This window comes from Glycine max, chromosome 3 (genome assembly GCF_000004515.6).
Source record: "Glycine max cultivar Williams 82 chromosome 3, Glycine_max_v4.0, whole genome shotgun sequence".
Classification (NCBI taxonomy): Eukaryota; Viridiplantae; Streptophyta; class Magnoliopsida; order Fabales; family Fabaceae; genus Glycine; species Glycine max.
Genome location: NC_016090.4, coordinates 8274847 through 8419025, shown reverse-complemented (window position 1 = coordinate 8419025; position 144179 = coordinate 8274847). Strand labels below are relative to the sequence as shown.

General features: G+C 32.7%; 5 protein-coding genes, 1 long non-coding RNA gene and 1 pseudogene across 14 annotated transcripts; 2 read left to right on the top strand and 5 right to left on the bottom strand.

Moving 5' to 3' along the window:
- Positions 1-31841: 31841 nt before the first annotated feature.
- On the bottom strand, positions 31842-34282 carry LOC106797956 (malate dehydrogenase 1, glyoxysomal-like). Its single transcript, XM_041014404.1, has 4 exons — positions 33998-34282; positions 32799-32888; positions 32564-32717; positions 31842-32052 (listed from the first exon to the last, which is right to left on the bottom strand). Exons 1-3 carry the CDS (start codon positions 34262-34264, stop codon positions 32646-32648), a joined length of 429 nt encoding a protein of 142 aa, XP_040870338.1. The 5' UTR covers positions 34265-34282; the 3' UTR covers positions 31842-32052; positions 32564-32645.
- An 8197-nt stretch (positions 34283-42479) lies between these two features.
- Positions 42480-93698, bottom strand: LOC100782052 (vacuolar cation/proton exchanger 3). Of its 9 annotated transcripts, none has more exons than XM_014773534.3 (12): positions 93270-93694; positions 92491-92558; positions 92295-92323; positions 91783-91979; positions 91434-91646; positions 90861-90986; positions 90197-90313; positions 90030-90083; positions 89849-89965; positions 43176-43266; positions 43015-43070; positions 42481-42919 (listed from the first exon to the last, which is right to left on the bottom strand). In XM_014773534.3, exons 1-11 carry the CDS (start codon positions 93552-93554, stop codon positions 43015-43017), a joined length of 1353 nt encoding a protein of 450 aa, XP_014629020.1. In that variant the 5' UTR covers positions 93555-93694; the 3' UTR covers positions 42481-42919. The 9 variants fall into 9 exon arrangements, 8 of the variants coding, with proteins under 8 accessions (XP_025983549.1, XP_025983548.1, XP_014629020.1 ...); XM_006576465.4 differs by lacking the exons at positions 89849-89965; positions 90030-90083; positions 90197-90313; ... (4 more) ...; positions 92491-92558; positions 93270-93694 and adding exons at positions 43391-43507; positions 43593-43646; positions 43800-43916; ... (4 more) ...; positions 46197-46264; positions 47108-47475 and having other exon boundaries at positions 42483-42922; XM_003522026.5 differs by lacking the exons at positions 89849-89965; positions 90030-90083; positions 90197-90313; ... (4 more) ...; positions 92491-92558; positions 93270-93694 and adding exons at positions 43391-43507; positions 43593-43646; positions 43800-43916; ... (4 more) ...; positions 46197-46264; positions 47108-47475 and having other exon boundaries at positions 42484-42919.
- LOC102670313 (uncharacterized) lies at positions 58553-59614 on the bottom strand. Its single transcript, XR_413466.4, has 2 exons — positions 59087-59614; positions 58553-58967 (listed from the first exon to the last, which is right to left on the bottom strand). It is a non-coding gene; the product is annotated as an uncharacterized lncRNA (long non-coding RNA).
- LOC100781505 (26S proteasome regulatory subunit 4 homolog B-like) lies at positions 60040-63096 on the top strand (annotated as a pseudogene).
- Positions 93699-101521: 7823 nt separating the features above from the next.
- On the bottom strand, positions 101522-107401 carry LOC100803961 (methyltransferase-like protein 21B-like). The gene is made up of 7 exons (NM_001253936.2): positions 107326-107401; positions 107182-107243; positions 105189-105322; positions 104757-104899; positions 103111-103182; positions 102069-102176; positions 101522-101990 (listed from the first exon to the last, which is right to left on the bottom strand). The coding sequence occupies exons 1-7, from the start codon at positions 107381-107383 to the stop codon at positions 101812-101814; spliced, it is 756 nt and encodes a 251-aa protein (NP_001240865.1). The 5' UTR covers positions 107384-107401; the 3' UTR covers positions 101522-101811.
- A 6855-nt stretch (positions 107402-114256) lies between these two features.
- Positions 114257-121316, top strand: LOC100800757 (LIMR family protein At3g08930). Its single transcript, XM_003520448.5, has 14 exons — positions 114257-114944; positions 115088-115173; positions 117363-117475; positions 117623-117733; positions 118023-118121; positions 118214-118336; positions 118556-118618; positions 118696-118760; positions 119298-119407; positions 119533-119647; positions 119759-119824; positions 120175-120285; positions 120755-120821; positions 120910-121316. The coding sequence occupies exons 1-14, from the start codon at positions 114595-114597 to the stop codon at positions 120955-120957; spliced, it is 1527 nt and encodes a 508-aa protein (XP_003520496.1). The 5' UTR covers positions 114257-114594; the 3' UTR covers positions 120958-121316.
- A 139-nt stretch (positions 121317-121455) lies between these two features.
- LOC100796512 (GDSL esterase/lipase CPRD49) lies at positions 121456-125217 on the bottom strand. Its single transcript, XM_003520441.5, has 6 exons — positions 124887-125217; positions 123641-123718; positions 123115-123255; positions 122863-122939; positions 122229-122378; positions 121456-122125 (listed from the first exon to the last, which is right to left on the bottom strand). Exons 1-6 carry the CDS (start codon positions 124995-124997, stop codon positions 121867-121869), a joined length of 816 nt encoding a protein of 271 aa, XP_003520489.2. The 5' UTR covers positions 124998-125217; the 3' UTR covers positions 121456-121866.
- Between the last annotated feature and the right edge of the window lie 18962 nt (positions 125218-144179).

Sequence of the window (144179 nt, the reverse complement as noted above, 5' to 3'; positions counted from 1 at the left end):
TAGCAGACTCAACATTTTGATAAATATCAAAGAGAGAGTCAGGCATACCGTTCAGAATGTGTCCACGACAAATGTAATCGTCGTTCTCCCATTTCGAACGCTTCCTTGTTTGATCCAGAGTTTCGTCTTCCATAAATACCGGCATCGGTGTACTCAGCACATACACCACATTCAATGTTGTCAAGAGAAAGTGCATCTTCTTCTGCCATTTTCTGAAATCCTGCCCTTCAAACTTGTCCAACTTCGCAAACTTGCTTGTCATCTTCGAACTATCGTTCGTCATCTCGAAAAATTTAATTCAATCTTTTGTTGGTTAATTTGAAAAATCGAGATGATACTGGATAAATCTGAAGTCGTGTATAACACTTTCAGATTGGATTGTCCAACTTCGCAAACTTGCTTGTCACCCGTTATGTTTTCTGAACCAGAATGATTATTTATGATCAAAGAAAAGGTGGTTTTTGGCGGTTGATGAAAGTTATTTCTTTTTAAAAATTGCCGTTGATGGAAGTTTTAGTAACTTCCATGTAACTTCCAACCGTTGATGGAAGTTTTAGTAACTTCCATATAACTTCCAACCGTTGATGGAAGTTTTAGTAACTTCCATGTAACTTTCAAAATTTGCCTAAACCGAACATCTCGTCATTACATTAAAACAAGCGTGCACTCTTATTTTAACATAATAAAGAGATCAATTACACTAAAATGTCCAACATCGTATACGTGTGCAAAATGTGTTGTAGAGTGAATAATATCGACACATAATTCATGGGATCAACATTGAAAGATTTACATGCAGTCATGACGTGAGAACAAAATTATAAAATTTAATTTAATAAATAAGTAATTTTAAAAACAAATTAAAAAAATTATATAATATAATATTTATATTTTATAATATTTTAAATTAAAAAAAAAACAAAAAGGAGAAAGAGAGTGTAATTATGGAAATTAAATGACAAAGTAGTAGTGTAGATAAAAAAAAAACAGGAGAAAAAGGGGTGTATTTAGGGGAAAAACCGTATCTGGTACAATTCAAAACACAACTGACTTTTGATTTATGTCAAAGATTTACATATATATATATATATATATAAGAATTATATATATATATATATATATATATATATATAAGAATTACAGCATGTTTCAGATTACAAATTAAACTTATAGCACAAATTTCTGAACGAAACAAAACATTGTTGCCTATTCAACTATTCCTTTCATCCAAATTAAACTCCGGTCTCCCGTGCTTCCTTCTTTGATACAACTCGTAATTAACTTCCAAGCAAGAATTATGTACTATACGTTTTAGACACCATTGTTGCACCAACAGATAATTATTCTAATTTATTAAATATTTTTAAAATCGACTTTTATTATTAATATTGCTTGTTCTTTTAGTAAGTATAGTTATGAAATACAAGTTGTCGAGTTAGATAAAATTGTACATATATTTACTAAAAATTCTTAAGCTTTAATTGGTTGAGGGGTAAATCAAATTGATACTCCAAAATGAGTTGGGCTACGGATACTCTATAAGTCCCTGGGAAACACAAGAAAAGAATTGACTTGTGTTTCAAATATCTTTTTTACAAATTAAACTTTAAGAAAGACTATATATGAGTTGGATTTGGAAAAGATTGAGAATTGGAATGTCTTTTTAAGTATTCATCCCGCTGGTCGTATTAGAGGTTGAAGGATGAACTTGGCAGAACAAGAGGGGATCGATCATTCAGCTCAATTAGCAAGAGTACCCAACCCAACCATGCACAAGCTAAGTACAAAAACTAGAGTTGTGTCATGCATTTTTTTCACTCCGACTAGAGAAATGTTCGAGTTTGGAATCTACATCCAATATGTTATTCAAAACTGAGGAGGAGGAGAGAAAAAAGATAAAAAAATATTGGCATAATATTATTTATGATGTGATAGTTGAAAAGAAATAAAAAAATATGAAAGATATTGATGATTATTTAAAATAAAGGAAGATTTTTATTATGTAAAATTTTTTGGACCAATATAATAATTGAGCATGCACTGCCGCCAGTGAGTATGTTTCTGACTCATTGGATTGAGAATATTCATCATCTCTAACCAAAACCAAGAAAAAAATAAAGGAAGAATCATGAGTACTATTCAACAATATTTAGAAGTTGCTGCAGTAACATATCCCTTTCCCTTGTATAGACCCTCACCACATGAATATATGCAATAAAATCACCACATATAAGAAGATACCGAATCGGTGATATATGCCATGTAGTTTTTGAATCCAGAGGCGGTTTATTATTTATCATTTCTCTTCGAGTTTTGCCATGTAGAAAGATGGTTATTGAATGTTTGCGATGTCCTTCTATGCGCTTTTTCACTCCGATTGAATGTTTTCGATTTTGTGCTATGCGCTTTTTCACTCCGAATTGCGTTATTCACTAGCTCTTCAAATGAGTAACGCGGTCCCATGTTACGTTCACTTCGTAGAGCAAGATCCACTAGATAAGAGAATCCCGAAGCCATGCTATATGTTCTTTCAGTACTCCGAATTGCATGATCCACTAGCCATTTATACGAGTGCTCCGATTCATGGTTATTTGCATTTTCACCCTGAATTGCACGATCCACTACTCGTTCATAAGACTGTAGGCGTTGTATCCATTCGATAGTGTATTTTGCACTCTGAATTGCTTGATACACTTGTTGTTCATAACTTATGATGTTGGAGTTCCGCGATTGCCCAAAATGATGACTAGAGCTGATGAACCTTTGCAATGATGTGTGATCACCATCACTAGGGATCACAGATTTGCCATGCTTGTGATTTTGAAGGGAACTGGAATAATGTTTTGAGGTGTTTGATTGATGGGAGTTTTGGCCACTCATCTCCTTGAATATCACTCACTGACTTCACGTAATTGGTAGGTTTTTTCTTGTTTGTGAAATTAGGTGCTGGTTTGTTTAATAGGCTAGGAACTTGCTCATTTATATAGAGACGTTAAGGGGGTATGAATCCTTAACTTAATCCTGATATTTTTCTAATTTAATGCATATTAGAGAGTGATTAATTTAATGGTGATACCGTAAACTGCACCTCTTATTGTTGAATCCAAGGGAAAGTACAAGCTTTGAACCATTCAAATTCAGCTGGATCTTGTTACTTGTTTGTGCTCTTAAGGAAGTAGTTTGGTTGCCTCTAGAAATTATCTTTTTAATAGAGGTGTTAGTAACAAATTTTCTAACGTATCTTTTAAATACATTTGTATTACTTATCAAAATTTGTTAAAATTATAATACTAAGAGTGAGATTTAATAAATAAAAAGTGAGACAAAAATCGTGCGTAAGCAAAAATATTTGTTAAAAGAAATTAATTTTCATAAATAAATTTTAATATTTTGACAAACTAGCCGAGTAGTTCTTGATTTTCGGCTAAGAAATACCTTAATTTAACAAACAAAAATATTTGTTAAAAGAAATTAATTTTCATAAATAAATTTTAATATTTTGACAAACTAGCCGAGTAGTTCTTGATTTTCGGCTAAGAAATACCTTAATTTAACAAAAAAAATGAGACAAAAATAAATTTATAATATAATTTTCAATAAATCTAAACTAATAAGAAAGAGAATATCTACAAAATTGTGTTTAAAAATTTAATAATTTAGTATTATTTATTTATTTTAAGAAACCATTTTTTATTAAGTAAAGAAAACAGATTTAAAATCAAATTATATTTTAAATTAAAGTTATCATGCAATTAGTTTTTATCTTTTAAATATTTTTTTAAAAAAATGTTATCTAATATTACATTTGATCTAAATTTAGTTATTGTTTAATAAGTTTTTTATATTTTTTTATTTGTTAATATCTAATTGTTTAAATCTTATATTTTAAAGAAATCTTATCTCAATCTTATTCTCAGTCTCTACAGGTCCTTCATCTTAGTATTTTAAACCTCTGTAGATTTTACTTAATCTTCTAACTTCTAGAGATTACACTCAACACAGTGTTTTTTTGAATTCTGACACTCGATGAACCCAGTATTGATTCACAGGTGTAAAATTCTAAGATTTAATCTCAGGATAAAGAAAACCTCTTCAAATACCTGTATGTACACGTTCTTGTTGAGGGATAAGTACCTACCTCGTTGAGTGAGCTTATATAGGAATGTACATATGCATACATAGTCATTTATATTCCCAAGGTATGAAATGGGTCTTTTTAAGAAGTCAGACTTATCTTCTAAACTACGTGCCTAAATCCATAGTACAATTAAGTATAAAATCTATATTTTTTTAAGATACTTATAATTGCAGGCAAAAGAAAAAAAAATACTTATACTCAATCACAAGAAAGATTAAGCTTTCAATAATTTGCTTTCCACAAGGATACCACGATAATCCAATAATAATAATATAGCTTACATAGACGAAAAACAAAATTAAACATAAGGAAGACTCAACTCAAAAGAGAGAGAAATATAGAGAACTCCAATAAGAGAAAACAGAAAATTAAAAGAGATCTTTTGTCACCAAAAATACCCATTTAATTTCTAAACGCCGTTTCATATCCTATTTTTCTTAATTAAAAAAGAAGCCAATTGTTGATGATGATGTTGATCGATATTTGGAGTTGTAGGCTTCATATGAGGTCTAACTAGACCCGAGCGGGCCTAGTCTTAGCATAGATTAGCTTGTAATCCTTTTAACTTGAGTTAGAGGAGTTAGCTTAGGTGACTAATTCTTAATCTGATCATGTAACTTGATTTAGAGTTAGTCAAAGTTAGTTAGTTGCAAGTTAGTTATTTTAGCAATTAACTATATAACTAGGTGTAGTGAATAATCATTGTAAGCTAATCTCATTCAGTAATAATTCAACCTTCCTTTATCCTTTTCTCATAGCTTCTTTAGAAAGTTTTCTCCATCAATGGCAGATGTCAGTTCTTTGATATCATAGCTCTGCTGTGCGACTCTTCATCCTTGTTCCTTTTTTCTTTTCAGTTGATTCTTCACCATGAGTAGCTACCAATCACAACAAGATCAGTCCCTAAACATACATACTCCCTTTTACCTTCATCCAGGAGAGAGTCCTACAACTACATTGGTTTCACCTGTTCTTGATTCATCAAATTATAATTCCCGGAGTCGATCAATGCTCACTGCATTGAGTGCGAAAAATAAAGTCAAGTTTTTCGATGGCTCAATCAAAAGGTATGCATTAGATCATGTCCTTCACACTTCTTGGAAGAGGTGCAACAATATGGTTGTTTCTTGGCTTGTTCATTGAGTTACACCTTCAATTAGACAGAGCATATTATGGATGGATGATGTTAGAGATATAAGGAAGAATTTGAAGTCAAGATACTCACAAGGTGCCCAAAATAGGTATTATGAGGCGCCAAATCTCTATGATAGGTGGTATGATGAATGTGTTGAGTAGTGCAACCCTCTTTCGTAAAATCACCCATGCATTCAACATCTTCATGATTCACATACATAGGGACTCATTAGGTAGGTTTATTATTATTTTTTGTTTCAATACAAACCTAGGTGCTCATATGGGACACCTTAGGTTTGTCATACTTTTTGGTAGGAGTAATCAACATGAAAATATAAAAAAAGGTACGCTTTATTGCATTACTTTCCTCAATTTTTTAAATGGTGATAAAGTGATTCCAACGAACCCTAAGAGAATAAAGATCATTCCTGAGTGGCCCACTCCACCAAGTATAAGGAAATTTTCATGCTTCCATGACTTAACAAACTTTTACAAAAGATTTGTCCCATATTTTTCTATACTTGTAGCACCACTCATTGAGTTGGTGAGGAACCATGTTCCCTCATGGGAAGATGCCCAGGAAATAGGTTTTTAGACCTTACCTTACTCTGACATACCAAACACCACTAATATATATATTTTTATTCTTTTTACAGGTGTTGAGGGAAGAAGCCTAGAGTTTCAAGAACCTCTGGATTTGAGTTTAAATCCTTTTCTAGGGGGAGGAAATGATGCAATCCTAACCCCTAAGGGCATTGGATAGAAAACTCGAAAAAGATTGGACCAGAGATGCAAGAGAAGGTCCTAGGGTTCTCATGAGCCTTAGGGTAGATTTTGGGCCCATGGGCTAAGCATGAGTCCACTTATCTTTGTACATATTAGATTAAGGTTTCATTATTTTTGGGTCTTGTATTTAGGGCTCCATAATGTGGGTAGGGTACCCTAGAAATATAGGATTTTTCAGCCCTTGTATTTTAGGACACCTAGACTAGTTTTTGTATTAGGGATAGTTTTGTAATTTCACATGCATTAAGTGAATATTTGATGTGTGTGTTGGGAAATAAATTTAATTGAATTGGGAGAAGCCCAATCCAATTAAATTTTAGAGGGAAAGGTGAGCATTTGCTTGCTACACCCCATTGCCACATCATATAGTCACACTTTGTTAATGTCCTTCATGCTTTACATGTCTCATGACACCTAAGCACACTTAGTGGAGAATCTTGGACTTGATCTTGGATTAGTGGACTGAACCATTGCTAAAATTCACTAATCATAATTAGTGAAATTTTGGCTCCACAATTTGGTTCCACAAATTCAAGTGAAATTTGAATATAAATTCAAATTTTCCTCCAATTTTGTGTGACACTTAGGTCATGTATGTACATTTTTTTAACTTTGATCATTTGAGAATTACACTTCAAAATTCAGATCTCATTTGAGGCACAAAATTTCGTGCTCTTTCTCTCCCTCTCCCTCCACTCATCTTCTCATACCTTCAAGCTCTTATCCATGGCTTCCTATGGTGGTAAGCTTCTTCTTGACTCATCTTCTCCTTGAAGTGGTGTCTCCAATCATCTTTCTTCCTTCTCCATTCCGCTTCCATTGATCTTCAAAAAGCAAAGGACTCCATTGATGATGAAGATCCAAGACCTACAAGCTCCACATGAAGCTACATCAAAATAGAACTATCTTAATGAAAGGAAAAAGAATACCCATGAAAAAGGATTAGGCTACTTATAAGTGGCACACCTAGGAACTGCAACTTAAACCTCCAAGTACTGATAACTGATAGGCATAACAATCAAATAATGAAGCTCAGTAAAGCTAGCTAGAACTGCTAAATTTTATACCATAAAGGATGTTATGATACAAGCTTCACTCTTGCACAATCAAATTAACACCCTAAATTCATTTTCTGTATCATTCTATTTTCCGTGTAACTATTTTTCCTTACTTGAGTTATGTTTTTATATTTCTGTATGGAATACCCTCACTTACCCACAACTTAGTTTAGAAATTTTGTTGTGCACACCCATATTGCTACTGATACTTGTAGCCGTATCCATGAAACAAAAGATACAATATATCCAATCATGATCAATATTTCGATTGGATATGCATATTACACTAAGTATGTTTTATTTTTGTAAGATAGTCGAAGTAGTAAGTACCACTACCAAGACTGATCAATAAAAATTATCATCGGAACATGTCACAAGACTTTGCTATTTTTAACATTAATTTTCTAATTAGCAGGTTAATACATTATTCCAAGAAACTTGTTACAGCTTACCCTTCCCCTATTCAAGTTCAATTGCAAACATTTGGCAATGCTATAAAATAGTGAAACCGTTGAAAATGTTGTGATCTTCCAATAATTTTTATGTGACACAAACTCGTTATTACCAAAATAAATATATAATTTCAATGTGTAGGCATATAATTTCAAATCCTTATTACCGTGTATCCTGAAATAGCTTATCGGGGAAAATGTTTGCATCAGCCTTTAATGTCAATTGAAGAAGGGTGGTAGTTTGCTCCCTTCCATTCTTTTGCTTGCCTTGCCACCCTTGCCACACAAGCTGTCGACACAAACTCCAAATCTCTTTCATGTATAAATTTGAAATATTTTTCATATGTTATCTAGAAATTTCCAACTTTTGTCCTTCATTCATGTTAAAATACCTTGTGACTAACATGATAAAATTAATCAAACACAGTCTACTCTGCAACTGTAACTTTCCAATATGTAATCTAAATTGTATGACTCTTTCAAATATATAGACTGTCAAATCTAACATTTTTAATAGTTACATAACACACAAACTCAGCATATTCTTTAGGGTAGCGTGATTCAGCAAATAGAACAATAGAACATATATGTGCAACTCGCAAGATGCTTCTGCAATTGCTGAAACCACCCTATTTTTTAGCATTTTGTACACCTGGATTTTGCCTTGCAACTTGGCACTTCTGATTTCCAGGTCCTATTTCACCTTTGTTCTTTCTTGGTCATTCCAATTAACCCTCAGAAATATTCTACTATATTAACATTAACCAAATAAAGTTAAAAATCAATAAATAAATAAAATTCTTTAAAAATCACCCTGCTAAGATTGCATTTGCACACGCCTCACCCGAAACAAAATAATAGCACATTACAGTCTGTACCGTAGATAACATTAAGGAAACATACAATTTGAGGATTTATGAAGGAAAAAAGTCGGAAATTTATGGATAACATATGAGAAATATTTCAAATTTATACATGAATAAGATGAGATTAGTGATAATAAAAACAGTAGTTAACACGTGGGAATAATATAATTTCATCATCCGCTACTACCTATACAAAAGCTTACAGTCCTGATTCTTGCAAATCACTTCTTGATCGACGAAGAAAAAACCCCCCAAAAAAGATTCTACTCTTTCTGTTAATTAACTTCTTCACCCATACCATACCTTACCTTGAGAATAAGCTACTTACAGAAAACACAAGTTGAGTGGATGATCCTTCTTTCAAAATAAATCTTACTTTTCTTCTCCCCGCATTCTATATACACCAAGGGAAGTGCAACAAAATGAAATCAGTGACTAACAAGCTCAATTTTGTTGGCTACGTAGCAGCCTACAAAATCCAACTTTGAGATGTCAACATTTGCCACTCAAAATAAGTTGCATTTTGACATTATTTGCCATGAGGAGGCAACAATTTCATCAAAGAAAGCATTGAAAATAAATTATTAAAGCCAAAACTTGCCTCTTGTTTGAGGGAATGTATATATTAGTTAGTCACTAAGTTACCAAAATTCTTGGTTTAGAAAGTCATGTTTGGTTGTTGAGTGTTGGACAAATCTCTAGTCCAAGTTGGGAACTTGGGATTTTCAAACACCCTCTACTAGTCAATTGTTGAATGTGAGTTGATTCCTCATTAGGGGAAACATCTCAATTAGACATCATAGTAGTTTACAAAGCACACTTCCAAACATCATAAAATTATTTCAATTGGCATGTCTGTCAAAATATTATATTTCAATCAATAAACAAATTCTATGCATTTAAATTATGCTTGATGGACTGCAACCAGAAAAGCTTGTTGCACTGAAAGAAAAAGCTTTCAATTATTTCAATTAATTCAAAGACATGACAAATATGGTTTACAGAGATTGAACAAACCTATTTTTACCATAACATCATATTCAAACGGTAGATATATTATTTGGACACCAAGTGCATTAGATTTGGACACGGCCTATCCAAATTTGAAAGGGTTAAAACCCTCTGAGGTTGCCCAAGCTTTGGATGCACAAACACAATCCTTGAAATGGAAACCATGTTTCTTGGATCATTATCATGTGGTGCAGCCATGATTAAATGGAAAAAATTATATTGGATAATATTATTGCTAAAAATTGCTGTCCAAAACACTATTTGGTTTATTTGTGATAAGTGGTGAGATACATAGAAAGCAAAGGATTATATTTATAGAGGGAGATGTAGAAGACCAAGTTATCTAGCTAGGTTCTTATAGACAACTAATTAATATACTTTTCTAGTTAAGAATGTGAAGGTGGTTTTATATTTTATACATTATGGACTAATGAGAAAAATATTGATGCTAATTTAGTGATACTGAGACATATCTTCTTTCTCTTTACTTGAATATTTTGCATGGTACTGTAGTGTTGTGTACAAAAGGAGGAATTGTGGTGTGTGTAGCCGACTATGTCATCTGGTTCCCACGGTAGATTGAAAGTCACCTACTACCTGTCTTTAGTCACTATCTTTCAAGGTATGTATTTGTATGTCCCACACTCCAAGATTATTACATGCTTGTTGGTATATCTCTATTGTTTTATATAAACACTTATGTGCATTGCGAGTGAACCTGACTTTCCCATTTGAGATTCAATACAATCATTAATACAAACAGATTGCATTAATCGATGTATTGAATCTTTAATTGTTCAATTGGACAGTTTGGGAAGACTCTTTGTTTATAGTAGATTCATATGTATGGGTTAATTGTCTTTTGTTAAATTTGACGAAATTTCAGTATACTACATTTCAATTTGTTCTCTGAGTGCATACTTGAATGTGGTGGATCATAAGCTGTCACCACTTTCATGTCGTATACTTGGAGACTAATACAAATTGTTGCCGAAATTTAGTCAAAATTAACAAAATATAATTAACCCATATGTATGAATCTACTGTAAACAATGTCTTCCTAAATGGGATAGTGTCACACCTTTAATGAAAAAAGTGAGGTTTTCATGAATGTCGGATAACTCAATCAAGTGTCACAGCAAAGGGGAAACATGGATCAAAGTTGGATGAAAGCATCATGTATAACTGAAGATTATGAGAAGGTGTTGAAGAATTCCTGCAATTTACTCAACGTAATGCACCATCTTTGCGGGGGAAAATTTTCTATCGATGTTTCAAATGTGCAAATGGGAGACGCCAATCAATAAATGACATAAGATCTCATCTTATATGTGAGGGGATCATTCTGAATTACACAAAATGGATATGGCATGGGGAATCATCGGGCATGCCAACAATCTCTCAGGTTGAGCCGGTTAATGCAGACATGGGACATCGTATAGAAGATATGATTCGCGATCTTGGGCAAGACGGTTTTCAACAAGCACATGCACCCTTGTATGACAAAATACAAAAAGATTCAAAGAAGCCTTTGTATTCGGGGTGCAAATCTTTCACAAGGTTGTCAGCGGTGTTACTCTGGTCAACTTGAAGGCACGATTTGGGTGGAGTGACAAGAGCTTCATTGAATTGCTTCTGTTATTGAAAAAGATGCTTCTTGAAGATAACATGTCGCCAAAGAATCACTACGAGGAAAAGAAGATTTTATGTCCAGTGGGAATGGAGCACCAGAAAATCCATGCATGCCCTAATGATTGCATTTTATACAAAAATGAGTTTGCAAAAATATGTAATTGCCCCACATGTGGGGTATCATGGTACATAGTCAATGATGGGGAATGCAGTGTTGATGCAATTGCAAATAACAGTTGTCCAACAAAGGTGTGTTGGTATCTTCCAATAATACCAAGGTTTAAGTGATTGTTTGCTAATGGACATGATGCAAAAAACCTTACATGGCATGCAAACAGCAGAAAAACTAATGGATTCCTTCGACATCCAGCTGATAGTCCACAATGGAAGGCAATCAACCATCTCTATCCTAATTTTGGGGACGAGCCAAGAAATCTAAGGCTTGGTCTAGCTTCGGACAGAATGAATCCTTTTGGCAACTTAAGCACTAACCACTATTCTTGGCCTATTTTGCTAATGATTTACAACCTCCTTCCTTGGTTGTGCATCAAGCGAAAGTATATAATGCTTTGTATGATGATAGTGGGTCTAAGGCAGCCAGGGAATGATATTGATGTCTATTTGACTTCGTTGATTGAAGATTGGAGAAAATTGTGGGAACACGGGGTTGATGTCTGGATGTGAATGTGGAGCAGACCTTTAGGTTGCGTGCAATGGTTTTTTGTACCATTAATGACTATCCAGCATATGACAATTTAAGTGGTGATAGTGTCAAAGGACATCATGCATGTCCTATCTGTGAGAAAAACATAAGCTTCTTCCAACTAAAACATGGAAAGAAGACAGTATATACCAGGCACCAAAGATTTCTCAAACATTATCATCCATATCGATGATTGAAGAGACCTTTTGATGGAACTTAGGAAAATGAAAGTGTGCTGAATCCATTAGCTAGCAAAGAAGTATATAATTGGGTAAAGGACATCGTAACTATCTTTGGGAAGACACAAAAAAAAAAAACCATCATCTGATTCAAATATATGGAAGAAAAGGTCAATATTCTTTAATCTTCCATACTGGTCCTATCTTTATGTTAGACATTGTATAGATGTCATGCATGTGGAGAAAAATGTTTGTTATACTTTAATTGGCACCCTTATTAACATTAAAGGCAAGACAAAGGATGGTTTGAAGTATCGTCAAGACTTGGTTGGCATGAGTATATAAGACCAGTTGCATCCTATCTCATGCCTGCATAGTCAAAAAGTCCCACAAGGATACTCTTAAAATATCAAGAGCCTTGTGTCCCTTAATGATCTCAAATTGGTTGGCTTGAAATCTCATGATTGTCATGTATTGATGCAACAACTATTGCCTGTGGCAATTCACAATAGCTTGGCTGACAAGGTTAGTGTAACATCCCAATTTTTCGTAAATAAATTTAAAAAGCTTTTTAGTAAAAATAAATAAATAAATAAATATAGAGAAAATAATAGGCTGAGTATCCTAGGTATAAATAGCTATGTTAAGTCAGTTGCCTCCTTTTGGTCTCATTTTCGTTTTTCCTCTTCTCCTCTCAAAACCCTTTCTTCTTCCCGCAGCCCACCAAACCTGTTTCAGTAAAACAACTATCTAGAACTCGTTCACCGTTGGATCGTAGTGAAATTTGAGTATCATGTTCGCAACTCAATTACAAACATTCTCACCGTTGGGAATTTCAAAATCATATCTGAGCTTAGAGAAAAGCCCTTCGCATTGTAGCATTTAAATTTCCCGCAGAAACCCAAAACTGTCTCGGTAAAACTACGATCCCGGTTTCGTTAGCCGTTGGATTTTCATGAAATTTGGATATGTTGTTCGAAATTCAATTCCGCATGTTTCCACCGTTGGGATTTGCGAAAAAATATTCGTGGAGGAAGATAAAGGAATCGCATGAAGACAGTACAAGTGGAGGTTTCAATCTCTTCTCCGTCTCTATGACGTTTGGGAATTCTATCGGAGCAGTCAGAGAAATAATTGAAAGAATTTAAGGGAACCGCTAGAGATGTTGCTATCGCTGGCTGAAGACACGTGAGTCCGCTTAGAGGTAAGGGATGAGTTATTCACAATTGGGGATTAGTGAGAACATGTGTAGGGATCCTTAGAGGATTAAATTGATGTTTTATTTTGGGATGTTTGTTAAATTACAATTTTTTTCCTTTATGATTATAAATAAAATATTGATGTCCTAATGAAGATTGCTTGATAAATTGTGCTCTTGATATTTGTATGTTTTGACCTATGATTTTGATATAATTGTGTAATATTATTTGAGGGGTTTTAGTCCTCATGTTGTGATGGTCTTTTATATAAATTGTTATATTGAGGATATGAAATGATGATTCAAATTGTGAGTATGTGATGAATTGTAGAATAACATGTTACTTTGGGATCATAACATTGTTATTGAGATTGAGTATAAATGTAAAGTTGAACATGTGTTAATTTGTGAGATACGTGTAAACATGTGATGGTGGATTGTCACACTATGAGATGTGAAATTGTGAATGAGTTCTAGTTGTGGATAAGTGCGTAGTTAACACTTGATGTGAAATTACTTGTGTTGTAAGCTATGAATTGTACAATAACCCGACCAGTGTTATCTTGAGAAAAGCGTTGATGTGGACTATTAAAGAGAAAATGTAGGTTTCCTATTTAGGAACCAGTGTTAAATCGTAGCGCAATTGTGTTGAACGTGTTTAAAACATGAGTGTAAGGTCGTGGGTGTTGTATAATTCATGAGCAGTGTCTACATGCAAAAAATTATTTTAGGGGTTGGACCTGAATCAGGAGGGAGAGGCCCTGACGGACTCTTCGGAGTGTAGGCCTTGGGGGTCACCGGGTTTGAGTGCTCCTTTAAGCCTATGCTGATCTCATATGGTTGGAGCATTCTCGCAAAACATCGTGACCCTGACTGGTCTCCTTATGATCTTACTTAATGAGAGTGACCTGACAAACCCATGGTGTGGTGTGTCTTGTTATGTACTCCTAAGCGCCCCAGGGTGGTTTTTCACTGACATGGTACCACATTGCATATAGGATTGAGTCTTAGCATAACTATTGCATATGCTTGCTAATTGATGTGTTATTATATCTTGATCGAAGTGTGGGATTCTTGTGTAATGTGATTGATAATTGAAAAGTGAATTTTGAATGACGAAGTGGTGAAGTTACGTGAGCTATGTTTAAGCAAGTGGTATCTCATTTATATAATATGTATATTTAATTGTCTTGTTTCTCTATTAGCTAGGAATGTGATAACTCACTCCCTGTGTGTTGTTGTGTTTGGATCCTGTGATGATCTTGAACTTGTGTTCGGGGGAGCAGATGAATAGGTGGATGACTATGAAGAACCTCATGCTAGAGGACACGGGAACACAACGCTCTGATAGGATGTGACATTAGGATATAGGTTTTATATTAATTGTATGAAGCTTAGACGACCTTGTTGAGTCGAGAATACTTTATTATTTATTTGGACAAGTTTGAATATGATGTAGAAGAAAATGAATGTGAGCTTTTTTCCCCTTTGAAAGACTTGTTTAAAAAAAATGTTTTAAAAATACTTTTAATTAATATTTGAATTTTTTTTATTCCTTATTAGTATATATGTGAGGGGTAGAGGGTGTCACATTTAGTGGTATCAGAGTAGGTCGAACCTTTCGGCTAGTGTGTTATGTGCTTACCATTGACCCTCAAAAATTGGATGAATTGGAGAATGAGGCTGCCATTGTCCTTTACAAATGGAGATGTATTTTCCTCCATCATTTTTAACATAATGGTTCACTTAATTGTTCATTTCGTGAGAGAAATCTAGTTGTGTGGTCCTATGTTTTTATAGTGGATGTATCCTGTGTTTTTACATGAATGTGTTAAAGGGTTATACCAATAACCAATACTGGCCAGAAGCCTCAATTGTTGAAACGTACGTTGCTGAAGAATGTATTTAGTTTTGCTCCCAATACATTGAAACAGTTAAATTTATCGGTCTTCCTGAAACTCGACATGAGCAAACACGATGAGGTAAGGGTACAAGAGGAGACAATGTTGTCACAATAAATCGACATGAGGTGTTACAAGCATATCTCTATATATTAAACAAAATAGTAGAGGAATTACCGCACATAGAGGCTCACACCAAAAATGTCATAGTTACTCACCCAAAAATGAACATGATGAGGGTGTTGCAAGAGCACAATAGAACTTTCATCAAGTGGTTTAGACAAACAATCTTTGCTTATGACAGTGCTTCCAAAACATTAAGATTGTTAGCTATTTGGCCAAATCTCAATGTCCCTACTTGGAAGGGATATGACATTAACAATTATTCTTTATACACGAACTCATAGGATGATAAAAGTTCCATGCAAAATAGTGGGGTGAGTGTTGGTGCTAATTCTGATTACTTTTGTAGTGCATCAGACAACAACCCGATTCGAGCATCCATGGCTTACTTTGGCATGATTCAAGAAATCTGGGAGGTTGACTATAGTGAATTTAGAGTGCCTATTTTTAAGTGTAAGTGGGTTAATGGGAATACCGGTGTGCATCAAGATCCATTGGGATTTACTATAGTAGACCTTAACAAGGTGGCTTACATGGATGAACCTTTCATTATGGCAAAACAAGCCAGACAAGTGTTTTATATCCAAGATCCATGTGATTCAAAATTGTTGGTGGTTCTACAAGGAAAACCAAGTGGTATCAAACACCATAATGATGATTCAACACTTGACATTTGTGAGACGCTTGCTTTTTCCCAACGAATGCCTTCTTTCAATGAAGATCATGACGTGGATGATGTACATGCAAATTGTAATGATCATGATAAAGGTTTATGGGAGAACATTCCTACATAAATGTATTATCTTTTTTCATTATTTCTAGCAAATAGTTTTTTTTTCCTGCAATTTAGAATTTGTTTCGTATTCACTTTATGTTTAATCGATGTACATTACTGATTATTAATTTTATTTGCACAGGGTCATGGGCATACTACCTAGGTCTTCTCCGCATTCAGATGGTCAGTTAGAGGCTACATCCAAGAGGAGTATACAGTTGACATGGCTAAGAAGCTTGACTTTAAGAACCTTCGATCATCCAAGACCAACGGTTAATGTCGACCCTGGTACTAGGAGAGGATCAGACCCACTTAAAGAAAAGTTCCACAGCTACCTGGGGTCGTAGCTCGAGAAAAGATTCCTATTGTACATAGCAACTGGAAAGATGTACCAGAATCTCTAAAGGACCTAGTATGGGATGACATTTTGGTGTATTTAATTTTTTGTTATATTTAAATTAAAAATTTTCACATTGACTAAATGTAACACAACATTATGTTATGCAAGCCAAATTTGATACCCCAGAAGCACCAAATGCCAAGAAGAAGGTCATGTCAATGGTGGCGACAAGATGGAGGCAATTTAAGTCTAGCTTGACCAACAAATTTGTGTTTGCTAACACTGGCGGGCAACAAACACAGGATCCTTCATCAAAATATGGTATGGATCCCAAAACTTGGAAAGAATTTGCTACAACCCTCCAGACACCTGATTGGGAGGTTAGATGTGCACGTGTTTAACTTTAAATATCACTTGTTGAATATACCATTTCATTTGACTCCAATTGATGGAAATTATATATGCGCCATGACAAGGAATCAAGAAAAAGGCACAGGAAATTCAAAAACACGACTGCCCTCATGTACTATCTCGTGGGGGTTATGATTTGCTTAAGAAGAAACTATTAGACAAGAAAAGGAAGAGACTACAAGAGAAGGCAATGCTGACTGAGAATACAACAGTTATTGACAACCCATCATCTTTAATTGAAGGACATGTTAAGTGGAAGGTGGCCCGCACAAAGTGTTATGGCCATAAGACATCTTAGTCGGCACAAGAAATATCTGATAAAATAATGAGTTAATGCTTAATATTGAATTTGAATGTTTTGTTAATTTAATAATAACAATGACCTCATTTGATGTTTGTCTATGTTGTCCTTGATGTAGGAGTCCTTAGAAGAGCAGACTACACAGGGTAGCTTTGTTCCTCATGGTCGTGACGACATACTAAACACTGTCATTGGGCGACCGGACCATGGAGGTCGTGTTCGTGCAGCAGGGTCTGGTGTGACGATTAGTCAATACTATGGAAGGGCATCACGTGACTCCAACAACTCCTCCACATCCGTCATCCAACAACAGTTGGTTGAGATAATTGGAAGCCTTAAGGAACAGTGAAGGAATGAGATTATCAGAAACCTTAAGGAAGAAATGAGTAATCAGGTTGAAGAACAAAACAAAAGAAGCCTTGAGAAAATGGAATGGGAGTTGAAAGAGGCCATAAAAATCGAGCTTTCACAAAGGTGATTGCAGTACTCACCCCCAATTAAGGTAGACATACAACAATAGGGTGCACGTGTGAGCACAAAGGGGAGTAATGTTGAAACTAGTGTCAACCCATCAGAGGAAGAAGATGTTGTTGATGTTATACCGACTATGGGATTGTATGTGCAACATGATCATTCTACACACTTGGTGGCATTGGGAAAAATATATAGGGGGGTCTACCATACACAGTGTGGCATATGCAGATGACGTGGTAAAGGTAAATGTTGAAAAAGTTTTTGACGGTGATGCTCAAGTCCCGTTCCCGTCATCAGAAATGCAGTATGTCAAGCAATCCCTTGACACATTCATTACATGGCCGACACAGCTTGTGAAACTTGTATCACATGAGGTAATGTTTACCTTGTTGTACATGAAGTAACACAATCGTAGATTGATATAAATTAGTTACCAACATCATTTTAATTGTTGTTTTCATTAACCATATAGGATTCAGTTATTACTCCAAACAAACTGGTTACACTTGTTCGAAGGTCAAATAATGTTGCTACAAATGATCCCTTGTGTAGGCTGATTAGGAGCCTTTATGATATTTATGACAAGCCTATTGAATTGTTGTTCGATGGGACTAAATTTGGGATTCCAGATGTAGATGGTTTCATCTTCCTAACATATGTTGATGTAAATGAAATAATATCAAGTGACAAATGTTTGAACATATCTATACTACAATTGTGAATGATGTAAGTAAATTCCTTATTTGTTGACTACTAATTAATATTCGTTATGATATACATGATTATCGTATTCAATTTCAAATGTTAATAATAGGTTTATGGATGAGTGGAGTTCAAGCTTGGGTCATGGTTCCGTGCATGGATTCCTTGAGCCTCAGTCCATACACAATGCAAAAGATAGACATGGTGAATGTCAACAATACATTGAAACATGGGTTAAGGAATCCTAACCAGAGGTCTACCTAGGAGCTTACTTGAATCAGTAAGTCAAATTTATGAAATGTCTGTAACAAAATGTTTGTGTTATACATATGTAATTCATTTGAAATTCAGGGCCCATTCACAACTGATTGCTTTGTGTCCTATGAAGGATGTTGTCGTTTGGTCCTGTTCATTACATAAGAAGCCTAATATCCATATCAAAGCTACAATTAACAAGTTAAGTTTTAATATATAACTTATTTAATGTGATCTTATCAAACGTTGATACATAAATAGTTTTCCCTTGTATATACGTTGATGTTTTTTTGTAAGCAGTGCAATGAACACATTAAAGACTACTTTGCATGGTCGTATTGATCAAGCTGCACCTAAGTGGATTGAAGTAAAGGTTAGTCATATAATGAATATTTATTTTGTACTGCTGATGTTTTGTAACTTTGTAATGTACATTGATATGCAATAATTTTTCATATTAAATGTAGTGTCATGTTAAAATCGAAGGCTATGAGTGTAGTTATTATGTCATGCATTAGATGCGGAAATAGTAAGCAGGGAGTTGAACACTAATTGGACCATGGTATATTTACTTGTCGAAATTCCTTATTTGTTGACTATCATTTGTAATTCATTTTACTAACTTGTATATATTATAACTTGTAAAGGTTTAGGGATGGCACACCGTTAGACAAGGAGACCATGACAAAAATTCGCAAGAAATGGGCATCATATTTTTTAAAAGTTAAAAACATTCGATGTAGAAAGTTAAACATGACATAGGAAGAATGAATGTGTTGTATTCGATACAATTGTTTAAATATTGTAAACAAGTTTGTACTATTATTGACAATCATGTGAGAATAAATATATTAGATTGTTGTGAGGTGCTTTCCTTGACTGCCACTCTATCCATGTATTATGAAATTGTGATTACTTTGTCATAGTGATTTCCCAAACGAACAGAGCTAAATAATTTGGGCCAATTCTGAAGCTTGTTATTGGCCTATTTGTACTAGCAGTGTTGTAGGTTGTGTATGTGATTGTTGGAATTCTTGGAAGTATTGTTGATGGAGCAGCCTATGGATTTCTTCCACCAATATTTGCTACTTTTAAAGCTATACATGAAGGAAAAGTGACAAATTTTACCACGGGCATGTTATTGTATGCGTACCTGATCAATCTTTATCCAAATTAATCAAGCTTAAATTTGTTGTAGCTATGTTCCAAATCCTGTTTTGGTTATAATTAATGTTGAACCTAAGGAATTGGGAATCCCAACTAAAGCATATTATGTCGTTGAAGAGGTTAAAGAGGTACAAATTAAGTCATTCATATCTTTGATAGAATTCTTATATTTTTGTTCTTGTTGTTATTTTGCAAAAGTAATCCTGTTGTATCTGATGGTGGGAGGGGAGCTAGTGTTTGCTCAACACTAAATTAGTATTCAAAGAAACTAACATATATTTTATTTTGTGTATAGAATGCCACTCAAAAAAGTCAAAAGGTGTTTGTGCATGTGCCATTTAAGATTGCTGCTCATGAAGTTGAGGAAATAGGTATTTCATGCCATTCAATGTAAAACTGATGTATTTCTTCTTATGATTTGTTTATATTTTGTTTGATTCAAAATTTCTATATGAAAATTGTGAATCTTATCCATACAATTGTGTAACCAGTTTCTCCTATTTTTTAATTCTTCTTACCTTACAAAATGAGTGCAACACTTGCTTAGAGATGTGAAGGACACAACCATTAGCACCCTTGCGACAGAGGTTTCATTTGTCCCTTTTAACTTATAACTTATCCTTATTGATTCCTTTCCCTTGTACTCTTTAGCATTGTTACTTTTCTCTTGTATGTTTTTCCTTTGTAATACTTTTGTGATTCTTTTAAGCAAATGAATTGATGCTGAGAGTTGACAATGCTATTTTTACTTAGGTTAGTACAAACTCACAGCCTTGAAAGGTTTGGATGCAAGACTTAAAGAGATCAGGGGTTACCTTGACCTTGTTATTGATGGAAAGCTTCCATTAAACCATGAGATCCTGTAGCATCTGCAGGTTTGTTTCTCGTATTCTTGCTTAGTAAATGTTGATTATTTGGCTTTGTTATCAATTGGTTCTTGAATTTTGATTAAGTATTTTTTGTTGGTCCATAATTCTTTAGTATAATTTAGAACCTTTTTGTAACAAAACCAATAAACCCTGTGATGTGACATTAATGGCTTCTGGGAACAATTGAAGTTTTTTTTTTTTTGCTTATGCTACATTATTATTTTTCACCATTTCTTTTCTTGCAAGTTTCTAGGACGTGTTTAACTTTCTAACAAATCTTAATGTTGCTGATCTTATCAAGGATTTTGCAGGTTAAAATTCGTGACTTGTATTATTGAATATCATATTTTTCTAGAATGTCTCTTTTAAATTGTTGATCTGTTGTACATGTGTAGTGAAAACCAATGATATGATGCTAATAATATACCTCTCATCTCTCATTAGAAGTGTAATTACACTCCACAACTTGATTAACAACAAGGTGAGATACACTCCCCTAAGTGTGTGTCCTTTGCTTTATCTTAATAGATATGACCAAAGAAATCCAATTGAACAAGTTAGCTTATATTAGCAATGGTGAAACAAGTTGTATCCAGCCAATTCTATTATTCTTACGCAGAATTAAGTTGTCATGATTAAAGAACCAAATGTTTTGTTTTTCAATCCCCATTATACTTTTTGCCATCAAGTATTCTTGGCTATATTGGCCATTTTATCTTACTGTTACTATTTGTATTAAATAAAAAAGGCCTCGGGAACTTGTGTCAAGTGTACATCTTGATTACATCATCTTTTATTTGGCTACTATCCTACATCTTTTAGGCATTTGATTGTTATTTCAGTTAATGAATTGGTATTTTCATCATCTCTGTTGAATTTGTCTTGATATTATATATTCAATGCCCTGCAAGAAAAAATATTGATTTTTTTCCTAATATGTTTTTATTGTTTTTTCCAAACATTGCTCTACAGACCATTGTCAGTTTTGTCACAACAGCTTTGCACGGTCTTTTTTCACATTTTCCTTGGGTACAAGAACACATTATTTTGGTCGGACCATCCTTCATGGTGGTGCAAGTGTTTGTTTGCCTACTCTATGTTGTCTCTTTCTGTACTTATCTTCTGAAATGTTAATCTGTTATTTGTCAACAGTATCAAGCAACTAGTTACGGGTTTGTTGTTCGCCATATCCAATTTTCATAGAACTACAGACTCTATTCTCGTAGTCATTTTGTTAAAGGGTGAGACTTGTTGTTTTTCTAAGTAGACAATTCATGATAATATCTAGTGTGCTTATTGTGCTACATTAAGTTTCCAAAATTTCAAATTATGTGCATGTAGAAATTTAGGGAAACTTAGAGAAAAAGAAGAAAAGAGAGATGAGATTTTTATTGGCCAACCTTAACAGTAGTTTACAACTGATTATTTATAGGCTCAAATGTCATCATGACAGCTTGCATAACTACCTAACCGCCTAAGCTACCCAAGGGTTCAGTTGAAAAACGCTAATTCATTCCCTTTCTAGCATTCTCTGCTTATCTCATTAGTTTCCCAACACTAATAAGAAATCTGAAGCAGCATAAAATTTCAAAGTATAAAATCAACATTTTTTTACTCTAAAGTGTTCGTCTTTACTATAGTATAACTTCACATGTCTTATTATGATGCATTTCTTGAATATGAGTATTTAGAACAGTTGTATTAATAGGAAATGATATATTTGAGAATTCTAATGGATTGATAGGTTGAAGATTCAGTGTGGGAATGATGTTTCATTGAGAAAGAAATGTGCATGGATTGTTTGAGAGGGCATAACATGTTGCCTTTGATCTTTTGATAATATGGTAAAGGTTTAGGGAGTGATGAGGTTGTCCTGTTTCAAGGTCACGACATGCCTTAAGCCTCAACACGTGCTTATAGTGATATTTTGAGGCAATCTACCAATGAAGCACCACTAGTAGGAATCATATCCAAGACCTGGGTCAATGTAGTTTGATTACCACTTGGTCCTACATGATTACCCCTACGTATTAATTGAACTTATTTATAAAGAAAATGATGGTTGTAGCCTTGATAGCAAACAGAGGTCATGCCTAAGTGCTAGATTTAGCATTCACTAGAGCCTCAATAACTCAATGACTATTTTCCTTCACACGGTGTTTTTTTAGGGTGGTAGAAGATTTTAGAGATTGGAAAAATTGGCTACTCTACCGAGGTGGAATTGGTGTTAAGGGAGAACAAAGCTGGGAAGCTTAGTGGGAAGAAGAACTGATAATTAGTGTTTTGCCTTAATCAATAAATGATTTTTCTTGCTTTTATATATTTTGTACCCTTATCTATTAATATGGTGTTTGATAATTTAACTCAAATAAGATAAGTACAATGATGTCTTACAGATGTATGCATCCTATAGGTTCTATTTGGGTATTTGTGTTGTTGCAGCTATTTTTCTAAACAACAATATTCATTCAGAACATCGAGCACTATTCTAAAATAGTAGTGCAACAATGATAAAATAAATTTGACACTTCTTTAGGACTCAATGTTGTAGAGATGATAATGTTCTGTTGGATCTTGGATGTATGGACATAGTGGACAAGATATGATTATGAATGAAGGCATTAATTAAAGACAAAATTGGGGTAACACCTATTAGAGAAAAAATGGTAGAATATCTCCTTGGGTATTTGAGCTATCTATAATTTTTCATTTTTTAATATTTGGTTCTAATTCAATAAGAGGTTGCATTTGGTGTTCTGAATTGTGTTGACACAAAGGGAGTATGAAGAGTTCAAAGTGAGGATTAATGCAGGATGGTAAAGCATGGCCTGGAACAATGTCAGAGATCATCCCGAAATGATACAAGTGAGTACCATGTTATGATGCAATGTTGGTCTTTTGTTTAGATTCAAAATGCTTTGTTGACATGGCATGTTTGTATGAGTTGAAGTGTTAAACTATGATGGTATTGTATAGGTTTTCCTTGGTGAAAATGGTGTTTGTGACATCAAAGGAAATAAATTACCTCGTCTTGTGTGTGTGTCTCATGAGAAAAGAGCTGGATATCATCACCATAAAAAGGTGGAGCTATGACTGCTTTGGTAGAGTGTCCTTCTCACTATAAAACTGAAAACTTTTTTAGTTTTCTTCTTTCTCCATTTTCCGTACCATTTTTGTAATGCTTTGTTGATTGATTGTGAAGGTGAGAGTCTCAGCCTAAATGTTGTGGATCCAAGACATGTAACCATTGGCCTAAATGGTGTTTTTGTCTGTGTTGTGCATCTAAGAAGAAAAAGATTAAAGCAAAGTCAAGTGTGAAAAAGAAGATAAAGAATAAGGATGATTTAAAGCAAATGCATGCATTACAAAATATTGAAGAAGGAATTGAAGATATGAAATGCCTCAAATTAGCCATGTGTTTCATTTGGAAACATTCATATGTATTCTAAGACTCTAAATAATACTTTGAGATGCATTTGGTTGAGTTTTGATCCACTATTATAATGTACTTATGTGCATACTTTTAAAGTCTTTGTATGGTTATCCAACTTATTATTTTTTTAATGGCATTTTGTATTTGTCTTGAAACCTTGATCACAGGAAAAGTACTAAATGAGAAGTCATCACTAATGTCTCAATCGAAGTTTGAGAAGAAGTTGGGGCAATCATCTGTTTTCATAGCTTCAATTCCCTTAAATTCCCTTAATTGCCTATTGCCTATTGCCTTAAAGTCCCTTAAACTTTTTTTCTCCTCTGACTTCGACTCCCCTAATTGCCTATTATGCATTGCCAGCTATTGAGATCTTTTTTGTATACTTGTGCAGTGGGCTTGTTCCTTATTTGGTTGTTTCCAATTAAGAGAAACAAAAAATTTCATTTTGTGCTGGCCTGAGTTGTTTGTTTATTTAACCCTGTTTATATTTGATTGCAGGCTTAAGGTAGCAAAAATTAGGTGTCCCACACCATATCATCTGAAACTACATGTTTTGGTTATGGAATTCATAGGTATTACTTTTGTTCTGAATTTCATAATATAATACGATGACTCATCATTTTTAGAATACAATTAGGTGTCCTACACCATATCAACTGTTTGTATGTGGCCAACTACTTTTGATTATCTATTTCTCTGTTCCAAATCTAAATCATAGAAATCATTATAATGTGAATGAGAATAAAAAAACAAGGGCTCAAAATATGGACAAATGAAAGTTTAACTCCTAAGGAAGGGCTTTATGAAGCCTCTCGGAATTTGATTCATTCATTTCTTTATATGTCCCAGGTGCTATCATAATCAGCTGAATTGTTTGTATTTTTTTCTGTAATTTGTTTTGCTATGGATGTTTCATATTGATAGCATTAGCTACTTAATTTATTTATATGTTAATCTCAATGATGAATGGTATTAAATTTGTACAAATTATTTTGTTGTTATCCTTAAGTTTGTTATATATTCACTGCTACAATCAAGATTGGTGAAATAGGTGCAGTGGAACAAAAACACGACTTATAAATAGAAGGAATGCATTCAAAGACGATTATTAGCAAATAACTGTCATTGTATGATACCATTCTAGAACGGTGTTTACTTAAAAACTGTCTTTGAATGGTCTTATTCAGGTACGGTTTTTAACTAAACACCGTCCTAAAATGGAAGCATTCAATGATGAGTATTACTTAAAAACTGTCTTTGAATGATGACATTCTAAGACGGTGTTTACATAAACACCGTCTTTGAATGTGACAATTCTAAGACAGTTTTTAAGTAAACACCGTCGTTGAATGCCACCATTCAAAGTCGGTTTTTAAGTTAAAACTGTCATTGAATGGTATCATTCTATGATGGTGTTTAGTTAAAAACTATCTTAGAATGATCTCATTCAAAGACGGGCTTCTAGTAAAAAATGTCTTAGAATAGTTAACTATTCTAAGATGGTTGTTAACTGACCATCGTTGAAAGTCTTTGCTTTCAATGCTAGCAGCTTCAAAGACGGTGCAGAACCAACATAGAAAGTTAGTAATAACCGACATAGAATGTGCTTTCTGCATTACTCTTAACGCAAGGACACGAAAATAATAAATATCAGAGCTGCATTTTAAAAGAGGGAGGAAGGGCAATTAGGATCAGTCAGCCATTCACAAAATTATTGAGGATCCTAGAGAGAAAGGCTAGGGTTCATGCAAGAGCAAAGGAGAGCAACCATTAGGAGTCACTCCTTCATTCCATCTCCATCCTTCTTGTCCCCCATCATCCTCTTGCAACTGTAAAGCCTCTCATGACAATGAGAGGCTAAAAATTCCATTGTTGGGAGCTTAGCAGTCAAACGCTTTTGATGTAAAAACCTTTACTATCTATTTAATGTTATTTCAACTTCATTGTCTCTTTTCTGTGCCTAATTTCATGCTTGTGGTTTGATCACCCATATTCATGTATGTGTTTTAGGGTTTAGACATTGGTAAGTGTTTATCTCTTAAGAACTGGAAAAGGGTATCTGAATAATTCATCTCTAGGGATAGAATGATTTTATTTAGCCTATTATACATCTCCGCTAATAATGAAATTTAATTGGTTTATTCTCTTAAGGGACTAGGAGAGGAATTAGTTAAATTAGGCCTTTTCATATGAGGGATCATGGTTAGAGTATATGAGTATATGTAGGTGATCATTGGAATAATATTAAATAGAGAAAAATTCTTAACATTACATCGAGAGTAGTTTTAGTAGGCTAAGCCCCAACACCTCTATATTCTAAATCAACATCCACTTCACCTCTCCAAGTGTTTAATTTTCTTCCCTTGCATGTTTTAGATAATTTGTTTAATTCAATTTATTTTTACTTTTGTTCATCACAATTATTTAAATTAATCAATTGTTTGAGAGTTGGATATACATCAATCTAAGTACAAACAAAGTCCATGTGGACTCGACACTCGGACTTCCGTTTTACTTTACTACTTGGGATAGTTTGGTGCACTTGTCAATGAGTTAACACAAACCCAAGAAGTGTTTCCTTTATTGATGGAAAACATAATGATTTGCTCGTTATTGTCAATCAAGGTACAAGATTATTAATGCTACTGAGGATACACATCCCTCCAGCATTGCCTCTAGTCTCTTAAAGAAAAATGGTCTTATAACCCATTGAATTCCAAAAACTTTGGACAAAATAGAACTAGTAGTCTTATAAAGAAAGAAGAAGAGCGTATGATATATTTATTAATCATATTTCTAAGGTGTCTCAAGGTGCACTTCCTAGTTGCACCACACACATTCCAAGATTTCAATGAGAAATCTTTGAATCTATCCATAAGGAAAGAATAAAATTGAAACAAATTTGAGAAAAACCTTATGAGTCCCTATGGACGACAAGTGTGTCCCTTATTAGAGCATGCCCTGAGTTTCCAGAATCTTGAACCACCTCCATCGCTAAGTCTTTATAAATATTGTCACCATCAACCACTATAATATAACGACAACTTGACAAGTGTTGGAGGTTCCACTACTAGAAAAAAAGGTTTCTGCGTTGGTTTTATGGCACATTGAAAGAAGGTTTTGATCTGTCTTTAAAGCCAACATTGTGGAAAGTCAAAACTTTTCATGACAGTTCTTAAAAAAATTGTCTTAGCAAAGCCATCATTCTAAGACTGAAAACCGTCTTAGAATGTATTTTTTAAAAAAAAAATTAAAAATTGAGAATTTTAAGACGGTTTCCCACTATTTGTCTTAACATTTCTATAATCTAAGATGGTTTTTCAAAGAATCATCTTAGAATTTTTTTATTAAAAAAAATTAGGATTCTAAAAAAACCATCTTAGAATATTTTTCTTAAAATAAAAAAAATAAAAAATATATACAATAAAATAAAATACTACCTAAATAAAACAACCAAGAAAAATTATATATATGAAACAATAAACATATTATAATAAAAGAAAAGCAAAAGAAAAAAATAGTAAAGTAAGCATTATATGAATCCCATCACACAACAAGCTAGAACAATTAATATTCAAAATTAAAATACTAAAAGATATTATTAGTACCAGATCATGCCACTATTAAAGCTTTTATCAAAAGTAATAGCAATTTTAATTTTTAATTCATGAATACCCCAAAAGTAGGGAGCCAACATTGACTAAAGATAAAATAACATGAAGGCATAATAATTTCTACACCATGGATTGGGATTTTAGGCCAATGTCCATGTATTTATTGAGAAAAAATTGTTATCCACACAATAATGAAGAAAAAGACGGACATGGAACTATATAATAATTAACCAAATCCAAATAGACTTCAATACCAAAAAAATATGGTTTAATCAGGAATATGTAGTTTGGTGATTGAGAGCAAGTAAACCTTCACATTGATCTTCAGAGACACATTAGTCAAGTACTGTTTAGTGATTTTGAAGACATGCTTGTCAGACAACATTGTGAAATTAAGCCAAGGTTAGTTTCACAAATTCACTTGCGATCACCTGATAAAAAAAGATATTTAAATGAGAACTCGACATTTTAACTTGAAACGTGTTCCTCTGTGTTCTCTTTTGTCAACTCAAGCAAGTGGCAATCACTGATTAATATCGGTGTTGTTCTAATTTGAATTAATTTTCGTACACCACACATACTAAATGATGACATACCAATCAGGAACATCAATTCAATTTAATTTGTTAATTGGAAAGAAGAACTAGTAGGTAGAATAAAATGACAGAAAAGAGTAATAATTCCAATGAAATATGAATGGACAGGCATGAGAGAAACTGGTTTTTCCATAGCAGCCAAGCAAAGAACCTGAATTGGTAGAAAAATAATGAACAAATTTGACATATATTAGGCTGATAATGTCTAACGAACTATTTAATGGATAATATGTTGAATAATTCTGCAAAATAAAGAAAAATAGTAAATTAATGATTTGGGTTTTTCAATAACAAAAGATGCTTGGGAACGAAGTTAAAAGCTTGTTTTCAAATATTCTTTGGCTGAAAGAAAATAAAGAACCATTAAATATGCCTCTATTGTAAACATAACTGATATTGTAAACACTATCCAGTTACAGCGAACCAAGATCAACAATTTTTCAGTAGCAGGCTATAAGTGATATATGTACAATTTATATACTTATTTCAGAAATCTTGAGGAAAAAGATATAGATTTTAGTTTATGACAAAAAGTCTCACCCACGCAACCAATTTCTTAATTAATTAGTTTTAATTTAAAATTTTGACTTGCATATTAAACTACAATCTAGATACTATATGTCAAATTGATGAGATTTATTTTTTCTAAGACTATTGTCACCTTATTAAATTTTAATTTAAATTTAATTTTTATATATCATATTAAATATACACAAAGATAATATGTCTTGTTTCAAATAATTTATTTCCACAATTTCTTCCTTAATTTTAGTAATAATCTGGAAAATAGCATGACATTTTCATTAAGAAAAGTCATCTTCCAATTTTGTTTTAAGAAGCTATATATAATTGGTTATATATGCAGAAAGTAATAGTTGAAGAAAGTAGGCCAGAAAAAGATCGTACTCCACTTGACGCTGATAGAATGCAAAAGTAATAGTTGAAGAAATATATGACTAGATTTGACAGAAACTCAATTAGCCTTATATGACCAGATTCAAGCATTATCACCTTTGGACTACTGCTTAACTAATCTGGCTTTTCGACCTCTTTTTATTTAAGTAGTAGTGATAAAATATTCATTCTAAAGCAAATAAATAATTTTTTATTTAATTTTGCCATAACACACCAGTGATATACTAGTTAGGAAAAACTATAAACCTGGACATTTAAGAAGTGTGCGTCTCTCTCTCGTCCATTTTTTAAACTATTTCAGTGCCTGGAAAAGTATTGCATAACATTAACCTTATGAAGTTATATTTTGTTTGAAAATCCTATCTAATCCTATTGCCCAAGATCTAAGGCATACAAAATATCTACAACAAGCAACAGAAACATTTATATGTTTTTTGCTTTTTCCTAATCCCTTCTTATGAATTAGTATGTCCTGCAGTATAATAACTGAGGTAAGTATAGAGATTTACCTTGTGTTAGACAACAAAAAATTGAATATCTGGTTGAAGTAAGATGCTTGGAGTATTGCCTCATTGATATTTCTTTGAATAATTTCAGCTTCATTGCTGATACGGTTGCTGAATCACTTCTATAATCCAACATAAAATTATAGAAATCCTTAAATATCCAAACATAAGATTCCATGAGCCATGGTATGAAACTTTAGCACTTTAGAGATTATAAAAAGATATGACATAAAACATATTGATTACATATTCAAATACTCTCCATGAATTGGTTGCATTAACAAATTGACCAGCCTCAAGTTGTTGCTTGATCCTCTCAGCTATACTATATTTTGTCAAATAAATGAAAAAACGAACAATGATTGAAGGACATACTATATAATAATCCTTTTGTCGTACTTTTCATCAATGTGTTTATGTAAGGTGGAAAATTGAAATACTCGTTTGATATTTGCATCTCCTTGTCGTCAAGTCTTGAGAGGTATTCAAGCAAGGGCCCCCATGAAAACTGCAATGTCAAATTGAATATACAAATGTGAAAAGTTATAAACTAGTGGCTACAACAATTCTTGTACTTACCACAAAATCTTCAGGAGAGATCCAGCTGTCTCCTAACACCACACCTAAATGATAATAAAAGGTTACTAAACATCACAAAAGTCTTCACATATTTAATATATGGATTATGGATCCATTATATGGAAGAAATTAACAAATAAGTGCATGTTTGAATAATTGTTGCACCCCTTACAAAAATACATTCATTGCAAAAGATTAAAAGAGTAGCTTTCTCCAAAAGAACTTTCAAAACAATTATCCAAATATGCGCTAAACCATGTTCCTGGACAAGAATTGTTTCCAATCATCCTAATTTGGAATATGACAAATGATAGATACACTTTAAGAAAGAAATATATAGTATATATACCTCCAAGTTTAAGCTTTAATTTTCCTTTATGAATAGAAAATTTTCCACCATAAGACTCTGCCACAATGAAGAAAGAACTCTTTTGGAGGATGTGATCACTATTGAATAACTCAGTTAACAATGTAGTCAAGTCAGTGGCTGCCTCCTTATTTGTTTAAACTATAAGCATATTATCAAACAAACCTACATTTGAGGATTGCCACCATAGAGATGTTATTAAGCATATTATAAGTAAAGAATATGCAAACCTACCCATTTGATCCGTATGCATTGTATAGTGTTTCCCTTTCTCCTCGTTTCCACCACATTTGAGAATGGAAGCAACTAAAAATGTAGTCTTGGTCGCACTTTATGCTACAAAAATTAAGTCAATAAAGTAAGGGGAATTAGAACATATCTCTATAACTTCTACCCACCATAATCACAAATAATTTTTAAATAAATATTGCCTTTTGAACGGTATTTTTCTTCCCTCAAATCACCAACACTAGGCCTTACGTGCACACCATGATACTCAACAACTGACAAACAAACATGACAAGCATGAACTTAATGTCTTAAGAAGAAACTGTGGCAAGGTATTAACTTTACAGTTGAGTGACTCCTAAATTAATAAGTTACCATCTCTCCTTCTTGTATATCTCTACGAGCAAAAAGACCTCATCCATAAATGCCTGATTTGAGAGGGTTGGGTCTGGGGATTGCAACTTGAACATTCCCATCATCTGGTTTCAGGTGATTGTTCCTAGCATAATTATTTTTAACAGACAAAGGGATCCTTCCCATATTTGATTTCATATTAAAATTTTGGAGGCTGACATCCTTATGTCTACTGGATTCGGTGGTACTCACTACTACAAAACAATCATTCAACGACGGTTAAAATTGACTTTCTAAGTCAGTTTTCAACCGTCTTTAAAACGCTCATCGTAGAATGCCCAACAATGTACGACAATGATTTCGCAACCGTCTTCGAATGTTATGCACTCTAAGACAGTTTTGTGTCCAAACCCGTCTTAGAATGTGCAGTATTCTACAACGGTTTATGGGTCCTAGCCGTCTTAGAATGTTGTGCATTTTAAGACAGTTATGTCACCAAACCCTTCTTAGAATGTGCAACATTCTACGACAGTTTTTGAGTCCTAACCGTCTTAGAATGTTTCACCTTCTAAGATGGTTTTGTCTCCAAGCCCATCTTAAAATTAACTGAGATCATTGAATCATGAAAATTGAAATACATTGAAGGCTAAATCATTTACAATTAATGCATATTTCCAAATGTAACATCAAATATCAAAAAACAGCTAACAAAACAATTAATGAAACAATTCATTAATGAAACATATAACTTGTCAAAAAGCAATTGTGGCCATTATAAACTCCTATATATTAGGCATGTATTGCATATCAATACTTGTCTACACCACTGCCTAACCTTTTCTATTTGCCTAGCTTTGGTGTTGAGAAGCACTTTCTAGGTGCATCAATCAAACAACAAAGGTGATGGCCATGTAAGTTATGATCCCCTAGGCCTCATCATCATCATCAATTTTATCATCATTGGCTGAAGTCAAAGCCTTTTTCCCTGTAAATGCAGGTGAAGAAAGTTTAATGTTGTGACAGTATTAAATTTAAGGACAAGATTTCTAAAGCATCTTAAAATTATGAAAACATTAGGGCATGAGATATAAAGAAGCAAGTGAAGCAGAGAGTGTGTTGATGTCATCATGACGACATAAACAAATGATCATAAACTGAAAATACATACATTGTCATTGATTATGTAAAACTAGCCATTATGTTATAAAGCTATATAGTTATAAAAAGGCTCTGCAGTCTAGATATCAATATCATTATTTTGCCTTTGTTATCAAAAAACTAATTAGGGGGTGGGTCTTGCAGGTGTTTGAGGCCCAAAATGCAGGCAGTGTATAGCTTGAAATACCTTCAAATACAGGCATCGTACGCACCCATGCAACAAAAACACATGTTGGACAATAGTATTTATGTACACATGCCGATGCAAATAGAAGGGAATAGTTATTTTGACACACATCATAGAATGATATTATGATAAAATTGCTAATTAAGCATACCTCTTGTTGTTAACCACCCCATTTTTGTCAACAATTAAGTTTGTCTTCCAGGCAATGATCCAAAGAAATCAGTTGGCACTCCCTATTGTTCCCTCACCTTGTTACCCTCATCACTCAACAAAGTAAATGGAAGTGTGTACTTGCTGGCCAATGCCTACATTCCATGGAATGCATTCATCATAAGAATAATATGGTTAATTTACAAAGAAAGAACAGTGAAATCATTGATTTTTACATTGTGAGAGGCAACATCATGACCACTTATCCCAACAACCACTGCTCCTGCTTTCTTGAACTTCTCGTACGAATCCGTAAAAGCACAAGGCTGTAATAAAAAAATTAATTAATTAATACATAGTCAAATAGGCAACATGACTATGTCACTGGTACAATAGCAATCATTTCTTGTTTATTGTTGCATATACTGTACCGTCAACAATACAGTGTAATTCAATTGTATGCCTTTACCCAGTTGGAGTTATACCATAATCCTTCATATTTGATAAACAACTTGTTCTGGACCACCCCATAGAGGATTTGGGCCCAATCTGACTAACTAAGGTAATGCACTGTAACTATAACCCAATAACTAAGCCTCAAAAGGCCTATATGAAGAACCTTCTAGCAATAGATGAACCTCAATAATAGGGATGGTAAGTACTAAATCATGGCCAGAAATCCATTAGAGGTAGTGATTCTAGTGAGAATTGTCCAAGGGTGCATTTTCTGCATCGTGTCACATTAGAAACACTACAATAAGTAAATCAAGAATAGTATAAATAAACCTATTAAGATTTGAGGTACCCTCTAACTTTTACCCTCAATTTGTGTCATGCATACACTACTTAAGCGTTGGAGTTCGTGCAAGTACAACACTGGAGTTCAACTTGTGAGAATCTAAGGACATTTTGCTCCAATATTTCATGGAATGTACACTGTTAGGGAATAAAACTAAAACCCTTCTCTTCCCTTCTGAAGTGAAGCTATTGTGAGGCTTAACCTACAAAAGCCAAGTTTGAAGAAGTTTCAATGACCTATTTTATAATATTTTTTTAAGTGAGGGAGTATTCTCTACAAGACCTAAGACAAAAGAGGAAAAATTGTGACACCAACATGACCTCCAACCACTGGAACATCAGCCTCTCTTAGTTCAACTCCAAGTACCTCTGCTTGAAAGAAGAAAACATGGCAGGACATACACCAGCCTCTATTCATACAATTCCAGCATATACTATAAAAATATCACAATGTAGAAATATCTGTTATGTTCAACCCACTGTAATACTACTATACGAACAAACTAATTTGATCAAAAAGTTATCATTTGATTATAGTTTTAGCTTGTAGTCCCTAATATATTTTATTTTTGCAACATAACTGGAAGGAAAATTTAACGAGTTATAACTTGAATAAGAACAGCAAAGCAATGCTTACCACAAAAGTATTTGCCCTCACAACATCAACAGTCATAACACCCAGTAGTCCCTTTGGATCATATGTACCAGCTTTCTTGAAAACCTCTGCAGCAATAGCAACTGTGGAATTCACTGGATTACTAATGAAGTTGACAATTGCATTGGGGCAGCTCTTGGAAATTCCTTCACAAAGGGTCCTCACAATTCCAACATTTATTTTAAATAAATCATCTCTTGTCATCCTAGGTTTTCTTGGTACTGCCGCAAGTATGATTACCAAGTCCATGCCAGTGAGTGCACTCTCAAGTTGTTGCTACCCCAGAAAGCCACAAACCTATAAACCCAACAAAAATTTCATTATTTGAACAAATAGCAGCTAAACATTATTAATTAAGTTCCATCATGTTCATCCTTTTGTTAATAAAACAATTCCTTGATCCTTAAAAATTAAAATACCCCCCTCACACAAAAGGAAGATACCTTAGCCAGGTTGATGTTGGTGATATCCCATCCCCCAAACACAATTCGTCAGGGTTAACCTGCCACCATTCTTATTTCAACACTATAAGCTAAGTTTATTAGGTTAACTACAAGTGGGCATGCATGAAAAAATTCAATCAACACTAAAAAATCTGATAAAAACAAACACATTGCTACAATAATGATGATACCATTGGAAGCGAGGTGTTGAATGGGGCATACATTTCCTCTCCCTGGAAGGATCCAAGTCGGATGGCTGAGGCTTAGGTGAGGTCCCCAAAGTAATTGGCTTGTTGAATCTTGTCCTTTGTAGACCATGGAATGCCCCGGAAGATAATAAAACACAAAATGACCAAATACTGTTAGCATAAATAACACAAAATAACCAAGTCAGTTAGCAATAACACCACCGGTGAGGGTTGAGTCGTTGTTTCCACCAATTAAACAATCAGTCAACCAATTAAATAAATCAGCAACTTGGAAACTAAAAATTAATTAAAAAAATAGGTTTCTTTTGGTTTGGTTGAATCATTGTTGTGCCTACAACAAAAACAAATTTGAGCATAAATATAATTCCTAGGAATGTTTTGCCTTTTAGGTATCCTACACTTAGGAAACAATCAAGTAGGTTGTCCAAACAAACACTATCTCCTACCCAAGTTGTCTTCAATAACATTGTTGCCTATAACATTTCAACCAAAAAAACATTTCAAATATAAAATCAGCTGCCAATTTAAAGTCCACAAATGCAGCAATTACAATACATGAATCAAATTACCACTGAAATAAATGAAAATTATTAACCAAAGTTGTTTATAATGTCAACAATAAACCTTTTGATCAAGGAAACAATTTTGTCCTATTTCAAATGAATGTTATTTAACATCCCATGTTTTTAAAAGCTAAAAAATATGTTGCCCATCTCTTGCAAAGTGTTGTGATGGCCTCCACGTCTAACGTTGTTCCATCAGAAACTACAACAAAATTGACAAGCCATGACATTATTAATTAGTAACGACTGTTAACATTAATTAACAAATATTAACCAAACTAACAATTACAATTTGTGTCAGTAAATATACCTTGTGCCATTCATCCTTCAAATCACCAGTAACTATGCACCACATCCAATGCATCACATAATATCCACACTCATAGCCTCCGGTTTGAACATGACTCTAAATTGAACATACAAAATATATTTAACATTCAAACCATAGAAAGTTACAAATGTCTTCCTAAAACTCTTCTTGATAATCTAACGTAATGTTAAATATATTTTGTATGTTTGATCAATCATTATGGATCCAGGTATTCCTCAAACTCTTCTTAATAATCTAACGTAATGTGTTATTAGTGGTTGTATTGGTATTTTATAAGGATCCCCTAAAATACCAACAAGTGGTCTCAGAGCCACCATTACTGTTAGATTGTTAAGATTTAAAGTTATTTGATTCTAATTATACCTAAATTGCTTTGGTTATATGAACCCAATTTTTTTTTAACAATACTTTGCCAAAAACAAGCAGGCAGAGGCGAGTAACCTTTTGGCTAAACTCATCTCCATGAAATATAAGGGTAAAAGTTATATAAAGGAGTACATGATGAAAATGTCTAACTTGATAGCAAAACTGAAAGCACTTAAGCTAGAGTTTGGTGAAGACCTGCTCGTGCATTTAGTTTTGATCTCACTTCCTGCACACTTTGGGTAATTCAAAGTGAGCTATAACACTCAAAAGGACAAATGGTCCATTAATGAGCTAATATCTCATTGTGTGGAAGAGGAAGAGAGGCTACAGAAAGATAGATATGGAAGTACTCATTTAAGCTTAATCTCTCAGAATAAGAAAAAAAAAACTAAGGGTGTTGTCAACAAAAGAAAGATGAAGAATTTACTTGCTACTTCTACAAGAAGTCTGGACACATGAAGAAAGAGTGTCCAAAGTACACTCCATGGCATGTAAAGAAAGGTAAATCTCTTGCTCTTATTTTTTTTTTGAAGTTAATTTAGCAATAACAGACCCTTCCTATTTATTTGCATATCTAGTGATTTTTTAATTAAATTGATTGACACAATATATTGTCAAAGTAATCCCTATTGTGAAAATTGATTTGATTAAAATTACATAGATTTTTGTATTAAATTATTTATGCAAATTGTGTTTGGCCCAAAGGAAGACACAATTTGGCCAAATAATATTTTGTACCTGATAATAAATGTGTGATAATTATAAGGTGTTTTCATGTGAATAATAGTCGATCCAAAGAAAGATTATTATTTGACAAAATTTATTGTCAATATTTAATCATTGCATTGAGAGTACCAATTACAAATTAATTTCTCTAGGAATTAATGTTGTGCTAGGTATCTTATAATGGGTATGTTCTGCAAAATATTTGCATGTTCTATTATATATATTTTTATATAACTAAATTATATGTGAAAGTTGTGTAATTTTAAGACCTCTCATTTATTATATTAAATTGTCTTGTATTTTTTGGTTAAATTGATTGAAACAACATGTTGCCAAAGTAACCTTTGTTGCGTAAGTTGATTTGATTGAATTTGCATAGATGTTGCATGGAATTATTCATGTGAATTGTGTTCGGCCCAAAGGAAGACACAATTTGATAGAATAATTACATGCTTGTGATGGTAAACATGTGATGATTATAAATAGTGTGATTTTTCATGTGAATAATGAAATGTTCAAAGACAATCATTATTTGATCGAAATAATCATCATATAAGTTTTTCATGTGAGCAATGGAGTGTCCAAAGACAACTTTTGTTTGACAGGACTTATCACCAATGTTTGATCAATGCGTTCAAAGTGCCACTTGCAGTTAGCTTTTTCAATCCAAAGATTAAGGATTAATGGTGCACTTGGTATTTTGTTTGGGTCTTGAAATTTACCATAAAGATCATTTATGCATTGTATCATCAGTACACTCAATGACATAGGTCAATATGGATAATGTAGAAGCAAGCTTCATGATGAATCAAGATTGATTCAAGGAGTTTTGATGATAACAAAGATGATGACAAAAAGCTCAAAAGTCAAGATCACTTCATGATAACAAAGATGATGACATTCAAGAATGAGTTCAAGATTGAGTCAAGAACACTTCAAAGATCAAGAGGAAATTTGATTTCAAGAATCAAGAATCAATATTCAAGATTCAAGAATAATCAAGATCAAGATTCAAGACTCAAAGATTCAAGAATCAAGAGAAGACTTAATCAAGATAAGTATTAAAAAAAATTTCAAAACATTGAGTAGCACAAGAAGTTTTCACAAAATCATTACCAAAGAGTTTTACTCTCTGGTAATCGATTACCAGTGGTTTTAAAACGTTAAGATTTTCAAAATTCAAAATGAAGAGTCACATCTGTTGATGTGTAATCGATTACACCTTTATGGTAATCGATTACCAATGATTGTTTTCGAAAAATTCATTTCCAAAAGTTACATTTCTTCAAGTGACTTGTTTCTGAAGATTCTTTCAAAAGTCATATCTTTTTAAGTGATTAGTTTTAAAGGAATTGCCAAGAGTTACAAGTTTTGACTTGAGTCATCAAGAAACTATAAATATGTGACCTTGGCATGAAACATTACATCAATCTCATTCATATCCATCATCTCTTTCAATCATTCTATCTTTCAATCTATCTTTCAACTTCTTCTTTCATTTCTTTCAGAACTTTTTGGTTTCATCTTTCTAAAAGTTTTTGTTCAAAACTTTCTCTTCCAAGAAAAGTTCTTTGTTCAAAAACTTGTGTTATTCATCTTTTTCATTCCCTTCTCCCTTTGCCAAAAAGAATTCGCCAAGGACTAACCTCCTGAATTCTTTTTGTGTCTCTCTTCTCCCTTTTCCAAAAGAACGAAGGACTAACCGCCTAAATTCTTTTGTGTCTCCCTTCTCCCTTGTCAAAGAATTCAATAAGACACAGTTTGAGAATTATTTTGATTCTTCCCTTTCCCATAAACAAAAGATTTCAAAGGACTAACCGCCAGAGAATTCTTTTGTTTCCCCCTTCACAAAGTTTCGAAGGACTAACCGCCTGAGAACTTTATCTTAACACATTGGAGGGTACATCCTTTGTGGTACAAGTAGAGGGTACATCTACTTGGGTTGTTGACTGAGAACAAGAGAGGGTGCATCACTTGTGGATTAGTTCTAGTGGAGTGTACATCCACTAGGTTGTTCAAAGAGAACAAGGGAGGGTACATCCCTTGTGGATCTTTTCTTGTAAAAGGATTTTTACAAGGTTGAAAAGAAATCTCAAGGACCGCAGGTCGTTTGGAGACTAGATGTAGGCACGGGTTGTTGCCGAACCAGTATAAAAACTCTTGTGTGTTTGTCTCCTTCTTCCCTACTCTTTTAATTTCCACTGTGCACTTTAATTCTCGCTTTTACTTTTGGTTAAGTTTTTTTTCTATTCTTCATTTACTTAACAACATAGTAAAAGCCTTATAAGAGTAAATTTTTAATTAGTAAAGGTTTAGGAATAATTAATTCAACCCCCCCTTCTTAATTATTCTGAGGCCACTTGATCCAATAGATAAGTAGCATGGAAATTACATGTAATGTGATCTTAGTCATGCCTATTTCCAACTAGTCCAAACTTTATTCTTTACAGAGATCTATCCAAACACAACATAAATATTGCAAACAAGACAAGCTAATAATGAAATGATAAACTTCAACTTTATTTCTGCAGAAAATCCAAATAACAAAATGCTTGTAAACCATAAGATATAGAACATAAGTAAACCTCCCACTAAACTAAGGTACTATCAGGAATTACACCCATATGAGCAGTGTGCTCATGAAAAACATTAAGTGTCAGACCTTTAAGTAGATCAGCTAGCAGGGAATGAGTCCCTATATGTTCTATACAAATTTGTATTTTCTGAATTCTTTATTTAACAACCAAATACTTTATGTCAACAAACTTTTACTTGGTTGAATCCTTAATAAGACTCATAAGATATTGCCCCAATAAACACCCAATGGCTCCTTAGTATTGGCAAAAATAGGCAAGCTAGTTACAATAATTTATCGATCATAAATTCTAGTATCATAGCAAAAATATCAACTCCACCAACATGGTTAAATGTGGATCCTCATGTAGAGTGATTGCTATTAAGATATTTCGTAAAATCGAAGTCAGAATTCTCAATGATCTCTAAACATCTAGACTTTTGATATGAAAATAGGTAGAAAGACTTGTTGGTATGTTAAGGGATTCTTATAAAATACTAATATAACCACCAAGAACATATTACGTTAGAGTATCAAGAATTGTTTTAAGAATACCTGGATCCATAATGATTGATCAAACAAATGCAGCGGAATCTGAATCTATAGGTAATCGATGACTTCATGGTTCTTCCTCAATCGAAACTTGTTTATTCCTTAATAGGACCTTCGAAACTCTTCAGATGGGGAGAAGAGAAACTATATGTGACGGATCGGTATATTGGAGACCATAACCTTCTTATAGCATATTAATCTAATAGAGTTCTCATTATCCCCTAATAGGTCAACACTAACATCTGCTCATTTAAGTTTACGTCTTCTGATTTAGTTGTCTAACACGCTCATTCAATTTGATCACATAAAATAAAACTCACTCATGGGGGTGGGAATAGGCCAGGCCAGGCGAGGCTTTGAAAGGCTTGAGCCTAGCCTACGATGAATCTTTGAGGCCTGAGCCTGGCCTATAGCCTATCAAAGGCTTTTATTTTGGCTCGGCCTGACCATTTTTAAAGCCTAGTCTGGCCTGATAGCCTTTTTAAAAGCATGTTTCACAATAAATATTTAATATTTTATGGAGTAGGAACGTAATAGGAAAGTTAAAGAAAAAGGAAAGTCAATCAAAATAATGAGGAATATAAAAGGGCACATGACTCACACCTAAATTATAATTAAAGTCCTTGATTATAGGAATAGAAGTTATGGAGCAGTAATGTGTAATCAAAATCTTATAGTTTAAAAAAAAAATTAATTATATCCAAAAAATAATATTATATATTGGTACCCAAAAAATAATATAGGTCAGCCTATCAGGCTTATAAGGCTTTTTAATAAGCCTAAGCCTGGTCTATTTAATTTAATAGACTTTTAAAAAAGCTTGAGCCTAACCTTTTAATTAAATAGGTCAGTTCAGGCCAGATTTTATGTAGGCCAGGTCATAGGCTCCTGTAGGTCGGCCTGACCTATTCCCACCCCTACTCACTCATGATAAATAACTAATATAATTGTCTTATAATATTAACCCACATTAATTATTGAAATAGAAAATTCCAACAGCTCATACTCAATTTTTGCCAAATCCTCCTTAATAGGATCAACCTATTGCTTGATGAAAGGCTTCTCCCTATTTCTAGGGTCGGCCCACCAAAAAATATTTTTTTTGTTATTAATATATGTATATTAAGTATATGCACTATCAAAGCCTTCAACAAACAAAAAATCTGGAAATCAAAAAATCTCTCATTAACTCATTTAATTTTTTAAATTTTAAATAAAAAATAATAACACTCTTCTTTCATCCTATTAATCAATAAACACTCGTCTAAATTTTAACTATTTATCAATGAAAAAATCTTATTTTAAAACTGGCTCTAGATCTACCAATGTGTTGGACCGGCCCTGCTTGTTCACCGTCATGTTATTCCTAAACCATATTTTCTGTTGAGGTGGCTCGCTGTAGCCGCTAGCATCAGATGGTTCGAACGTTGTCTGAACTTGTTCCACTTGTTGTGCATGCAGAGAAAAACTAGAAGAGTGGCTCGTACAAAGCACAGGAAACAAAGCAAATAGTTCACTCAACAGTTCCCTTCAATAAAAAGAGGTGGAGAGAGAGAGAGAAAATATAAAGGAAAAGGCTGAAATGCATAAAATGTTGACGGTTCAATAGGGTTGGCCTTCACAATTGGTTTAAACTTTCAAATAAATGAAAAGACATTTAATTTGGAAGTATATAGGTATGCTAAAACACATTGAGAACCGTTTCAAAAAATAGTTGACTTTTAATTGATGGTTAAGATAAAAACTTCGTCATCTTTTCCTATTTTTTCACCTATATATAATTATGTAACGCGTCGCCATTTATAGACATGTTCTGTTCATATGATACATTTCGTATTGTAATGCATTCCACGTTGTAGAATATGTTTTAAATTGTCTCATCATTTAATTCTAATTCATTGTCTAATATTCTAATTTGGTCCGTCAGACTATTAATATTTGAAATATATTTTTTAAGTTGAATTTATTAAAATGATATTTAAACCGTTGATGCGTGCTTTTTCCAACGGTAGGAAATCGGGGTCCAAATATTCATCCTTTGCTTGAAAAAAAAATAAAAAAAGGCTAACACAAGGAAGAATTCTTGCTCCTGGGCCGTGTTTAGGAACTTTAGGACCTTAGGCAAATTTTTAAAGAAATTTAATATTATAATATTATATAAATTATTTCTCAAACTATTTTTTTTAGTTTTTTATGAATTTTTTTTACCAATTAAAATTATTTTTATATATTTTTTTATGAATAGTAAGATATTTATCAAGAGTACTATATATTGAGATTGAATTAATTTTTTAACTTATTTTTTGTTTTAAGTTTTGAAAACTAAGTTCCTACTTTCTATTTGATTTTTTTCTTATTACTACAAAGTATAAGAATAAAATAAAGAAGTACTACATAATATAAACAAAATATGTTTTAAAATCTTATATCAATTAGGTATTTAAAAAAATATGAAAAAGTGATAAAGAAATAATAAAAGTGTTGAATAAAAATTATTTTTAATTAAAGGAACCGATAAGGCATGCATCAATATTTCTAACCTTTAATATTGTCAAAAAAAAATTATCTCAGCATTAATAATCATGTTCCTAATTAATGATATAATTTCTTATAATAAACTACAAATTCAATTTTCAATTATATATAAGATTTTGGTATTTAATCTTTTCACCTCTAATTGTTAATTAATTAAGACAAGTAGCTAACTTTTGAGTAATTTTTTCATCATAGAACATCCTTGTCCATTGCAATTTGAACAATAGAAACTGATTCATGTAAAGTTTACATAATAACAAGTAAAATAAAATTAAGAAGCTTAAGGCAATGGCCTTAATTGTCTTGCACTATCAACAGCCTTGCCTGTGACTCCAAATTCCAAAGGACCTCATTTTATTTGAGAATCATGCCACAACTCTCATCTATATTATACATTATGAGATGAAAATCTTGACACAAAATCCTTTGAAGGGAACTATATACAGAGACAACCAAATTGATCGCAAGCTACTGCATGCAAACTTCTTCAGCTTTCTGGGGATAACAATGATTAAAATGAACAAATAAGAAATCCATTGAATCTTGTTCTAAGCTTGGATGTTGCACCCCTTTATCTCAGAGAGACCAAAATTGGCCAATACGCCTGCTATCGAGTGCCAGTAGTTAGTTCCATACAGTTCTTGAATGCACACAAAAGATTATGTCTGCACATTTATAACTAGAGAACATGAATCATACCTATTGAGCTCTAAACACTGCTTCGGTAGCTGATTTAAGCGTTATGTTAGCAACATCTGCTTGGTCAAGGAAAAAGAGTGGCCAAATTTTAGATATGAATTATAAATTCAGGATGCATAAATATAAATTGTAAATATTTTTGTTACATATTTTATGCTTACTGGAGGGTGTTCTTTGTACAAAAAAGCATGCCCCAATAACAATGTAGCAGAGTAGGAGAACAAGGCCTTTCATGTAGTGAGAAGTTCCATCCTACAACAGATACACCGAAGAAGACTTAAACATCACTGAAAGATTGAATCAAGATATATACCAAATCATAACTATGGTGTTAACTAAAACCAACTAAAATGGAAATTATGGTATATAAGTATACCTGTAACGTGAAGGCTGTGATTGTTATTGCCACAGCAAAAGAACCTGTCTCTAGGATGTTGAAGTTGAGGTCCATTTTGATTCCCATTATCCAAGCAACAATCACACATAGGGGAACCTATATTGTAATCAAATTTGTTTAATGAAACTATATTAATCCAATAAAGCTCGGAAGCTCCATTTTCCCTAAGGTGGATGCTTACCACAAACATGCTAATTTGAGTTGCCGAACCCAAGGAAACACCCAACGAGATGTCCTGAAGTAAAAAAAAAAACATAACACCTCAGAAAAAAAAAAAAAAACACGAGAACGCAGGCAAGTGATTTTGATCATAGTTTCAAACAACTTATGTTTACATAAAAGAGAACTAGAAAAGTATCAGAATTTCATAAAACTATTAAATTGGTACCAGTTTGTTCTTGAAGGCAAATATTATCGCTCCTGCATGTTCAGCTGCATTGCCAACTATTGGTAGCAAGATTATGCTGAGGAAGCTAACAGACAAACCCCATGAATCGGATGCATCCTGTTCAGATTCACATTTTTCTTATCACTATCAGCATTATTATTATAATATAATTTGAATCAAATTGAAATGCACTAACAGGGTAAATATTTTTTATACTATTAATTAATCTAAGATTATCATATATAACAAGTTTGTTGATTTTATAATAACTACTTTGAATGATCATACCTAAGATGATTTCTAATTAATTATCGGTATAAAAATGTTTACACTATCCGTATATAAAAATTAAACTCATGCTTTATAATCAAAATAGAACTTTACACTTATTTGTTTGACAAAAACATTTTTTCATAACTTGTCAAATAGAGGAAAACAATATTTTCATCTTTCAACATAAAGAAAGTCCATTACCTCAATTGTTTGCACGACATATTCAGACAGTAGAGCAATGATCACAGTCATCCCAACCAGCCAAGCAAATGCACTCCAGAATCCTATCACTGCTTCTTCTGATTCATTGCCACCTTCTTCATCAACTTCCTGCAAAATGCAAGATGGTAAGTACTAATTACTAATCACATATTGGCACAAATCAGAATCACAATTATTAAGCTTCAAAATTAGAGAAAGCATACATCCTGGGCTTCAAATAGCTGCCGGTGAGTCCATAATTGGAAGACTAGGTAAACGCAATAAGCAATCACCATAACAATGCTAGCAGCTCTTGACAACTGCAGAGATGACTCTGCAGTGTCAGCAGCTGAGGCACCAACATAATGGAACAACACTGGCAGCAAGTGGCAAAGCAGTGCCACAAACAACATGAGCAAGTTTATATCTGCCTGTCTCTGCAAGAAAATTGCAAAACACTCCACCCCTTAACACTAGTCATTATTTCATTATAAAAGAACCAAAAGTATGCAACTCATAGGCTTAAAATTTTTGAATGAATTGCAGCTTACTCTATCATATTTTTGCTCCTTTCTAATGTTTGCAATGCCACCACAGAATAGAGAGGTTCCGAGAACCAGAAGAAGATTAGAAATGATGGAACCCAGTAGAGAATACTTGACCACGTGAATTTTGTTATTGCTAAGGGCAAAAATTGCTATGATGAGCTCTGTAGCATTCCCACATGTTGCATTCAAAAGTCCTCCCACTGTAATTCAAGAAAAATAACAAGGATTTAATAACATGACAATCAATTGTATTCCTACATTCTATAAAAGATTTATTTCTAATTGGAAAAAAATTGTTGGGCATCCCACCTCTTAGTTTTATAGAGATATAAGAAACGAAGAGTCATAAATAATTAATATGATTAGTGAAGTAATAGGATAATTAATATGATTAGTGAAGTAATATGATAAGAAAAAATAGATAAAAGAGAAATATCATATACATATTTATACCATTTTGTGGAAGACAAAAACCAGAGATTATGATGAACAATTGATGTGCTCTTTTTTATGGTAATAAAGTGATATTCATTTTCAGTCCAAATTAAAGAAAACTGACTAGTGAGTAAAGTACACTGACATTAATTGTATAAAACTTTCAAACAAATTTGGTTCAATAGTACAGTTGTGGGTTCATACACACCTGTGGGACCAGTGTAATAAGCGAGTTGTCTGCCAAATTTGAAGTACCAAATACCAAGGGAACAAATGAAACAAGAATCAGCAAACCAACATAAAAGGGTCAAGAAAAAAAAAAAAAGAGAAAAAGTTGTACCATGATTAATGATGACTAATGTACAATCTAGCGGGTGGATTTTCTTTGCACCGTACTCAGGATGTTTCTTTACATACCGAGAGAGAAATAAAAAATATTCTTATATATAACCTTTAATTTTTGTGTTATTATTGTATTCTCACCAATTAAATTAATAAATTAATTATATTATAATAAAATTAATATTATTATATATAACACTAAAATTTTTAATGTATCCTTAATACACATATAAATTTATATAATAAATTTTGAAATAATTAATTTTGATTTAATAATTTATTTTTTTACATATATGAATTTTTATTAAATCTATAATTTTTATTTAAAATTTATATATATAAAAAAATATTATTAGATCAAAATTAATTGTTATAAAATTTATTATGTAAATTTATATGTTTATTAAATATATATTAAAAAATTTAATTTTATATATAATAATATTAATTATTTTTTAACATAATTAATTTATTAATTTAGTTGATTAAAGTGATGTTACCCATAATTTTGAAATTTAAAAAAAAAAATGAATGATGTACATGAGATTTACTAGATGTACAGGAAGAAAATCTCTCTAGCATGTCATGTTTTCCTTACTCTGTCAAGAAACTGACTCGTTCAGCAAGTGGGGTAAGCCCAAGTAAGCTCAATGCAAAAATCCAAGGCTGTAAGCAATAATTAAGAGTGGTCATAATCCCTCATCATCCCATTATATAAACATTAGCAACCTCAATTGAGAAGACAGAGAAAACATTTATGCATTTTCCAATATTATCACGATATAGATACGGATACCTTAATTTTAATTATTTTTCTGCCTTTATCAATAAAGTATCCCGGCCCATGGACCCATTAAAGATCTCAGTATACACAATTGCATTTATGCATTTTTGTTTCGATTCTTACGAGGTTACCCCTGGATAAAAAGGAATCATTGACCAACAATATTATACAGAAATTTTATTAAAAAAAACATGTCATATAGCAGAGATAAAAGAGAGAGAGAGAGAGAAAGAGAATAAAAATAAAAAAAATAAAAAAATATAAAATATAAAAAATATGGATGCACTTGAGTAAAAAAAAAAAAAGTAAAAAGAAGAGGCAAAATTTGACTTTTATAAAAAATAAAATCCGTAATTCCATATCTTATTCAAATTGTAAACTTTTCACGGTACTTTTCTTTCTTCTGTGTCAATTACAAAAAAAAAACTGTTTATTGCTTTGACCCAAAATTATGGTAGAAAATTAAAAAATGTTGAAACAACAATTTATTGCTTTGACTTTAACTTGACTCTAGACCACCACATATATGCTCTGATCAATCTTTTGTAAAATTGTATTCAAATATCATTAACTCTTCCAATTTACCAAAAAAAAAATGTTAATAAAACTAATGAAAATTGGTTTGATAATGGATATACATTATAAAGTTACCCATCCACATAAAAATTTCTTCAAAAATCAATGTAAAAGTATGAAGTATAGAGTTAAGAGGGAGAACTACTCACTCTTCCAAAGCCATAGCATTGAGCAACAACGGCAAGGGGAATGGCAGGGAAAAGAATAGAGAGCTTGGTTCCAAGAACAACCTCTTGCAAATTCACCAACACATTCCTGAGGGGGATAGAGTGAACCTTAGACACAAGAGTTAGGTCAGATTTCTTGTGCAAAGAAGATGATGACATGTTATGTGCCGTTCTGCCATGTCTCATTTCCTTGCTCAACCCCTTCACGATGTTCCCACCACCACCATTCTCCATCAACATTGATACCTCATGGTTTCGAGAACCCATTTTCCAAAACTGACCAAAAATCTGTTCTACTAAGTGACAAAAGCTTAGGTAATAATAAAATATGACAATGTGGCACACAGAATATGTATGAATCGGTGTTCTATTGTATTATATACAAATAATAAGATAAGCAAAAGGGGTGTCAGCAATATTACAGCACAGCACGCAGTGCAACTTCCAGGAAGGTTCGTATGTTTCCTACGGAAAAGAAAGGAAATGTAATGACTAATTAAATTACTAATCTTTTGTAACGGCTATTTTATGAATTGTTTAAGAAAATATCCATTTATGCACAGGGGCTTTTTTCTCTTTGGTATATTGGAATACTTATTGTGTTTGATTTGATGGTATGCTAATCAACACTCTCTCAAATAAAATTACTCACACTCATAAAAGATCGTGAAAACACAATAAATATTATATTGTAGGAAAAATAATAGCAAACATAAGAATTTAACGTGATTCAACATCTCTTGCCTACATCCACGAAATCGTTTTAAAAAGTATTTCACTATCACAAGAATGATTACAAGATTGTCACCCACCCAAAATAGTATATCACTCTACAAATCCGAGTACTCCACTCAATTGATACAAAAAATGATAACACTTTCACACAAAAACACTTCTCTCAACAAAGTGACTTTGATTCACAGTCCCTCTTCTCACACACTCTCTCTTCGTGTGTATTGTTTCTCAACTAAATCTCTTTTATATTTATAGTAAATATTGTCACCAACTATAACAAATAAGTTCTCTTGAAAAGTTGAAACAAAAACAACTTACAATGCATTCATTCAACTAAGGTTCATCTAGTAAAATGCAATCTTCCACTTTGCATTTAAGCTACATAAACCTTAGTGATAAAAATTCAATTCTCAATATGCATGCACCTTATCTTTTGGCTAGGAATTCTACAATTCTCCCCCTCAAGCCAAAAAGAGAAATATCCTCCCATCAATTTGAAAGTGAACAAACTCCCCCTCCAATGGAAGTATTTCCCAACACTTCCACAACATTAGGAAACTTCACTTTCTTTTTCACTTTGCTTTCAAGGTTCCTCTTCAAGGCTTGTCCATCCAAATAGCAAATGTTATCTTTATTTTTTTTGTCCTCGCAACACCAAGTGTCTCCCCTTGTACACTTTGCATCCCCACTTTGAACCAATATATTTGTACCCTTGTGATGTCTTCTCCCCCCATCTCGAACCTTTGTGTGTTCTCGATTATAACTTTGATACCATTGTTGGATAATCAACACACCCTCAAATACAATTACTCACACCTACAAAGGATCATACGAACACAACAAAGATTACACCGTAGGAAAAATAATAACAAACACAAGAATTTAACGTGGTCTGACACCTCTTGCTTACGTCCACAAAACCGTCTCAAAAAGTATTTTACTATCATAATAATGATTACAAGATCCTAACACACCCCTCCCCCCCCCCCCCCAAATAGTGTATCACTCTATAAACCTGAGTACCTCACTCAATGGTTACAAGAAACGATAACACTCTCACACAAAGATATTTTTCTCTCAACAAAGTGACTTTGATTTACAATCTCTCTTCTCACACACTCTCTCTTCATGTGTGTTGTTTCTTTACTAAATCTCTTCTCTATTTATAGTGAAGATTGCCACCAACTATAATAAATAAGTTCCCTTGAAAGTTGAAACAAAAATAACTTTCAATGCATCCATTTAACTAAGGTTCATCTCGTAAAATGTAATCTTCCACTTTGCATTTAAGCCACCTAAATCTTACTGATAAAAATTTAATTCTCAATATACATGCTTATCTTTTGGCTTGAAACTCTACAATTACTTGATGGAAATCTCTTATAAATTTTGGCATAGTAAGAGTGAAATATTGTCATTATAGGTTACTGAAGCCTTTGTTTTTTTTTTACAGGATGATGCTCAATCATTTGTATTTGAATAAAATGCCTTTTAAATTCTTCCTTTCACTTCTTTTATGTGTGGGTGTGTGCACGCACATTATATTAGACTAATTTGTTTCAAATTAAAAATAATAATAATTTTGATGTAAAATAATTTAGAGGTTATTATTAGATATTTAAACAAATAGAAGTTAGTTTACATTTACTTAAGATCATAAATTAGAAATTTTATTGGAATAAAACATTTAGGATTCTGCTAATCAAAATAGATTGCAAAACAAATATTATATCCTATCAAGTAGAAATTATTTTACAAGAAAAATCTCTCTCAATTTTACGTGTGTGTTCAACGACCATGCATTAGCACGTAAGCATGATTGTGCTTTAGGTTAGCATACAATGTGCTTTCCAAGCAATGGGGTGCTAAGGTGATGCTCTCAATTTGAAGAAAAATCTCCATTTCTGAGCACGACTGGATTTATTGGCAGAACATCATCTAATTTTCTTTCAACCAAAGAAGGATTCCACTAATCAAAATATATTACAAAACAAATATTATGTCATATCACTCCTGACTTACTAAAAAATCATCTAGGTCTTTTTTGGCATACTTTCAATATCACCTTGAGAAAGAACACCCAAGTATCATGTAATCACTCAATCACTTCTTGGCTTTCCAAACAACAAATTTGAATGATTACAAATCAAATAACTCTCAATAAGAGAATATACAATGAAGAATAGCATACTAAATACTCAGTGTTTGACCAACCAGAGATAAAACTTATATTAGAGTAAAAATTGCAACACTTCAAAATGTTAGATTTCAACAATTCAAGATGTTTGTTGCTGACCTTTCTTCTTGATTTATAGGCTTCAAGAATTACTGTTGTAGGGATCAGACCTTATGAAATATCCATTTTCTCGCAAAGCTTGACCTATTGCAACCTGACAACTTTGGGGCGAGAGAGAAACATGCAATAGTATTGTCCTTGCATGAGCAAAGTTCATGTTGTCTCTACTACTTGTACAAAAAGAATTTTTGCAAAGAGTGTGTGCACTGATATAATTCCTTTCTTTTGTCCTGCCTTTATACATACTTGAAATTCAAATGGTGAGATTAATTTTGAAAAGGCCATGGAACAAAAGTACACAAATATTTTTAGCTGAAAGCGTCTTTGTTCAGAGTACAAACATGTTCTTTCAAGATTGGACAAAAAGAGACTTTTTTCTATAAACTAATGTGTAAGTTATTTAACTCCAACTTAGGCTTTAAAAAAACTAGCACTTTGGATGCTAGTTTTCACAAACAATTATGGACATTTGTCTGATTGAAGTATGTTGGACGCTAGATTTATAATCTTTTAACAAATCAAGTGCCAGAGTCCATAAATATATATTAGATGCATAAAGTTCATGTTCATAACTCAATTAAGGTTAATAAATACAATATCAAAATTGTCGTGAACATTTATGTTCCTAAAATGCTTAAAGAAACTCACTACCATCAAATTTTAATATATTGTTATCATAAAAAATTTAATACTTTTGAAGGGTTAGACATTATTCATAGAACTGGCAAAAATGGACCTAGCCCAATAGGCCAATCTAGTCGACTTGCAATTAGTGTCAGGCTAAGCTAATAAAATGCAGCCCAAATAGAAACGAGCCTTTTTTACCCAATCCATATAGCCCGACAGGCCAAATGGATTCGGACCAAGCATGCTCGACTAGTAATATATAATAAGTATTAAATAAAATATAGTACCTTATTAATATAATGGCTTGAATATGTTTTTGGTCCCTAATAAATACTCATTGTTTGCATTTGATCCCTAATAAATTTTTTCTTTTGATCGGGTCCCTAATATTTGAAAAAAAAAATTTGAGGTCCTTGTCGTTAGTCGGGATCCGTTAACTGCTTACATGGTCGTTAACCGATCATACAGACATGTCAGTGTGATTTTTGTATCACTGAGATTACAAGTGTATGCTTAAAAAAATTCTTTTTTTCTCTTTTCTTTTTGTTCTTTCTTTTCCCAATATGTCCCTCTGGACAACCCTTTTCTCTGTTGACTCTCTTCTACCTCTCTCACTGTTGGGAATGGCATGGAAGAGTCCACCGTCATGACACCCTCCCGAAACTGCTCTCCACCCTGGTCCCCGTCGCCCAGCCCTTAGCCCGCCCCCCATCTCCAAGTTCTTCATCGCCACCCAACCTGAGCATCACCATCTCTTTTAACAAATCCACCATTCTAGTCTAAACATAACCACTAGAAATAAAACCTTTTTTTTCATAACAAGTGAATAAACTTGTTTGCAAAATATTGGAGCTCGCAAAGCACAGCAGGCCGAAAGAATGTGAATGTATGTATACATGATTTTGATGATGCCAAAGATAAGCATTTCTCAAGTTTAAATCATCATTTAGAAATTCGTCTTTAAGGGAACTTAGAACTTGCATAAAAATCTGAGTAGGTTTTAATTGGGGGAATAGTTAGCATAATCTTAATTCAACCCCCCCCCCCCCCCCTTCTTAAGATTTTTGAGGCCACTTGTCTAACAAGTGGTATCAAAGCAGAATTCTTGTATAAAGTTTAAAAACTTCAAGAATAGGCCTCTTATGTTCAATGGTGAGGGTTATCATTATTGGAAAACCCGAATGCAGATCTTTATAGAAGCCATAGATTTAAAGATATAGGAAGCCATTGAATTTGATTCCTTTATTCCTACAATGGTAGAGAGAAATGCAACTATATAAAAAAAATTAGAGAAGAAGATGATGATGATGAAAGAAAAAAGAAGAAGATTCCTCCTTAGCCCCAACATGCTGAATGTGATCAATCTTGGCATATGAGATTCAATTGTCCTATCTTCAAAAAAAGAATGAAAAATCTTATAAGAGGAATTTCAAAGAGAATAAAGAAAAGAAAGGATGCATCACTTGGGAAGATAATGTCATAAATTCTTCAAGTGATTCAGAGAATAAAATCATAAGTCTGAGTATCATGATGAAAGACTATGAAAACAGAGAAGAGCAGAGTCGATACATTGATAGCAATTTCTCCAAACACATGGCATGCATCAAAGTTTATTCATATTTATCCTCAAGATAAGTGGATATGTAATTTATGAAGACAGCAAACAAAGGTCACATTTCTCCCCAAGAAAAGTGAATCTCAGGAAAAGTGAATATGTGATTTATGGAGACAACAAAGGCCACTTGATCAACAAGCTCAACAAGTGATATCAAATGATAGCAACAGGTCACTTGTCTTTGATTGATTATTTTTTATGTTTGTTTTCTACTTGAGTTTAAATTGTCCTTGATGATTGTAATTGAATTTGATTGATTGTGTTTAATGATTGATTGCTTGTGTTTTTTTATTGATGTGTTTGTTTTTGCTTGATTGATATTCAATGTTTGTTAGTTTGATTGATTAATTATATTTTATATTTGATTAATTGTTTTTTATGATTGTTTTTTATTGTCTAATCTATTAAACTTTTCAAATTAGTTTCATATTTAAAAAAAAACTATTTCAAATTTAGAAAAGGAAATTTTGAAATAGAAATTTTAAATTTTAAATTTGAATTTGAAAATTGAAATTTGAAAAAAAAAATTGAAAATTGAAATTTAAAATTAAAATTTGGAAGTTGGAAGTTGGAAGTTGAAAGTTGAAAATGGAAGTTGGAAGTTGGAAGTGGTAGTTACTGAAAGTTGAAGTTGGAAGTTGGAAATTGAAAGTTGGAAGTTGGAATTTAAAATTTAAAATTTAAAATTTAAATATGAAATTTGAAAATAGAAATTATTGTGCATAGTTAGTTGATTGTTTAATTAATTTGATTTGAAACGTTTGATGATTGATTGTATTTGTTTGTGTTTGAAGGTTATGTTGATTATTGATTACTTTTGATGGTTTTTCTTGTTTTATACTGGATATGTGTTTAATGCCTTTTGGTATCACTTGATTTTCATACATTGCAACAAGTGGTAACATTTTTTCTCCTCTCTATTCATGATTTGTTTTTTTATGTTGACAAAGAGGGAGAGATAGATAAAAGATATATGAAATATTTGTGAGACAACTTTTTATATATGAAATCTTTAACTGTCTCATATAAGCAATCATTGCAAAACAAAGGAGGAGTAAAACTATATACAAATGGATATTTTTTTGTTGTTGTTGCTCCTAGCCTATAGGTAGTTGTCATCATAAAAAAGGGGGAGAATGTAAATCATGCAGGTTTTGATGATGTCAAAGAGAATTTGCTTGACAATGAGCGTCATCATCAAAAAGGGGGAGAATATAAATCATGCAGATTCTGATGATGTCAAAAAGGATTTGCTTGATAATGAGTGTCATCATCAAAAATGGGGAGAATGTGGATCATACATTGTTTTGATGATGTCGAAAAGAAATTACTTGATTGTCATCATCAAAAAGGGGGAGAATGTGAATGTATGTATACATGATTTTGATGATGCCAAAGATAAGCGCTTCTCAAGTTTGATCCAAGTCAAGAATTCAGAAATTCAGAAAATAACTCCCAAGAGTCACAACTCTTCAGAAAATAACTCTTGAGAGTCACATTTGTTCAAGAGATTTTTGAATGGTCATCAAAGGCCTATAAATAAGTGACTTGGGACACAAAATTCAATGAGAGAGTTTTGCTTGTTCAAAATGTCTTATCATCTCAAAAGGAAATGAGAGAGATTCCAAGAGAACTTCATTGTCAAATGCTCTCTCAAAAGAACATCTTGGGCAAACACTTGCAAATCTACTAAGAGTTTCTCCATGGACTTCAATTGTAATATCCTTCTCTTCAAGAGAGAATTCTTCTTTCTTCTCATTCAAAGAGATTGATTAAGGAACTGGGGGTCTCTTAAGTTGTAAGGATTCATGAACACAAGGGATGGGTTGTCCTTGTGTGGTTCAAACTTTGTAAACGGAATTTTACAAAGGGAGTGGAAAATCTCAAGTGGGTTGCTTCAGTACTGGGCGTAGGCACGGAATTTGCCGAACCAGTATAAAATTGTGTTTGCATTCTCTCTTCCCTTATCTCATTTATTTTGTTGCAATCAATTTTGTCTTTCATGTTTAAAGAACATTATTAAATTGATTGTTGCTTCTTCTGCATTCTAAGCCTATCCCTCTTAAGTTATTGAGGCCGCTGGTCCAACAAAGAACACTCCCATAGTTAAACTCATAGGCTCAACACCAAGTAAATGCATCCTACAAAACATATCCAATGACTTCTCAAACATTTGATTATGGTCAAAACCTAGATATCACGGTGTTCCAAGAAACAAGATTTGGAAGAGCAGTTGTATCAAACAGCTTGCAGGCAACAACCATGTCAGTGGATTTGAAGTACAAATCAAGCAAAGAGTTCATCAAGAATATATTAGACTGTAAATCACGAGTTATAAGCAAAAGGGCATGCAAGGTTTTTGTGTTCCTGGAACTACATTACCTTGAAAACTTGTAATCACATAAGAACCCAAAAGGGTTGGAAAAGGTGGAATTTTGTCCATGTTTAACTCGTGAAACAAATGGGTTTTGTTCAAAAGCGAGGGAACATGAGAATCTACCAGCAAATTGGTGTGAACTTTTCCACTTAAACTTTTTATAAATTAGATAATTCGTTAAGATCATACGAAAGGGGCAGAATATGATAATTCTTCATTGCTGCCCACCACCAACCACAATCTCATTCCTTAAATTTTATTGTGTTTTCATCTCTCTCCCAACCCCATCACCACCATTGCGCGGGTCGCCACATGACCTCTCTACACCATCACCACACCACAGCTCCACATTCATCATAAGATTTGTCAAATCCACGCCCAAAACCATCACCCATCACCATATCTAAACAGAAAAACATCAAAATCACTACCCCGTGTTGCAACCACCTCCACAACTCCATCCATACCCAAAATCCTGCGTGCAACCATCCCTCTATCACCATAAACGTCGCACGTGCAAAACTCTTACCATCGACTCTAAATCCCAATTTTTTTTAATTTGAAATTGGAGTTTTTATTTGGGATTGTAAATCTGAATTTTAGGGTGGCACAAGATTAGGGATGAAGAGTGGCTTATCGATTTGTATCCGGTATGATGTTTGTTGAGGCTTGGAGAGAGGAAAGAGATAAATGAAGGAGAAACAAAGGAGTGGTGGCTGTCTCGTTTTGCTCCAACAGAGAAATAGAGTGGCTTTCCAAACGACGTCGTAATTATTTTTAAAAAATTAAAATAAAAAACTCACTCAGACAACGAGTGTACGTGACATGTCTGCCTGGCCAGTTAACAGCCACATAATCAGATAGCGAATTTCAACTAATGACAGGGACCTCGGAAAAAAAAATTCAAATACTAGGGACTCGATCCAAAGGAAATGTTTATTATGGACCAAACACAAAAAATAAATATTTATCAGAGACCAAAAACATATTTAAGTCTAATATAATTTATAATTTTATATTGCAATTTATATTTTTTTTAAAAAGAAAAGTATATTCATTAAACATAAATAAGTGTCCATAAGAAATGACAACTCTAAGACAATATTATTAAATTGAATATTCGTTAATCATAATTTAAATGGTTTTGTAAATACTTATTAGGAGATATAAATGCATAATAAATAATTTTTTACCTTTAAATTTTTTTATATTTTTTTACATAAAATCAATTTTTTTAACCTTTCTATTAATTTTTAAATTGATTAGATTATATCTTGTGGCCCAACAGTCCAATGTAGGACTAGATCGGACATAAAAAATTTCAACCCAAAAAAAATATGAATCGAACCAGCCCCAATATAATCTAATCCATTTTGTCAACCTTATTCATATATTTGGTTCTAGCAATAGGGAAGTTCAGGCATGAATATAAACATAATAAGCCAATAATGATCCAAAATCCCGCGCCCCTGTATCGAACACGTAAACTGAGTATTTATCACTGATAAAGAAAGAAAATTTTCTATGTTGACTTCATCCCTACAACAATCGTTGTAGAGATTGAATTTCTATATTGATTAAAAAATTGATTAAGAAAGTATTTACTTATATCGGTTGCTTTTATATCCATCTTGAAACCAATCTAGAATGTAAAAAAATAACCATCTGAATATGTTTTTTTTTTTTAATTTCAGTAGTAGTAGTGAGACTATTATCAAATGTAAATTTCTTTCAAATTTAAATTTCTTTGAAAGGTTGAACCAATAGTTTTGTTTTAGAATTTTAAAAGGAAAACAGGACATGTGCTAGATGCATATGTTAATTTTTCGCGAAAAATTAATTCATATGAAGTGAAAATAATATAATTTTTAAACAAATATTACACTTTTAATTACTTATATGTACAATAATTAAAACACCTACGTGAAAGTTTGTTTATTTGTGAAAATTATAAAATTCAGCCTAGCTACATGCATGACTAAGGTATTTTCATTACATATAATAATTTATTTAATTTGATGAAAAAAATCTTTTTTTATCATTAATTAAAAAGTTTAAGTGATTCTTATCAAACGGGATCAATCTTTGTCAGTAAAAAAAATTATAATAACCTAGTCAACTATTTTTTTTAACAAATTCTTTTAAGGAGTTTTTTTTTATTCTACTTTCACCTTGGATTTTACGTCGATTCAATTTCAACGAAAATACTTCTTGGTTAAGAAATCCTAATATGTATGAGTTTCTCTATCAAAAAGATTGAATAATGCATGTACTCTATAAAAACAAAAACAAAAAAAAATTTGTTGGGTCAAAAAATATTTACATCTTAAAGATGAATTATGACTCCTAATTATTTTGATTAGATATAAATAAATATAAATGATAAAATATATGTTTGATGTGCTATCAGATCGTGATTTGTATTTTTATGTCTGTGTTTTCAGACGATACATTCATATGATGATCTAACATAATAATTAAGTAGTTCATTTAAGATCATCATTTAATACTCTATGTCAGAAATTCTTTCAGGCAAAAAATATTCTCTATGTCAAAGTCTTATAAAGAATAAATGGAATCCAAAATCTGAAAGAATCTGAACCTCTTCAAAAGGCACACTATGTTGTTGCAGACCTGTTATGATGAAATAAGTGACTTTCCTCCTGAAGTAGAAGACACACTAGCCTATCAGCATGGACTTTGCATGAAAAAGGACATGCATCTAGTGCAAGCATTAAATACTCCAACGAACTCAAGACTTCATATGAAGAACATAATGAAGAATCTAATCTTTGTGAGAAAATGGATACTTGAAGATGAAAGTTATATATAAAAGAAACTTTGAAAAAATAAGTTACGAATCATCTATGCGAACATATTCTTTTATTCTTTCTTGTGAAGCTTTCTATAAACCTTTCCATAGATACTAAGCTTTCAAAACACTTTATATACCTTTAGATAAAAGACTAAAATTGTTGAGTGATTTATCTATCTATAAGATAGACGATCACAACTTATTTGTGCAAACTTCCAACAAATCTTGTTGATTTGTTTAGAACCAGTAGTGACTTGATACGACAAAGAATATCGGGTTTAAGACAAGCTTGTGGTAGAACTTGCATGTGGTAGAGCTTGCATGTGCAAGAGCTATAAGTGACACTAAAAAATACTTGTAACTTTGATAGCTTAATAGAAATTTGATGGATTGTCAAGAAGTGAACGTAGTCTCAAGTTTGAGATGAACTAATACAATTCTCCGTGTGCTTTCTTTTTCTTGTTTTAATTGACAAAGAGTTTGATGAATTTGTTTTTAAATCTTATATATTTTTTTGTTTCACAAAGAAAACAATTTTTCTCATTGTTTAACAAAGTCTGTATCAAAACCTTCTTTCATCTGTTTTTATGTTTATCTATATCAGACGATAAACATGTTTTTATCTTTAAAAAAAATTAAATGTCTAAAAACACAGTTGAATTGTTTATGTATATCCTTCTACAAGAATAATGCATGTACTATTCAGCTTGTGACTTTCTTTTTCTTAATTTGGGGTATGTCCGATTAAATGATTCTAGACAGAGATTTTTGTTTTACGGTTAGACACAGAATTGGAAGAGATATTCTCGTTGAAATAAGGTAGTTCCCGACAATATAAGTAAACAAAGAGAATCAAATTATATAATTAAAGAATGCCACACTTGGTAATTGGACAATTGGTCTATCCGAATTGCGTCTGACTAAAAACATCTAAAGAAAATTTAATCATTTTTAGTCACACGGAAGTCACAGCAGTTTGCGTTTAATTTAATATTGTGCACGATTGGTTCTCATTTAAGTGTCACTCAAATTCAAACTAAATGAAAGGGTAATTAATTTGCTAGCACTACTAAAATAAAAGATAGACCGACGCTTCTAATGTGAATTTTGGAATAAAAGAATATACAATTTGTCAAATAAATAAAAGGCATACTTCTTGAATTTTGGAAGGAACCTATCCCAGTTCTCCTGGGCAAGTGCTGGATCCTTTTCAAGTTCTTTCTTCATCATAAGAACCTGACAATGTGAAAAGAAGTGACATATTTTCTTCGGCCAAAATCTACACCACAAAGGCAATTTATTCAGCATGCATTCTTCAACAATTCTTCTGACGTGCTTCAAGCCTTTGAATGAACCCATAGCAGCAACCGTGTTTCCCTGTGGAATTGCGTGCAAAATTAAAAAGAAATCAACTGATTCTAGACTACGCTCATATCATAGTGAAAGTAAATGTACAGTCTTCACATTCTAAACTATGAAGCAGAAGTGAAAATTACCTGGACGTGGAGAATGTAGCAGCCAGTGGGTATTTCAAGAGCCTGCACGCCAGTATTTTAGTCGGAGAAAGGTGAGTTACAAAGTTGAAGCCAATAGTGGTGGTAAGCAGTACCAGAAAACCAAAGCAAGAAAGCAACAACAAAGGGTTTATCCCCCCTCCCCATTTCTTAAAAAATAAAATCTTCACAAAAAGCACACCAGTGAGAATTCTTTTTGTTCAATATGGAGAAAAGTGTATTTAGTATCGTGAGAGTTTTTTGATAGATTAAAATATTATGCTGTTTGTTTATGAATTAGACTGGTGTAGTGGTGTTCTTAGCTGTTTTTTTCGTGCCAGTCAGTGTTGTTTGGCTATTAGCGACAGTCACTAGTCTGTGTCCAAAGTTTGCAAGTGGCCATCCTAATGTTGCAATCTTTGGCATTGTACCATGTGTTATATATTGTATTGTATTGGCAATATGTTCAATGAAGGAGGGAGCAGGTGCAATTGCTGCAGTAGGAAAATAACACATTAAAGATTATGCTAATCAAATGGTACTACTATTTACCAGGGTGGAGTCCACTCTAGAGTTGGCTTACAGCTTCCAAACTACAGTTTGCCAAAAACAAAGCAATTTTTAACCTCTACTCAAACCATGACACTAATAAAAATACTATTTTTTACAACATGGAATTTAAGTCAGTCATAAAAATCCTTCTTTGTTTTTATCACAATGACAAATTTGTAAATATTATTAATATTTTAAAAACGGTTTTGGAAAATCACCTTGGAATGCTTCAAAATAAAGACGGTCTTCGAAAAACCCGTCTTAAATGGTTACTATTTTTAATTAATATAATTTATCGCTTTCTCTTTCTCTCTTTATCGGGCAGTGTACCAGACCACTCTCTCTCATTCTCGCATTCCTTGTTGTCACCTCAGCTTTTTTGATTCATCGCGACACTGTGGGAGATGAGGAAGCCCAAAAGCCCACCATTTCCTTCAAGTAACTCTACCACACCCGCCACTGCTGGGAGAATGTCCTCGGCTTTTGGTGCCGAAGCAGAACCAGACTCGGTTCGGGTTCAAACTCGCGGTCAGGGTCAATGGTGAGATTCTCCTGAAGACACTGCAAAGAATGCTCTCGATCTGCAACCACGTGTTCGTCAACATCCAGGCTCTGATTTGCAGGATCTTAATACTATACCAGACAAAGCAACAAGGAAGCAAAATTAAAAGCAAAAACAAAAAGGAAACTCTTTCTTTCGTGGCGAACCAGGAGAGGTTGAAGCTGTAGGAGGAGAAGGCCGAGGAGGACAAATCCAAGGTCGATGATCTCCGAGGTTCTCCTATGAGCATTGGAAACCTCGAGGAACTCATTGACGAGAGTCATGCCATAGTTTCATCCTCGGTGGGGCCCGAGTACTATGTTGGTATCTTGTCTTTCGTCAATAAAGATCAGCTCGAGCCTGGATGGGCTATTTTGTTGCATAACAAGGTAGGGTTAGGGTATGCTGCTGATTTGTTGAATTGTTTTAGCGTTTTGATTGATTGACTGCCCTATTTTGTGATAGATTTTTTTTTGGGGGGGGGGGGGGGGTTTAGACTTTAGTGGTTAGATTGTGTGTTTGGTTTGTGATGCAAGAGCTTGTAGGCCTAGGATCTTCTTCATTAATGGATTCCTTTGCTTCTTGGAAGATGAATGGTAGCGGAATGGAGAAGGAAGAGAGAGAGGAGACGTCACTTCAAGGAGAAGATGAGTCTAGAAGAAGCTCACCACCATAGGAGGCCATGGATAAGAGCCTGGAGGAAGAAGGAGATGAATGAAGGGAGAGGGAGAGAAGAGCACGAAATTTTGTGCTCCAAATGATCTTTGAAATCTGAAGTTTAATATTCAAATCATCAAAGTTGAAAAAAATGCACACACATGACCTCTATTTATAGCCTAAGTGTCACACAAAATTGGAGGGAAATTCAAATTTCACTTGAATTTGAAATTGAATTTGTGGAGCCAAACTTTGGAGCCAAAATTTCACTAATTATGATTAGTGAATTTTAGTTATGGTTCAGCCCACTAATACAAGATCAATTCCAAGATTATCCACTAAGTGTTCTTAGGTGTCATGAGGCATGAAAAGCATGAAGGACATGCACAAAGTGTGACTATATGATGTGGCAATGGGGTGTAGTAAGCAAATGCTCACCTCCCCCTCTAAAATTTAATTGGATTGAGCTTCTACCAATTCAATTAAATTTATTTCCAACCACACACATCAAATATCCACTTATGCATGTGAAATTACAAAACTACCCCTAATACAAAAACTAGTCTAGGTGCCCTAAAATACAAGAGCTAAAAAATCCTATATTTCTAGGGTACTCTACCTACATTATGGAGCCCTAAATACAAGGCCCAAAAATAATGAAACCTTAATCTAATATTTACAAAGATAAGTGGGCTCATACTTAGCCTATGGGCCCGAAATCTACCCTAAGGCTCATAAGAACCCTAGGGCCTTCTCTTGCATCTCTAGCTCAATCTACTTGGAGTTTTCTATCCAATGTCCTTGCGGGGTAGGATTGCATCAGTTTGTGGATTGGGATTTTGTGATTTTAGATTGAATTGCTTGGGGTTAGAGACATTGTGATGTAGTGGAGTTCAAATGAAAGCTGGTTTGGTCATTTTGAGTTGGTAGAAAATTGTTATTTCCCCTCTAATGCTCTCTCTCTCAATAGGGTTTTGATTATACTTATATTTTATAGCCTGTTTTGAAAATATATTTAGTTAATCAAAGGTATGCATTAGGTTGAACACTTGACATATTTGGTAACTTTTTGACATGATAATACTGTATTAGGAAGTACTAAAAGTTTCATTGATAATGGTGCTTGTTGGAATGGTTAATGGGTACACCCTGTTGTTTTTGTTTTGGGCGGCCAGGGGTGGTTGATCTTTCATGTATCTAAAAAATGTTATTAAGAGCTGTTGAATATATATTTTAAGGTTGTTCAAGGGTTTTCTGTAGATGTGGTAACATGTTTTAGGGTTCCTATCTTGTTGAAGAAGTTATAAATTTTGAGAGATGTGAAATAACACATTACTACCTTATAACTGACATGTGGACACCAGAACCTGGAAAGAGGGTGAGAAAATTTGTGAATAAAATATTTTTGTTGAACCATGTTTTTTTGGGAAAAATGGACATGGATATTGACATAATTGTTTTTGTATTAAGATCAGTCATCTCTTTTTGTGCAATTGATATGATTAGATGATGTTGGAAATGTAATGCTTCTTATCATGTATGGTTCTTTATCAGGTTCTCTCTATTGTTGGGCTTCTTCAAGATGAAGTTGATCCAATGGTCTCTGTTATGAAGGTTGAAAAGGCACCTTTGGAATCATATGCTGATATTGGTATCAAGCCTCCTAAGGGAGTCATTTTATACGGAGAACCTGGAACTGGGAAGACGTTGCTTGCTAAGGTGTGCATTTTTTGGGGTTTCTTATACGGGGCGATGGAATATAATCTTGACATATTTTTTATTTCTCATTTTCTCTGTTTAATAACTTGGAGTTTGAAATTCTTTCTCTGTTTTTTATTCCTCACTAAAAGGTCTTATACTTTTGATATTTAGATACACACTTTAAGGATGACATTAGCTGATGATGTCAACTTAGAAGAGTTTGTTATGACTAAGGATGAGTTCTCTCGAGCTGATATAAAAGCAATATGTACTGAAGCTGGCTTACTTGCTTTACGAGAACGCCGGATGAAGGTTAGTAGTATCTTCTATATATTTGTAGAGTTATGGCCTAAATAATGTGATCCTGTGGAAATATATTATTGTACTGTTGCTGTTAGGAATTACAAAGTTATTAATATGGACAAGCTCATTTTATGGCTCAAATTCATATATTAAGATAATTAACAAAATATAGCATAGGTTGGTTGGATATTTTAAGTTTTGACATACCAAACTTTCTCAGCCTACCCCATTGAAGAAAGTGGCAGAAAAATTGGAGTGAGTTGAGATGTTGGAAATATTGACGAAATGGATCTGGAAAACAATCTCCCTATATTGGAGTAAGTAGATGTCATGTCACTACTTATTCCACACAGCCAAAAATTTGAAGGACCTACTAAAAAGTAAATAACTGCCGTTGCTCTTCCCTATGTAGTTGCGCTTATATGGCAGATCAAATAGGGTGTTTTCCAATATTGTTATATTGCTCTCAAGAGGTTCTAATTGGAGAGGCACTTAATGTATAAGACATTAAGATTACACCCTTAGATATATGTATTATGTATAGTTGACTTGCACGGCTATTAATAGTGTAACTTATTGATTAATTAATATTTTAGCCTTTTCAGTGTAAATATATATGTATTTTTTATATATAACTAAAATTTATAATAAATAAAAAATTTGAAATATATAAATTATGTTATAATTAAAGTTTGTAATAAGTATATATTTTTAAAATTATTAATTATATTTTAGATTTACGATAAATAATTTATATTGTGATGCAATATTTTTTTTTCAATATTTGATATTTGTTAAAAAAATATTAAAATCCAATTTTAAAAAATGATAAAATTGATAAATTAAAAAAAGAAAAAGAAATGGGGGAATATCAAATTTATAGATAAAGATAGAAGGAGAGTGGTTTGAGATAGTTGAGAAACAATTTTTTTGGGCTATTTGTTAAATTAAATAAAATTTAAAATTTAAATTAAGAAAAATCAAAATATACATTTATTATTATTGTTAGTTTGGTTTGCTAATTGTTAGCTCTTTTAATTTTTTGGAAAGTATTTTTTAAATGCATAAACATATGAAAAAGATAAATATAAATAATTATTAATTATATGTTTAATTATCCATTTGGTCCCTATAGTTTCCAAACTTATCCAATTTAGTCCATATAGTTAATAAGTGGCTTTAGTAGTCCCTGTATTAATAAGTGATTTTTTTAGTCCCTCTAGTTTACCTTCTAATTCCCAATAGGTCCTTGTCGTTAAAATTGTTTAAGACCGTTAGAAGATTTGTCAAAGTCCACTATGAACTCTCACTTCAAGTGTGTTTTCACATCGCACCTCGGACCGAACTGCACCTCGCACTGCATGGCACCTCGCACCCGCACGACACCTCACACCGCACCTCACACCGCACATGTGCAGAATCTGCCCCATTTTCCTTTCAGTTCATGACATAAACAACCTTAACCTCCTTCCAGACTCGCAATAAATCAACTTTGATGAGCTCTGGATTTTGCAATAAATCAACCTTAACCTTAACCTGCCCTCATTCTCTGTTAAAGAAGAACACGTCTAATTTTCAGTTGGTTGCAACAATGGACGACATCGGCCAACGCTAGGTTGACTCAAATCACAATCAGTTTTGAGTGGCTGAGATTGAGATGAATTGAAAATGGAGAGGGAGTTTTGTGATGTTGTGCAAAAAGAACAACAAAACCTAAGGTCCTGGCAACAATCTTCTAACGGTGTTAAACAATTGCAACGGTAGGGACCTATTAGGAATTAAAAAGTAAATTACAAGGACTAAAAAAGCTACTTATTAATTATATGGACTAAATTAGATAAGTTTGAAAACTATAAGGACCAAATGGGTAATTAAACCTTAATTATATATAGAGTTAGTGCTAAAAATTCTGATTCAAAATTAAATAACATTAATTAACATTATAGAGTAAAAAATAAATTATAAAAAATGTCCTAAAAATTCTAATTCAAAATTAAATAACATTAATTATTTTGATGATAAAAATTAAATAATATTAATTATTTTTGTTGAGCTCCATAGAAAGATATTTGTGTCTGAACTCTTCTGAATTCCTTATGTTTACCTTATATGTGAACTGCATGGTTCTTGTGGATAGTCACAAAAAATGGATGAATACAAAGAAACTTCTGAACCAGATGCATGATAATGTGATTTTTGGTCTGTAGAATCTTGGCATTTAGGGAGCATTGCAAGTAAGACTCTTGTAGTGTATTATAAGTTTTAGTTTTGTAATCATTTGACTAGAAATATATTAATATAAGTCAATAATGTTTTTAGAAGAATCTATAAATAATAATACAGAGAAAATTTTTGTTGTTATTTGTTCCATTTTGTTGGTCCTCCAACGGGGCCCGCACACCCAAAGATGAAAAAACCTAGGAAGAAAAATAAGCCTAGAACAGGCTGTGGAATTTCTTAGTTATAATGTTAAGCTTACATAAATTAGACACAGTAGCAGACGCTCTACATTGATTCATATAGATGAATGGTTTAGAATGGTGTTTTGTTTCTTGAAGATGATGTCTTGGTAGTTGGTACCAATTCAGTTTTTGCTAGTGATGTAGATAGGATATTTGAAGATAAGGGGATGTTATTTGGAATTCATTTAGACAAGTCTTTTGAATACATGTTTTCCTTTGGTTTTGGTGTATTTCTATTTTTCCTTGGGTTTTGCTGTCACTAGCTTGGTTTTTATTCTTTTTCCTTTTCTAATATATGTGTTCACCTTCCAAGGCTAGTCATATTCTTTTGAGTGGTGATCATTCTGAGAGGCATGAATTAGTGGAGGCAGATGGAAATTCAAGTGATGACTCTCTGTGTGATAAATATCTTGCTCAGGCTGCTGAACTATTTACTTCACAATGCATGATAGGTATTTTGACATTACCTGATATTCTTTTAATCATGCCACTACTGTTACTAGGTTTTCTGGAAATTCAAGTGATGAGTCCGTAACAAATATGTGCTTCCATTTTGCTTGATGTGTTAGGCTAACATTTGTCTAGCAATGAATCAGTCTTTTTTATTATTGTTAATTTTTATGATAAGAGTCATGTCTCTACAAGGGTAATGGGCACCAATGCAGCTCATGAGTATATAGCCACAGGTATTTCTAAGACGGTTATTCTAATAACCAGCTTAGAAAGTAAAGGATACTAAGACGGTTATAGAATAACCGTCGTAGAAAGACAACTCCACTTAAGACATTCTACGATGATTATTCCAATAACCGTCTTAGTATGTATAATCTTCTAAGACGGTTATCCTGAGAACCGTCTTAGATTCTCGACTAAAATAATAACATACTAAGACGGTTAATACAATAACCGTCTTAGATTCCAATGACATATTAAGACGGTTATTCCAATAACTATTTTAAAAAGTTGGATATACCAAGACGATTATCGGAACCTTCATTATATTTAAATTGCCTTTTTACGAAACCTTTTTTTTATGACGGTTCAAAATCGTCGTAAAAGGTTCAATTTAACCGACTTAGTAAGTATTATTTCTAGTAGTGTGACTTAGGACTCTAAACTATGTTCAAATATAATTTAATCGTGAGTTTTCCAAATAAATAATTTATGGATGAAATTCATTTTGCAAAATTGGCTAGTAGCAAAGTTTTCAGTTCAACATTATCTCTACAAATTGAAGCATAAATATATTGGATTTGAATTTGCTATTGAATGTAGTACATCAGTTGACAAATATGCAAGTAAATGTATTATATTCCATATTTCATCAATATTAAATGCAAATAACTCATCAAGATCAACTTCAAGAAGTGTCATTTTTTCCTTGCATGCATGAAAACATAATATAAGTAGAAAGGTCTTCACCTTTCCAAGTATCTTAAGGTCTCACCCAACCGGTTCCAAAAACTTCAGGTCAACATGGATTGGCCAGACCTGTCCAAACAAATTAAAAGGGCAAAAAGTTAAAGTGCATCTCTGCCAAAAACATAATCATTCTAAAGAGCATTATACCAAAAGAGAAAATTAAGAATAGAGAAGATGTAAACATAAACTAAAAGGGGGGAAAGATGTAAAGGCAGTGTAAGTGAAGAAGCATATATCCTCCCTTCAAAAGCATCCAAAATCTTCCATAAAGTGAAAGAAACTGAAAATCACCTTTTTAGGCCTCCTTTAAATTTTAAATTGCTTGTAGAAAGAGACATTTCATCTTGCTAATTTCATGACACCAACCCACCATCTCTCTTTTCTTTCTATTCTTGTTTAATTTATTTATATTATTAGAACACGCACACAAATCTAATTGCTTAAATCCTATGCACACAAGATTCTCTTACACATTATACTCTAGCTAGTGTACTTGATAAATTAATGAGATGCATGTATATATGACTATTTATTATAAATGGTTGTCTTTCTTTTTCTCAATACATATATCTTTCACACACAAAACCCCAATGCTTAGAGAAGGTAGGAGTTCTGGGATGATACGTAGTCATTTAAAAAGAGCACAGAAATAAAAGCATCTAAAAAGTTTCTTCTTGTCTTCTTATATATTCCTTCTTTATTCCCTTCAGAAATTACAATGAAGTTGCCCCCTCTTCATCTTGAACTTAGCTTTAGTGTAAGTGAAGTCTAAAGACAAGAAAAGAAAAACTAAGATTGATCAATGTAGAAGAATATGCCACACATGGACCAAACACCATAGAGCATTTGTGAGGACAAATAGGAAAACAAAATTTATACAGTGTATTTCGTATTTCTGAGCCGTGTGGCTATTTTGATTGAAGAAATATTTGCAATGGTTGAAAAACATGTACTTACCTGTGTCACAATGGCGCCACACAACGAAAACATGACACACAGGAGACAGACGCGAGGGAAGGAGTAGGTGAGTGGCTGAGGAAATGACGGAAGAGACAATGGAGGAACAACGTCAAGGAAGGACGAACTTCTGATCGAAGACTACAGGAGTGGATGAAGAAAATGACAGACTTACGACAGAGGAACGAGGAGTCGCGAGGGATGCTAGAAGAAAGGAAAAGGAGACATGTCGTGGCAATTTTGTAAAAGTAACTGGAAACGACGACGGTTTTAAGAAAAACATCGTCGTTATGGTGGCCTCTACTTACAATATTGCCAATGTGTCAAATTCGACGACAGTTCCACATAATCGTTTTCGTTTTGACGTCATTGAATCTGTTTTTTTTAGTAGTGTATTGTTTTATTACTCTAATATATATGTTTTTACTTCTTTAATTTTCGTTCGGTGTCCTTTTGTATCCTAGTGCAAAGTGTTGGTTAGCATGAAAATCACCATCTGATCTTCTTTGTACAACAGCGCTAAATGCCACAGCAAAATACAAAGGCCGGGAAAGTGGCGAGAAATTTCCCAAGTGGAGACAAAAAAAGACAACAACGCTCTTTATCTACCCTATATATATTGCATATCTCAGTTGCAGAATAATTGGAGGGTGAGTTTTGGCAAATTAAAGAAACCATGATGAGAAGTAGTTTGAATCACTACTCTTTACTTAAGAAGGTAATGTCTTGCATGTATTTCCTTAATTTACGTGTTCTAGTTAAACTCGTTAGGTTTGACTTGACATATATATAGTATAAGAACCACTGTATTTTAAAACTATTTTTTTAGTTAGTGTTGAGTTAGGTCTTAGATTATTTCTGTGGAGTTGCGTTAGTTAATCCTAAAAGGTGGGGTGAAAGAGATTTTAATGAATGAAGTCAAAAAAAAATTGCGCGTTCCAAATTCCTACCACTATTGCCAGTTTGTTCTTTTTTTTTTAGTAGCCGCTATTGTTGGTTGCCACAATAGGTTTGAGAGCTATGTTATTTGTTTTAAGTCTAAATATGTTTTTCATATTTATAATATATTTCTTTTTTAATTTAATATCTAAATAAGATAATTTAATTTTATTATCAGATATTTAAAATTTTTACTTTTGGTGCTTGTCATTTGTTATTATTTAATAGATTTAGACTAACAACAAATACTAAAAATAAAAATTTGAAAATATCAAGTGGTAAAAAAAAAATAGATAGTAAGTTAAAAAAGAAGTATTGTCTTTAACTATAAAAAATATATTTAACTTTTTATTTTATTTGTTTGTTTTTCATAGGTATTTTCTTTTTAAGATAATTGAGACATCTACGGTTGGATACTATAAACAAATATTTTTAATTCAAATCTTGATTCGTTACATTTTGAGAGACTAATCTCTTCTAGTAGACCCATCAACTAGACCCAACCCCATTAATTAGTTTGTTACTTGATTTGTCTTGTGTGTGATTCATATGTTATGAGAGGCATATATATGTTGCAATGTAATGAACCAAGGGCATTTGTCCCTTGGGCTTGACCCATCTGTTGTTGGGTCATGATCACGACCATGAGTTGGGGTGTGGGGTGTGGGGTGAAGCCCTTGTGGTACAATACAAGGGTGAGTTGGTAATATTGAATCGTAGGTTTAAGGTTGTTGAGATTGTTTAGTACCTCCAACTAATTTTGTAAAAGAAATAGATAATTTAGTACCTCCAACTAAGAGTATTGTTCATCATTTGAGTTGGTGACAATTTTAACTTATTATTATTATTAAGGCTTAAATATGTTGGAGATCTCTGAAATATATCCGAATTTCGTAACTAATCCCTGAAAAATTTTTACTTCTCGTTGTGTCCTTGAAACTTTAAAAGTTTTTGTGGGAAATCTCTGTCGAAGTCTTGCTCCAAAACATGATAGCATGTACGTTAGTTGAATACGTCAGCGATACATGTGCAGAGCCACGTCAAAGGTATTAATTGAACTTGTTATCACCACCAGAAATCTCTTGGAGATTCTCCAACCACCCAATTTCATAAAAAATGACACCTGTGACACCCTCTACCCTCACAAATATAAATAAATAATAAAAAGGAAATAAAATCATACAAAATTTATTTTTCAAGTTTTTAAACACATAATAATAGAAGGAAACAAAACCATGTGGAATTAATTCATTTAAAAAAAAACATTTAATTTAAATCAATTCAAAAGGATAAAAGATTCACATCCACTTAGTGAAATCATAGTATAAATTGTTCGAATAAAAGATAAAGTTATCCCGGCTCAAAACAAGGTCGTCCATTCTGAATAAATATATAAAAAAAGCTAAAACATAACACAATTATATAATTCACAAAATTATAACATATGAAGTAAAATTCTATGCCCTGATGTCACACTTATCAGAGCATATCCCTATCACAGGCTAAGTCTCTCTATCTCTAGTATGGAACTCATTATATGTTGACTCACCTGAAACAAAATGACAATCAACCCAAATAGAAATATACACCGGGAGTGAGTTATCACATTTATAAATAAAATACAGATAAATAAAAGCATAAGCAAAAATACACTATACAATTATTTATAACATAACTCAACTTAATTCAATTCACGTTATTTCAACCCTTTATCATTTAAATTTCATATTTCAATCACCCATCACATTATCCATGAATCACACACTCAATCAAGACATAACAACACTAGCTGATTTCATAATAAACAATTCACATGTGTTATGCAACAATTATACTAAGACTCAAGCCTATATGCAATGTGGTACCATGTCAGTGAAAAACTACACTAGGGTGCTTAGTAGTACATAACAAGACACACTACACAATGGGTATGTCAAGTCACTCTTACTAAGTAAAATCATAAGGTGACCAGTCAGAGCTACTCTATTTTGCGAGAATGCTTCAACCATATGGGATCGACATAGGCTTAAAGGAGTGTCTTTACCCCAAGGCCTAGACTCCGAAGAATCTGTTTGGGCCTTACCTTCCTGATTCAGGTCCAACCCCTAAAACAATTTTTACACGCAGACATTGTTCATGAATTATACAATACCCATGACCTCACACTTATATTTCAAACACATTTAACACATTACGCTACAATTTAACCGTTCAGAATCCTAACTAGGAATCTTATATTTTTCCTTTAATGTTGCGCATAAAAACTTTTCTCAAGGTAAACACTAGTTGGATTATTGTATAACTCATAGCTCACAACACAAGTAATATCACTTCAAGTATTAATCACACACTCATTCACAACCATATCTCATATCTACAATTTAACTAATTACAAACTATATTTAACAATTAGATAAAAAAATGTATAATAATAAAAACATAACACATCTAACTTCAAGGCTTATAAATATATTTACATGTAACAAATATATATAACACACCACCATACAATTACATGCAATACTATATATATATATATATATATATATATATATATATCACTAGATAAATACTATGTGCATATCGGTGCATAAAAAACATTAATTAAATTTATAAGAAATCAGATGTATTATAAATATTAATATGCATATATAAGTAATTAACGTATTAAAAACATTAACATAAATACATTAAAAGCTTATTAAGTATATGTATATAAATGTATTAACATAACATTAAAAGACTAACATAATTATATTAATTATATATATAAATTATATTAATGTAAACAAAATTAATATATACATATCAATGTAAACCTAAAATATTAACATAAATGTACATTAATATAAATATGTTAAAATATTAAGTAAAGTCGTTTCCTTCTCAACTATAGTTCAATTTGGTGGACACGCGTAATAATTACTCGCTATAAACCCAATAAGATAAATATTTTCCCCATGTCCATAGGATTACCTATTAAGTGTACCGTTCATAAAACTTACAATTACTTTTTCTCTAATATAACCATATTAAAATATTAACGTACATTAATATATTAAATATATTATGGTAACATTCAAATTTACATACATATAAATTATATTAACATAAACATAATTAATATATATATATATATATATATATATATATATATATATATATATATATATATATATATATATATAACATGTGATGGAATAAAACTAGATCAGAAATTTTTAAGTAGTATAGCCATAGGTATCCAAATTAAGTAGTAATTAGTTAACATTCAGATGAGTGAATGTATTTTTGTATATAAGAGTATTTTTATTCTTTAATATAACTTATAAATGTAATATATGTTAAAATATATATAGTATTATTTTAAATATCAAACATATCATTAAATAAATATAATATGTATATAAAGAATAAAAAATTTATATATTTATATTGATTTACATGGAAAACATGTATACCTATATCCTAAACATATTTCAACAAAGTCACAGACATTAAGGAAATGCCTAATTATGATGTGAATAAAGCTTTAGTTAATTTCTTCGATGACTTTAGTCAATTCAATTATCCAATAACCATTGCACATATGAATTTCATGATGAGAAATCATGTACGCAGAAGAAAATATAATGTTTGTGAAATAAAAGTGTCAATATGTGTAGTGTATACACTGGGACGTCGAAAATTTAAAAAAGAAAAAAAATCAATAAGATTGAAAGGCCAATATATCCTATCTAAACAAAATCACTACCACATAATTTTTATGCTAATTATAAAGAGTCATAATTCCTAAGGTACACACTCAACACAAGAACACATCAATTTTACAACAAATTCGCATGAGAACACCAATTGGTCCATCTAATACACTCAATCTACGATTGAAACAAAAAAACATAATTGAACTTCATAAAACATCCCAAAATAACCCAAAAATTGATCTAGGAATTTCTACACATGTTCATTCTAATCCTCAAGCATGAGTAACTCGTCCCTTACCTCGATGTAGTCGTTCAAGCGTTCCCCATTAGCAATAGTGGCGTTTCTGGTGCTCTCTAGAGCTCCTCCTCCAACTGCTCTGTTAGAGTTTTTGTGTGTCAGAGAAAAAGAAAGAAAAATGTGTTTTTATAAAAGCTGCTTTGGGTTAAAAGTTAATTTATTAAGTGAGGGAACTTATGACCTAATTAATTTTATTTATTTATTTATTAAAATGGAAAACCCAAAAGGCACGACTGTTACAAAATCGGAGAAATTGTTCTAGGGAAAAATCAACAACGACAAATTCCCCGCCCCATCAATGGTCCTAGTGATTGGACCACTAAACGAGTTATTCCCCAGTTCAAGCAAATACACATGCGGAAGACCCACATACCAGCCAAAACCTTGACGAATAATCGATTGGTACCCAATCTCACACGCAACAAGCTCTGATAGCTGCCCAAACTAGTTGGAATCTCCCCAGAGAACTCGTTCTCTAGCATCAGCAACTCCTCCAACTTGTCATGCTTACTGAGACTCCCCGGAATCCAATCGGAGAACCAATTGGTGGAAACATCAAGCCACTTCAACGAAGCATTCTTCCCCAAATTCTTCAGCAATTTCCAAACGTGCTTGTTCCTGAACAACCTCAGCTCATAGAGGTTGGCAAGTCTACAATACTCAGCGGTAACTCGCCACTGAAGTGGTTCTCATAGAGGTTAAGACTCTTGAGAGGCAAATGACACAACTAATCAACAATGGTCCCACTCAAATGATTCATGGAAACATCAATGAGTCTCAGCGAAGTGAGGTTGGACATTCCCTTGGGTAACTCCCCGGAGAGTGAGTTGTTGTAGAACTTAATCTGCATGGGAGCGATGAGGCGAGTAAGCGAACTCAAGATAGAACCTTAGAGGTTTTTGAAGGAGAAGTCCAAGACACGAAGGTTAACAAGGTTCCCGAGGGGGTCCGGGATGGGGCTCACGAGGTTGCAGCCCTTGAGCCAGAGTTTCTGGGTTGGTGAGGTTGTTGAGAGAGTAAGGGATGAGAGAAGGGAGAAAAGGGTTGAAGAAGAAGTTAAGTGTTTAAAGAGTAGTGATGTTGAAGGGGGAAGGCGGAACTAAATAACCATATTTATAACTTGATCATGCCAACCCAAAAATGAATTTGATTAAAAGGGAGGCAAAAATCAAAATAGGGACGGAATACCAATACAAATCTATTGTGGTCTATTTTACACGATCATAAACAGTTACGACCAAAACGAAAAAAATGAATTTATGTGATGTATAACAAGAAAATCAAGCAAGTCAAAGAAATTGTATCATAGTTACTCTTTGCTCAAACTGATAAAAAAAAGTTTTATAGTTGGAGAAAGTTATCAACTAGGAGCTTCAAAATAATTAATCTACAAAAGTTGTAACCATTAGCAAAACAAATTGTGTTAATGGACCAACCTTCCATTTTACACTTCATTCTTCTCCCATGCATGATTGATCGAATTCAAATTTCATTAATCAAACTTTTTTTTTCTAATATCTCATTTTCAAATAGTGTGTTTCATTAAGAGATTGAAAATAAAAAATATATATTTAAATTAAAAAATATAAAAAATATGAGACTCACATGAAACTCACACAATTTCTTTTTTATTTATCTCCTCATTCCCTGGACAAAATACAGTATGAGGGATTGATGTAATGTACCCGAATCCAACATGCTTCACTTCTAGACCAGCTTAATCACAAGGGAGTTGTTACGTGCACCCAGCAATATTGCTGGGGCACCCAGAAAACAGTGAATGGGCGAAAATGTCCTTCCGCGAAGACCATTTCTGGAAGAACCTTCTTACGGAATCATTCCGGAAGACACTTCTTCCGGAAAATTTCCGGAAGACCCTTCTTTCGAAAGAAGATTTCGTGATTCCGGAAAAAATCAGGAACACTTTCCGGAAGAACTTCATCCGGAATGTTTCTGGAAGAAGGTTCTTCCGGAAGATAACCTTCTTCTTCCGGAAGGAGGGTCTTCTGAAATTTTTTTAAAAAAAAAACAATGATATTTTTTGTAATAATTTAATTTTAATGAATAAACTAAGTTATAAAATAATTAATATTATTATACATAAATAATTAGTGAACATAATTATGACTAATATTTGTAATTTCTTTTTTACACGCATATAAATGAAAATATTAATTTGTGTGACAATTTAGTATAATTTAAATCATAAAAATTAATTAATTTGTATATTTTATTAAAAATATAAAATATTTATTATGATAACATTTAATTTGTATTACAAAAGTTAATATATGATAAAAAAAATGATTATTATTTTATAACAATGTCAAGAAAAAATAATTTTCATTTTATAATAATAGGTAAAAATAAAATAATATTTAATGCATATGTAATGACGATTTTGCCCCTGTGTAGTTTTCTTTAAATTTATTGCGCTTCACGCTTCCATTTCTTACTGCGCTTCATCCTTCATTGTTTTCTTTCCTTTTCTTGTTGTTGCTTTCCACCCTGTGTAGCTTTGAAGATTTGGTGGTCCCGTGAAGTAGGTGTTCCGTATTTGAAGATTTGGTGGTCCCCCGTGAAGCAGGTGTTCCGTATTTGAAGTTTTGTTAGTCGTTGTTCTTCCTATTTCATCGGAGGAACGCATTTATGGGTATTTTTGCGTATTCTGGCTAGTTTTTAGAGAAGAAAAACAGCAAAAAGTTGTTTCCGGAAGAAATTTTAAGTACAGGAGGAAGAAGTTCCGGAATGAGAATGTTGTATTTCCGAAAGAACTTCTTCCGGAAGTTACTAAGGCGGATTCCGGAAGAAGTAGTTCCGGAAGTGTTTTCCGGAACTACTTCTCCCGGAATGGGCCATAGTAACTTCCAGAAGAAGTGCTTCTGAAAATTACTAAGGCCCATTTCGGAAGAAGTAGTTCCAGAAGTGTCTTCCGGAAATACTTCTTCCGGAATGGGCCTTAGTAACTTCCGGAAGAACTTTTTCCGGAATGTTACATTATTAACAAATTTTTTATTTCTGTTTTAAAATTTATATATATATATATATATATATATATATATATATATATTCAATTGTGGATTATTGGTTTAATTAGGTATAATGATTTGGTATAATATTAAATGATTTAGGTAACATAATTGTATTTTGTTGTAGTAGAAAAATGTTTTATTAGTTGTTTATTATAGTGATAAGTTTAGTTTAAGTAAATAATGTAGTTATAAATTTAGAATATATTTGTATCAGTTGTTAGTATGTTTGTTAGTTAATATGTAGTCAATTTGTGGATGTGGTTATATGATAATTTGAATATACTTCTGTATGATGCATATGTCCTGTTAATATGTTTTTTATTTAATGTGTAGTAAATTTTTGGATGTGGTTATATGATAATTTGAATGTACTTGTGTATGATGCATATGTCCTTAAGATGGACGAAGATCAATGGAGGTATGACTATGCGATGTCACAAGAAGTTCATATGGATTATGATTATGATAATGAAGAAGAATGTGGGCTGAATGAACCACATGTGGATTGTTCAAATGCTTTTAATACGTCTCAGGTAATCATAGATAATTTGAGTCATTTGGTTGAATTGATGTTTTGTATAAAAATTAATATGTTTGGATTGCGTTGTAGGTATTCGGTACTCGAGATGATGTTTTGCAATGGGCTCGAACAGTTGCCCATGAAAATGGATTTGTTTCAGTGATTATGAGGTCTGACACAGAGACCGGTAGCAGAGGAAGAAGTTCATTTGTCTTAATTGGGTGTGAAAGGAGTGGTACGTACAAGTGTAGGAATAAAGAATTCGTTAGAAAAGACACTGGGAGTAGGAAATGTGGTTGTCCCTTCAGGCTTCATGGGAAACCAGTGCATGGAGGGGAAGGTTGGATGGTGAAGTTGATCTGTGGGATTCACAATCTTGAATTGGCCAAGTCCTTAGTTGGACATCCATACACTAGGCGATTGACTAAGGATGAAAAGAAAATTATTGCTGATATGACAAAGTCGATGGTGAAACCAAAAAACATCTTGCTAATGTTGAAGGAACACAATGCCAACAGTTGCACCACGATAAAGCAAATTTACAATGCAAGAAGTGCATATCGTTCTTCAATAAGAGGAGCTGATACCAAAATGCAGCATCTGATGAAGCTTCCCGAACGTGATCAATACATTCATTGGCATAGATTGAAGGATGAAGTTATGGTGCATGATCTGTTTTGGTGTCACCCAGATGCAATAAAGTTATGCAATGCATGTCATTTGGTGTTTTTTATAGACAGTACCTACAAAACAAACAGGTACAGACTCCCACTACTTGACTTTGTTGGAGTGACACCAACGGCGATGACATTCTCTGCTGGGTTTGCATATCTGGAGGCTGAGCGTGTTAATAATATTGTATGGGCTTTGGAACGATTTCGAGGCCTATTTTTAAGAAACGATTGTCTTCCTGTTGTTATTGTCACTGATAGAGACCTAACACTGATGAATGTAGTGAAAATTGTGTTCCAGGAGTGTACTAATTTGTTGTGCAGGTTTCATATCGATAAGAATGTGAAGGTGAAGTGCAAATCTTTAATCGGTGAAAAAAATGTGTGGGACTATGTAATGGATAACTGGGGTACTTTGGTTGATTGTCCGTCCGAACACCAGTTCCATGAGTCACTTCAGAAGTTTCAAGTTCCTTGTTCTCCTTGGCCGATGTTCATTGACTATGTTAACGACACGTGGATTATCCCCCACAAGGAAAAATTTATTACAGCATGGACGAATAAGGTCATGCACCTAGGCAACACAACAACAAACAGGTATTAAGAACTGATTTTATTTGTTAGTAAGGATTAGTAATAAATGGTATTTAATTGTTGTATATTTTCATGTTTGTTGTGTATTTTAAATGTAGGGTTGAATCAGCTTATTGGGCTCTCAAAAGAGTGCTACAAAATAGCGTTGGAGACCTATGTAGTGTTTGGAATGCCATGAACAACATGATCACACTGCAACACATCGAAATTAAAGCATCCTTTGAAACCAGTACGCATGTTGTTGGGCATGTATATAAAAAAACCTTATACAAGAGGCTTCTTATGATGGTTTCAAGGGACGCTTTAAATCAGATTGCTTTTAAGGTTGACTGTCTACGTTATCTCGACAACAATCTCTCTTCTTGTGGTTGTGTGATGAGAAGCACGCACGGTCTTCCTTGTGCATGTGAGCTTTCTAGGTATACTGCTGGCATCATCCCATTGGAGTCAGTCCATCTTTTTTGGAGGAGACTTTGCTTTTCAGACCAAGGGTTATGTGAGACGGAAGTCAGCATCAAGGAAGAGATAGAAATCATATCTAAAAGGTTTGATGAACTTGAGGTGTCTGGCAAAGTAACTCTGAAGAGTAAACTTCGAGAAATTGCATACCCTGATCATAACTCTATGTACCCTCCTCCATCAAAGGTTAACACTAAAGGTGCACCGAAGAAATCGATGAAAAGAAGTCAAAGATCCACAAAGCGTGATCCCTCTTACTGGGAGTATGTTGATGCTTTTCATTCTGTTCAAAGCAGCAACTCTCCAGTCAAACATAGTGCATCATGTTCTGAACCGCCTCAGCCAACAAGGATCATCCCGATGTTGGATCAATTTGCGCCATTCATTCAAGGTTTCATTCGTGACGTTGTGGATGTGAAAGCGGACGGTAACTGTGGATATCGGTCCATTGCCGCTTTATTAGGTATGGGGGAAGATTCGTGGCCATTAGTGCGTAATGAATTGATTAAAGAACTTGGCAGGTGGTCGCATGAGTACATGAACCTCTTCGGTGGCACAGAGAGATTTGAACAATTAAAGTTGTCCCTACTTGTTGATGGGTTTTCGAAGGTATGTTTTTAGGTTAATTTTTTTAATAACAAACTTTAAATAACTTACATGTATATGTTTGGTTGATTCAGGTTAGTGTGGACAAGTGGATGGATATAACGGAGATGGGATATGTGATTGCATCACGGTATAACGTAATCCTTGTATCGTTGTCCTGACAACAAAGCATGACATTTTTTCCTCTTAGAAGTCAACCACCACCTGATTCATCTGGGCACCGCATGATATGTGTCGGTCACGTGTTTGGAAATCATTTTGTTTAGGTACATTGAATATAATTAGTATAACAATTATGCAATGACTTCGCTGGTTCGTTTGACACGGTCACCGCATGATATAATCTTTGTTCATGTACAACAGGTTTATTTGAAAGACCATTGTCCCTTACTGCTTCCAGCGTTGTTGTGGTCAAGCAATTGTTATTCTCAGGCAAAGCAGTGGACAATTCCATATATTAGTAGAATGCAACAATACACAAGCTTGATGTCATTCAAAAGACACTATGTCGACCTAAATGAAGACTAAACATGCATTGTTTATGTAATTATATTCATTATGCGATGTAATTTGTTGTAACCCATTACTAACCAATTAATATTATTAAGTACTCGTTTGGTTAAGCAAGAAAATTGTTAGTCCAACAAAAATCATTTACGCATGTAGCATACATCATTGTCATAATTGACAATACATAATGACATGCATGCGTATTAAAGTTTGAGCGCGATAACACATTGACTGACTTGACTACACATTCTGAAGGAAACATAAACACGAAACATGTTCACGCGTGTCTATTTTTTTGTAAACAAAGTTAAGCAATGGCTCGGTCACAACCATCTATATATATAGCAGACACGGCTAATAAATCACACATTATCTTGCTTTCAAATAGTCTCCCAATTGATACACAAAGTATCACATTTTTAGGAGAAACTAGCGGTCAGACGATTGTCAACTAAAGGTTGGCTTTTATTTTTCCAAATGGATCAATTATTCACAATGATACTGGCGTTTACTTCCAAACTTCAACTCTGGTGCCCATTCGAGTACCAAATAGTTGTGATTTTGTAAGCCTAAAAACCAAAATACGCAATACCCTTCAGCTATCCGACAAACAATTTTTGGATGAAATTCACTACCGGAAGCCATTCACCGATACAGGTAACCAAATTCGCTTTCAGTGTATGAAATTGATAAATGATGACGATGTCAACACAATGTTAATGTGTAATGATCAATTTTCTTGTGTTGGCCAGATGGAATAATAAACTTACTTGAACGCACTATGGCCCGTACTCATGACGTGATCCTGTATTACAACGAGAAATGGAACATGCCACCGCAGAACAAATTTGTTGGATGCGCGTTCACAGGAAAAAATCCTAAGAAATTCCGAATTCCTTCAACATGTACCATCGATGAACTGAAGAATTTAATAAAGCAAGTTGCACCTAAAGAGATTCCCCCTCTTGGAATTCACGAATCACAAACGGTAAGACGATTGTTTTTCTGCCAACCAGCTCGCTTTGAGTATTCAGATATGCTTATAAAATATGAAATAAATGAGCTGAGGACCAACGAAGAACTGCTGAAGGTGTTAGTACAATCTAACTACTGGAAAAAATATGGACCAATAGAAATTTTAGTTGTCTTTACTAAATATGTTGTGAAAATCGAAGACGAGGTCACTGGGACATCGCTAAACAACTGAATGTGATGTTTATTCTTTTTCTTTTTCGTTGATGTAACCTTAATCTGTTTACGGCGTGTTTTATTCCCATAATAAAGTTGAATGTGTTGTTTCAATGGTCCAAAAAATTAATTGTTAGAAGGGTCGGATTCCTATTTTTTTGGATTTTCTGGTTTTGTTTTTAGGTGTTATTTGACGGAACCAAGAAACGAGAATAATTTTTTTGGGTTCTTTGACGTCCAAACATGAGAAATAGCGGCCCTCCATTGTCTCACGGCACTGGCACACCCACGGAAAAAAAATCCCAAACACCCACTTGAACATGAAAAAGGGTCGGATTCCTATTTTTTTTGGATTTTCTATCTTTGTTTTTAGGTGTTATTTGACGGAACCGGGGAACGAGAATAATTTTTTTGAGTTCTTTGACGTCCAAACATGAGAAATAGCAGCCCTCCATCGTCTCACAGCACTGGCACACCCACGGAAAAAAATCCCAAACATGGGTACTTGAACATGAAAAAGGGTTGGATTCCTATTTTTTTGGATTTTATGGTTTTGTTTTTAGGTGTTATTTGATGAAACCGGGGAACGGGAATAATTTTTTTGGGTTCTTTGACATCCAATCATGAGAAATAGCGACCCTCCATTGTCTCACGGCACTGGCACACCCACAGAAAAAAATCCCAAACATGGGTACTTGAACATGAAAAAGGGTCAGATTCCTATTTTTTTGGATTTTTTGGCTTTGTTTTTAGGTGTTATTTGACGGAACCGGGGAACCGGAATAATTTTTTTGGGTTCTTCGACGTCCAAACATGAGAAATAGCGGCCCTCCATTGTTTCACGGCACTGACACACACCCACGGAAAAAAAAACCCCAAAAATGGGTACTTAAACATGAATTTTTTTTTAAAAGTGATCTTTGTAGTATCTTATATGGCGATTTCATTGTCATGTAATTTTTTAAAAAAATATTTTGTTTTTGGTACAAGCTTATTATTTTTTATATAAAAAAATTATATATTAATAGTGTAAATTATGATCGAATCATAATTTATTATATATGATAATTACTTTAAAAATCTTACTAACACATAATTATGAATTATGAATGATTTTAAAAACATTTATTTTTAATGTAATTCTTACAAACAAAACTCATGATTTTAGGTTCACTTTTTTTAAAAATAAATTTAATACACTCGCAAACTTCGCTTAAGGACCACAATCGGAATAATAAACTATATTATAAAATAATAAACTGTGCAAAACAAGTCAACTATATCAAACAAAAAACTGTAATAATTACAAATATTCATGTCAACTACAAGACAAAAAATAAATACAATAATCAATGCTCCGTGCGGCGTCTCTGACGAGCCTTGACACTTCCATCAGCATTAGCTCCCCCTCTGGCGATCGTTAGGCAGTCCTGCATAATCTCATACAACTCTGTGCCTGCAGTGACCATCCTAAGGTTGAGCACACGCTCTAACCTCTGTGCAATCGCCTCATATCCGTCGTAATCATCCTGTCACAGTCATTAAAAACATTTATTATAAAATTAAAAATAAATAACAACTCATCAAACATTAAAGGCGCAAAAAATCTTAGCACATGTGGAGGGGGGTCAAATGGCACTGGAACCTGGGGGCTGGGCGGCTGTATATACTCCTCAGGGTCTGCAACTGGTGCATCTCTCGGCTGGTCACCTGCCTGGGTCGGTATCATGAATGGGTGAGATACGCGAAAAAATCACTCCATGTAATCCGCAGATACCTGCCCAGGCACTAGACAAAGCTCACCCGCAGGTAGTAAGTGCTCCTCAAAATGCATCCACCTGTCATCTATATCATCGTGTGACAATCGAGCACTAACAAGCGGCGAAGGGATGCTCTAGATGTAACCAAATTGTCGAACCACCCTCTCTGGTCGAGCTGTGACCACCATAGGACCCCATCTCAGCTGACCCTGGAATGATGAAATCTCCTAAAAGGCCCTAACCCCCCGATGCTCCGTGTACGGCAACCAGGACACATCTGTGACGGTCAAATCATCACAACGTGCCCTATTAGGGTGCTCCTGTGATTCCCTTCATGTGCGCCTTCGACGTCAACCACCGGGAAGCACGTGGGGATGTCTCCTGGTATGTATCATCTGTCACGCACTAGTGCACACTAGGGAAGTGCTCATACATCCAGCACTATACAATAAATGAGGTTAACATAACATAAAAACATGTTTAAATCATAATCGAACGTAACATATTAAAAAACACAAAATTTACCTGTAATAACGTCAAGTACCCCGCAAGTTGTCGTGTGGTGGTCCTACAAGCCACATCTAACTGGTCATACATATGAACCAGCGCGGCAACTCCCCAAGCATAACCACCACTCTGAGCGAGGTCCCGGAAAGCGTCAAGGTGAACCACATGCACGTATGTTGCACTCTTATTAGCAAAAAGGGTGCAACCGACAAGGTGCAACAGATAAGCGCGAGCTGCGACAATCCACCACCGGGCCTGACATCTCGTCTCATAAATGTCTCGAACCCATCCTAGTCATACATATGTCTCACGTGTCAGTGCTGTCTCGGCTCTAGCCTCCTCGGCAGACACCTCAAGCAACTCTGTCAGCAAAAATCTGGCCTCCTCCGTAGAAAGAGCATGGAAACTGTGCAACGCGCCAGTGATGGGCAAATGAAGGAGTGACAACACATCATCCAATGTGATCGTCAACTCTCTTACCGGAAAGTGGAAGGTGTTGGTCTCACCATGCCACCTCTCCACGAATGCGGATATCAGTCCAGGATCGCCAGTAATAACTGAACAATCGATCAGTGGACTTAATCCTGTGGCAGCCACCAGGCCTTCAATCTCAGGCACTGGCCTCCCAATCAGTGTCACCTTCCTCCCATGTGACACTAACTTCAAATCAGGACGTTCCTGATTTGAAGTACAAATTATACAATTATTAAAAAAAATTAATGACAAACAAATAAATCAACAATGATAAATAATTAGCAAATTAAAATACCTGTCCACTCCAAACAGCATGTGCAACATGGTCTGCAAATGATGCCAGCACTGACGGGTCACGTGGCCCACCAGGGAATCCCTCAGCAGCATCATCAACATCTGACCCCTCAGCACCACCAGCACTCTGTACGTCCGCACGCATCTCAGGTGCCTCCGCAGCCAGATCAGGGACATCGTCAGTCATGTCAGCAACGTCCTCAGCCATATCACGTCCCTCCGCAGTCATCTGATGAACCCGTTGCTTACGGGTTGAGGCAGTAGGCCTACGCCTCTTGGGAACATCAGCTGCATCATGGTCATCATGTATATCTCTGCCTACAAGTCTACTTATGGCACGACCTAAATCTCGTGTTCTAACCATGATCTGCAAATCATGTCGAACACGTATTTTTTTTGGTCAAAATATACACAACTTTCTTTATAAAAATAAAACAAGTTTATTTATAAATAAATAAAACTAATTTAAATCAAATTATTTGAAAACAAACACAACATAATTTAAAAAAAATTAAACAACTTCATTTATAAAAAAAACACAACTAATGTTAAAAAAATTAATTAGTAAACATCCACAACTTAATTTTAAAAAAAAATTAAAAACTTCATTTATAAAAAAAACACAACTAAATTATTTGGTAAACATCCACAACTTAATTTTAAAAAAAAAATAAACAACTTCATTTATAAAAAATAACACAATTAATATAAAAATAATTAATTACTAAACATCCACAACTTAATTTAAAAAAATTCATTTATAAAAAACCACAACTAATGTAAAAAAAATTAATTAGTAAACATCCACAACTTAATTTTAAAAAAAAATTAAAAAAATTCATTTATAAAAAAAACAACTCAATTATTTAGTAAACATCCACAACTTAATTTAAAAAAAAATAAAAAAACTTCATTTATAAAAAAAACACAACTAATATAAAAATAATTAATTACTAAACATCCACAACTTAATTTAAAAAAAACTTCATTTATAAAAAAACCACAACATATACAAATAATTAATTATTAAACATCCACAACTTAATTTTAAAAAAAATTAAACAACTTCATTTATAAAAAAATACTTCATTTATAATAAAATAAACAACTTTATTTATAATAAAATAAAAAAGTTTATTTATAGAAAAAAAACACAACTAATTTCAAAATATATAATTAGTAAACATACACAACTAAAATTATATATAAAAATAAAACAAAAATGGGAAAAAAAATTTCCAAACATACACAACTTAATTTATATCATATATAAAAAATAATTAGTATTTAAAAAAATTTCCAAACATACACAACTTTATTTATAAAAATAAACTACTTCATTTATAAAAAAAATACATAAGTAATTTAAAATTAAATAATTAGTAAAATACTCAACTAAAATGATATAAAAAATAAACAAAAATAACCAACCTAATTTATACAAATAACCAACTTTATTTATAAATAAAATACACTAACTTTTTTTAAAAAAAACAATATTTTAAAAAAAAACTAACTTCCAGAAGAAGTAGTTCTTCTGGAAACTTTCTGGAATAAGGGGTCTTCCGGAAAGTGCTTCCGAAAGCACTGAAAGGTCATCCGGAAGAACTCTTCTTCCGGAATGTTTCCGGAAGAACTACTTCTTCCGGAAACTTTCCGAAAGAGGTGTTCCGGGAGCTTTCCGGAAGACCTCCGAAAGTTCCGGAAGAACCCCAAACGAGTCTTCCGGAAGGCGCCACCGTCATCAAGCTTTCGCCATTTTTTCCGGCGTCTTCTACCCTAAGGTTTCACTAACGTTCCACTAACCTAAGGTTCAACTAACCTACCTTAAATGCTACAAATATAATGCATAACTAAACCAAAGCTAAGAAGAAGGCCACCTACCTCGAATGCAAATGGGTCCAAGGGCTGGCGGAGAAGCCTCGCGGAGAAGAAGACCACAACCGAGCTCGTCGCGGAAGAGAGAAGAGAAAGGAAGCTTTCGCGGAAGAGAGAAATAAAGAAGAGAGAATGCTTCCAAAAGAGGGAAAAAGCTTTTTAAGTTTTTTAATGAAGGGCAAAATTGACATTTCAATAAATTGCTGGGTGCACCTAGCATATCCCTAATCACAACCATTGAAGAAAGTAATTCATCTTTGACAGGACCTAAAGAGGTCCATTATTTGCAAAGTGTATGTGAGAAGACGGAGTTACTATTATTACTCTCCATTTATTTATTCTCACTCCCCACCCTTATTTTATTTTTTCTATTCCAAAACTATCCTTTTGACATAAACTTGATTTTGTTATTATTGATTAAAAAAAATCATCTTTCCTTTACAAAAGGAAAAATTTTGATGATTATGCAATACAAACACAATTCTATTGTATATAAACAACAATAAAATTTTGTTTTCATTACATTTTTCTCACCTTATAATGCAATAGAAATATAATTTTGTTGTTATAACAAAAATGGGTTTCCATTACACTTTTTGAAAAATATATATCAGAATTGCATTTCTCTTATCTATTTTTTCAAAAAAAAAATCAACAAAAACTTGATTTTATTGTGTCTTTTCTTATTTGTAAGCCTTTAATAAATATTATAAATAGTAGCAATTTAACTAATAAGTCAACATTCTGTGAAAGGCGTAACGATTCAGTGACACATAAACAGTGAACGCATATGGATCAACGCAATCTGGATCGTTGAATTCTTTGGTGTAAATCTGAATCGTTTATTTTTTTGACTCATGGGACAACTATTTTAATGATGAACTATGCGTGAACAGTACCCTAATTTGAATCGGTGTAACATAAACCGTATATTTAGTTGGTATAATCTTGATTTTTTTTTTCTGAGCCCAAGACACAGCTTTTAATAATTGACTGACCCGTAAATAGTTTATGCACTTGTATAAAACAACAAAGGTAGCCTAAGGCAAATTCATTATCTTCATATTCACTATTTTTCTAACAAGATGGAGATATGATACGATTGTTTAGATAGATACCAACTTATAAACTCACTTCATAAGTCATACTAGAGAATTGGCAAATACAACAAATCCTTGCTTATATGACCTCTTGTTCCAAAAAGCAGTTCTCATTTTTCTTGAGAATCATGCCACAAGTCTCATCTATATTACATTATGAGATGAAAATTTTGTCAAAAAATCCATTGACCTATATACACAGACAACCAAATAGATTGCAAGCTACTGCATGAAAATTTCTTCAGGTTTCTGTCTGGGGATGACAATCAGTAAAATGAACAAATAACAAATCCATTGAATCTTATCCAAAGTTTGGATGTTGCAAACCTTTATCTCACAGAAACCAAAACCAGCAATATGCCTGCAATCAAGTGCCCAAAGATAATTAATTCCATAGAGTTCTTGAATGTGTAACATCCCAATTTTTCGTAAATAAATTTAAAAAGATTTGTAGTAAAAAAATAAATAAATAAATAAATATAGAGTAAATAATAGGCTGAATAACCTAGGTATAAATAGTTATGTTAAGTCAGCTGCCTCCTTTTGGCCTCATTTTCGTTTTTTCCCTTCTTCTCTCAAAACCCTTTCTTTTTCCCGCAGCCAACCAAACTTGTCTCAGAAAAACGATGATCTCGAACCCGTTCATCGTAAAATTTGATTATCATGTTCGCAACCCAATTCCGAACATTCTCACCGTTGGGAATTTCAAAATCATATCTGAGCTTAGAGGAAAAACCTTCGCATTGTAGCATTTTAGTTTCCCGCAGAAACCCAAAACTGTCTCGGTAAAACTACGATCCCGGTTTCGTTAGCCGTTGGATTTTCATGAAATTTGGATATGTTGTTCGAAATTCAATTCCGCACGCTTCCACCGTTGGGATTTGCGAGATAATATTCTTGGAGGGAGAAAAAGGAATCGCATGAAGACAGTACAAGTGGAGGTTTCAATCTCTTCTCCGTCTCTCTGACGTTTGGGAATTCTATCGGAGCAGTCGGAGGAATAATTGAAAGAATTTCAGGGAACCGCTAGAGATGTTGCTATCGCTGGCTGAAGGCACGTCAGTCCGCTCAGAGGTAAGGGATGAGTTATTCACAATTGAGAATTAGTGAGAACATGTGTAGGGATCCTTAGAGATATCAATTGGAATGAATTTTGGGGGTGTTTTTGCAATTTTCATTTTATCCTTATAATTATTACAGGGAATTATATATGTTTGACAGACCAATTGTTGTGGAATTGATATGCTATTGTGTTGAGCGTGAACCCTATAAATCGAGTACTTTCTAATTAATATGAATTGATGAAATAAAGGATAAATTTAGAGAGAGATATTGATTTTGTATTTTCTCTTTTTCTTGCTATTTAGGTTTTTATATATAATTTAAAAAGTCAATATCATAATTGAAATTGACCAAAGTGTTCATATAATTATTTAGAATCTGTGCATTGAAAGCTTACTTTGTAATTTGTGATTCAATATGATGTATGCTAGCTTATATATATATAGAGCTTGTTATTTATATTAATAATTTATGTAAATAATATTGTAGAGTGTTATAGTATGATTCCAAAAATTATTAAGTGTTGGAGTTTGAGAATATTATGGTTAAATTTGATGAACATGTGTATGTTGTACCTTATGAATATCATTAGGAATGTTATGAAATGTTAAAGTGTGGACATGATATTCTATTGTAAATAAGTGGATGTGTTTAACACTTGATTTTACATTAATTATATCGTGAGCTATGAATTATACAATAACCCGACCAGTGTTTATGCGCAGTGTTAAAGAGAAAGTGCAGGTTCCTAGTTTAGGAACCAGTGTTAAATTGTAGCGCAATTGTGTTAAACATGTGTGAAACAAGAGTGTGAGGTCGTGGTATTGTATAATTCATGAGCAGTGCTTATAAATGAAATATGTGATGAATTGTGGAATAATATGTTGCCTTGAGATTGAGTAAAAGTGTAAAGTAGAACGGGTGTTGAATTGAGAGATACGTGAAAACATGTGATGGTAAATTGTGACATTATGAGATGTGAAATTGTGAATGAGTTTTGGTTGTGAATAAGTGTGTGATTAACTCTTGATGTGACATTATTTATGTTGTAAGCTGTGAATTGTACAATAACCCGACCAGTGTTATCTTGAAAAAAGTGTAAATGCGCAGTGTTAAAGAGAAAGTGTAGGTTTCCTATTTAAGAACCAGTGTTAAAGAGAAAGTGTAGGTTCCTGTTTAGGAACCAGTGTTAAATTGTAGCGCAATATGTTGTACGTGTTTAAGACACGAGTGTGAGGTCGTGGGTATTGTATAATTCACTAGCAGTGTCTGTGTGCTAAAATGATTTTAGGGGTTGGACCTGAATCAGGAGGGAGAGGCCCTGACGGACTCTTCGGAGTGTAGGCCTTGGGGGTCACCGGGTTTGAGTGCTCCTTTAAGCCTATGCTGATCCCATATGGTTGGAGCATTCTCGCAAAACATCGTGACCCTGACTGGTCTCCCTATAATCTTACTTAGTGAGAGTGACCTGACAAACCCATTGTGTGGTGTGTCTTGTTATGTACTCCTAAGCGCCCCAGGGTGGTTTTTCACTGACATGGTACCACATTGCATATAGGATTGAGTCTTAGCATAACTATTGCATATGCTTGCTAATTGATGTGTTATTATATCTTGATCGGAGTGTGGGATTCTTGTGTAATGTGATTGATAATTGAAAAGTGAATTTTGAATGACGAAGTGGTGAAGTTACGTGAGCTATGTTTAAGCAAGTGGTATCTCATTTATATAATATGTATATTTAATTGTCTTGTTTCTCTATTAGCTAGGAATGTGATAACTCACTCCCTGTGTGTTGTTGTGTTTGGATCCTGTGATGATCTTGAACTTGTGTTCGGGGGAGCAGATGAATAGGTGGATGACTATGAAGAACCTCATGCTAGAGGACACGGGAACACAACGCTCTGATAGGATGTGACATTAGGATATAGGTTCTATATTAATTGTATGAAGCTTAGACGACCTTGTTGAGTCGAGAATACTTTATTATTTATTTGGACAAGTTTGAATATGATGTAGAAGAAAATGAATGTGAGCCTTTTTCCCCTTTGAAAGACTTGTTTAAAAAAAATGTTTTAAAAATACTTTTAATTAATATTTGAATTTTTTTTATTCCTTATTAGTATATATGTGAGGGGTAGAGGGTGTCACAGAATGCACACACAAAAATTTGTCTGCATGTGTATATAGCTAGAGGACATATGAACTTACCTATTAAGCTCCAAAAACTGCTTCAGTTTGCGGATTTAAGCGTTATGTTAGAAACATTAGTTTGGTCTGGGAAAAAGATTGACCAAATTTTAGATATGGATTATAATTTCAGGATTATAAATATAAATTTTAAATATTTTTGTGACAACAAAGTGTCACATATTATACTTACTAGGGGGTGTTCTTTGTACGAAAAAGCATGCCCCAATAACAATATAGCAGAGTATGAGAACAAGGCCTTTCATGTAGTGGGAAGTTCCATCCTACAAAGATATACATGGAAAAGAAATAGTGAATCAAGATATATACCAAATCTATTTGTGATGTTTCAACCAATGAAATGATGGTATATAATAAGTATACCTGTAATGCGAAGGCTGTGATTGTTATTGCCAAAGAAAGAGAAGCTGTTTCTAGGAGGTTGAAGTTGAGGTCCATTTTGATACCCATAATCCAAGCAACAATCACACATAGGGGAACCTATATTGATATCAAACATCAAAGCTAAGTGGATGCAAACATTTTTTTTAAGGTGAATGCTTACCACAAACATGCTAATTTGAGTTGAAGAACCCAAAGAAACACCCAAAGAGATGTCCTGCAGTAACATCATTAGCTTAGTCTCAAGGAATTAAATCACATGCCCTCAATTTTTCTCCAATTAAAATAGAAGTATTTGAACTTCATAAAACTAGCTATTAAAGTTGGTACCAGTTTGTTCTTGAAACCAAATATGATTGCTGCTGCATGTTCAGTTGCATTGCCAAAAATTGGAAGCAAGATTATGCTAAGGAAGCTAACAGACAAACCCCATGAATCAGATGCATCCTGTTCAGATTCACATTTTTATAGGGGTAAAGTAGGGAGAAAATGTGTACACCAAAATTTCATATCGCCATTATATATTACTAGTGCAAAAATGTACACTTCCTGCTTGACTGGACTTGAAAGTTAATTGTATGTATATGTAATGTTTTTTTATTACATAGTGATTTGTTTTAAAAAATGTAACTACAGTTGGAAGTTAAAAATAAAATGTAATAATTTATAATAATTGAAGATAAAAATGCCAAAAAAATAGATGCCAAATATTTTTTTTATAATAGTTATAAATTATAAATTATAAATTTAATTAAAATGGATTGACAATGTAAATATTATTTTATATTGTCATATAATTAGATATGACGAATTAGATATTGTCATGTAAGATATAGGTTTCTTAACTTATACAATAACCATTATTTGCTTAAGATAATTTCTGATTAATTAATAGTGTAAAATGTTGAAATTAAACTCATGTACTATTATCTCAAGCAATAGAATAAAAGAATATTCTCATCTTTCAAAAAATAAAAAGCAGTCAGTCAATTACCTCAATTGTTTGCACCACATATTCAGACAACAAAGCAATGGTCATAGTCATCCCAACCAGCCAAGTAAACCCACTCCAGAATCCTATCACTGCTTCTGAATCACTGCCACCCTCTTCATCATCTTCCTGCAAAATGCATGATGGTAAATAATTAAGTTGTTTGGAAAAAAACAAATCATATATTATTTCTAAATTGTTGGGACAACTGGAATTTTTTTTATCTCAGCTTCTTTTTAGAAAAAAAAAATATTTGAAACATTAGCTGAAATTTGTAAAAATAAATAAATAAATAAACTATTTTCATACATTTTGAAAATTTAATGCTTATGATTATTTCCCAACAGTTTTTCCCTCAAAATGGTTATCCCCAAATTATTTTACAACTTTTTTCCAACTATTCATACCCTTTTTCGTAATTCATTAAATAAAAGCTTTTTTATTTTATCCCAAAAAAATTAATTATAAACAAATAAATTATTAGCATTATAATTGATTATTGAAATAATCTATATTTTTTTTGCAGCTGTCTTAAACACACTCTAATTAAACATTGACACGAATAACAATGCATACATTCTGGGCTTCAAATAGCTGCCTGTGAGTCCACAGTTGGAAGACAAGGTAAGCACAATATGCAATCACCATAACAATGCTAGCAGCTCTTGACAACTGCAGAGATGAGTCTCCAGTGTCAGCTGCTGAGGCACCAACATAATGAAACAACAATGGCAGCAAGTGGCAAAGCAATGCCACAAACAACATAAGCAAGTTCATATCTGCTTGTTTCTGCAAGAAAATTGCAAAACATTCAAATCCTTAATTAACACTAGCCCATATTTCACTATAAAAGAAAATAAAGAACCAAAACTATGCAATTCATAGGTGAAAGTTCTGAATGGACTAATGGAGTGCAGGGCTATACTCTGTCGTATTTTTGTTCCTGACTAAGATTTGCTAGGCCACCAATGAATAGAGAGGTTCCAAGAACCAGAAGAAGGTTAGAAATTATGGAACCCAAGAGAGAATATTTGACCAAAGCAATTTTGTTATGGCTAAGGGCAAAAATTGCTATGATGAGCTCTGTAGCATTCCCACATGTTGCATTCAAAAGTGCTCCCACTGTTATTCAAGAAATTACATAAAAGGTAACATGACAAACAATTATACTAAAGCTTCATTCGTATCAATAACCAACTTTGGTGTGAAGACAAAATCCAAAGAAGAGAGATTATGTAACAAGCATTGATGTCCTGTTATTCTATACTTTTTCTATGGTAACAATGTGATATTAATTTTTAGGTCCCGTGACGTGGGATCTATATTTTTATATTTTACTTTAATTCAAAATTTCTTAGACCGAATTAAAGAAAAATGACTAATATACATATTTAAAAAAAAATTGCTTTAATAGTACAGTTGTGGATCCATACACACCTGCAGGACCAGTGTAAAAAGCAACTTGTCTGCCAAATTTGAAAGTACCAAACACCAAGAGAGCAAATAAAACGAGAATCAGCATGCAAACATAAAGGGGTAAACGAAAGTAAAAATTGTACGTACAATGATTAATGATGACTAATGTACGATCTAACTATAAGCAGGAATGCAACAACTAACAAGATTTCCTTACTCTGTCAAGAAGCTGACTCGTTCCGCAAGTGGTGTGAGCCCAAGTAAACTCAACACAAAAACCCAAGACTTTACGAAACAAAGGAGAGAGAGAGTACAGGGTCATATCATCCCATAATATAACATTATTAACAACCGCAATATTAATCAATAGACAAGCGATAGCAAAATCCAACCTACATTGTATATACAGTTTCTAGAAACACATTTATGCATTATTATCTTTATGACAAATTCACGATATGTAGTAAAAAAGTATCCCAAGCATCCATTAACAATCTTATCATACGTAATTGCAAGACTAATTATCAAAAGTGATTGTTATGAAATAAATTTCAATGAATAAACCAGAACAGATATAACTCCATGATTGGCAAATTGGGTAGATAAAAACATTAGGGTATTATTAACCTTTTTTAAACCCGGCTAATATATATATATATATATATATTAATAAAACTCAGTTTCATATTTGAATTGGTGGGACAATGAATATTTCCTAAATCATATATGCCAAGAAAATATAGTTCACTCTAAAAGAATATAGATTCAATTTCTGTTATTGAGATAAAAATCTTGTTAATGAATAATTTTTAAATATATCTATAAACACTCTTTTGAAGCTTGAGACTTGTCTTAACTCTTATGAATCCTTTGGATTTAACTTACCTAAAGTTTTATAAGTTTTATGTATAAAAAAAAAATTCCTAGATCATATAATAAATTTTTAAAGCTGAGGGTATAAGTAAGAAGTACAGAATTAAGAAAAAGAGGGCTCACTCTTCCAAAGCCATAGCCTTCAGCAACAATGGCTAGGGGAATGGCAGGGAAAAGAATAGAGAGCTTGGTTCCAAGAATAACCTCTTGCAAATTCACCAACACATTCCTTACATGGCCAGAGCAAACCTTAGACACAAGAGTTAGGTCAGATTTCTTGCGCAAAGAAGATGATGACATGTTATGTGCCGTTCTGCCATGTCTCATTTCCTTGCTCAACCCCTTCAGGTTGTTCCCACCACCACCATTCTCCTTTACCATTGATACCTCATGGTTTCGAGAAGCCATTTTTTCTAGACCTGAAAATTATGATGCAGTGAATGACTAAGCAAAAAAGTTTATGCATGTGTTTATGATGACAACCTGACACGAATATGTATGAATTACTAGCCACGAGTAAAGCAAGGGGTGTCACATGTCGGCAGGAAGTGAAAGATCCAGCCGATAGGTTCCTGTAATTTTCTCACATAATTAAGATGGACATTATTAGTGAAAAGTCAAAACAATCTTACATAGTTGGAAAACAAACGGAGGAAGCCACATGGTGAAAAGTTACTAATAATGTATATAAATTGTGGTCATACCTACGTAGAAAAGTGTGTTAAAGTCTTATGTCATAAAAAAAATGACATTGAAATCCGATATCTAATAAAGATAGTCGAGATAAATTATATAAATAAGAAATAATCATTATTAATCAATTTTATAAGAATTAGTTAAGATGAAACTCATTATTATCATATTAGTAGGGGAGGTGTGGACACACTTAAAAATATATTTTAATTTAATGTTAAATTTGATTAGATTAATTAGATTAGTGAATTAAGATTGATCTATTTATATCACTTAAAAATTTTCTCATTTATTATAAAAACTGAGGTAGGTTATCAAAATTTATTCAAAATAGGGGAAGCCGTACATGTGAATCACGATTTCTAAATAGACGTAGTACCTATATTTTTTATCTTAGATTTTTTAAAAGAAAAATTGGATGAACATACGATATTGTGGCTTATGAAAGGCGTGGGTTTATCATCGCTTTTTCTTCAGAATATGAGCATTAATTCTGTTGGTTATACCAACATAATTGGCATTATTCCACAATGTTCATACATAAATATGTAGGTACACAATCGATATTGCTACTCTATTAAATTCTTAGTCGAACTCAGAGTGTCACTAGTGACTTAATTACTATGTACCCCCAAAAAAAAGTGACTTAATTACGGTCATGTTTAAGGTGTGTTCGATTTAAAGAATAAAAATAAAAGAAATTTTTTAAAATTAAAATAGATGGTAAAATGTGTGATTTTTATAAAAAAAATAAATAATTTTTTTCTTCAATATTATGTTTTTCCTCTCTACCAAACACACCATGCATTAACCACCAAATTTTTTTTTCAATGTACAATTTAGTGAAATCGGGAGCTGGCCTGATGGTGATTGATAGCTGCATTTATTTTGTATATGAGTGTAAGGAGCTATTCAACAAGCATATATGGATCAATATTTTTAATTTATTCAGAATTCTATAGTTGTTATTTACCTTATGTTCAAGTCTTTTTTATTAACTCCCAAGGATCATGCTTTGATCAAAAAGTTAGAGCCAACAAGACTCGCAACAATTAAGTAACTCTCCGGACATATTGATTTGAGGAACAGCTTATTTAATAGTGATTTGGGTGTATATGCAGACCGTGTAAGATTAATTATTGGTTTCAGTCTGGAGGATCCTTAATTTTATTTTGTCGTTAATTTTACTGGTTGTAGTTTCATGCATTAGACATTTAGACTTCTTCATCTTCTTCTTCTATATAGAAGTCTTAAATTAAATTCAGTACCGACTTCTGTTATTTTAAAAAATGTGAACTTTTTTCGCAAAATTAATTATTGAAGAATAGAAAAATTAATTGATTTAATATAATAATATTATATAAATTTGGAAGGACAAAAATTTATTAACTAAATAATATTAATTGATAAAATACTAAAAACCATATACAAAACTTAAAATGTTTTAAAAAAATATAAGAAATTTAGAAACAAATATTTTAAAAAAAAATTCTAGTTTTTTTATAGAAACTACTAATAAAAAAATAATTTTCATTGTAAAAATTAAATGTAATGGAAATAATAAAACTAAAATTTAGAAATTAAATTAAATACTAAAACTAGATTTAAAACTAAATTAAAAAATGCCATATAATTTTATATCAAAAACTAAGAAAAACTAAAGTTGTGTTCGGTTCAGGTAAATATAGGGGATAAATGTTAAAAAGAGGGTTGAAAGTGGTCCTCATGTTGCACAGTGATTTGTAGGTGAAAGTTTTAAAAATTACATGGGCCACTGACTACACTTTCACCCAAGAATGAGGTGAAAGTTTGTGAAAATGCACAGTAAAATAAACCTCGTACAAGTACAAAATATTACTGCGAATAGTTTTTTAAAAATAAAAAATAAAACTTTGTTAACTTTAATTCTTGTATAACTTATAATTAAGAATTGAGGATTTTTTAAAAAAATAGACAAAATTAAATAATTATCAAAAGGAATTAATTTTTTTCCTTGTGAAGTTAAAGTATTTTTTTTTTTTGGTTGTTTTTAGTCTGAACTAATGTGATTGTACCTCCAAATAATCCTTAGGACCAGCACCAATTTAAGTCTATCCCAATTTTATAGAAAGAATTATTTTTCATTAAAAAGATAAATTTTAAGATCAATTGTTCAAGTGTCTATCTGTAAAAATAAAAAAGTAAAATTTAAAGATTACTTAAAAATATAATTAAATTTTATGGTGTTTATCTGTGAAAGGATAAAGTTTAAGACTTAATTGGAACAAAATTAAATTTTAAGGTATCTATTTAGGAAAGACATAAATTTTAGGGATTAAAATAGTAAGATTTGAGAATTTATAAAATAAAACAGGACATGTTATATGTGTTATTTTTTGGGGCAAAATTAATTCATATGAAGCAAAATAATATAATTTTTAAATAAAAATTACACTTTTTATTATTTATATAAATTATTTAACAAATTTAAGACTAAAATATTATTTTAGTCTCCTATTTTACCTAATTTATAATTTTAGTCCCCATTTTAAAATAATGACATTCATTCTCTCAATTTTCAAAATTCCACAAACTGTGGTCAAATATATATTTTTATCACCTGATTGAAACTTTTTTCATCTTAATTACTCTCATCATATTAGTTTTTCTTAATAATACGACATTTTGTTAAAAGGATAAGCTCCACATCCTGGTGCAACACTTTTCTTACATTCATTTTATTCTAAAAGTAATGATTTTTCTTTTTATTTGATGCGTTGAAATTCATTATTGTGTATTGGAATTCTTGACGGTGTATTTGGACGAGAGAATTTAAAATTCAGACAAATTTAAAATTTTAAGAATTTTAAATATTTCAATTAAAAAAAATTATTTTTAAAATTTTGTGTTTGGATGAAAAAAATTAAAATTGTGAGGATGAAAAAAAATGAATGCAAAGAGAAGAGAAGATATAGTTGGTGTGCTTCCAAAGAGAACAATATTATATGGGGAAGGAGTCGCAGGAAAACCGGGACACGACGACATACACCATCATATTCGACCACAGCATTCAGGCCCAGGCTCTCTGCGTCGGTGAACACCTCTATCGCGTGATAGGCTGCTCCCCTGACTAGCGGGTGCAGTTCTACGTGTCCCCTACGCCCGCACTCGATCGACGTTCCGCGAACTCAAACGTTATTTCTTGAAGAATAGGATCATCATCATCAGCGTGAGGGAAGAGTCGTGAGTTCGAGAACAGAATTTCGAAAACTTTTAGGTGAAAGAGAGGATGAAGATTATAAAGGAAATACAAGAACATTTTGAAAGGTTCTCCTATCAAGAAGAGAATTTTAATTTCTCATTTTTTAGAAGAAAATTAAAATTACACATTTTTAGTTATTTAAAATTATGTTTTAAAATTTCAAAAATTTAAATTTTTCATAAAAAAATAGTCAAACAATGAATTTTAGATTAAAAAATTTAAATTCTCTAATAAATTATTTTTCTCAATTAAATTTTTTTATCCAAACGCACTCTAACAATGCGTTTGGATAGAGAATTTTAACTAAGGAAAGTAATTTATCAGAAAATTTGAATTTCTGTAATTTAGAATTCATTGTTTGGATGTTTTTTATGAAGAATTTAAAATTTTGGAATTTTAAATAAGTAAAAATATGGAATTTCAATTTCCTTCTAAAATGTGAGGAATTGAAATTCTCTTCTTACAGTCTTCTTCTTCAAGAAACACGTCTCACCTCCTAAAATATCGATCGGGTATGAACATACAGGAACACATATAACTAGCACACCAATCATATCTTCTCTTTTTTTCATTCATTTTTTTTTCATCCTCATAATTTTAATTTTTTTTATCCAAATACAAAATTTTAAAAATAAAAGAATTTCAATTGAAGTATTTAAAATTCTTAAAATTTAAAATATCTCAGAATTTTAAATTTCTCCGTCCAAACACACTTAAAGTATTTAAAAAAAAAAATAATTCAAGTATGACATTAGAGAAACGCAGTTTTTAATTCGGGCGAGAGAGTGAGAAATGAAAGTGAAAGATGTGAGTAAAGTTGTTTGATTAGACAAAGTGATATAGAAGTTAAAAAAATGAGTCCCACAAAATATTATTTGGTTGCAAAAATGAGATAAAAGTGTTGTGAAAACAACTACCAGTCTACCACTACCTTTCAACGCTTTTTTCTTCTTCTTTTACCTCATGTTTTATTAAATAATAATAATAATAATAATAATAATAATAATTAATAATATAAATAAAAATAATAAATAAGAATGACATTAACAATAAATAATTATAATAAAATTATATTTTTATCTAATATAAAGTTCTCTTATTTTTCATTTTTAATCTACTAAACAATTTTAATTTAAATATTTTTTCTCTTTTCTGCTGTATTTAACTTCAACCAAATCATCATACTTTCATTGTTTTTCTATATACTCTATTTCACTTATTTTCATTCTTTTTCCTAATTTTCTCATACAACTTTATTCATTTAATTTCTTTCCTTACCAACAAAAACACAATATAAGTCATGATAGAACAATTCAAGGGATATGTGTAATCGTCTAAGGATCCTAAAATTGTGTCTGTCCTTTTTAGTGACACTTATTTTCTTGTTGGGATCATAGAGGGATTATTGAGCTCTAATGGTGAGCTTCATTTGATCGAACCCATCAAAGCTAGGCTACATATATAATTCATTTGAAAATATCCCACCAGAAATTTCATTTTCATTCCATGAAAATAAAGCCATCGCCAGGTGACAGCTTAGACACGTACAATGTCTTACTATTTTGGGGCATTGTTCTATTCTGTCCATTTCTTCATAATGAAGTAGGCAAAGGTTCACATGCTAATCAGAGACAAATAACATCTGTGTCCTTTAATTTGTTGCTGTGTCCTTATCAATGCAGGCAGGGACGGATGCACTTACATAGTTATGGGGTAATTGTTTATATGAATATATCAAATAATTATTGTTTTTGCTCCTATAAAAAAAATAGGTATTACTCTCATAAAATATTTTTTAAAGAAAAGGAATTAAGAAATTAAAAAAGAGAAAATAGAAAATACATTTGTATTAATTTTATTTATTTTATCCTTTTAAATTCGTAAAATCTAAGGTATTTTGGGTTTTTTTATTATGAATTTATGTATTTTTTTTGTTATATGTTAGAAATCATAAATATCCTCTAACACACTGAGTCAGAGACTAATTTTACTCGCAATATATGATCATCATTGGTACAAAATAAATAAATTGTTCTCACTCACATGAACGCAACGGAACTTTACATCATTACTGTATCAATCCTGTGGATTTAAAATTATGTATTTAACAAAAATTTATAATATTTTTCATCTAAAAATATTATAGACTATTTCTTTGCCTCCACTAAAGAAAATTTTTTGGATAGGCTAATATATCTCAGCTTTACACTTACCAAATTAATATTATAGACTATTTCTTTACCTCCACCAAAGAAAATTTTTTGGATAGGCTAATATATTTCAGCTTCACACTTACCAAATTAATATTATAGACTATTTCTTTGCCTCCACCAAAGAAATTTTTTGGATAGGCTAATATATCTCAGCTTCACACCTACCAAATTATCACTTTCCCTCCAAAAGCATATTACCTGGAAATTTATGATTGCACTCCAATCCCAATCTGCTTCATTTATATAACCCTCACCCTAGCTTCAACACACCCAACAGCCACAGTAATTAGTTTTCACCTGCAAACGATAGCATGCCCCCACGTACATGTGTTTCTCAACACCTTTGCAGCTTCTGTGAAGCTTCCTCCTTTCCATTCAAAGATATATGTTGATCTATAACTTGTCTCACTAGCCAATTCAATCTCTACAAATAACTTGTTCCCCTCTTTTTTTCTTCTGACATGTTCTAAATGATCCCAATATCGTTGAGTGGCTTAAGAAATTAGAAATGCTCTTACATGAATAAATTAGAAGTACATTGACTATTGAAGCATTTGTTTGTGAAATGCGCTCAATATTTTTTAGGTCACCAGGTAATTTTATTGATAACTGTTATGGAGGTAATATTTGTTTTAATCCTTAAGTCAACATTGCTTATTCTAAATAATAATAACTTAGAATAATAACTTGGGGTAACTATTATGAAATAAATATTTGTTTTAATCTCAAGTCAGCACTGGTTAGTCTAAGCAATACTGACTTAGGAACAACCTACTTGGAGACTGACTTTGGGAAATATCCACCTTAATCCTTAAGTGAACAATGTTTATTCTAAGTAATACAGAGTTAGGGCAATTATTATGTACATCACCTCAGCTCTTTCTATTTAATTTGGGCTAAAAGGCAAACCGCTTCAAAGGGCATCGAGTTTAATAGCTAAAATCGACATCTAGACTTAACCCAAAAATATCAGTATAAGAGTAATACTTAGACTTGAGTAATCGAATACTTAGACATATGATCACGTGTTCCCACATATAACGAACCTAACAGTTTTTTCGCCAAATGTGCCTATATATAAGAACTCTCTACTCAGGTTTGGGCCTTAACTCATTTTCACTACTTTTCCATACACACTACAACTTGAATGTCAAAATCTCTACAAGTGTCACCATCAAAGTCACTCATCAAAAGCAACCAAGATACACCACACATTCCATTGGGTTATTGGCCGCAAACCTATTCTTGAAGACCAAATGTATTTTAAGAATATAGACATGTAACAACTAACTTATAATCAAGGCGTAATACCAGAGTCGTGCTAGAATATTTGGAACCTTAGATAAATTTTATATTTAAGTTCTAGTTTAATATAATAAATTTGATTTCTAACTTTTTGGACAAGAGAATCATTAATTAAAGTTTTATAATCAATTAATTTCAACATCCCACTTTATAATAATCCATTCAATCACTTTGTTGTCCATAGGATTAATTGTTCTAGTTTACCCACTTGGGAGAAGAAAATTGTCGATCATAATAATCCTATCCAAATCAAACATGATCCGCAGATTCAAATTTGATATAGACAAAAAAAAAAGTATTGCTAGCATAGATGATCTAGACAAAAAAAGTATTATGTATCATTATTGAATACCAATCTTTTACAACATAAAAGGTGATAAGTTTGATTTGTGAATCAGCTCAGAGCTTGGATCCTCCCATAGACAAAAAGGACTAAAAGCTATTACCAAAAAAGAAAGTTAGAGGATTTTAATCAGTCTTCGAAAAGTTCAGGAATTAAAACCATAAATTTGAAAAAGTTTAGGAAAAAAAACATATTTTACCCAAAAAATTACTTACCAAATATCTAATGAAATCAAACAATTTTTTTCACTGGTAAAAAAAATAAAAATAACTGAAAATGCTTACAAAACATAGCAAAAACAAGTCACTGCAAAAGAGTGATTAGTCCAAAGATTCTGTATCTCATGATATTTGAAATTAATGGTAAAGTACTAAAGTTAGTATCAATAACTTTAAAAGATGGTACCAACAACGGTTAGTATAAGTGGTAGCAGCTTCTTTTATTCTTTTACTAAGTGATCCATGGTTCGAACAAATGTATCAACCTTGAATTACTAGGCCAAGAGATCTCTATAAGGTCACATGATCTTGACAGTGACAAGCAAAACCAAGATTTAAATTTCAGTGATGTAACAACTAAAGAAAATAAAACATGATCTTTATGGTGACAACCAAAATCAAGAAATGAATTTCAGTGATGTAACAACTAATAAGAAAATAAAAACAAGTCAGAAATTGTAGCACAGTTGCTCTCGGCTCAAATTGATGAAAAGTTTTATAGTAGGTATGCGTGTTATCAAGTAGGATCCAGGAGCTGCAAATTACTCTATAGAAGCTATAACTATGACCAGAAGAAACTCTATTAATGGACCAACCTTCTAGTTTACACTTCTTTCTCCTCCCATGCATGCTTGAATACTAATTTCATTAATCAACCTTTTGTTTCTGATATCTCATTCTCTATGGAATTGATGCAATATACACGGGATCCAATATGCTTCACTTTTAGACCAGCTTTCTCACAACCATTGAAGAAAAGCAATTCATCTTCCTTCCCGATTCTGCGTCTCCAGCTCATTAAAAAGGCTGGCCGCGGCAACACTACATCTCCTGCCAGCACAAGATTCAGAAAATATGTAAACTTGAGTAGCTAAAGCATGTTGGTTAAAAGGGTCTATAACACAATACCATCATTCTCATCATTTCCAGTTGGAGAAACTGCTCTTCTCTCTTGCGGCTTGTAACAATTGAGAAGAAAGGAAATGGTCTGAATCAAATTTGCATACTGTTTCACATCTACAAATATTTAAGATTTGAGAGATATTAGGGACTATATGCATATGTAATAATCTCTTTTCTCTAGGAACGACGATCAAGAGGAAAGAAATCCATAAGACAAGATCAGAAACACAAATTAAAACATTTCCCAGAACATTGTCAAGTGGACATGTGACCGTGACCGGACACCATCCGCTCCTTGAATTTAACAAAAAAAAAATCGTTTAGGTTATTACAATTCACAAACAAAAAACTATATTCAATTGAATATTACAACAACAAAAGCCTTATCACACTAGGTGAGGAGGTTATATAAATCACATGTCATTCAGTTTGGTTAAAGACCAAAATCTTCATAGATCCAATTAAATATAACAAGATGATGAAATTAAATGACATATTTAATATTCATTAAACAAGTATAATAATTTAAATGCATCATTTTTTACTTTTAACCAAAACAGATTATTAGTGAGAATTAGAATCTGGAAATAAAAGGACAAAGTACTAGTTCACTCCATTCACAACAATCCTTCACAGATCAGATCAATCTGAGATTGAAATTACAAATCTTGGCATTCCAAGAAACAATAACCAACAAGTCACAGAGCTCAAAATAGATGGACATTGCAACTTAAATCATTGCAGAAAAAAATGAATAGTGAAACTAGGCTAGTCACTTTGATGTTATTCTCCATCACCACTTAAAGTGATACCAACTCAGCAGAGAACTAATGCATTCCAATGGGAACACGAGAACTAGCTTTTTAATTCTTCTAGTATCTTTATACATTTCCATCTGCAAGAAATACTGGTAGTTTTACTTTACAAACCATTAACAATGGCATGCTATTCCTTAATGGATGCATTGCATTAGTTACTATGAACTCATATTCAGTTTTTTAAAAAAGGAAAAATGGCTAACCAAGATAGTAAACAATAATAATCTTACATAATAGGATATCACTTGCAATGATCAGGTCCCAGTCAGGGTCAGAATTTGGAAACTTGTCTCCCCAGGTGTCTGAAATACAAGCACATTTAGTATTTGGAGAAGAGAAATTAATTATAGAATCAATAGTAATGCAAAGAACACGTAAAATGATGTGGAATTAGAGGAAGCATATTTGAGACTAATCAGTCACATATGCATAAATTCAATTTAATTTAATTTGTGTACAATATTAATTATAAATTTATAATCACCTACAAGTCAGTAACAGCTAAAACTACTCATTTTACATGTGCTTATTTCTAACAACTAATGCATGTTTTTAATTCTAACATCCCCCTCAAGTTCGCAGATATCTCACAAGAGACATCATAAATTCCGTGTCTAAACTACACAGTAGATCTAAATTATATAGACTAAAAGATAAGTCCAAAGATTAAAGTTATCCTTCTTGATGTAATAACATGATTTTGTTAGCCTATAAATGAACCTAGAGTCCTAGACATTAATTACATATTTTCTAACAGACACAAAAAACCAAGACAATGGCCAAGACTCCAAGAGTGGTGGAATAACACAGAAAGCCTAAAGTTCTTACTGAGTCTTGGGAAATGCCAAGTGAGTGAATTGAGTCTTCCAAACCAAGCATGGGAGTTTGTTTTAGGCAAGAGAGAGTGCCGCAGGTGGCGGACTAAGCCAAGTGCACTCTGTGCAGTAGAAAAAAAAGGCTATTGCATGTAAACCTTTTCATGTAATTCACCATATAAAAAGGCATTTTTAATGTCTAACAAACAATAGGGCCACTGATGAAGAGCAGTCACGACAAGAAGAGACAAATAAAAGCAAGCTTCCCCTTGGTGAAAAAGTCATGATTGAATATTTGCTAAAATCCTTTGGTCATTAACCATCAACTTTCCCATTGGGGCCCATACTGATAGTATAGACCCATGACAACCAATAGTTGTTTTGTCAGGAGCCAAGCAAAGAAAATACAGATATATTAAAAACAAGATAAATGGTGATAATTCAAATGACAGACAAAGTTAGAGGTCTATAAGTAGACTTGATATTGTGCAATGCTATAGTCAGTTCTAGTCAGTTTTAGGGCAGGAGGTGGAGCAGGAGATTTTCACTAAGATGAGAATGAAGTCTGGGAACTGAATTGGTAACAGGGAGATTTGGCTAATCAACTAGGTCTATCAACAGGTTTGAGATGTGATTGTCATTGCCTCATTGATATATGAGCAAGAAAGGAGGTGAGACAGGTCCTGAGTACTGGGCAGCCTGAATAGAAGAGTGACCAACTGGGACTGGGAGCATAGCATGAATGTCATGATGCACTCAAAAGTAGACGGGAAGAAGGAACGAGTTTCAAAGAAGCTACCTTAGCAAAGACAATAAATCTTTTGAGCTCTAGAGAGTAATACAGGTAGCAAGCGGATCAAATCACTCAAAGGAAGCAAGGTTTGTTAACTAAGCAACAAATAAGGCTCAAATATAAAATTGTTTTATGGCATAAAAGATTTTAAAGTACAATCATAAAGGCTACTTAACCAGCCAGAAAACACAGAATCTCCACTTTTAAACCCTTCTCAACAGCTAACTAAAAAGCAAAAGACAGCTAGATCAATTGAAAGAAGACTCACGTTTTATGTGAGGAACGATAGGTATTTCATTTGCCCTGCAGTTGTGAGCTATGTTCTTCTCTATTTCTTGGTCATCATAGTCTGAAGTTGTAATATCAAGATTGTAAGATTTTCGAAGAAATATGGCCAAAGCACCTGTGCCACTGAAATTGGATGCAACATGAGCAAAGCAAAAAAGAAATCAATTGTCTAAAATGTGAGATCAAAAGACATGGTGATACATTTTCATAAGAAATACAGTTAAGTATGCTTGTCACAGAAACGAAATGTACAACCAACAGCGATTATTGATAGATGTGTAGCTGGACGCAATCATAGGCTCAAGTTAAGATCCCTTCACATTGAAAATTTTGAGCAAAACTTCCACCCTTCGCAAATAAGTAATAATAACTATAGCTTAGACATAAATTAATGTACAAGTAATTTATATACCTCCCCAACTCAATGGCACGCCGTCCTTCAATGCATGACCTGTGCTGAACTAACCATTCTGCAAATGCAAATGTCCCTGGCCAGAGTAAATTAGCATTCAGTTGATGAAAGGAAAATTCTCGAATAACCAACTCCTGCACAAAAGATAATGGCATCGAGCAACTCAGACCAGTACAATACAAGTTAATGCTCTTAAAACCTCAAACATGGACAGAATTAGTAAGTTTGGAAATGATTTAAGTCATATAAAGGGAACTAACATAAAACTAGCATGTCTAGCAGCAAAAATATGATTGCCAAAATGACCATCTCAACAGAAACAACAAAAGCTATTGGCTCAACATAAATAGACAGGCAAACACACAAAGTACAGTAGAGATAAACTGAAATTTAATACCATGTCAAATCATTTGATTTAATAGTTAGGCCCACTCGTTGCAGTGAAACATTAACCAGCAAGAAACAGTGGGGTGAACATTATACAGACCTTAGAGAACCAAATCATAAAAGCTATACTATGTAGTAGACTGTAGATCACCTATCAATGGGGAAACTAACCCGGTTGTGTCTGAATGCTCCACAACATGTTTCCTTTGTCTTCATAAAACATCCTTTGACCCAAAGCATTATTAATGTATCATAAATTTTGGATCACAGTATTACTGTGATTAACACAGGGGGGGCATTAGTTTCACAAATTATTTCTTTAATCCTGGGAATATTTTTTCCTGGGAATATAAAATGGGAATGTTATTCCCAAGTATTTAAAAAAATATGTTGTATATTCGACAATAATTATTTTATTACCTCATAACAAGCATGGGAATAAATTTTTCCAACCTCATATTCCCGGGAATAAAAAAAAAGTATCCATGAAACAAACACCCCCAAGGTGATAGTATGAAATCACCACACTAAGTGCAATATATGTATGTATGTATATATATATATATATATATATATATATATATATATATGAGCTGGATCTTGTATGATAGTTTAGCTTCTAAGGTCCCAACTCCAAATCCACTTCCTATACCTGTCTTTCCTCTGATCCATCAAAAATTTGCTGCTTGGATCTACTAAATAAGAGGATCCATTGGGAGTATTAGTTGGTTTACAATTTATCATGCAAGTTTACTCCAATATATCCAAAGCAAATCTTTTTTTGCAATCGCAATGCCATTCCTTGACTAAGCCACCTCATGACCAAGGACGTATTTTAATTTTCCCAGGTCTTTGGTTTGAAAGTGCAAAACAAATAATTCTTCAATTCAAATATTCCCTTGTGATCATCATATGTAATAACTAATATATATATATATATATATATATATATATATATCATCCACATAAACAACCAGATAAATGCATCTACTGAATATGTGTCAATAAGATAACTAAACGATTAGCTTCTCACGAAATCATATAAAATTTCTATTTTCTGCACAATAACTAAACTTGTCAAACCAAACTCGAGAAGATTTTTAACCATAAAGAGTCACTTCAACTTACACACCATGCCTGACTCCCCCTAAACAATAAACCAAGCAAATATTAATCCTTCCTTCTCTTGTTTTCATCCCAAACAAGCAAACCCAATCTTTCTGAAGCAATACATAGGTTGCCCAAAAAATCGTATAACACTAAGATCTTCCTAAAAGATATAATTTCTTTCTAAGACCCTAAGCTTTCAACATTTTCCTCTTCCAAACAGTTAGGCACTTCGGTCAAATTTTGACCTTTCCATCACAAACCACACAGCATTCCCATGAGACAACACTACCTCAGCACCATTACAAAGCTCACAGCTGCTCCAGCACCAAGACTCTCATAGCAACCAACCCAATAAAAAAAATATCTAAATTGCAAATTCAGCTTCCTAAAGCGCAAAATACTTTAGCCAAAAAGCCTTCAAATAATACCCCAATTAAAACCCACATGATGAATTTGCTTAAGCAGCCAATTATGATATTAAAGAAGGAAACTTTACCATCCCAGGAAACTGGTGCTTCCTCTCAACATAGCTTTCTTGAGAGTCTGCATCTTCCTCGCCTGCATTCACAAACCCAAATTGTCTCAAAACATATAAATGACTATGAAGAGAGAGAGAGAGAGAGAGAGAGAGAGAGATTACGAGTAGGAATGTCATCTTCAGAGAAGAGGGATGATGGAGAGAAGATAGCTATATCCATTTGTTAGTGACAATGAGTGACAGAAAATTGAATAGCAGGTGAAGCTAATATACTGTTTAGCTGTTTAAGCATTCTTCTGTTAATAGTGATTTGATTTCGTTTTGGAATTTTGGGGCAAATAAGGATGCTCTTGGGTTGGTTTCGATTACATTTAAGATTTAACTCAATTAAATTTTATCGTTTGATTTTTTATAATTTTTTTAATTTAATTCAATTCAATTTATTTAGGAACGATTTGATTTGATTCAGGTTCACAATTTATTTATTTAAATTTGATTTTTTTTAAACTATTATTTTATAGCATGATTTATTCAAATATCCAATATAATTAAGATAATATTATCAAATTTTTTAGGATAGTAAAATTGATTCATTTAATATCATCAACATAATATTCTAAAATAGACTAATATAAATTAAAATATAATATTCTTCAATGAAATTTATTATAATAGTCTGAATCACAAATATTTCTTATAAATTAATTTCTTACAATAAGCTTTGTTGTAATCATATATACTATAACCAGATTTGTTGCAACCATATTTGCTAAATAAATGAACAAAATATAATTCATTAATATTATAAACATAGTTACATAACAACAAAAATAAATAAAAAAGGTAAAACAAGCCGACGATTTATTCATTTAAATTTGATTTTTTTTAGAACTATTATTTATATCATGATTCATCCATCATGATTCATCCAAATGTCCAATATAATTAACATAATATTATCAAATTTTTTAAAGTAGTAAAATTGATTCATTTAATATCATCAACATAATATTCTAAAATAAACTAATACAAATTAAAATATAATATTTTTCAATGAGATTTACTATAATAGTTTGAATCACAAATATTTCTTATAAATTAATTTCTTACAATAAGCTTTGTTGCAATCATATTTGTTGCAACCATATTTCCTAAATAAATGAACAAAATATAATTCATTAGTATTGTAAACATAACAAAAATAAATAAAAAAAGGTGAAACAAACAAGAAGTAATACTTAAGAAGGTCCAACACTAGTAATCCCCCAACACTTGGAGTCTCAATCCTAGTAGTATTTAAAGTTAAATCAAACAACTCTAGAACTTTTGATCGGTTTTAATTGGTTTAGTTTGGTTTTGATCGAATTTATAAATCTAAACTCGTGGCTCAACCCATACATGAACGGTTTGGATCGGTTTTGACCCAAATGCATAAATGACTCAATCCAAACGGTTTGGATTAGCTTGGGTCAATTCAAGTTCGTGGGTGACTCGTACCCATGAACACCCCTACTAGCCAATGATAATATGCAGACACAACGCATGTGTTTAGCCATGATTCCGTGTGTGATTCATTTTTTCCCAAAAATAGCTATTTTCTTCTCTCTTTTTTACAATTTTGAAAAAAATAAAAAAAATAGAAACTAAATTACTCACGTATTTCCTTAATTTTATGAATAAATGTCTATTTTAGTCCTTGCATTTTGCGGTTGCTAACAATTCCATCCTTATATATTGTAAAAATGATCAATTTAGTTCACAAATGTATAAATGCATTGACAATTTAACCTAACCGTCAAGTTATCTTTGTTTTTGTTAACATTTAGTGCGTATTTGACATGTTGATGTTGACATGACAAATCTATGAGTGCAAGGGATGCTCCACATTAAACAATAGCATTTTGAACTAAGTTGTCAAGAAAAAAAATTAATTGTTAATTTTTAAATTTACGAAGATAATGGGTATTTGGAGAAGAAAGTTGTTCTTCATAATTTCATGTTAATATGTTCTTATGCAACAAAAAGATGGTCTTTAACAAATATAACTTACTCAAAAAAATGATTCATGATAATTATATGAATTTAAAAACACATATTCAACGGGAAGAAAACTTTTTCTTCAATTTCATTATAAATCCAAATATGAATCAATTCAAAATTTTAAGTTAGGAATTAGGATTATTAACTTAAAATCAACAAATCTCTTAACCAAATAATTTTCAATGCTCCAAAGTCCAAATCAATTTATGCACTTGAAAACAACAAAGATTTAGAAAAAGTACAACAAAGAAACCAAACAAATCCGTGTCATCAATTAGCAAAACAAACAAATACAACAAATAAAAGAAAAAGAAAAAATGGAGCATCAATCAATGAACGGTTGTCGTCGATGACCCGACAAAAATGTATGGAAAATGGTTCACTATTGGTCACTAGTGATGCAAAGGGTGGGAAAGAGCACACTTAGCAAGGATGAGTTCAGCCTCTCTCTCACAAAGGTAAAAAATGAAGCAGATAGATGAATAGTCACTTTGTGTGGTGACTTTTAGAGGTAAAACAGAAGGATAGAATTGACAACTTGGTCTACAGATACTTGGCCTGACACATGGAGATCACCTCCATCATGTGGATTAGGCACGTCGTCCTTCACATGCCACATTGCAAAAAATGTTAACAAAAATAAAGATAATTTGATGATCGAATTAAATTGTCGGTATATTTGCACATTTATGGACTAGAATGATCATTTTCATAGTATAACGACAAAATTGTTGGCGCTTGCAAAATGCAAGGACTAAAGTGAGCATTTATCCTAATTTTATTTTGGATATATACCAATTTTGGTCCCTGAAAGTGTAAGGCGGTGATAAATTAGTCTTTAAACGATGAAAAATTCAAATTTAGTCTTCGAATGTGCAAAAAATACAATAGATTTGTCTTGTCGCAAAATTTAGGAATCAATATTTCATTAATTTGCCTATAGTACTAATTTATCACACCTTTTCCACACTCAATTTATAGAGGTCAAAATTACAATTTAACCTAGTTAAAAAAGTAGATACTCAATTTGGTCCCTTAGTTTTCAATTATGCAATTGAGTCCCTTAGTTTTCTAATTTTACCTAATTGAGTCCTTTCTTTTTAGTCTGTTAAGTAGACTGATAGAAATGTCATATGTGGCACTTAGAGATAAAAAAAAATTGTTGTTTTGTCTATGACGTGTACATATAGCGACAGTTTTTAGTTGCCACTATGTTTATAATTATTTTGGAAAATCTAGCAAAACTTTGATCATCCTCTTCGCTCTATCTACCCAAACCAACCACACCCAAATCAGTCGCATGCACTGCAAAACAAAATGGGGATCAAAAGAACAAAATGAAGGAATAAGAAAAAAAATGAAGGATCACCCAAATCAACCACATGAAATGTGTTTTAGGCTCGCATCGGTGTATGCTATCAGATATGAGCATGTGAGCCATGTCTAAGATGAGTTTCAGGCATGATGCGGCGATTGTGGGGCGAGATGGGTTGATGTTGTGGTTATGGGTGAGATAGGTTTTGGTTGCAACATCGTTGTTGTCGACCGCTGCGCGACAAAAACATCATTTGGAAAGTCATCAAATTTGAGTGGGTGAGGTTGTTGTGGGTGAGATGGGTGGAAGAGTGGATCAAATTTTTCATTGAACACACAATGAGCATCAAATCTAAGTGGGAGCGAAAACTAAACTCAAGACATTATTATTGTCGAGATCAGATAAGTGTGGTTTAGATCATATACAAGATGATGAACATATGTTGCTGACGTTCTCAATGCCTTTCAGCCTCACTTCATTCACCCATACCTCGTTTATGACCTTGTTGTGGACTCCAATTAGAGCCAACTCCGACAACGAATGTTGCGACAGGGTTTCCACCTTGAAACGTTGCTCCAACAACCCATACCTGTTGGGCAATTTTGTTCTCAGAGTTTTATCTTATTTTTTGAAAATTGTTAATAAATATAGTGATGATTAAAAACAACCACTATATGTACACAAAATAAAAAATACTTGTAGGTGCCACATATGATGCTTTCGCCCATCTAGTCAACAGACTTGACATGAAGGATCTAATTGGGTAAAATTAGAAAACTAGACGAAAACTCACTACAAGAATTGTGATTTTTAGTGACTAAAAAATTATGACAAAAATTAAAGTAGTCACTAATAGTATATCATTTGTGACTAAACTTTATTTTGTCACTAATATTATTTACAATAGTGACAAAAAAGGAAGTTGTCATTGTAATTTTATTATTAGTGTTGAAAAAAATATTTATCACAAAAGACTTGTCACTAATATCTACATATTTTACTTCCATATTTTAAAATTGTCATTAATGCACATTTTAGTCAAGTAGTTAACGTTATTAAGGTATCCTTGACAAAAAAACATTGAGTTTGTCATAAATAATATATTATATTTGATTAGTCTATTTATTTTCAATTACAATGGACAAATTATTCATCATTAGAAATTTAAAGCAAAAAGAAGGGTTAAACATGTAACTTGTCACTATAAGAAACAAACCAAACCAAACCACTAAGCCACCTTTATTTCTTGTAAATTAAGTGAGAATTAATTTATTCACATTCAATTTATGTTATAAATTTACATATTGTATTATTAATATTAAAATATTAGTATTTTATTATTTATAAATAATAAAACATAAATAAGATCATATAAGTAATAAAAATATGCATGAAATATATACATAATAAAATATAATGATGCAAATATAAATATATAAATTTTAAAATTAATTACTAGTCATGAACATGAGTATCTGTCAACATAGCACAATGCTTGGTGTGTTAATATTTTAGATAAGTAATTTAAAATACTTATGATATGTCAAAAAAAACTTAAAATATTAAAATCATTCAATTATATATTTATTATCACATAATTTATTCAAACTTCTCCAATTTCTTCTATATTAATTATTACTAACATTTAAATTTTTACTGTAAAACAACTTTAAATTATTTATTGAAGTTTTCAAGAACATATATTAATTTTTCAGTGACCTTAAACTATTATTAGAATAAAATATTATTTTTTGATTGAAGGGATAGTTTTTTTAATAGAATGTCACTACACCAGTAACAACAACTTTTAGGCAATCAATTTTCATCATGTGTGAAAAAAGTACCACATGTCTTTTAGTATTAGCCTATTAAATCAACTTTTTCATCTATTATTTCTATCAAACTAAAAATATAAATTTAAATTTTAAACTCGATTGTATTCATAGAATTTTTTATTTAAAATAAATGTTAAGAAATGAAAGTATAACCTTCACAATATCAATTATTATAGCAAGCAACACACATAATATATGATTAAAAAAAATACTAAAAGTAACTAATAATAAAGTTTGGTGTACAAAAAATAATATATACAATACTAATAATCATCATCACTATTATTAGCTTCATCAATATAATCACTTTCTTCATCTTTTACTAAATAAATAATTTCGTATCACTTTCTTCTTTTTCACTGTCACTAACTTTTGAAGGTACACCAGTTTTCCATCAATTATGATTCGAGCTAAATCATTCCTATCCAAAGACAATCATTGATCTAGGGCATTACATGTAAAGAGGATCAAGTTAATATCATCATTTTCTTGACAAGCCTGAGGTATAGCTTTCTTAGGCACATCATACAAAATAACATTATTTACACCAGAATAACTTAATTCAATAATATCTATTATGACACAAAGTAAATTAGGTGCACTATTTTGTGATTTCAAATGCATATCATGGTCCTTTATGTTAAACCTCCAACCATTTATAAGATAACATCGAAAAACATGTGTATAAGGTCTACAAGTTAAGTTAAATAATGATTCGTTCATACTTTTTCTCCCATGCCTTCAAAAGTTTGCTTTATTTTGAAAAAAAAATATAAGTGATATATTCTTAAATTATATAGTAATAATAATAATTAATAACAATAATAAATAATATTATTATTATAACTAGAGGGAAACGAGACACTTTGTGTCTCTCTAAATTTTTAAAATAATAATAAAATAAAAAGAAAAAAAAGAAGTAAAAAAAATATATATGAAAAAAGAATTAATAATGGGTAATTATAAATGGTAGGATAGATGTAGAAATCTAGACATCAAAAAATGATTATACAAAAATGATATCCTCTTTATATATTGTTATAAATTATAAATAACAAACATATATAAGATCATATAAATAACAAAAATGATATCCTTTTATGCTTTTGTTCCATGTTGTGAGAATTTGCTTTCTCTAATTCTTCTTTGTATAGTCTAATCATTTAAATACATATATAATAAATATGATAAATTACAATTAGAATAAAGTAAATATATAATTTAAGAAAATTATTTGTTAGCTAATAGATGATGATACTTCATCGCAATTTTAGAAAACATAAATTTTTGCTTGCACGTTTTCTACTCAATTCTATATTTTCCTGAGCAATTGGTTGCCCATCGAGCTCAACTCTATTTTTTTGCTTTTCTTTTTTCTTATTGTTTTACCTTTTCTGATATTACCCTTCTATTTGGTTTAGTGTTTTCTAGTGTCGCATCCTCCATCTCGAGGCCATCCATGTCACCCTCACCCATCTTAAAATCGTTGTGGACGACGAACTCATGGTCCAATCATCTCATTCACTGAGAAGTTTCATCTCAGCATCTTGAGCATGTTGACCCAAGAAGCTCCCCTAGTTGTCTTTGATTAAAAAACTTAGAAGCTATAAAACATTTTCACATAATCCTCACAAACTTACGCACGGTTGACAACGATTTTACCTTTAGCACCCTAGTCTTGGGAAGAAAACTAAAAGACATAATTGCATAATAAAAAATCGAAAAACCTAATTCAACACTTTAATAATTAAAGGACCAAATTTGATATCAAGCCAAAAAAGTAAAAATAAAGGTTATTTTCGCTCTCGTTTGCCGCGGAACTTCCAAGTTCCAACCTATTTATTTGCCAGCGGTTTCCAAAGTGCATCCTTGGACGCTTACGTCACATCCTTAAACAAACAAACCAATTTTGTATTTTTTATAAAGAAAAAAAAAACATCAGTGCAAAACAAACGGCGCATCGTAAGCATTCAAATTCAACCTCGACTCACTACTATAGTACAGCCTGGTCCTGGTCTGAAGAACTTTGGAAGCTGCTACTCTTCTCTTCTCACAGCTCACACCCACCCAACCAATAAACAAAACAAACTCCCATGCCACAAGGGCAAAACGGTAATTCCACATTCCCACCCCCAACCCCAACAACGGAACCAAACAGCCAACCAAAAACCTTTCTTCTCTTCTTCCCCAATCCCCCATTCAGATCCGATTAAGCCCTAACCCTAATTTCTCCCACCAACAATGGGGGACTTCAACCTGGCGCTGGTGATCGTGGCGATCGTGGTGTGCGTCATCGTGTTCCTCTTCAACGTCTACCTCCTCGTCAACTTCCAGCACCCCGACGACGTCAACCAGGCCTACTTCCCTAAATTCGTCGTCGTCCTCGGCCTCTCTGTCGCCGCTATCTCCATTCTCATGCTCCCCGCCGACGTCGCCAACCGCCAGGCCTGCCGCCATGCCATCTACAATGGCGCCTGCAGCCTCACGCTCCCCATGAAGGACCTCTGGCTCGCAATTTACATCCTCGACGCCGTCCTCGTCTTCTTCGTCATCCCCTTCGCCATGTTCTACTACGAAGGCGACCAGGACAAGTAAGTGTATGTGGTGCTTTTTAATTTTTAAAAAATTTAAGTTTTGTGATTATTAGATACTGAAATTGATACTTTGTGCTAATAGCATGGTAACAAAAAAAATACTGAAATTGAAAATGTGTTGTGATTTTGGGAATGTGCAGGAGTGTTGGGAAGCGGATTAAGAGCGCCTTGTTGTGGATGGTGACCACTGCCATTGTGTGCGCTCTTGTTTTGGGGATTTTATATGGTACGTTCTGTTGGTCTTGTTGGTTGTTTTTGTTTTATTTTCTATTTTCAGTTGTACTTTCTTTGTTGTTTTGCTTTGTGTTTGTGTGTGAGGTGGGGGTAAGGTGGTAATTTTGCTGCGTGTGATTTGAGGGTGTAGTGTATGGATTTGGTTAATGGTGTTGGGTGGGTGGATTTGTTTGGATTAGTGAGAGTTATGTGAGACTGAACGGAATAATGTTGTTTGAGTATTGATATACAGCCACTCTTATATATCATAGTTCCTGTCAACACCTATTATTTCTGTTTTGCTCTTGATATCATATCATCTATCATATTTACATTTTTCTCTCTAAGTGTCATTTAGTGTTGGGTGTCCATAGATTATTTTGCATGTTGTTTTGGGATGGTGGTTAGCGTGTTTGAGCAGTGGGATGAAAATTTGAAACTAGAGAGTGAAATTGGCTGAGATGAAATTGATGTGATATTGTTGTGATAGGATTTTGATAGTTTCATGCTGTTGATCACTTGTTGGTTAGTACTTGGTAGGCATAGAAATCCATTGGTTGTGGTGCTGCCTGCTTTGGATGTGAAGCTAAATACCATGCATCCATCTCGTAATAACTTCCACATTAAGGAAAAAGTAAAACAGTGGGGTTTAGTGATATTTGTTAGTCTGTTCTTGGGGCGGTGGGGGTGAGATTATAAAGCCATGTTCAAGGATTATATGCTAAGGAAAAGAAGTTGTTTGATGTGGATTGATGGTAGCATTTAAGGTAGGGATTTAACCTAGAATAGGTTGGGTTGCACTTTTATAGCAATATTAGTGCACTGTGAGCACTAGGAAATATTTCAGTCTGTGAGTGAAAATGTTATGTGTTTTGTAGTTCCTAAATTAGTTGTGGAACTTGAACGGATAGTCGGATATTGTAAGGTAAGGTGGGAAAGACAAGGAATAACAGGTTAAAAAAATTAAGCATTGGGTATGGTGTACTTTTGACTACAATATATTTCAGAATTTCAACATATAGCATTTATTACAACTTTACAAGTTGGTTTGAGACTATATAAGTATGAGAAGTGAAAAAATGATATCCTTTCTTATGAAGATTATCATAGATGTTATTTTATTAGATGGATTTTTTTTGTACCAGAAGGTTTCATACCCCTGCCCTGTTGGATTAATTTGGATACTGTCAAGACTACAACGGTGCCGAAAATTTGGGGTTACCTAAGAAATATGCTTTTACTAGTTTATAATAATTACTGTGCTAGGACTAATCTATTTTATATGTTGTGTATATATAAAAGGCCCAAAGAAATACTTAAGCTGCTCGTATGTTTAAGGTCAAATAAACTTGTAAAAGACAAATGAAATCCTGGGAGTTGAGTCAACACCCTCAAATATGTAAATAGCAAGATAAGACGAGTTGCAGAATTTATTGCATTTTAGTTTTTAGAGACAGTTGATGGCCTGTAATACAAGATGTAAAAACCCTATCAATGCCTTTTCAGTTATTTGAGATTGACTTCAGAATGATGTGTTATTGTGGTTCTTTTCTGAATTGTTTGATTTGCAACCATTTCGCCTGATCTGGTCTAGTTCTTTTATTGAAGCATCATGTTGCCTAATTTTGTTAGAAATAAGTGAAACTGAAGAGACTTTTTCTGTGTGTTAGAAATTCAGAGCCATTCCTGGCCTTCATCTTAGAGGTTGTGTGAGAGATATAAACTTTTGTAGCCTCCATCTAACAGGTTAAGCTTTTAGAATTGGTCCTTGACATGTTTTCTGAGTCACTATGACTAAGTGGGCAGGAATTTGATTATCGCTGCCCCCATTCTTCATAAATCATAATTAAATAAAATTTCAACAAGGTAACATTGGCTTGTGTTTTATCTGTGTTTCAAGCCCAAAGGGCTCTTTCATGAAGGTGTGTGTTTTGCATATAAGACCATCTTGATCCTCCAAAATCCATAAGTATAAGGTTCCAACTTGCAAGGTATTAACTTCGCCTATGCACCAAGTATCACCCTCTTAAATTTTACTTCATTCTAATCTTTCCTAATTATACTTATTAAATGGAAAATTTGTTACTAAGTGTAAAATCTGATTGTTCAATGCTAACCACCCACAATTGAGTCAACATTTTAAATCCACTTTTGCTTGATGCCTTGATGTGAACGTTAACCTGTGTCTGACTGATGTTTTAGGACTTATTGGGAAGGTGGACTTTACTGTTAGGCATCTCTCTTCTTCCACAAGCCAATTTCCTAGCACATGGGACTTCAATAGTGGTCAACAATGTATTGGAAGCACACATCAGGTCTGTTTGTTTCTCTCTCTCTCTCTCTCTCTCTCTCACCAACAGTCCATATTTTTTTTGCCAGTTTTGTTGCTCTTAGAAGTATTTTATTTTTATTTTTTTGCTGTTTCTCATTCTGGTTTTTTTTTACCTTTGTCCTAAAATCAGTGTTCTGCATTCACTGCCAGTCCTTCATCAGAGAAAACATGGACCATGCGTACTACCTTTCCAGAATATGTTGTTGCTCTTGCCACTATTGTTGGATCTGTGCTTTTTGCTGTAAGTTAATCGTATATCGTATGCTGCCTAGGTAGTTTATGGGTTTATCTGTACTACTTTCTTTCAATTTTCATTTTTTTTCCTTGTGAAAGTGTGTGTGAATTAGGATATTGTGTTAGATGTTTTTGAATCCCTAAAAAATTTCCACTGATTGGCTGATCCCGTAAACTGCACCAAAGCAGAAGCAATTACTTGTAATAACTTTCTAAAGTCTTCAATCCCAGGTCACATTTACTTTTATTTTTCATATTAGTGATATCAACTATTGTTTTCTTTCCATTCAATCCAGATATTTGGTGGTGTTGGTATTGCTTGTCTTCCATTGGGACTTATATTTTCATTCATTCGACGTCCAAAGGCTGTTATCACTCGTTCACAGTATATCAAGGTGCTATATGCTTTTATAGCAGGAGACATACTAAATATTGATTGAATATGCTGTATTATATTTATTGTGTGGTTGGCTGGTTATGGTTGCAGGAAGCAACTGAACTGGGTAAAAAAGCAAAAGAACTGAAGAAAGCAGCTGAATCACTTCATCAGGAAGAAAGAAGTGGTTCGAAGGGTAGGAAATTTCGTAAAAATGTGAAATCAGTAGAAAAGGTAAAACAATATTGGTGATTTATCAGTACTTTATAATGCAAATTGCAAAAGTTTCTTTCAAGTATTTTATGTGTTCACATGGACTTGCATATTGTAATTTGATGTGTGCTCTTATAGTCGTGGCTGAAAGTTGTCTACAGTTAATGATTAGTGAAATGTTCTTGTTCTAGTTTGAGTGGTTCTGGTTTTTTTACTCATCTATCTCACTTAATTTGCCAGGAGTTGTTTCAATTAGAAGAAGATGTCAAGCTTCTTGAGGAGATGTATCCACAAGGGGAAAAGGTAGATACTTGATTGCTAAGCATAAACAATATCAATATGCAATGGTTCTCCCACTTATTGATCCTGTATGAATGCAGGCTGAGACAACATGGGCACTAACAGTTCTAGGGTATCTGGCAAAATTCGTTTTGGGAATATTAGGGTAAGCAATGACATAAGAATCTGAGTTGCTTGGAATGCTGGATGCTGTATGACCCCCTATGCATAGTTTTACAGATTTTCTTCCTTCCTCGAATGGGTTATTTATTACTGTTGGGCCGATTTGTTAAACTGAGCTGTATGTGATAATTTTCAAATGTTTCTCTCACCTGATACATTTCATATAGATGGATACATTTAATGGTTTCTTTTCATTATTAATTGATAGAAGAATTTAAAAATTAATGAATGAAATTACTGATAAGGAGTTTAAGTAAAATTAGGTGTGGTAATAGAAAATTAATTTAACTAGGAGAAAATAATGATATTGATAAAATAGATATGAATTAGTTGAATTGGATACAAGAGTAACAAGAGTGGCAATAGACACTCCTTTGATGGGGCATTGAATACAGCTGCATAACTATTGCTGGGATATTACTCTTACTATCTCACTGTAATGAGCATTGCTTATTCTATAACAGGTGTTGTGTCTCTCGTCCCATGTATTATCTAACCTAAGTTTTGAAAACTGTGCCAGGCTTATTGTTTCTGTGGCATGGGTTGCTCATATCATTATCTATCTATTAATTGACCCTCCTCTTTCTCCTTTCTTGAATGAAGTTTTCATCAAGTTGGATGATATCTGGGGTATGTTGGATTACTCTTACCTTTAGTGATTATTCCATTACCATAAGCTAGAGAGTATACAGACATTATATATTTTAATTTTCATTCAGTTATTCTTCATGATGTCTGCATTCTACTTTCATCAGGTCTTCTGGGTACAGCTGCATTTGCATTTTTCTGCTTCTACCTTCTCCTTGCTGTGATTGCTGGAGCCATGATGCTTGGGCTGAGACTAGTTTTCATTACTATACATCCCATGAAGTAATTAAACTTTGCAATCTATGACTATCTATCATTCATATTGCTTTTTAATTTGCAATGGTCACATACTGCTTCTATTGATTACTCACTATGTGAACTTATCTATGGCAGGTGGGGAGCGACACTCATGAACTCTTTTCTGTTCAATGTGGGGCTTATTCTTCTTTGTTCCATTAGGTTAGTGTAGCCTGTATGATACATTTCCAAATGGATATTATGTGTAGTAGTTTACTTTTAAGATGGCTGCCGTTGTGATTCAACATTTATGTTAAGTATTTATTTTGGAACATGATAAATTTTAGGTTTAATTATATTTTTGGTCCTCTTATTATTTATATGTTCAATTAGGTCCTGTGTTTTTTTTTAAATTGTTCAATTAGTTGTGTCAGTGGTATTATTAGTATCTGAGGAAGTTGTTATGGAAATGTACCAAGTCATGTTCTATACATAGTGAAAAATTGTGGTGCTTTCATGATAATGTCATGGTGTGATAACATCGATGAAAGTTCAGTTTTTTACCTTTTCAGTGTGATCCAGTTCTGCTCCACAGCATTTGCCTACTATGCTCAAGCAACTGCAGCACAGGAAATATTTGGCCACACCTTGGAGTCTCTTCGTGGAATTAAATATTTGTACAAGTAAGTCAAGCTGGATATTTTTCCCTCACTCTCCCCAACCCTCTGATTGGGTGAAGATGTGAAGTATAGAACCTAAACTTTTCGTTTACTTGCAAATTGTGACCATGTGATGGGATGGTCCTTCCAACTCCCATAAATCACTTATACAGTTGAGATTCTCTGCGGAATGCTTCTATTCACATTTCACCCACCCAAAATATGGAAAACAAAAAATAAATTCTGCAGGCCATATATTGACATGACACCCGAGTATACGGCACATTGTTGAGATCTAATGACAAGCAGAGTTTTTTTTCTTGTGTGTTTTGGGTGTTTGAGACTTTAGTATGATTAACCTCTACATTGCCCACATTAGGGGACTAGTTTTTACGATTATCTGTGGTGAGTTAACTAGGGTTTGCATGTAGTATTTGGTATTGACATTTTTTATGCCTTATTATAATTAACCTATGCATTTTTCACATCACAGGTACAACGTCTTTCAGATTGCATTCGTTGCATTGGCTGGATTGACTTTTGTATATTATGCTGCCTTTGTAAGTTTGCCTATGGAAAATTTTCTTTTCTATTGTGCATGTTAATGTTCTTGCTGATACTGAAGGGTTTTGAGTTTGGAAATATCAGGGATGGAGAAGAAAGAAGCCTAGTGGCAGGTTCCAATTGTCTTCATAAAGAAAATAGCATGGAAGGGTGTCTTCTAAAGGGAGCCATTGAGTATTCTTGTCAGAAAATCTCACTTGAAGTGGCTTTTATTCGGATGTGCATTGGCCTAGTTTTGTTTTAATATTGAAAGCTATAGAGTTGGCTGATCAGCATCCGAATAGAATCATTTTCCTGCGGTGTAATCATTAGGTGGGTGCTTGTGGTGCCACTTAGGTCTTGATTATTCTTTCGTAACCCTTGTATGTATTATTCCTTCGTTTGATTTGTGCAACACATTCTTCTGATTATGTAATTGAATATATCATATGCACAAGAGACTACTGGGTTTCTACTGACCCGTTGATGTATAATGCAACTCTTCCCAAACATAAATTGTACCTGTGGACCTTTTAATGTTCATGTCTTTGTGTGTCATTCCTATATTAACAGGGTGTGTTTGCGTGTTTTTAGGGGGGGGGCGGGTCTTCTGAAGAATGTAATAATCTGGCAGCATAAACGTTAGTTTTCAAATTATGGTTTGACCTAAAAGGAAAGTATTATTTTTGTTCTATTAAAATCATGATTTGAGGCTAAAAAATAAAATTATGCACTTGCTCAAAATTTTTTTTGTTCGACTGTTTTAGTGCATAAAATTCCACAGTATATAGCTGTCAAAATGGACGAGACACAATCGTAAGATGCTGACACCCCGTCACAAGTTCACAACACGCTCAAAAACCAGATATAACTAGCTCAAATGCTCAATATGCACCAAGAACACCATATTTCTTTAAGCACAATAAAAGTAATATAACCCCGCCACTTTGTGACTCACAGTACATTATGGACATTTCTGTAGCGTGAAAATGCGCAATTATTCTTTCTTATATATAGGCATCAAAGATAGGAACTAGGGATTTATAATGACATGTATTCTGCTTAATCAACTGAGCTAAATCCCTTGGTCAATGCGCAATTACTCATTTCCAGTTGAGACTTTCCCTGGATGTTGTTCCAGTTAGAGACATCTATATGAGTGTTTTCATCCGCACCAATTGGTTCATATGGTGAATCTTCTGCAAACTCAACTGGCATTGACTTCCAGTCCAGACTAGGTTCCCAGTCTGCTTCTCTGAGGACTTTCAATATCTCTTTTGCCACTATCTTGCTTCCCTCATTTGACAAATGAATTCCATCCCTATCAATCACCACCACCATCAAATGGAACTTGAGTATATTTTCACTTTTCCTTCAGATACATTATAGTTTAGACATAGAGCAATTGACATATAAATACTTACGTAAAGCAAACATCTAACCAGTCATGCCTTTGCCGGAGTGCAGACCAGAGATCAATGGCTTTCACATTCATCTCGCGGCATAGCTCCAAACATGCTTCCGAGTATGTTCGACAAGCTTCATTTGTCCTTCTTAGTGGCCCCAATAGATCACTGGATTCAGTTCAACCATTAATTCATTAGAGTACAAGATTGAGATGAATTTTTTAAGAAAATCAGTTAACAAGAATGTTCAATCTATTAGGAACGATCCTTCAATCCTCTAAGTTTATCATGTGCCAGCATAATAGATTCGGGTCTTGTTAGTATAAAGCCAAAGATGCCAAGTTTTACATATCAGACAAGCCAGTATTGAAGCTTAGTCTCAAGTTTGAATACCATCACATAACCTTTGGGGCTTTGGGCCATGGTACAGGTTTGACCTTTTATATTAGTAAATACCAACCTTCGAGTTTATGAATATATGTGTCAGTGAGGTTACAAGTAGCGCACCATCAACAGGTATGTGTCTTTGTTAATCATATAGCACAAATAAAAGCAAGGTCTTAATAAAAAAATAGAAGTGCAGGCATCACTATCATAGCCTCAAGATAATGTGAAGTTATATACAATAACCAAAATGAATTGTAGTCAGAACCTGAGAGTTTCATGCATTTGCACCTCATTGATGGGAGGGGAACTGAGAAATATTATACGAGTCTTCTTTGAAAGGCTCTGACAACCATAGAGATTTTGGGTCAAATTTCATAGAAATAAATAAGGATGTAAAGAATACTTGAATCAATATCAATAAATAGTACTTGAATTCTTGAAGATATAACTTTTTTTTTTTCAAGTGATAATGTGTGGAAAAAGAGAGGAAACTTGTACTCTTGTTGTAAAAGTTTACCTTGAGATGGATAGCAATCTTCTTCATATTTTCAATGTATTCTTGGAGAGGTACATGAGGGCTAAGGCCAGATGGATGTGGATGCATAGAATCATTACCACCAAAGTACACAATTATCAGTGATGGTTGATCAGTGGCATCCTGAATTAAGATGACAGAGTAATAGGGTGATTCCCTTTAAGTCAGTCTGAGCGAGAATCAAAGTGATCACAATGTGCAAAAATGAATCTGAAGATTAATATGTGTGCGTGCGCATATGCTGCAATCATGAAATGAAGTTTATAATAATACATTTGATCTTTTAAACTTCAAACCAATGTTCTTAATATATACATGCTCAGTTCTAAGGCAAATAGAAGGCTATCATATGCTAGAATGTTTAATCTAGTCTTCAGCATAAACAAGCCAATTTACAACTACAGATAAAATTATCACATTTTATCATTTGTCAAGAAAGGTTGAGATATTGAAGTTGAAGAAAAGGTGTGATTTATCAACACAGGGAATTACCACAGATGCTCAATACCTTGGGAAATATTTTATCCAGATTCTGAAGAGCACGCCTTGAATTCCAACCAGCGTATCCTCGCAAAACTATATCTGCCTTTGTCAAGTCAATGTGTGATAAGTTATACTCTTTTACCATCATAATGCTAAACTCACAAAAAGCATATACAAATGTAAATTGACTAGCTCTGTAAGCTTCCTTCATACGTTAAAATTAACTTATGTATAAGTAAATATGTAGAAGATTTCTCAAAAAACTGATTTTAACTAATGCGTAAACTAATTTTAACTTACGATAGAAGTTTAATTTCATTTTTTTTATTCTTATCAGTTCTTACAGAGAAGTTTATCCAAATGAAACGTTTGTTATTTTGCCTTGTATTTCAAATATAGACACTTTATATGCATGTGTTCTTAGACCACTCTATTTCAAATATTAGATATTACTCTATCTGTTCTCTTGTGCTAAAAGAAAGAAAGAATGATGGAGGGGAGAGGGGTCTCAAACATCTTGGAGTGTGTAATCTGTCATAGCATTCATCTTTTTTCTGTTTCATCATTTCTTTGTACATTCATTTCTGATCCTTTCTCGTATTGATCTAAATTCGGATATGGAGGAATCTTATCAATGAAATTTCCACTTTTTTTTGTCTAATTGCTAATCCAGTTGGATTACAGGACCACCACTTCCTCAAAAAGTTCTCAATATGGTGACTTATGTTGGCACTAAATAACTTTTTTCCTCAATAATTTGCATCTTACTTTCTCATTTCTCCACAAGAAAACGACTAGCCTTACTTTGCATATATTCATGGCAATCCGAGTTAGTGATAAATAGAAACTTTTTCTTTTTTCCCAAAAGGAACTGTTCCATTGCGTGCATGCAGTCCTGTTCTTAATTGAAGATTAAAAACACAAACAAAATTGAACAAAAACAAATCTCAATAAGGATCATCCATAGATCACAAAAACCCACGTCTCTATATGAAACATGAGTTCATAAACAAAACAAAACAATTATCCAGCGAAATCAAAGGAGAACACCAACAACTTTTACCCTCTTGCAATCATCATTCACAACTGAAGCTAGAAAAGAAAGTGAGTGAATAACCTTAAAACCACACAACCCAAGATTGTGCAAATCAAAGTGCATGCAATGAAAGAAAAAGAGAAAAAACACAACATTAATTAACCTGAAGACAAAGAAGATAAGAAAACCATAATGGAATGAACAATAACAACATGAAACATAACTATATAAGTACCTTTCGAGCATACAAGTTGGCAAGAATAGCTCCCCAACCTTCATCACTATAACTGAACTCAACTATGGACGAACCAAACAACACAAATTGAGGCCTCACTGGTCCTACCATCTCTCACTTCCACAATATCAATAATACACTTAACACACTAACTTGCATTCAAAATTTATAGACGTGGATTTTGCTTTCTTTCCCACGTTGCCTTCTCTTGTCAATGTCAACTTCCACAACATCAATTGTTTTCTCTTGCTGCCTACTCTTGTCATTGGCACAGAAAATTCAATTATCAATTATCTAGTTTGGATACAGAGTGTATGGTAACGGTGTAGATAACGATAGGGAACCTATTAACATTAATATACGTCCAAATTTTTAGAAAATGACCAATGACATAAATCGAATAACAATTGGTGTTTTATTTCAACAATTTTTATTTTCCAGTTAAAATTAACGTTGGTAATGTATGTCAATCTTTGATATGAATCTTTATTGCGTGAGTTAACGAGAAAATTTTCATTTTTTATTGAAAAGCCATACTAAAAAATTTTATGGTTTTATCCTAAGTCAAATTATAAGTTAGAAATCGTGTATCAATTGGTGCGTGGTTATTTAAGCTTAATAAGCTATTTTTGAGATCAAGGTTACTGCATTATATACTTGGCATATGAAACTTTTTCTCTCATGATATTCTTATTTTTCGTAAAAAATAACTATAATCTCGTACCCAAAAATCTATAAGAGAAAATAACACAACTTTTGTATAAATGTAACAAGGCAAAACTCTACCTCCTATAAACTTTTCTTATTTTATTTTCTAATAACACGTACGTTTCTTTTAACTACTCTTTGTATTATAAAATTAGATTATATATAAATTAAAATTGAGACTCTCGTTCTCCACTTTTTCAATTAGTCATTCTTAACATTTTTACTTTTGAAATTCATTTCGCACATTATTCCGCAGCTAGCAAAAATATTTCTTTCTCAATCACTTAAAACTACCCTCTCTTTTTATTTATATATTTATCTTAATTTTTAAAGTGTCTACTCTATTCCTCTCCATTTTTCTTCTTCTATCTCTATTTATAAATTATATTTCAATAAGTTTTTGAAAAAATATCAATGATTAAAAATAATCTTTTATCATAGTTTAAATTCAAAATATATTTTTTATATTAAAATATATTTATTTTTATAAATTGTAATTATAATAGTAATTATATATAAAAAGCATATTTTAGGGGATATATATAAAGAGTTTCTAACCCAAATAATATAAATAAATTAATTATTTATCCAAATAATACATCCAAATTTTTATTTACATGGATGATACATTTCAGCATACAAGGTGAAAAATCGATTTCTCTGAAACCGATATCTCACTTGTTATTTTTTTTCTTAGTTAAGTTTCTAAATGTGATTTTTTTTTAAAATTCAGTTAAGAAATCGTTTTTTTTCTTAATTAAGTTTTTTTAAACGTTTTATTTTTTAATTATTTTAATTTTTTATTAATTTATATATATATATATTTTTTATTTGCATATGTTATTGTTAATTTTATATTAAATTTATTGTTTAAAATTATTTATAAATCTTTCTATCATGTTTTTAATTTCATACAACATGCCCTAAAGATTCATTTTAAATTAATTTATTTTAAAGAAATCACTTGTAATCTATTTTTTGTCAAATAGTATTTTTTAAAATAATCCTTAAATGAAAATATTTAGAATAGGTGCCATAATTTGAAAGTAAACGTACCTAAAAAAGAGAAAAGATGAAGCCAAGTTTATCTAGATTGAAGAAAATGAAAAAAAATAATAAAGAAAGCTTAAATAAATAACTCAGGGACTAACAAGATTAAAGTACATAAAAATGTTAGAACAACTAGTTTGTGCAATGACTACACAGATTCATCACGCATCATAGCAGTGATCTCATTAGTAGTTCTTGGTTTTCTTGGTTTGTGCAACAAGACAAGGATTTCATCTGAAAAATGTCCAAAAGTTACATTCAACTTAATCGAACCTTTGGTACTAAATTTTGAATATATGAAAAACATTTTTTCCACATAATAGTCTCATTTAAGCTCCATACAATCATGTTCAACACAACCATCACCTATGTAAATTGGTTGATGGTAAAAAAGATCAAGTAAAATTCTATAACCTCTGTTTATGTAAAAAATTGTTTTCCTTAAGACATCAAGCGACATGTCCTCACTTATTGTGATGACTTTAGGATCATTAGGGCATTCAAACGTTATCCCTTCATATGATGAAATCATGTCACCGTCACAATATACAAGAGTGGATACACTCTCCATGTTTTACGCAATATGATGAATATCAGACAAAGGTGATGAGTTGCATCTAACCCCTATTGCTATTTATATTAGGTGATCAACTATTCTCCTGTGACTCATACCAACAAATGATATCGCACTGGCAATTAAAATGGTTTAGATTGTGTCTTAAATTATTACAGTTGGTTTGTGTAATTCGAAAAAGATAGTGTTTAATCAAATCATCTCATAAAAAGTATCGTTCAATCACATTATCTCAAAAAAGCAATGTGAGGTCAAATTGTTTGGGAAAAAGCATTGTGGGGTCAAATCATGTCGAAAAAAATAATGTTCAATCAATTCATCTTAGAAAAATACAGTTCTCAGTCAATAAATGCAATTTTCATTGTTCAATCAATAAACAAGGGCAAACTGACATTCATAGTATACAATAATTTAACAAGGGCAATTAATGTCATTAGTGTCCACTGGTTCCCTATCTGGGAGGTTGCTTGTTTCTTTTGTCAATTACTGATGTACCCGTTCATGTCTTGTGGTTGAAGTTGTTCATTGGGAACAACATGTTGCTCTTCCTGGACGAAATCATTAATATTTGGTTGATTGATTGAAGAACCACCGACAATAGTTTGATGAAAGGATGCAAATAAAGGTATGAGCATACTTTACATGTACGCATAAGCAGATTTCAGTGTTCGAAGATCTGTACCTATGATGTTGCTCATAAAATCTGCTTTGTTAGCATTGAAGAACTGCAAATTGTGCCCATAATCTTGATGATGATATTGTTGTGATATGTATTTGTATGATTGAAGAGGTGGTTATAGTCCTTCATCATGCATGTTGGCAACAACTATTGGGCTTTGTGGTGAAGGATGTTGTTTAGTTTCCATCTCTAGAGTTGAGCGAGATGTGGCGAACCGTTTGGATGAGTTACAAACCATGTCAGACAAAAATTTTAATTTTCTCAACACCAGTCATGTAATGGCTCATATGTTCAAGATGTCCTTGAATAGATTAGTCAATTAACCCGTATTTGCATCTTTCCTTCCAAATTGCAATCCATCATTGTTGATGTTCTTCTGTCCAATTTGTGTCACTGTATCCTCTCATGTCAATTTGATAGAGTTTGTCAATATTACGCGGTGGATTTGGTATGTTTTTTACAAAGTCTAAATTAGAGCACGACCTTGTCATTTTACTGCCATAATACCACTGGGAAACAAATTAAAATAACACAAACAATCCATATTTTGGAATCCTTGTATGCATGTTTTGACACAAATGACTCAAACCCTCTATAAAACATTCAATGGAACTAAAAAAATAATTTGCTTCAATAATTTATAAAACAATATAATTGAAGTTTGAATAAATAAAACAAAAATAAATGGTTTAACCACATTGTTACACATCTTAACAAATCTTGATTCATAGCCTATAACATCACTGTGTGGGACTCTAGAAAATTGTAGCCCTTTGCCTCTCCATTTAGTGAAATGTAATATGTTAGTGTCTAATACTTTATCAAAAATGGTATTAGTTCGAGTGAAAAAAATTTATTTACCTAGTTGCAAGTGGATAAGACGGTTGGTGCTCCACCCTTGGTTGAATGAATGACATGCGATACTATGCCCATAACTACAACAACAATGCACATCCTTCCATTTTTTTGGATGATGGATAAATTGTCCTACACATTTCTCTGTATAAATGTGCTAAACATGTCTAACCCCAGTTGTACCGTCTAGCCCATTCAAGATCTTCTAACAGAGGTAGATTGTTTCTCCCCCGCATTACTTGTTAAAATTGGTGATGCGAAATCTAACCAGCAAGTGTACCGAGTCGTGCAAGTAATAATAAAACGGTAAGAACCGAGTATCGAACTCAGGGAACTTGTTTTATTTGGCAAAACATCATTCAATAGGCAGACATTTGTGCAAAGAATTGATTGTCATGAATTAAAAACAAATGTGATTTCTATTCTAATTGAAAACAGTAAATATGAGCAAGTGGATGTGAAAACAGATATGTAAAAGTGTTGGGTCCTCCTACTGAGATACTTGATGCAATTAAAAGTATTTCTCTATTTAAGGTTATTTCTGTATTCTACGCAGAGGGCTAAAATACCAAACATCGATGTCTCGTGAGTTTGGACTAATTCAAATTAAGCTTCATTCTCAGATGTATCTTGTTGAACTTAGCCTAACCAAATAGCGTTACGACTACAGCATAATAAAAACTAAATTACCGCACTCTGTGTCCAAACATACGATAACTTAGCCCTGTCCTATCCAATACATTTTCCAATGCTAAAGCTCCTAACAACACATACAAATGGGTGATCAAGCCACAAGCATGCGATAATAAAGCACAAATAGAAACATTGAACACATAAAACAACTTTAAATAGATAGGATAAGAGTTTACATCAAGTACTCAGCAAAATTCTCCAATAATGGGTTTAGCCTTCCATCACAAGGAAGCACCTTTTACAAGTAGAAGAAGGGGTTTGAGAGCAATTCACTGATACACAGTGGGGAGGATGTGTCCTCCACCTTTAAGGACCAAAAAATCACTCAAAAACCTATAATCTACCTAAAATCTAAGCTTTTTGCTCCCTTGCTCTGTTCTGCGCCTTTATTCTCTATTTTTCTCTATTCTCTGCCATGCTTTCTTCTCTTCTTTCACTCCAGGCTTTAAAAAGGGCTTTCTGACCTCGGCGTCACGCTTAGCGCCATTTTCGCGCTTAGTGCGAGTAAGTGGACATCCGCTGAGTGAGCTGGGCGTGCTTAGCAAAGGAAGAGACAAATGTCGTGCTAAGCGAGCTGATGATGCTCTGAGTGCACAAATGCTTCTCAGATTCTCCTCCAGATTCTCCCAACTCGCTAAGTGGGTTGAGTGCCTCGCTTAACGCATGATTCTCGCTAAGCACACAAGCCTTGCTTAGTGAGACACCAGCCGCTAGCCTTCACAAATTTCATCCTTTTTACCTGAAATTGAAGTTGAAACACATTAAATTCACAATGTTAGGCATTTCTATTGAGCAAAACTATACTAAACCTAAGCGAGGCTTTCTGACCTCGACGTCGCGCTTAGCGCCATTTTCGCGCTTAGCGCGAGTAAGTGAACATCCGTTGAGCGAGTTGGGCGCGCTTAGCGCAGGAAGAGACAAGCGTCTCGCTGAGCGAGCTGATGATGTGCTGAGCTTGCAAATGCTTCTTAGATTCTCCTCCAGATTCTCCCAACTCGCTAAGCGGGCTGAGTCCCTCGCTTAGCGCATGATTCTCGCTAAGTGCACAAGCCTCACTTAGTGAGACACCAGCTGCTAGCCTTCACAAATTTCATCTTTTTTTACCTTAAATTGAAGTTGAAACATATTAAATTCACAATGTTGGGCATTTCTACTGAACAAAACTAAACTAAACCTAAAAATATGTACAAACCTACAAAAAGAACCATAAATTGGGGAAAAGACAAACATTTTATAACACTTTTCTATATAAAAGTTAGTCATAAATGAAGACTAACATAGATACATCAGGTGAACTCTATTTCATGACTTGTCTGGTATCAACACTCCACCAATCAACGCTACAATGTGTGCTCTACAATGGGCGGCTAATTGTTGTGTTGTGGGTTTTGCCGAGAGAGTCAACATGTTTTATTTCAACCATTTTAGTTTCAATGTTGATCCCACTAGTGCATTCTTTTGAGGAACAACACCTATATATTCTGCACACATTTATTCCCAATCATAATATGTTGAGCCAGTAACTGGTTTTGCATCAACCCGTAAATCTAGGTGAAGAGTAACATCTTCCAAAGTGATTGTGCACTCACTAACTGGAAGATGAAATATGTGTGATTCAGGTCTCCATTTTTCTATTGAAACATTCATTAAAGCATCATAGATTTTAATCTATTCGAGCTTTGTAACATTTGAAAATCCAGCTTGAACCAATAAAGATCAATTTTGGGATCTGGAGAAGGTATAGCTTGAGCATATGACTAGCTTACATCATCTATTACATGTAGAAATCAAATTAATAACAACATGAACATTTGTAAATCATAACATAATTAACATTGAAAAGTAAAACATGTATTACATACTTTTCTTGATCTACAAAGGTGTTATTTTGCAAAGAAGAGAAGCAGTTGTAGCTTCCATGGTTTAGGCTTTGCTACTAATGTCAAGAAGAAGTTAAAGAGAAATATATTAGAACGAGAGAAAGTGAGTCTGTTTGTGTATATGATGGCAATACATGCATTGTATTTATAGAAAAATTTAACAGTAACACAATTTATTTGGTGCAATCTTGGTCGTTGATTTTGTCGGTGAAATCTTGACTGCTCAACATGTGTTGCTCCAATTGGTGTTATTTAGGCCGTTGATTTTATTGGTGCGATCATGACCGTTCAACATGTGTTGCTCTAATCGATGTTATCTAGGCCATTGATTTTGTCGGTGGGATCTTGATTGTTTAACGTGCGTTCCTCAAATCGATGTTATCTAAGTCGTTGATTTTGTCAGTGGGATCTTGGCCATTTCTCTGAGGTAACCTTGACTTTTATGCCGTTCTCCTAGTTAGTTTGAGCTTCTCTTAGTGCCCCTTGTGTTTTGGGTACTGTAATATGATGTTTTTACACTTCCTTTGAAAAACCTTTGAAAATGAGACATTGTAGAAGTTACCTTTTCATAAAATTGATGTTATTTTTGTGACCTTTGCTGAACCCTGGTCACATTGGCGTGGTCGAAATTTTAAAATGACATCTCTTTATAGTAGAACCCGAAACACCCCTTAGCCATTTTTTGTTTTGTAGAAGTTACCTTTTTATAAAATTGATGTTATTTTCGTGGCCTTCGCTGAACCCTGGTCACATTGGCGTGGTCGAAATTTTAAAATGACATCTCTTTATAGTAGAACCCGAAACACCCCTTAGCCATTTTTTGTTTTGACAAAGGCAATTGACCCCAAATGTTATTATTAACCTTAATTTTTAAATCTATACTAAATTCCTTTCGATTTGGTATATAGAACTTTGTGTTTGGACCGACGAACGGGAACGAGAAAGGCCTCTGAGCGACGCAAAGAGAAGTTGACAAAAAGCTCATGATAGCCGATGGGAGTATAATTTATGCCTTTGATACCATAATTAGGGTCAGTGGACCCAATTATGGGAATGCATGTTAGTCCCTGTGCATGCTGGTTTTCAAGAAAAATAATGTTTTCAATGCGATACATCAACTATTGATAAATGATAGTATCGTTTTATTAGACTTATGTTGTTTGAAGACCCGGGAAGTGTGAATCTCAAGCATGAAATTTATATGTATGTATTTGTGGGATGGGAATATTAATGATGTTGTTATCGATGATAATGTTGATAGGATGTGATGATAATATTGATAAATAATAGTGTTGTTATAGATGATAATATTGATAAATAATGATGTTGTTATTGTTGATAATATTGATATGAGAATGATGTTGTTATTGATGATAATGTGACATGAGGTGATGTTGTTATTGATAATAATATTGAGATGAGATAATGTTGATGATGATAATGTCATTGAGATAAGATAATGTTGATAATGATAATGTCATTGAGATAAGATAATGTTGATGATGATAATGTCATTGAGATAAGATGAGATGATGTTGATGTTGAAAATGACATTGAGATGAGATGATGTTGATGTGATAATGACATCGAGATGGGGTGTTGTTGATGTTGAAAGTGTCATTGTGATGATGTATGTTGTGTATGCACATGGGGGGTGCAGTGACCATGATGGATATCCCTGGTGGCATAAATAAAGTGGTTAAAGAGTTTTAAGCATCTCTGAAATGGAATGACTTAGAATATTTAATTATCCACGGTCAATGCATTGATGGAGCCCATGTTTCTTACTTCATATTGCATGGAAATAGTATAAACTTTGTTAGTAAGTACTTGTAGTTTCTCGTGAGGGAAAATACTTGTACTTGGGGGCATGTCACTCGGTTTGGAACTCCCTTGAGACTCAGGTTGATCACCATGGGGGGTGGGGGGAGTTGTATGTGCATGACAGGGTGACCTCAACACTTGATGCCAAATTTTCCTAAGTGAGAGTGTCGCGAGGACATGCTTAGGCTATTTCTTGACAAATGGTACCATATTGCATTTGAGGATTGAGGTCATGCGCATGATTTATTGGAATTATGGAAAGTTGATGACTACTTGTTGAGTGTTTGTTGGACTAGTGAACATTTGTATATGATTATGATATTTATTAATGTTTTCTTGCTAATCACGGTCCTTTGATTTTCGTGTTGGTTCCTTTTATAATAAACTCACATTTGCAATTTTTGTACCATGTGGTTGGTACTTATGATGATCGTGAACCTTAATTTTTAGAAGCAGATGAACAATAGTAGATTACGTGAAGTGAGATTCCTTTTTTGGAGCCACCATGCCGGCGTAATGACCTTGGAATTATTTTTGGAGAGTGTTGTATTTTGTTAATCAACTCCTCTATAGCTGATTCTATAATTCTTTTTGAATTGAGGATGTAAATTACAAAATTAATTATATGTATGAACTAATTTACCTTCTATCATGTGAATGATGTGTATTGAGTTAATATATCTATATGTATCCATTTAAGTATTTGTCCGTTGTTTGGTGAACATATATCGTGAAAAATTTACTCTCAGTTTTCATAAGCAAATTAAAGGAATTTTCATTTAAAAAATTGCAATTTACAAGGTTTAGAATATTGATATCGTAGGGACGAGGCGAGTCGTTACACTCTGTTCTTGGATTTTGGGCTGTGAATTTGGACCTTTACATTGTGTAATTAGATTAATTAAATAGGCCTAATTAGGGCCCATCCATTACTTCTGATTAGTTAGAGTATATATTAGTGTAGTTTATTACTTAGTTATTTACATTTTGCACAAATAGATTTTAGAAACTTCAAGTGCAAGTTTTTAAGATCAAACTCTTTTTTCTTTTTTTCTCTCGATTGTTCTTCAACTCTTTTCTTGCTCAATTTTTGTGGTTCTTCCATTGATGATGACTATGGAAGGCTAAACAACTAAACAATCTAAGGATCTAGTCCAAGCAATGAGGAATTTGAGTTTTGGTTAAGTATTCTGAATTCTGTTGTGAATATTTTTCCTCTTCTCCAATTCTATTTTTATATTCATGATTTTGAATGTGTTTAGGATTGGAAATAAATTAGGCTATTGATTAATTTTCTAATTTGAATCTAATTACAAATTAGTTGTATGATATTTCAATTTGATTTGTGATCTCAATGAATTTACGGATTAGTTCGATTGAATTACCTCTAATGAGGTTGACTGAACTTTCATAACATAATCATCATCTGTAGAAAACTGTGATAATTCAAATTTCTTGGATTTGGTGAATTGGATTGATACTCTAAAATCTGTTTCATTTTTTTTTTTGTTTCTACAATTCTATTTTTGCAATTTTTATCAATTGTTTGCAACTTGTTTGTTGAAATCCCCAGGTATTTATAAGTGAATTGAAGTCGGAATCAAATTAGATTGTGTCTTTGAATCGACTTAGGTTAATGTGTACTGCAGAATTAATCCTAGATTGTTTTAGAATGATTCGACAATCGTTAACAGTTAGCCTTAAATAGAGTTTACATAGAGACTTGTCATCCTATCCTGTTCATGGTAACGCTATTGTGTTGATTATTACCTAATTAGAAATAAAGTCAAATCCAAATAACCTTATTAACCCATAATTAATTAATTAGTATACCTATGTCATTCGTCTTTTTTGTATTTTTAAGTTTTGTTGTCACACTTGTTATTTGGTTTTGAATGATATGAATCATCCTATATTTTGCACCCCAAGAAACCCAAACTCAATTGTCGCAAATTCTAAAATTCTAAAATGTATAACTAGGTCATTAAAAGACATATTTGCTAATTAAGAGATTGATTTTCTCATTAAGTGTGATCTACTCATTATTATTATAGGCAAACCTTTTATTAACACTACTAGAAAAAACATATTTTACGTTGATTATTGATCACATTTTACGTCGGTTACTTTTCACGACGGTTTTTAAACCATCTTAGATTGTCAAGAATCTAAGACGATTTTCTGGTGATAATCGTCTTAGAATACTAAAATTTTAAGATGAGTATCACCTAAAACCACTTTATTATATCATACATTTTAAGATGGTTTTCGACGAAAACTGATGTTGATTTTTTTATTTTATTTTTTTACATGAAATCATACATGCAATTTTAGTCATTCGGACCCAATAATAAAATATTACTAAATTAATTTTTTCTCTAATTTGGGATTGGTATGAAGAAAACATAGTACTATAAGCAAATAAAGTTATATTTAGTGAATAAGCTATCCTTAGATATAGAAAGAACAATGCAAAAATAAAATTAAAAAAATAAGCACATATTATGGGTAGTACCTGAAGAAACTATAAGCACTTAACATTGAAAAGGAGTAATAATCAATGAACTATAGAGAAAATACCATTTTGCATGTATGCCTGCATGTTAATAAATTGTCAGCAAGATGGTTATTAAATATTAGAAAAGTTCTACATCGATTCTAGAGAACCGTCTTAGAAAGGTTAGCGGTGACATTTTTGTAATAAACTCAAACGTAACGACGGCGTTTGCGTAAAAAACTCAAACATAACGACGACGTTTGCATAAAACCGCCTTTGATGAGTTTACGGGATGGCAGATTGGTAATTTTCTATTAGGGTACAAAGACGGTTTTCTCCTAAAGACCGTCTTTGTTTGCTTATTTGTGTATTAACAAGAGAAGCCCTAGCATTTTCGCACTCCCGTGACTTTCGTGCCAACCTAGCTCCATCATCCCCACTGTTATCTAGCTTTTGTGCCGCCGTCTCCCGTGCCCGTTGTTTGAGTGCGATCGAAGGTCCGACATGTCCCCACATTGTCTCTGGATTCCACCTCTTCCAGTCGTTCGTGACGGTCCTCTTCCTTCGACCTCTTCATGTTTTTCCTCTTTTCTTCCTTTTTCTCTTCCTTCGATTCAGATCCGATCTGATCTCATTTGCAATCTTGTCTCTTTCGATTCCGTTATTATCATTTTGCACTTCGTTGAGCATTCTTGAATTTTATGTGATATTTTTTTTTTAATTCAAAATCCCTATATATTGATTGTGGAATGGTTGTCGTTTCATGATTTGGGATTTGATTTCGCTGTTGTAGGATTTTTGCAAAGGAGGTTGGGATTTGTTTTCTTGATGTTCTTTAATTAAGGGTTAATTAGGGTTTGGATTCGAGATTGTTTTTTTTATTGTGCTTCTGACCAAGTCTGAATGTTATTATTAGATGTTTTCAACTTCAACTTTCTGAGAAAAATATCTCGAGAAATATGTTAAAAAATTTGTGTAAATTATGGTTAAAAATATCTTGTTTTAATAAAATTATGGTTGTATCATTCTCGCTAAATTCAAGGAACCTAGTAGTATCTGTAAATTTTGATTAAGGGATTTAGTAATTCTCTGAAGGTTGTAGTTCAGAATTTTGAAATGTTGGCTGCCTGTTTGTGTTATCAATGGTGATCTACCTTGTATGCTAGTTTATTGATTTCTTTTGATGTAAATGGATGGTCCAAAAATAGTCCTATTTGTTACACATAACTCTTATTTGTTTTATGATACTTATTTTGTTTTCTATTTACAAACTGCTTCATCTTTAGCATATGCTGCGGTTTCCAAAAGTGCTCAAGAAAATCTCCTTCAGGCTCCCTTATTGTCTAGATCAAATAGCATGGAGGCTTCCTTGGCAAAGGATACTTCCCCTAATGATGTGAAAAAATGGTCAAGGGTATATGGTTCTTCTATGATAACTTCTTACCACCTTTTGATCATGTGTGCTTTTGTGTATTGATAGTAGCTTTGTCTTGCATGTCTCTTAATTGGTATAGTGCCTTTAAACTCAATATCACAATCATTGCTTTCTATAATAAAATATGGTGCTGAATATTGTCGCTTTGCTTTTTCTTTTGAGATTTCAAGCTAATTGTATTAAACTGGAGGTATGAATAGCCTTTTATTATCCAAAGGGAGAAGTGAGTGACTAGGACATCTCTCTGGTTAGTATTTATGATTTTGATGCAATCAAGAGTATGTTGAATGCATTATCTAACACCTCTCTTTTCTCTTTAGATTCCTATTTTAAGTTCACTGGCAGTTATGATAACTATAAATTGAAAAGATATTCATTTGGAGAGTCCATGTATGAACTCTATTCTTTTTTTTGTTTAACAAAACAATGACAAATCAGTTTGAAGTTATAAATTTGCAAACCCTATATGTTTAGTGTCAGTAAAATTGCTGAATTGCTTCAATTTTGTCAGGTTCAAAGGCCATAGCATGCTTGCTCCTTTCACGGCTGGGTGGCAGACTACTGATTTGCATCCTCTGGTCATAGAAAAGTCAGAGGTGAACTTTGTTGTTGTTTTTGTGATTTTTTAGATATTACTTTAATGTGATATATTTAGGAAATCACAGTTTCCTTTGTTTTCATTTTAAAGATTTAATGATAATTACTTTTTCAATTATGTTATTTACCTGATTAATTGATCCAGGGAAGCTATGTATATGACATTAACGGGAAGAAATATCTTGATGCACTTGCTGGTCTATGGGCCACTTCTTTAGGTATCTAAGATATCTTTGTTCAGTACTTCACACTTATTTATTTTGCTTATGCTTTCTGAATTATATATTTCTTATGGTTGATGTTCTCAATCCATCTTAGAAGCAAGGATGGATATAAATTTATCAAATATATATTGATATTTTAGCATTCTCTCTCTTCAGCTATCCACCAAATCATGCCTAAGTTGCTTGGGGATCCATCTCCTTCCCTATACTTAGTCTGGAACATTTCCTTTTTAGAATACATTTCATGCGAATAAAAAAATGATGAAGTACCTTGCTTGTGATGTACATAGTTGATAATATACAATTTTTTGTAAGCATGTACACAGTTGACATTATTGGACACGCAGTAAGAATGAATGCAATTTCTACTTTAAGGTTGTTATATACAGGCTACATGTCTTCAAGGATGCAAAGTGAATTGATTTGTGGGGAACATTGATCATCAGTTGCAGGTACATTTTTGCTATTTATATAGTATGTCTTAGTCAAGTTATATGATTCTAATATACTGTCGGTGAGTGCATATGAGTTATAGCATTTAAGTGCATACAATGAATTTTCAATTTAATTATTAGATTTTTAAGTTGGTAGGCCTTGCTTCCTTCTTTCTTTTAATGACTAGGGTGGTCATGATCTTACTGAAATTGGTGAAAGAGGGGTAAACATCAGCGGTGGCCAAAAGCAGAGAGTATCCATGGCTAGAGCTGTCTACTCCAATTCTCATGTGTACATCTTTGATGATCCCCTAGGTGCTCTCGATGCGCATGTGGCTAGACAGGTTACCTTTATGCCAACTAACTTCTCTATAGCTTCTGTTATCTCTATATTAGCACTCAATGAGATATAACAATGTGTTAGTAATTTATTTTTCCTTTTATTAAGTGTTATTATAACTTTTGTGAGTATAGTTTTTGTCTCATTAAAATTAAATTGTTAATAAAACAATTATACATTTATATTAAAATTATGATATATTATGCTAACACTTAATATTTCAACAATACATATTAATTTTTAATATAATATATTATTTATAAATATAAAATTGTACTAATAATTTAGTTTCTATTAATATTTAAAAAAATTCCTATAAGTAGGTCGTATTACCTAAATTAAACAAAATTAGTAGGTCGTAGTTTTGTTGTTTTCCTTGTCCCACTGATAATTAAAAAAAATAGCCAGAATCAGAAGGGGGAAAATATCATTAGAAAAATTATGTGAATTATGCCGCATGCTTTGTAGGAACCAAGTCATTAGCAAGAATACCAATTAATTGCTCTAGCAAGAATACCAAATCAAAAGGGGGGAATATCCTTAGATAGATAGTGGGTGGCGAGCTTGAGATATTGTTGGGTCGCAAGCTTCCTTCTCCAATTTATTATTAGGAAATCACAGTTTGGTTCCACTAGACATATGCACGAGTTTGGGTTACGATCAATAATTGAGTTAAGAATAAAAAAAATCTACACTTGTCTTTTGTGAGGTAAATTTAATTAACAAGAAAATCATTACATAAACATGCTAAAATTTACCTTTCCTCAAGCCTTGAATATTATTCAGTTCCTTTGTTTGGGAAGTTTTAATTTGGAAATATTAGTTAATGCATTTAGGAAATAGTATGTTCATGTATAACATGATAAAATGCAATCAGTACTCATGGGTACTAGTGTATAGGAAGTTGTAGTCAATTAATATTTGCCTAGGAAGTTGTAGTCAATAAATTGAACTTGATGGCTTGTACATGGTTAGTGCTTTATTTTTTTTTTTTATCTTGAGGGATTACGAGGTCCTAGTAAATTTTTTGGGAGATAAAAATTATTAACAGTATTTTCTTAAATTTTATTTTATTTTTACCTTTAGGACAACAACATTTAGGAGATAAAATTCCTTTTAACTACTTATTTCTTATTTTATTTAAGAAAACAAACATTATACTATAACCCTTTATATGAGAAATGTATAATTTATATCTTAATTAGAGTCTTGCCTTAAAAATTATATTAAAATATCCTTAAATTATAAAAATTTAATTTTAATTAGAAAACAACATAAAAATTGCATCTATTTGCTACTTTAAACACTAACATTATCTTATATGATTATATTTAAAATATGACTTAGATTGAGTTATAAGAAGAAAAGTGAAAAGTGAGTGCATCGACTCTCAAAGGAAGCATATATAGTACTGAGTCTCTTATTGATTTATCCTATTTGTGTGTTTGAATTGATGGTAAAAGATAAATTACAATAATGACCTTGATATCTCATGATTTTTTTTCCTTATCTTTAAAAACTTTTCTTTAACTATTGTATCTGTATTGTATTGTCTGAAAAAGTTAGTTGTTGTTTTTGCTTTGACTTTATTAGTTAGTATAACTTAGGTGTAAAATTTTTATCAGTGCTAATTCATAACATAATGAAGAAAAAACTTTGAAAAAAGGTTTTCTAAAACCTACGACGATTGGTAACTGATCGTCTTAGAATGTATGTTTTTCTAAGACGATTGTTAGCTGGAACCGTCTTAGAAAATGAAGATTTTAAGGCGTTTGTTAGCAAACAACCGTCTTAGAAAATGAATATTCTAAGACGATCATAATTAACAACCGTCGTAAAAAATTAAACTTTTTATGATGGTTGTTTTATAACCATCATTAACTTTTCTATGATACTGGCTTTAAAGACGATTAAAAATCGTCGTTGAATGTATTTTTTAACCGTCATGAAATGCCTTTTTTGTAGTAGTGTAATTAGGGTGTGATGACAATATATTATTACATCCATAATTGAAGAGCCTAAGATGTCCAAGAACGCTAAGGAGAAACAAAGTGTTACATTGAAGGGTCAAAAATGAATCTTAATTGCTCTGTGTGGTTCAAATTGCAATTAGAGTAGAATCCAGGAAAGCAAACGTTAATTGGTTTAATGGCTAGGCCAACAAATCGATGCTTGATTATGAGTGAGGCTGCACTCTTGACATTTTATCGACTTAGGACTAAAAAATAGATAAGACTCTTGTATGACCGTTACTACAAGGATTTGGTCCATTTGGTTTCTTACCTAAAACTTTAAAATAGAACCCAACCCACAATACATAGTAAAAACCAATCCAAAGATTTAAACATTTTATCATAAAATTTATCCTAGAACAAACATTTCATACCTAAACCATAGGTAGACATTGCCGCAAGAAGTATCCAACCCAGAGGTTTTTCTTTGCCAACTAATTATCTTCTCCACTATTATCACCTTGAGCTACCTGTATGGAGAATAATAATTCTAATGCTTACAATCTTAAATAAGGAGTGTTAGCAATCACTAATAAGAAATTCTTAAAGATAAAACTTTAATTTATATTCAAAACTAGATTAAAAGGAACAAGTATTATTAAGAGAAATAATTTTTTTAAGTGACAAGAGAGGAAAATAATTGACATGAAATAGTAAAATAATAATCGTGGGAATGAAAACTAATAGCAAGTATATCAATGGGAAGTTGAAATAAGGACTAAACTCACAATTTTCTTTATTTTAATAAGCAATGCTAGCCAATCCAGTCCAAAGGGATAGAAAATAATAAAACAAAGAAGAAAAAATTAACAAGAAGATATATAGTTAAATTAATAGATTGGGAGTATGAACCCTCTCACATGCAACTGCTGCAGGAATATATTCTTTGGGACCACTAGCAACAACACTTGAGCTTCAACCTCTCTATTTCCTCTCAGAAGGAGTAATAAGAAAATGCCTCCTTGGTTGACCTTGTCACATTAATGAATGGGATAACAAAAATTCCATGTAATAAAGCATATGAGTACCATGTCTCTAACATTCTTCATCTGATGCAAATCACAATATTCATTCATTCATTCAGAATTTGAACATGCAACTACAATTTACTACTCATATCAAAACCAATTCACCTCTATCATTTTTTTCTTCTTAATTTTTATTTTAATAAATAAAAAAACACTAAAATTCTAATGTAATTGTTTGTTATTTAATAGCTAAATAACTACAGTAAATGAACAAATGGAATATTTACAAATAAATTGCTTCTCCATATACAAATGAACATGAGCACTTGGATTTTTACATAAGATAGTCACTTAGTCACTGCTTTATTAGAAATATGAGAGGAAGAATATCTCCTCATCATCGGACAACTCAATCCAATTATCAAGGTCAAAATAAAGCAAGCAGATTGTGGATTATGCAATTCTCCTTTAAGTACGATATCTATTAATAAAACATGAGTTTATTATAGTTATGCAACAAAACATGTATAAGTAGATAATTCTTATACATCAAATTCAAGAGCAGTAAGTTTGTCCCATGCACATGTAACAACTCATTCTTAAACAAAATAGAAAATGCAAGACCAAATGGCAGTAATAGAATTATCATCCTATCCAGACAATGCAAAGCTCTCCTGAGTCAGTGTGGTGGATCCATCACAACACAGGGATCTGACTTCTCAAAATTAGCAACCTACACATGAACATAACGATAAAGCAACTGAGTTGCAATTGGATATTTGGATCAATGCTATTAATATTGATGAGATACTACATTTTCTTGACATTTAGGACATTACTACATTTTCTTAAAATGTTAAATATAATTTACATATATATCTAAATTTATCTCAACCATAATTTTATATCAGCGTGTGTATTTTTTATTAGAAAATGCAAAAAATGATTTTCTAACGTTAGACCTTAAATTTTTTTATTCTGAAAAAAAAATGAAGTTTTGTGTAAAGAGTGCATTGCTGTTTGTAATATGTAATAAATAATAAATGCGTGTATTGAAAACTAATATCTGCTGATTACTTCGATTTTACACCACTATAACTTGATAGTGGATAGGACTTTTGTTATCGTTATATAACTCGCTTGGTAGCATAAACTTTGATACTAATTGGATGCGGGGTTGATGAATTCCTTGCTAATCATAACAATATATACATTACATAAATAATAAGTTTAACAATGAACAACCGGTGGAAATGTACAATTTTTGCATAAGAAAGGTGACACCTACTGAACACATAAATTGCTTAACAAAACTAAAATTAATAATAATCAACAATTAACCATGGAGATTTTAGATTTTGTAAGCCTAACTTGTACCTATAAAACCAATTTGTAAAGTGATGATGTTTAAACTTTACAATTTTTATCATGCACTAGTATCTCGTTAATTAACGTGACACTTAGGTTTTTCTCAATAGATATGCATTCGAACCTTGTACCACGCTCTCTTGCAACATCCCACGAACGTCCATCTACTCCTGATTAAAAATCCGTAGCTCTTAGACAACCTCATCTGGGTATTTTCTTCTGGCTTTGGAGCACATCTAGACATCTTCAACATTCAATGCAAAATAAGCAATGTGAAATCAAACTGAAGGTCTTTGATTCAATATGTTTCTCTTAACTCTTTGTTTAGGGACAATAATGCTTTCCTTAAGGAATGACACCAAGTTCTTTCCTTAATTTGTACCTTCTAGTTTAGTTTGTGCTTTATATATATAATGCCTTATGGGGCTGTTATATTTGTTAGCTAAATGCATGATAATGGAGTGCATGTCTTCTTCGCGTGACAAGGAAATCTTACATGTTTGTTGTATCATTCTACGTGTATATTTAGTGTGTTTGCTAGGTTCCGCTTTGTTTGATTAACTAGTATTGGCTGGCCCTTTTTTCTAATATTCTTGGCTAATGACGAGTACTTGACGTGTTCGTGTCTTATATGTTGTATCAAATTTTACAAGTTTTTCTTCTTTGATTAGATGAATTTGAGAAAATTAGGGTGTGTTTAATTTGTATTTTTATTTTCTATTTTTATTCGCGTTTTCATTTTACCCAAAATGAGATTTCTGGTCTCAACTAAAAACACTGAAAACGAGATTTTTTGAGAAAATATTTTCACTAAAAATATTTTTAAAAATTCAACAAAACACATTTTTATCACCATTTTTTATTTCCTGAAAAAATGAAAACAAAAAATAATCAAACCAAACACTAATTTAAGTGTATCTAGTGTAAAAAAAAAAAAGTGGCGTGTGACACACCCAAAAAATAGTATATACACGGTGCCACGCACGCCGCACACCTATTGAAGATAAAAGAATGGATAAGGTTACTTAGCAACGGTAATTTTAGGGGATTCTTTGAATATGGAGAGAGAAAATTCAAATAAATTAGAATGAATTTGTTTTTTTGTAACAAATTTTTTGCCACTGAAAAAGTTCTAGACTCAAAAAACACTATATT

What these genes read in the sequence shown, in the direction of transcription:
- LOC100782052 (XM_026127764.2), bottom strand. Translation starts at nt 93,554, where the DNA reads ATGGCTTCTCGAAACCATGAGGTATCAATGGTAAAGGAGAATGGTGGT. An exon ending in TTGGTTTCAAGAACAAACTG is followed by an intron (nt 90,084 to 90,196) that starts GTACCAACTTTA and finishes ATGTTACTGCAG; the next exon opens with GACATCTCTTTGGGTGTTTC. An exon ending in TCACAGCCTTCGCATTACAG is followed by an intron (nt 43,267 to 89,848) that starts GTATACTTATTA and finishes TATCTGTTGTAG; the next exon opens with GATGGAACTTCTCACTACAT.
- LOC100800757 (XM_003520448.5), top strand. Translation starts at nt 114,595, where the DNA reads ATGGGGGACTTCAACCTGGCGCTGGTGATCGTGGCGATCGTGGTGTGC. An exon ending in ATGTGAAATCAGTAGAAAAG is followed by an intron (nt 118,337 to 118,555) that starts GTAAAACAATAT and finishes TTAATTTGCCAG; the next exon opens with GAGTTGTTTCAATTAGAAGA. An exon ending in ATTCTTCTTTGTTCCATTAG is followed by an intron (nt 119,825 to 120,174) that starts GTTAGTGTAGCC and finishes TTACCTTTTCAG; the next exon opens with TGTGATCCAGTTCTGCTCCA.
- LOC100803961 (NM_001253936.2), bottom strand. Translation starts at nt 107,383, where the DNA reads ATGGATATAGCTATCTTCTCTCCATCATCCCTCTTCTCTGAAGATGAC. An exon ending in TGAAGATGACATTCCTACTC is followed by an intron (nt 107,244 to 107,325) that starts GTAATCTCTCTC and finishes TTGTGAATGCAG; the next exon opens with GCGAGGAAGATGCAGACTCT. An exon ending in AGCACCAGTTTCCTGGGATG is followed by an intron (nt 105,323 to 107,181) that starts GTAAAGTTTCCT and finishes TCTTTTGTGCAG; the next exon opens with GAGTTGGTTATTCGAGAATT.
- LOC100796512 (XM_003520441.5), bottom strand. Translation starts at nt 124,997, where the DNA reads ATGGTAGGACCAGTGAGGCCTCAATTTGTGTTGTTTGGTTCGTCCATA. An exon ending in TGGATAAAATATTTCCCAAG is followed by an intron (nt 123,256 to 123,640) that starts GTATTGAGCATC and finishes ATCTTAATTCAG; the next exon opens with GATGCCACTGATCAACCATC. An exon ending in AGATTGCTATCCATCTCAAG is followed by an intron (nt 122,940 to 123,114) that starts GTAAACTTTTAC and finishes TATGGTTGTCAG; the next exon opens with AGCCTTTCAAAGAAGACTCG.
- LOC106797956 (XM_041014404.1), bottom strand. Translation starts at nt 34,264, where the DNA reads ATGGACTTGGTAATCATACTTGCGGCAGTACCAAGAAAACCTAGGATG. An exon ending in TGAGGGCAAATACTTTTGTG is followed by an intron (nt 32,889 to 33,997) that starts GTAAGCATTGCT and finishes TTTTTATTACAG; the next exon opens with CCTTGTGCTTTTACGGATTC. An exon ending in ATGATGTTGCCTCTCACAAT is followed by an intron (nt 32,718 to 32,798) that starts GTAAAAATCAAT and finishes CATGGAATGTAG; the next exon opens with GCATTGGCCAGCAAGTACAC.